This window comes from Oncorhynchus gorbuscha, linkage group LG06 (assembly GCF_021184085.1).
Source record: "Oncorhynchus gorbuscha isolate QuinsamMale2020 ecotype Even-year linkage group LG06, OgorEven_v1.0, whole genome shotgun sequence".
Lineage (NCBI taxonomy): Eukaryota > Metazoa > Chordata > Actinopteri > Salmoniformes > Salmonidae > Oncorhynchus > Oncorhynchus gorbuscha.
The window spans coordinates 41,668,857-41,796,056 of NC_060178.1; the positions used below are offsets into that span (position 1 = coordinate 41,668,857).

Below are 127,200 nucleotides of genomic sequence, written 5' to 3' on the forward strand. Positions count from 1 at the left end.
CAGCGGAGTCAATCACCACCTTCCGGAGACACCTGAAACCCCACCTCTTTAAGGAATACCTAGGATAGGATAAGTAATCCCTCTCACCCCCCCTTTAAGATTTAGATGCACTATTGTAAAGTGACTGTTCCACTGGATGTCATAAGGTGAATGCACCAATTTGTAAGTCGCTCTGGATAAGAGCGTCTGCTAAATGACTTAAATGTAATGTAAATGTACACACACTACCCCCATAATTGTCACGTTCTGACCTTAGTTCCTTCGTTTTGTCTTTGTTTTAGTATGGTCAGGGCGTGAGTTGGGGTGGGCAGTATATGTTCTTTTTTTTCTATGATTTGGGATGTCTGTGTTTGGCCTGGTATGGTTCTCAATCAGAGGCAGCTGTCAATCGTTGTCCCTGATTGAGAACCGTACTAAGGTAGCCTGTTTTCACCCTTGAGTTGTGGGTGATTATTTTCTGTTGAGTGTTTGTATTCTGCACCAGACAGAACTGTTTCGGTTTCGTTCGTTTACTTTGTTGTTTTTAATTTCAGTGTTCAGGTTGATTCATAAAATATTAACATCATGAACACATACGCGCTTTGGTCCTCACCTTCTTCCACAAACAACGGCCGTTACAATAATGACAACGTGAAAACAGGTCTTTAGAAATGTTTACAAATGTATTACAAATAAAAACTGAAATACTTCATTTACATACAGTTGAAGTCAGAAGTTTTACATACATTTAGTCCTTAAAACTCGTTTTTCAACCACTCCACAAATTTCTTGTTAGCAAACTATAGTTTTGGCAAGTCAGTTAGGACATCTACTTTGTGCATGACACAAGTCATTTTTCCAACAATTGTTTACAGACTGATTATTTCACTGTATCACAATTCCAGTGGGTCAGAAGTTTACATACACTAAGTTGACTGTGCCTTCAAACAGCTTGGAAAATTCCTGAAAATAATGTCATGGCTGAAGAAGCTTCTGATAGGCCAATTGACATAATTTGAGTCACTTGGAGGTGTACCTGTGGATGTACAGTAGGGAGAACAATTATTTGATACACTGCCGATTTTGCAGGTTTTCCTACTTACAAAAAATGTAGAGGTCTGTAATTTTTATCATAGGTACACTTCAACTGCGAAAAAAAAATCCAGAAAATCACATTATATGATTTTAAGTAATTTGTTTGCATTTTATTGCATGACATAAGTGCACAATGGGACAGGGACATCCCTGCCGGCCAAACCCTCCCCTAACTCGGACGACGCTGGGCCAATCGTGCTAGCGGCCGGCTGTGACAGAGTCGGAACCCAGAATCTCTAATGGCACAGCTAGCACTGCGACGCAGTGCTTTAGACCACTGCTTCAAATGGGATTGACCAAATGCACCAACCAGGTGGTGCATACAATGTATCCCATAACATTTGGAAATAGCTGTTCTGTCATTCAGCCTCCAGTAGCAGCCAATGTGTGGTGTTCAACATAGGCCTTCATTCCATGATACTTTTGAAAAAAAGATGATTGACATTAACCCGTGTATCCACTTGTCCTTCAGACAAAGAGGTGACTGAAAATGTTGTGTTGTTTGATGCAAGAAAACACTTAATAAATAAATATAATAATAATATGCTTGATTATTCCCATACCATTATTGCAGATAATCAGACTTGTTATGCTACCCTCTGCATATTGACTACTTAGCTTATTCGAGCCTGTCTCAAAATACAACACTGCCCCTTTAAGACAAAACAATTCTCTTTACCTGACTAGCTTTTCAAAGATGTCTTGAAATGTACATGTGTTGTGCTCTTGTAGGAAGCAATAACTCCCCCATTGCTGACAAGAAATGATCTATAACTGGGCTAATAATTCACTAACTAGCAAAGGATATAAACAAAATGTGCATGCGTGGCTACATGCAGCTCTCCCTTAGATCTCAAAACAAGCACATCTACTCATGACCGCTAATGCTGTAAACACAGTCCAGTTCAAAGTGAATAGCACAGATCCATGTATGGCAATGGTCTATTTGCATATAGGCCTACTGCAGCTCTGATTGGTTATGCCTCACTCGTCTGTGTAGAGTATGGGCCAGTCTTACTCTGATGCATTCTGCCTACAACAAAACGTCTTGCATAATTAGTTTTGTGTACTAAAAGGCCCTGCATGGTTAATCTGGTATTGCGCTTGCCTGAGCAAAGCAGAGCAGAGCTGTTTTGCAGGAAGTTGTCAAGGAAGTGAGTTAGTGTTTATACTTGACCTCCCGCAACCACCTACCGTCAACCCATCATGTCAATGAGGAGCTATACGGAGCCCTCTTCATTGTTACAAAATTTGGGTAGGCAAGGCGATGCTGTACAGAGCTCAATTAGGCCTCTGCATGCCTCTGGAGGCTCCGCAATTGCTTCACACCATCCATATGGCCCCTCTGAACACATATTCAGATCAAGCATACATTGTCTTTAAGTCTTGCATAGTTCCTTTTGTTTCCATATGTTGAAAGTGGCTATTATTGCGTTGATTCGTTCAAAATTCCGACAGTAAACGGAATGGTTGATCATGTTAACTAATAAGGGGGAAAACTGTAGAAAGTTGAGTGAAGTTCAATCTAGTGCTTCTCTGCACAGGCTGATATTTTTCTGCACAGCAGTCCTGGGGGAGCTGTGCACCAGCACATGCACACAGTTTGGAACATTTGTCATATACAATATGTTGGTGAGTAGACATTCACTTTGGTCTGGTTTGTTTTGTTGATAACCTACACAAGATTAATGTTAGTTTAAATTTACTACAAGGTACTGCCACTTGACATCACATAATGAAAAGAATGTGGTACGTAATCTCTCCACCATTCCTGGTTCAATCGACCACCGATTAATCGAGCAGAAAGCAAAGTGACACAAAATTGTGTGTAATAATATCAGATTATTCATTTGACATTTAGATTTGAATAATTGTCGAGTGACGGTATGCCACAGGGAAACGTTATTGAGCACGTTATTTTTGCCGTCCAAATACAGCGACTCTCAACAGAAATGCATGAATTTTGCACAATGCTCCCTGCTTGTTTCATTACAGTGTGTTGGTGAGTTTACATTCACGCGGGTCTTCTTTGTTTCGCTGATAAACTAACATTAATATTGTGTTGTGTAGGCCTAGTCTACTACAATGTACTGCCACTTGACACCACACAATAAAAATAAAAACGTAATTTTAATGCAATGCATTGCTCATGGATGTGATCTGTAATCCATCCACCATTCCTGGATCAATCGACTCCCGATTAATCGATCAGGAAGCAAAGTGACACAACGTAGCAAAGTAGTGTGGAACAATATCAGATTATTCATATGACATTTAGATTATAATAATTGTCGAGTGAACGTCACAGGGAAACGTTATTGAGCAAGTTATTTTTGCGTCCAAATAGAGTGCCTCTTAACAGAAATGACTGAACTGTGCACAGTACGTTTCACGTGAGGAAGTATTGAAGGAAATCTTTTTTTTGTGTGATAAAGGAGAAGTAGCCTCGGCTATGCAGCCCGACCTCCCCTTCACCTCGCGTCGGTCAGCTGTTGTTTGTTTACATGGCTGTGTGGCATCAAGTCAACCCTTGGCATCAAACATTGGTCTGGGTGAGTGGCTCTGGTCCAATGCTTTAGTGCGTCTTTGCTGAAGCCCTACGTGAAAAATAGTATCTTAATTTGCACGTTGTTTCATGTTTGTAGGCGATATCACTTTCCATCACTTTATGCTTTAAATGACTCTCAAATCCGAGTCCAGACCCTGGCTGGACCTGATATATTCAGATACCATATCGACTTGCTCCCCTCACAGACATCTTGAAGAGAGGAGGGAATGCTGCTGATGCTGCTGTGGCTGTGGCTGCCGCCCTGGCCGTGACAGAGCCCTGCAGCTGTGGGATCGGTGGGGACAGCTTCTGTCTGTTCTATGACGCAAGCACAGGCCAGGTGCGCGGCCTGAACGGCAGGTAAGGGAGTGGCACTGCACTGCCAAGACCCGGTAGCTCATGTTTTGTCATATTTCATTGTCGTTTTTAACCACACACTTTACAGCCAGATAAAAACATGTGGTAGACTAACAGTCAGCATCTTCAGCAAAGGGTTATTGTATCATGAATGGTTAGGCTGGTAATATGATCTAATATATTCTCAATGTTGTTGTTTGAAAATAGCCAGTATCGTTCAGTGAGACTCATGTTCACAATGGCAGTTTCATAAATACATTCCTTTGCATGTTTTATGTGTTATGACTAACCTTCCCTGATTTACCCCCCCATTGGTTTCGTAAATATACATCAAGAATACTCCAACAATCAGTTTACTCAGTGAATAATGCCTTTCCCTCTGTTTCTTTATGAGTGTGTTATTACCAAGTAATGTTTATTTGGTTGTTGTGTGTGTGTGTGTGTGTGTGTGTGTGTGTGTGTGTGTGTGTGTGTGTGTGTGTGTGTGTGTGTGTGTGTGTGTGTGTGTGTGTGTGTGTGTGTGTGTGTGTGTGTGTGTGTGTGTGTGTGTGTGTGGGCAGTTCCAGTTGACTCTGGAATAACCAGTGTTATTCATCTTGGCATTGTGTTTTTTTCTAGGACACTATTGTGTTATACTTTCTATTTAACCCCAGTGTGTTGCACTGACTGAATATACTGGACTGGATTCTTACTGATTGGGTGGCAGCCTTGAACTTATTTGACCATCCAGTTCTGGATCAGTGACCTTGAGCTAATCACTGGCCCATTTGGGTGTGTTGGTAGCCAGTGTGTTTGACTATGTGCGTGTGTCTTGTTCCAGCGGCCGGGCTCCCAGGGCACAGACAGTGGATCTCCTGGAGAGGTATGGCTACAGTGAGTCTAACCCGATCCCATCCTTCCACGCCCTGAACGCCACCGTGCCGGGGGCCGCGGCCTGCTGGTGTGACACCGTCCGCCTGTTTGGCAGTCAGAAGGTAAAGTATGATGTATTGGTTATTTTATTATAGCTCCAGATGGACAATAATGTTTTATTCTTTTAGTATTTTATAGAATTTCTACTCTATTCTTTTCTGTTTCTAATGCAGTGAGACCGCTCATGTTGTGAAGCAGTGCATCCATAGTGTACATCCATCTTTAAAAAATATATTAGATCTAAAACATCAACAAACGGCTCCTTTCTGTCCACTTGTTTTTTTGTTTGTAGCTTATCCATGACAACAACTGAACGACTCTGCACTCTGAGTTTGTCTGTCCTTCAATAAGCATTAAAAACATGCCCCCCAGTCCCACACACTGTCTGTCCTCTTGTTACTTTTAGATCTAATTTGTTCATTCTTGACCTGTATTTGGCCTGGGTCCAGCTGTTTATCCCTAGCAGGCAGTTCTACTCTGTTTCCATGGCTTCCTCAAAGGAGCTGTTGCTTTGTTGATCTGTATAGTACATTGTGTTAAATTGAGACGTCATACTCATACTTCATACTTTCTCTCCATGGCAACCTGCTGCTGGCTGTTAGGGCAGCTGTATTTATAGCTGTAGTTACAAACAGAATGATATGTAAACATTGATAAACAAATGTGCCGCAATTCGTCTGGGCATGGATTCTACAAGGTGTCAAAAGCTTTCCACTGGGATGCTGGCCCATGTGGACTCCGATGCTTTTCGCAGTTGTGTCAAGTTGGCTGGGTGTCCTTTGGGTGGTGGACCCTTCTTGACATAAACCAGTGTGCCAGGCACCTACTACCATATCCGTTCAAAGGCACTTTCATATTTTGTCTTGCACATTCACCCTCTTAATGGCACACATACACAACCCATGTCTCAATTGTGTCAAAGCTTAAAAATCCTTCTTTAACCCGCCTCCTCCCCTTCGTCTACACTGATTGAAGTGGATTTAAAAAGTGACATCCATAAGGGATCATAGCTTTCACCTTCATTCAACCTGGTCAGTCTATGTCATGGAATGAGCAGGTGTCTTTAATGTTTTGTACACATAGGGTGGGTTGCACCAACATGGATTAACTCTTAAACTGGGTTAAATAAAGGTTTATCTATTCATCTTGGGGCACCAAATTTTAAACCTAGTTTTAAATGAATCCTAGATAAATTAAATCCTTCTTCTGATCTAAGTTTAGATTTCACTATAAATTTCAAGCCTGTTGCTCAATTAATAATAATAAAAAAATATACGTCTAGATTGGAGATTAATGCTAAACTGCCACTTGAGGTGGTTTACCTGAGAAAATGGCATCATATCTACTGTGGAGACCAAAACGAGTTCCTCAGAGAATAGTTAGACAGGCTGAATTCTGTTGCATTTTATGATGATGAACTCATCATTAGCAGGCTAGTTACGTGCCCATTTTGTACAACAATTGAATTGGGGCCTATGATATGCCCAGCCTTGGTACGAATGATCATGTTATGCAAAATGCTGTAACAGGCCTGATAACAGTAACATTGTAGAACACCATTCCAACCTGTGAAGCATGGGGGTGGCAGCATCATGTTGTGGGGGTCATTTGCCTCAGCAGGGACTGGTGCACATCACAAAATAGATGGCATCATGAGAAAGGAAAATTATGTGGATATATTGAAGCAACATCTCAAGACATCAGTCAGGAAGTTAAAGCTTGGTCGTAAATGGGTCTTCCAAATGGACAATGACCCCAAGTATACTTCCAAAGTTGTGGCAAAATGGCTTAAGGACAACAAATTCAAGGAATTGGAGTGAACATCAGAAAGCCCTGACCTCAATCCTATAGTAAACTTGTGGGCAGAACTGAAAAAGCGTGTGCGAGCAAGGAGCACTACAAACCTACAACTTCGTGTATGTAAACTTCTGACCAACTGGAATTGTGATACAGTGATTTATAAGTGAAATCATCTGTAAACAATTGTTGTAAAAATTACTTGTGTCATGCACAAAGTAGATGTCCTAACCAATTTGCCAAAACTATAGTTTGTTAACAAGAAATTTGTGGAGTGGTTGAAAAACCACAAGTTTTAATGACTCCAACCTACGTGTATGTTAACTTCCGACTTCAACTGTACGCTTCCATTAATTTGTTCAACTGGTACCAGCGGACCTTCAGACGAGTCTTGTGATGCCTGTGGGCGTCCTAGAGGACAAACAACCTACATGTACGTGTTCTTGAGATTCTCACCTTTAGACAGAGGGGTCATAGTGTGTAGCCCAAACTGTTCAGATGCTACAGAAAGAAGTTGGCAGACCGGCTGTACCGAACTCAGATGAGTCCCAAGACGCTGGTGGGGATCGTAGAGCAAAACGGAGAACACCACTGTGTTCGTGAAAGTCTCATCTTTCCATAGATGGGTCATAATAGTTTGTAGGCTAAACCGGACGCTACAGACGATTTTTGGATATCTCATGGTCTGACAAACACCCCTCTAGCTCTGTCACCTTTCACAGCAGATGTGGAAGTGTTACATAGGCGGATGCGTTGGATTGAGACTGCAAAAAAAATGATATATCTATCTTAGCAACACTGAGGCATGCATGAGAGCATCAGCTGTTCCGGGCGACTGTGTGATCACGCTCCTTTAAACAGGTCAACATACACAAGGCTGCGGGGCCAGACAGATTACCAGACGTGTGCTCTGAGCATGTGCTAACCAACTGGCAGGTGTCTTCACTGACGTTTTCAACATGTCCCTGATTGTGTCTAATACCAACATACTTCAAGCAGACCACCATAGTCCTTGTGCCCAAGAACAAAGGCAACCTGCCTAAATGACTACAGACCTGTTTCACTCACATCCGTAGCCATGATGTGCTTTGAAAGGTTGGTAATGGCTCACATCAACACCACTATCCCAGAAACCCTAGACCCACTCCAATTTGCATACCACCCAAACAGATCCACAGATGATGCAATCTCTATTGCACTCCACACGGCCCTTTCCCACCTGACAAAAGGAACACCTATGTGAGAATGCTGTTCATTGACTACAGCTCAGCGTTCAACACCATAGTACCCTGAAAGCTCATCACCAAGCTAAGGATCCTGGGACTAAACACCTCACTCTGCAACTGGATCCTGGACTTCCTGACAGGCCGCCCCCAGGTGGTGAGGGTAGGTAGCAACACATCTGCCACGCTGATCCTCAACACTGGAGCTCCCCAGGGGTGCGTGCTCCATTCTCTCCTGTACTCCCTGTTCACCCACGACTACATGGCCAGGCACGACTCCAACACCATCATTAAGTTTGCTGACGACACAACAGTTGTAGGCCAAATTACCAACAACGACGAGACAACCTATAGGGAGGAGGTCAGAGACCTGGCCGGGTGGTGCCAGAATAACAACCTATCCCTCAACGTAACCAAGACTAAGGAGATGATTGTGGACTATAGGAAAAGGAGCATAGAGCACGTCCCCATTTTCATCGACGGGGCTGTAGTGGAGCAGGTTGAGAGCATCAAATTCCTTGGTGTCCACATCAATAACAAACTAGAATGGTCCAAACACACCAAGACAGTCGTGAAGAGGGTACGACAAAGCCTATTCCCCCTCAGGAAACTTCAAAGATTTGGCATGGGTCCTGAGATCCTCAAAGGGTTCTACAGCTGCAACATCGAGAGCATCCTGACCGGTTGCGTCACTGCCTGGTAATGGCAGTTGCTCTGCCTCCGACTGCAAGGCACTTTAGAGGGTAGTGCGTACGGCCCAGTACATCACTGGGGCAAAGCTGCCTGCCATCCAGGACCTCTACACCAGGCGGTGTCAGAGGAAGGCCCTAAAAGTTGTCAAAGACCCCAGCCATCCCAGTCATAGACTATTCTCTCTACTACCGCATGGCAAGCGGTACCGGAGTGCCAGGTCGAGGACAAAAAGGCTTCTCAACAGTCTTTACCCCCAAGCCATAAGACTCCTGAACAGGTAGCCAAATGGTTACCCAGACTATTTGCATTGTGTGCCCCCCCCACAACCCCTCTTTTACGCTGCTGCTACTCTCTGTTCATCATATATTCCTAGTCACTTTAACAATACCTACATGTACATACTACCTCAATAAGCCTGACTAACAGGTGTCTGTATATAGCCTTGCTACTCTTTTTTTCAAATGTCTTTCAACTCTTGATTTATTTCTTTACTTACCTACACACACACACATACTTTTTTCTTCTTTTTCGGCACCATTGATCATAGCCTGTAGGTAAGCATTACACTGTAAGTTTGTATTCGGCGCATGTGACAAATAAACATAGATTTTTATTTAAACTGACATTTTTATGGTGATGTTTTTATGATGCTAAATAGATTCCCGTGGGGTGTGAACATCGACCGTAGGTTTTTAAAAACCTAACCCTAGCCTCAACCACAGTGCTAACCTTATGCCTAACCCTAACCTTAAATTACGACCAAAAAGCAAAAACAATTATCATGAATTTCTACGATATAGACCATTTCTACTTTGTGGCTGTGGTAACTAGTGGAAATCCTAACTCCTTAACTGTGTGTTTCCTGTTCCTATGTATCTACAAGCTCTCTCTCCAGGATGTCCTGAGGCCCGCCTCTGACCTCGCCCTGTGTGGATTCCCCGTTGCCCAGGTGACCGCGCACCACTGGGCCATGTGGGTCCGTACCATGAGGGCTGCTGGGAGGGAGCTGGGAAGAGACTTCCTGATTAAGAACGATGCGCCCAAACATGGACAGGTGTTCTCCAACCCTCATCTGGCCCAAACTTTCCAGGTAACCCTGTCCTTGACTGAGGGGAGAATCAGTGATGCTCAACATTACCCAGAGAGGAGTGTCTGTGTGTGCATTTCTCACTACCGGGGCAGGCTCAATTCTACCATGTATAGTATCGATCTCTGATGTCTTGCCTGACAGGTTTGTTCCTTTCACCCGTGAGTCCCTGAGTCACTAGTCTGGTTTTACTTGAGTAAGAGGGTAGACTCTGCCCCAAAATCTGTATACGCGAAAATAAGCGTTAGGCAAACCAAGTGAGGAGTTTTTGTATGGGGGACAAAGGAAGCGTGTCGAGGCTTATTTGATCTAATAGAAGTTTCATAATGCTTAGGACTTAAGTTGTTACGAATGTACTGATATAAGTGTAATGCACGTGACATTCCGGCAACGTTGAGACAAACAATTTTATATCGGAGTTGTGCCTGTTGTTCACAGGCGTATCTGCCCTCTCATTGGCTAGAATGTTCCCAACAGATCTCGCCTTCTCCCGCCTGCCTATCGCCTTTGAGGACATGCATTTCTATTGTTAGAGCGACCAGTCAACCATCTTTTCTATATAGTACATCTTTGATAAAACCAATAGCTAGTCTACTCATGATGATGTATTTATTGCCTGTTTGTTTTTTGCTTTTGAAGCACTTGAAATGTATTTCTGTTATGAAAAGCGCGATAGATGTTGAATACATTATTATTAGTATTTATGACTGAGTGATGCCATCAATAACATGGATACCATCAGGCCATCATCCATTCATAATCACATTCAGTTCATTGATTCTTTTCAGTTCGTATCATCTGACCCACAACTCCTTTCCACAGGAATGGCGTGTGTTCAATATCAAACTGTTTGTGGTGACACATTCCCTGTTGGCGTGGCAACACACCACCTATTAGGGATGGCGTCTGTTATCAATCCTGTACACAAAGGAGCCCCTAGCCCAAGTGGGCTGACATGTCACATGTACACAGAAACTCCTTTCTGACTCATATTGCGCTCACTGGAATATCAGATGAGTAGTTTTGTTATAGTGTCACTCCCAAATATCCATGTAAATATTTCCCAGTCATTGATTGATTAATTGATTGATTGATTGACTGACTGACATCTCCGATCAGGAGCTGGGCCAGCATGGTAAAGTAGGGTTCTATGAAGGCAGAGTGGCGAAGTTGATTGTTGATGTCATCATTCGGAATGGAGGAGTGATGAGTCTGGATGATCTACGTAGCCATGACAGCGAGGAGATCAAACCCATCCACACTGACTACAGGGTAGGTTCAAGGACACACAACACACCACAACCAACTAAACAGGGATTTGCTACTGTAGGGTGGATCACAGTGACACAAAGTTCATGTTACTATCAATCCCTTACTGTCGTCTGTCTCTCTCACTCTCTCTTTCTTTTCTCTTTCTCTCCCTCGTTCTCTCTCAGGGTGTGAGGCTATGGGAAGTCCCTCCTAACGGTCAAGGCATGGCAGCACTCATGGCCCTCAATATACTGGAGAACTTCCCCATCAAAGGTAGCGACATCTTAACCTCAGTCTCCCCAACGAAGGACAACCCCAGCTATGTATTAATTGTGGGGAAGAGCATAGACATATAAACTCCACTGAGACAGTGAGTACATTTACATGAACACTAATAATTCTAATGATGAATAAATATAACTAATAATAATAAATGAACAGATTATGGTAGCAGGCAGAGTATGGCATTAGTCATATAAACACCGTACTCTGCGTACCTTAGTTGAAGTAACTATACGCCAATTAAAACCCCTTGTTTTCTGAGCAAACTTTCGAATTATTCAGACATACATCGTCGTTCCGGCGGTGTATTTTAGATCTGCGCATGTGTTAGCACCAGCCGTGCGAGCAACCCTGTCTTTAGCGCGAGTGAAGTGAGTTCAGAACAACTGAGAGTATGCATCTCAGAAGTAGTTTTCACATACAAACTGTATATGTCCGAATACAATAGGCTTCCCAAAAATGACATGGTAGAAAGTTTATTTTGATTGGCAATTTTCTGCATCTATCAGAGTCCTATCAGGTCACCTGATTTCAGATGTGTCCATGTAAACAGGATGGATTATTGGGGAAATCGTTGTTCTTGCAAAGCATGCAAACGTTTTAATCAAACTATTCTATTAATCTGACTATTATTCCGACTAACAACTCAATCGGAGTTCCAGCTGTGTGTATTTGATTTGCGCATGTAACTGTGCTTTGTGTGTTGAATTATAACTTACAGCAAAAAGTTTCAATTGTTGCTTTGATATGAATCAAAAGGAAATGATGATATAAGGCTTAGCTACCTGTTATTCACAGTGAGGCTATTTTGTTGACCTGTCTTGACTTTCCACAAAGACCCTCCAACCCTGAGTCTGCTCCAGAATCAGAGTTGACAAACACTGGCCTGTTCAATGCAACCCACTGACTGATTCACTTTGTGTGTATCTGTGCTCTGCAGAGATGGGTCATAACAGTGCAAGTTACCTCCATGTGTTGGCTGAGGCCCTGAAGCTGAGCTTGGCTGATACAGTCCATTACTGTGCTGACCCAGATCACGTTAAAGTCCCTCTGGAGAGTCTACTGTCTAAAGACTACAGCCTGCAGCTCTCACACACCATACAAATGGACAGGTAAGACCACAAAGGTGTGTGTGTGTTTGTTATGAGTGAGCAAGTGAGAGAAAAATAATTAGAGGGAGAGAGTTAGTAAGTGCAAGAGAGAGAGAGAGAGAGAATGTCTCGACCCATGACAGGATCAGGGCTTTGAGTGAATACCACCTTTTTTGTTTTCAAGGACCAGAGAGAAATGTTCTCACTTTGCTGGGTCGTTCTTGAATTGCGGTGGCATTTAGGAAAAAAATGTACTCTATTTTTATTTATTTAAATATATTTGGGTACATCATCCCATTCTAAATCAACTAATATGGCAGCTTAATGACTTTAAATACTTTTTACCACTAGGGTAACATTGTGCACCAGTAGGAGTAGTAACACCAATGATGGTAACACTAATGAGACATTTTAAGTTATTGAATATTTTCTTAAAATGGAGGCCACAGATGCTCAAATCTAAGGTCATTAACCCTTTTAAAATAATTTACTGCAGTGATACGATTATTAATTTTGCTCACAATGTTATTTCCCTTCATTTAAATTGAGTAACACCAAGTGACACTGGACTGACACCAAATTATTAATGGAATCCTCAAAATTATTACATACTAAAAGGGTGTGATTAGCTAATAATTGTATGTAACAACAATGACATAAAACTGAGGGACAGACATTATACTAGTAAAAACAATAGGTAATTTTAATAGATTATTGATCTACACAATATATTTTTATAGTGTTTTAGTTACTCAGCTCCATGTTCTTGGAATTCTCTCCAGACCAACTTGAAACTCCAGGATCTTGTTTCCTTGGAGAAGTTTGGTTGACTCACATGTTACTGAGGAATGTGATCGCCAAATCAAATCAAAGTTTATTTGTAACGTGTGCCGAATACAACAGGTGTAGACCTTACAGTGAAATGCTTACTCACAGGCCCTAACCAATAGTGCAAAAAAGGTATTAGGTGAACAATAGGTAGGAAATAAAAAGACAGGCTCGATACAGTAGAGAGGCTATAAATGTAGAGAGGCTACATACAGACACCGGTTAATCAGGTTGATTGAGGTAGTATGTGCATGAATGTATAGTTAAAGTGACTGCATATATGATAAACAGAGAGTAGCAGCAGCGTAAAAAGAAGGGGTTGGGGGGAGGCACACAATGCAAATAGTCCGGGTAGCCATTTGATTACCTGTTCAGGAATCTTATGGCTTGGGAGTAAAAACGGTTGAGAAGCCTTTATGTCCTAGACTTGGTACTCCGGTGAGAGAACAGTCTATGACTGGGGTGGCTGGGGTCTTTGACAATTTTAAGGGCCTTCCTCTGACACCGCCTGGTGTAGAGGTCCTGGATGGCAGGCAGCTTTGCCCCAGTAAAGTACTGGGCTGTACGCACTACCGTGTAACCACGCCAGCCCAGGATCTCCACATCTGGCTTCTTCACCTGCGGTATCGTCTGAGACCAGTCACCCAGACAGCTGATGAAACTGAGGAGTATTTCTGTCTGTAATAAAGCCATTTCCTGGGGGGAAACTCAATATGATTTGCTGGGCTTGGCTCCCCGGTGGGTGGGCCTATAACCTCACAGGCCCACCCATTGCTGCGCCCCTACCCAGTCATGTGCAATCCATAGATTAGGGCCTCATTTATTTATTTAAATTGACTGAGTTCCTTATATTAACTGCAATCCTCTGTAAAATCTTTATACTTTTGTTCAGTATATATTATTTTTTTAGTAAGAAGAATATAATTGAACTTAAAGGATATTTTTCCAATTTTAAAGCAAGTGGCTATGTTGAGTGTAAAAGTGATCATTTGAAACAGGCCATATAGCCTACGCTAGATTTAAAGTTATTTGGCAACTTTGGTTGTGAATGATACAAACCTTAGAATGTCTTAGAAATCAAAATGTATATGGGCTGCATGATGCAGCTATAGGCTACTGATGATTTGAGAAAGGTCCTTCTCAGGCTGCACATGCTGTTCTCTCATCAAGGGATCATATTTTCACCCATTAGACTATTCTCTATTTAGTCTTGTCTTTACTAATATGTAAAATTGATAGGTGAGAATTGTCTGTTAATTGAATGATTAGAATATTCCGCCACGAAACATATAATTGTATGGAATTGATTATAATGTATGAAATCATAATCAATAAATGTGTAGTCCTAGCCAGAATTAGGGTGAAACAATATGCCTTTATGGTATTCTAAACACAGACTGTCTGAGCTTGGTGCCGACCTGACTAGAGATTTGGGAGAGAACGGGGAGTACGTCTCAAGGACAAGGTCACTATCTATGTCGGCTGGGAAGTGAGACAGACAGTGTGTGCGTAGCAGGACATGTGCGTGCGTATGTTTGTGTGTATGTGTGTGCGTATGTTTGTGTGTATGTGTGTGCGTGTGTATGTGTGGGCGTGAGAAGTCAGTATAAAATGAATTGATTTGTATTCTTGACTTCAGAACGTTCCCGTGAATAAACATTTAACTTTGGTAGACTGGGCCTCTGTCCTTTTCTATCAGTATCTTACAAATCCTGATATAACAGACTAACAGGTCATTTAATTTAATTGGTAAATTAACAGGAGTATAACATTCTCCTGACAAAAATGAGTTTAGATTTAGAATGAGAACGGCAGGGGCAGGGGAACATCGATAGTAATATGTTTCACAACAAAACATATTTCAATTAACTGTTGACAGTCTCTCTCTGTGTGCTTGAGAAAGGAATGAAGGAGAGAGGAGGAGATGGAAATGCACTATGGTGAGATATTCTGTAGTTAAAGTTAGTGTCTGCCTATTAATTAATTAATTATGAAAGTGTCTATAAAATTACCAGGAGATTTCCCATTTTGTATATTACTGATGGCCTCCAACAATTCACCTTCATATATATTCATATTCATTTTCTGTGGTTCACTTATAATTGGTAAAATGGCCTTAAGGAAATTGTCTATATTCTCTTTAGATTTTTTGTTTTCAGATTCATACAGTTTGTGTTAAAATGTTTTAAAGACTGGGTCTATTTCAGAAGCCATTAGGGGTTTGAATGCTATGGGTGGTATGTTCCTTATCCCCGCAAGCATTTCCCCAGTACCTTGCTCAACACATTGTTGCTTGGATATCATGGCAGCAATCTCTGAATATTGGGTGTTTATTGTGTTATATTCAAGCTTAAAAGTGTTGAACTTTTGAAGCATTTCTATCTAAACTGCGTTTTCTTTCTAAGCTGTGGATTTTCTGTTGTAATACTTCAAATTCTTAATGGGTCTTGTTTTTCTTATTTGAAGAGTAAGACATGATACAACCTCTCATATATACTTTAAGAGCGTCCCAGACAACAGTTGGGCATACTTCACTCTCTACATTTATTTCCAAAGACATGTACAGTGGGGCAAAAAAGTATTTAGTCAGCCACCAATTGTGCAAGTTCTCCCACTTAAAAAGATGAGAGAGGCCTGTAATTTTCATCATAGGTACAAAATTAGAAAGAAAAATCCAGAAAATCACATTGTAGGATTTTTAATGAATTTATTTGCAAATTATGGTGGAAAATAAGAACTCAAACCTGATCTGTACTTCTCCACAACTTTGTCCCTGACCTGTTTGGAGAGCTCCTTGGTCTTCATGGTGCTGCTGGCTTGGTGGTGCCCCTTGCTTAGTCGTGTTGCAGACGCCGAGGCCTTTCAGAACAGGTGTATATACTGTTGAAGTCGGAAGTTTACATACATCTTAGCCAAATACATTTAAACTCAGTTTTTCACATTCCTGACATTTAATGCTTGTAAAAATTCTCTGACTTAGGTCAGTTAAAATAAAGTGGTGATCCTAAGAATGTAAAATGTCAGAATAACAGTAGAGAGAATTATTTATTTAATATTGTATTTCTTACATCACATGGGTCAGAAGTTTACATACACTCAATTAGTATTTGGTAGCATTGCCTTTAAATTGTTTAACTTGGGTCAAACGTTTCAGGTAGCATTCCACACGCTTCCCACAATAAGTTGGGTGAATTTTGGCCCATTCCTTCTGACAGAGCTAGTGTAACCGAGTCAGGTTTGTAGGCCTCCTTACTTGCACACTCTTTCAGTTCTGCACATTGGATTCAGGTCAGGTATTTGTGATGGTCACTCCAATACCTTAACTTTGTTGTCCTTAGGCCATTTTGCCACAACTTTGGAAGTATGATTAGGGTCATTTTCCATTTGGAAGACCCATTTGCGACCAAGCTTTAACTTCCTGATGTCTTGAGATGTTGCTTCAATATATCCACATACTTTTCTTTCCTCATGACACCATCTATTTTGTGAAGTGCACCAGTCCCTCCTGCAGCAAAACACCCCCACAACATGATGTTTCCACCCCCGTGCTTCACGGTTGGGATGATGTTCTTCGGCTTGCAAGCCTCCCCCTTTTTCCAAAGTACGTTAATCTCTAGGAGACAGAACGCGTCTCCTTCCTGAGCTGTATGACGGCTGCGTGGTCCCATGGTGTTTATACTTGCGTACTATTATGTGTACAGATGAACGTGGTACATTCAGCCCTTTGGAATTGGCTCCCAAGGATGACACTTGTGGAGGTCTACACATTTTTTTCTGAGATCTTGACTGATTTCCCATGATGTCAAGCAAGGAGTCAATGAGTTTGAAGGTAGGCCTTGAAATACATCCACAGGTACACCTCCAATTCACTAAAATAATGTCGGGGTGGCAGGGTAGCCTAGTGGTTAGAGCGTTGGACTAGTAACCGAAAAGTTGCAAGTTCGAATCCCCGAGCTGACAAGGTCTGTTGTTCTACCCCTGAACATGCAGTTAACCCACTGTTCCTAGGCCGTCATTGAAAATAATAATTTGTTCTTAACTGACTTGTTCTTTAATTTTTTTAAAAATTAACTTTAAAAAATGTTACCCCCTTTTTCTCCCAAATTTCATGGTATCCAATTGTTGTAGTAGCTACTATCTTGTCTCATCGCTACAACCCCCGTACGGGCTCGGGAGAGACGAAGGTTGAAAGTCATGCATCCTCCGATACACAACCCAACACACAGCGCGCATCCAACCTGGAAGTCAGCGCGCATCCAGGATGCGCGCATTAACACAGCGCGCATCCAACCTGGAAGTCAGCTGCACCAATTTGTCGGAGGAAACACTGTGTACCTGGCAACCTTGGTAAGCGCACTGCGCCCGGCCCGCCGCAGGAGTCGCTGGTGCGCGATGAGACAAGGACATCCCTACTGACCAAGCCCTCCCAAACCCGGACGACGCTAGGCCAATTGTGCGTCGGACCTCCCGGTCGCGGCCGGTTACGACAGAGCCTGGGCGCGAACCCAGAGTCTCTGATGGCACAGTACAGCGCCCTTAACCACTGCGCCACCCTGGAGGCAACTGACTTGTTCTTAACTGACAAAAACAATTAACAAGCAACGAACCATGACTACGTGGTGCAACAAGCACAAACAATATCCCACAAACGCAGGTAGTAAAAAGACTAACTAAATATGATCCCCAATTAGAGGTAACGATTACCAGCTGCCTATAATTGGGAACCATACAAAACCACCAACATAGAAATACACATTCTAGAACACCCTTCGAGTCACACCCTGACATAAACCACTATAGAGAATCCAAGGGCTCTCTATGGTCAGGGCGTGACATCTGTTGTGTATCGTCTGTTGAGAGGCTGTCCTGTAGCCTATACATTTAATTCATTGTCATTTCCACCGTTCTCCTTGTCCAAGTTCCCCAAGAATTGGGTAGCTTCTTTTGCTGATTTCAGTGTGATGTCTCTTTCCTTCCATTTGTCAATAGTTGTGCGGGGTCGATTTCTCTGTGTTTCATGTAGAGGTCTCTGCTCATGTTGATGTAGATCCGATGGCCCTCATACATCAAAGGTCCGACTCCCGACTTTTTGGCATGGATGGCCAGTCGAAGAACTTGATCTTTTTCCCTATAGTTAACCAGAAGGGGTCTAGGGTTTCAATTTTGGAACACCCCCCCCCCCCCCCACGTTCAGCTGGAAGGTGGAGCATGGAACGCAAAAATATTCCTAAACATATTTAACCTCCACACATTAACAAGTCCAATGGCTCAAATGAAAGACAAACACCTTGTTTAACTACCCAGCAAGTCAGATTTCTAAAATGTTTTACGGCGAAAACATAGCACATATTTATGTCAAACCACCACCGAAGACACAGCTAATTTGCATAGCCAAGTTGAAAAAACTATGCAATCAACAAACGCAGGATTAAAAGAAAAATAATGCACTAACCTTTTGAAATCTTCATCAGATGACAGTAATATAACATGTTACACAGTACATTTATGTTTTTTTCAATAATATGCTATATATATCCATAAATCTCTGTTTACAATGATGCATCGTTCAAAAAATGCTACTCAAATGTCCTGAGAAATGACGATAGCTCCAGCAGATAACGTCAGCTAACAAGGAATACACATCATAAACTTTGACTAAATATGCATGTTCTACATATATATAGTTAGATACACTTCTTCTGAATGCAATCGCTGTGTTACATTTATTTTTAACGTTACAGGTTTCGTTCACTAGGCTATACTATGAGTCGGCGCTCAAAAAGTAGCATTATGGCTCCTCTATCTTGGAGTCCACATAAACCCAAATTTACCACATAAATATTCCCTTACCTTTGCTGTTCTTCCATCAGAAGACCTGGAAGGAATTATACATACCAAAAACAGCGTTTAGTTTTGCAGTCTGTGTCTTTCGGTTCTCAAACACGACACATTTCGGTGGATGCGCACCAAAACGTCGAACTTACATATTATATGTCGATTAAACTTGTCAAAGTAACTTCATAATCAAGCTTTAACATGTTATAAAGGTGTACAGCAATCGTGAGGACGAACAGAAACGCATGTATTGTATAATCGATCTTGGAAAAAAGACAGGACCTGAGCAGAGCGCGCATAAAAGTGACCTGTTTTTTCGCATGACCAAAAGGTTTCGGCCCGCCAAAACTCTCGTGAGCGCGCGATTCTCACAATGAGAAGCCCCATTGAACGCTGAGATCGCGCTGAAGACAGAGAGACTGTTCCCAGACCTGTAACTGCTTGGGAAGGGTGGGGGGGATGATGTCAAAGTTGGGCCAACTTTTCTGATGACAAGAGAGAGTTTGGGAGAATGACTGCCCTGAGAGTTCTGCTTTACATACAGACATAATTTAAACGGTTTTAGAAGCTTTAGAGTGTTTTCTATTCAATAATATTTTTAATTTGCATATATTAGCAACTTTTGACAAAAAAAAAATATGTTTACTATGGGCACGCAATTACTCCAGCGGGGGCAGTAGACAGCGCTATCCCCAACAGGTTTTAAGGAACTTTGGTGATTGACAGAGTCGAAAGCCTTGGCCAGGTCGACGAAGACAGCTGCACAGTACTGTCTTTTATCGATGGCGGTTATGATTTCGTTTAGTACCTTGAGTGTGGCTGAGGTGCACCCCTGACCGGCTCTGAAACCAGTTTGCACAGCGAAGAAGGTATGGTGGGATTCGAGATGGTCAGTGACCTGTTTGTTGACTTGGCTTTCGAAGACCTTAGATAAGCAGGGCAGGATGGATATAGGTCTGTAACAGTTTGGGTCCAGGGTGTCTCCCCCTTTGAAGAGGGGGATGACTGCGGCAGCTTTCCAATCCTTGGGGATCTCAGACGATATGAAAGAGAGGTTGAACAGGCTGGTAATAGGGATTGCGACAATGGCGGCGGATAGTTTCAGAAATAGAGGGTCCAGATTTGTCAAGCCCAGCTGATTTTTTACGGGTCCAGGTTTTGCAGCTCTTTCAGAACATCTGCTATCTGGATTTGGGTAAAGGAGAACCTGGAGAGGCTTGGGCGAGTAGCTGCGGGGGTGGGGGGGGGGACGGAGCTGTTGGCCGAGGTTGGAGTAGCCAGGACGAAGGCATGGCCAGCCGTTGAGAAATGCTTGTTGAAGTTTTCGATAATCATGGATTTATCGGTGGTGACAGTGTTACCTAGCCTCAGTGCAGTGGGCAGCTGGGAGGAGGTGCTCTTGTTCTCCATGGACTTTACAGTGTCCCAGAACTTTTTGGAGTTAGAGGTACAGGATGCAAATTTCTGCCTGAAGAAGCTGGCCTTTGCTTTCCTGACTGACTGCGTGTATTGGTTCCTGACTTCCCTGAACAGTTGCATATCGCTGGGACTATACGATGCTATTGCAGTCCGCCACAGGATATTTTTGTGCTGGTCGAGGGCAGTCAGGTCTGGAGTGAACCAAGGGCTATATCTGTTCTTAGTTCTGCATTTTTTGAACGGAGCATGCTTATCTAAAATGGTGAGGAAGTTACTTTTAAAGAATGACCAGGCATCCTCAACTGACGGGATGACGTCGATTAGAAAGGCCTGCTCGCAGAAGTGTTTTAGGGAGCGTTTGACAGTGATGACTGCGGATCCGTAGCGGATACAGGCAATGAGGCAGTGATAGCTGAGATCCTGGTTGAAGACAGCGGAGGTGTATTTGGAGGGCCAGTTGGTCAGGATGACGTCTATGAGGATGCCTTTGTTTACAGATTTAGGGTTGTACCTGGTGGGTTCCTTGATGATTTGTTTCAATAAGCCTCATAATGATGTATTTTTGTTCATCCACGGTTTTCTGGAGGTTTAGAAGGCCAGCATAAAATGGGTGACTTCCTTTACGGTCCATAGAGGTATTTAAAACCGTATTAGAATCTCCCACCATAATAATAGAGTTTTGTGTTGCTTGATACATTTTTATATTTTCAAAGAAGCATGGATCATAATTATTTGGACCGTATAGGTTAATAATAAAAATAAAAATGACTGTTAATTAATATCACCACCCCTTTTTGAATTTCTTTGCCCGGGGTAGAAATATATTTCTCTCCCCAGTCCTTTTTCCACAAAACTTCATCTAAAATTGTTGAATGAGTTTCCTGTGAACAATAGGTATTATATTCCTTCTCTTTTAGCCAGGTAAATACTGATCGCTTTTTCTTATTATCTCCATTACAATTATAACTGGCTATACTTATTTCACCAATTACCATAATGAGACAAGTTTAAATTCTATTAATCATAATATATGTTTGTAAACGTACCATTAAAAAGTAACATGATGATTGAGTGTCTATATAGCTTTACCATGATATTTGCATTGCTACTACGTAAATCTCCAATTTGTCCCCACTATTCCACCCTCTAAAACCCATCCTCATCCTGAGTTGGGTTGTCATCCCAATGACCAGCAGACCGCACCCGACTCCCCGGATCCCATAGCCTAGGAGAGACCCGGACCCGTCCTTTAAAAAGAGCACACGGTGCCACCCACAGAACAGAAGCAGATCAACCGCCAAAAGCATTTCCATCCTCCTCACCTCGATTTGTATTATGTGTGTCTGCATGTGTACGAGAAAGTCTAATTCCTGTTTATTTACAGGAATTAAATTAATCCCCCGGAGTGCTCTATCTTTCTCTCTCTCTCTCTCTCTGTCCCTCCCCCCTCACTTTCTCTCTCTCCCATTCTTCAGGGCCAGTGTCATGGCGGAGCGCGATGTGCCCACAGGAAGTGACACGGTGTATTTCACGGTGGTGGACGGCCAGGGCAACGCCTGCTCATTCATCAACAGTAACTACATGGGCTTTGGAACTGGTCTGGTGCCTCAGAGCTGTGGCTTCTCCCTGCATGTGAGTTGCAGCCTGTCTCGGTCGTTGCGGAACCAAGGGCTAAATTCAATCCGTACCTCGATTGAAATGTAAAGGTTATTTCCAATTGAACCGAAATATGCAGCTTTTCCCGTGAATGCAGTCTCCGCTTACTCAGGAACATTGCCTTTGAATTTCTATCACGTTATTGGGCGGATCTTCTGCGATACAGATTGAGTCTTGGCCCAAGTTTTAACTATGGGAATAGAAAGGAAACTTTTTATTGTCAATATTTTGGCTTCAAGTTTATTCTAGTCCTGCCACAAACAGTTAAATTTGCACTATGCAGAAATCGCTCCGCCATTTCCTGTTTTCTAAAACTGAAAAGTTAGCCTAATTTCAGTTTATGTGACAAAATAAGTTAGTATAGTGTAGAGAATCATTGTACCATCTAAACCGCTGTGAAGTATATTTTACATAACCAAAAATATTGTTGTTTTAGCTGTTTGAAGCTGGTGTACAAAGCTGAAAGTAAAATACGCAAAAATGGAAAGCATAGAAATAGCGCACATAGAACAGATCCACCGCTTCTTAGACTCGCTTTCAAGTAGAATGATAGATCGATCTATAAATCACATTTCTGTGAATCTGATCAGGTCGCCCAAAATTTTTATTGTAGGAATACAGTTTGGAACTGAAATATATCTGTTGAATTGCTTTCATTGTTTCCTCCTGGTTCCATCTGAACTCTGGCCCATCAGAACCGAGGTGCTCACTTCTCTCTGGAGCGTAGCCATAGTAACTGTGTAGGGCCGGGGAAGAGACCGTACCACACCACCATCCCAGCCCTGCTGACCGACCCCGCCTCTGGACGCCTACTCTGCTCCCTCGGGGTCATGGGAGCCTTTATGCAGCCGCAGGGCCACATACAGGTACACACACACACACACACTCAATCACTCACTCACTCACACTCACTCACTCACTCACTCACTCACTCACTCACTCACTCACTTACTTTCCTGGTGCTTTAGTTTAGTGGCCTGTGTTCTCTCTCTCTTCTTCATCCAGGTGTTGCTGAACATGCTGGAGTTTGGGATGAACCCCCAAGAGGCGCTAGATGCCCCTCGCATGTATGTGCAGCATGACAAGGCTGGTAAGCTCTCTGTGAACCAGGCTAGAGCCCAGGCCACATGACCCTCCTCTCTCTCTCTCTCTCTCTCTCTCTCTCTCTCTCTCTCTGTGTTAATCAGCCTACCCACAGTAGAAATCTGCTTACTGTACTGTAGATCAGGTAGAGTAACCCTACCCCCCCCCCTCGATGCCCAGACCTTCTGCCTGGCGGGCTATGTTTACATGTTTAGTAAATTACACTATAATATTTTGCCTGCATCGGGAAGAAATACTATCATAATTTAGTCTAAGAAACGTGCACACACACGTTGTTAGTAATGCATAGAGATAGGAAAGTGTGTGAAAATGCTATATTTATTTGTCATAATAAAAACTCCACATGTCCTACCGGAAATCCTGCTTTATCTGTATCCTCTCCTCTCACAGCCCAGCAGTGGCGTGTCAATTTGGAGGTGGGTGTCGACGAGGGTGTTGCTGAAGACCTGGAAAAGCGTAGCCATGTGGTTTGCTGGCCTATCACTGGCCATGACCGGAGTCAGTTTGGGCGAGGCCAGGTCATCTCAGTAGGGGATTGGTGGAACCTGTCTACCCAGGATGCAGAGCCCAATGTTAGGGTGTTGTGGGCAGGATCAGACCCCAGAGCTGATGGTTGTGCCCAGGGGTACTAGTGACTAGGGCTGCACAACATCGGCAAAAAAATATATAATTGCGATTTTTTTTAACCAAATATTGCAATTGTGATTTTGGCTTGCGATATAGATCAAAACATTTGGGTGAACTTTTGGAATCAGTGAAATAGAATGATTTATATTAAGAAACAGATCATAATAATAATAAAAACAGATGTTACACGCAGCTTAGTGGCGGTTCAAAATATTGCACCCAATATGAATCTCTTGCAATATGGATATTGCACATGTTGATATTGCGATTTTGATATGAATTTGAATAATCGTACAGCTCTACATTCTTCGAAAAAAAGATTCCAAAAGGGTTCTTCGACTGTCCCCATAGGAGAACCCTTTTTGGTTCCAGGTAAAACCATTTTTGGTTCCAGGTAGAACCATTTTGTGTTCCATGTAGAACCCTCTGTGGAAAGGGTTCTACTTGGATCCAAAAGGGTTCTACTTTGAACCATCATTCAACGTGTTCTCCTATGGGGACAGCAGGAGACCCTTTTAGGTTCTAGATAGAACCTTTTTTACGGAGAGTACTAGTGACCCTCTCCCCTCCTTAGGGGGAGCTAGAGAGCTTACAGAATCTTTACAGTATGACAGTCCACTCACTGACCATGTTTACGTGCACAGCAATATCCCATTAGTATTCAGGATACTCAAGTATTCTGTTTTTGAGTTGATGCATGTAAACATCATAGAAACATTATAAGATGCCTGTTTTTGCTTATAATTTCTGACATTTGGTAGGCCTTATTATCATTTCCAACATTTGGTAGGCTATTTGTTTATCACCTGTAGTTTAATACATGCAGCTTCTCTTCTGTCATTATTTGTTGCCCCAGAAGACTAAATACAGTAGTGCTCACCAGAATAATGTTTTAAATCGATAGAATGCATTCGTAGTCTAGTTAGCACCAGTAAAGTTGTCTGCTTCGCGTAGGGACCGTGGAGAAAACACAATAACTCCAAAACAGTGGTCTGTGCAAAATGTCCAAATGTCATCAGTTTGACCGGTTTTAAGAAAATTAAAAGCTGAGAAAATGACAAAATATGTTTCTGATAAGACTTCAGTTCATCTTAGGTGTGATTGAAATACTGTCTGCTTGCATAACAGTGTCAAAGATAACACATTACACGCCATTCACATTTCTAAAGAGATGCTGAAAGAAAGATGAACATTTGTTGTGTAATTTCACTTCAAGAAATGCATAATTTTGCAGGAGTTAATGTTATATTATACAACAGCGTTGTTGAATACTAATTCCTGATTGGCTAAAAGGGCATTCTAGGATGGACATTAAAACCAGATAAAGGCACAGTTGAAAAAGATATCGAGACTGTTGGAAAAGATATTGGGACACCTTGCAATCATGACGCAATAAGCGCCTACATTTGTTTATTTCACCTTTATTTAACCAGGTAGGCCAGTTGAGAACAAGTTCTCATTTACAAACGCAGACCTCATTTCTAATTTACATATGCAGACCGTACTTGCTACAAAGTTACAGAAAGCTAAACCAACAACCACACAAAACGAAATTGGATACATTGTAAACACAGGTCCAACGAGGAAAAACGTAGCTAGCAAGCTAGCATTGATTTGTTTTTGCAGAGACTTCTTCTTTTGGAGCGTCTGATGACCTAACGTGGTGAATGGTGAACATGAATTTCTCTGGTCCCTACAGTTGCAGTCATGACACAAGTGACGCTATGCTGTCAAATCCTCCCATGTTTCTAGTTTGACTAGCTATTTTCAGCAACTAATATTTTTTTATTTGGTTGTCATATTGGCAGGTTTGCTGGGAGACAAAACATTTAGATAGCTTCTAGCCTCGTTTTTGATATGCAGTGCGGTCTCCTCGTAATGAACAGTGTCGAGTGACCTGATGAGATGGCAAACTTTTCTAGCTATGCCAGGCAAATTCAGGCATCATCAGCTCATTGCTATGGATGTACCTGAATTAATGTCAATAGAAAACAGCTACGTTGCTGTTATTCTGCCCCAGATGTCGTGACTGTTTTAGCCGTAGCTTGCTGGCTAGTTAGAAAGCAAGGGAAATTAATTTAGCCAGCGAGCATACCAACAGAACATAAAGAACGAACGACAAGGTGGTGTCCATAAATATCGAACTAATTGAACGAATGACTGGGTTGCATCTTTAGCAACCAATATATGAGAAAGTATAAATTTGCTTATGTAAATGAAAAGACAAATAAAAAAAAGTGTTATTTCTACCGGTAAATGTGTGCTTATAGTATTTTTTTATTTTGCAACTGTGTTTTCAGCGGGGTAAACAGCTTAGACCAGGTATTCCCAACTGGGTACGTGCAATGCCGTCGGGTGTACGCCCCCAAAAAATGTGATTCACATTTAAAAAAATATATATAGAAAAACTCAGCGAAAAAAGAAATGTCCCTTTTTCAAGACCCTGTCTTTCAAAGATAATTTGTAAAAACAGATCTTCATTGTATAGAGTTTAAACACTGTTTCCCATGCTTGTCCAATGAAACATAAACAATTAATGAACATGCACGTGTGGAACGGTTGTTAAGACACTAACAGCTTACAGACGGTAGGCAATTAAGGTCAAACTTAGGACACTAAAGAGGCCTTTCTACTGACTCTGAAAAACACCAAAAGAAAGATGTCCTTGCTCATTTGCGTGAATGTGCCTTAGGCATTCTGCAAGGAGGCATGAGGACTGCAGATGTGGCCAGGGCAATAAATTGCAATGTACATACTGTGAGACGCCTAAGACAGTGCTGCAGGGAGACAGGACGGACAGCTGATCGTCCTCGTATTGGCAGACCATGTGTAACAACACCTGCACAGGATCGGTACATCCGAACATCACACCGGTAGATACAGGATGGCAGCAAAAACTGCCCGAGTTACGCCAGGAACGCACAATCCCTCCATCAGTGCTGACTGTCCGCAATAGGCCGAGAGAGGCTGAACTGAGGGCTTGTAGCCCTGTTGTAAGGCAGGTCCTCACCAGACATCACTGGGCACAAACCCACCGTCGCTGGACCTGACAGGACTGGCAAAAAGTGCTCTTCACTGAAGAGTTGCAGTTTTGTCTCACCAGGGGTGATGGTAGGATTCACGTTTATCGTCGAAGGAATGAGCGTTACACTGAGGCCTATACTCTGGAGCGGGATCGATTTGGAGGTGGAGGGTCCGTCATGGTCTGGGGCGGTGTGTCACAGCATCATCGGACTGAACTTGTTGTCATTGCAGGCAATCTCAATGATGTGCATTACAGGGAAGACATCCTCCTCCCTTATGTGATACCCTTCCCTGCAGGCTCATCCTGACATTCAGCATGACAATGCCACCAGCCACACTGCTCGTTCTGTATGTGATTTCCTGCAAGACAGGAATGTCAGTGTTCTGCCATGGCCAGCAAAGAGCCCGGATCTCAATCCCATTGAGCACATCTGGGAACTTGCAGATGCCTTGGTGGAGGAGTGGGGTAACATCTCACAGCAAGAACGGGCAAATCTGTTGCAGTCCATGAGGAGATGCACTGCAGTACTTAATGCAGCTGGTGGCCACACTAGATACTGACTGTTACTTTTGATTTTGACCCCCCCCCAGGGACACATTATTCCATTTATGTTAGACACATGTCTGTGGAACTTGTTCAGTTTATGTCTCAGTTGTTGAATCTTATGTTCCTACAAATATTTTCACATGTTAAGTTTGCTGAAAATAAACGGCGTTGACAGTGAGAGGACGTTTCTGTTTTTTTGCTGAGTTATAATAATAATAATAATAATATATGCCATTTAGCAGACGCTTTTATCCAAAGCGACTTACAGTCATGTGTGCATACATTCTACGTATGGGTGGTCCCGGGAATCGAACCCACTACCCTGGCGTTACAAGCGCCATGCTCTACCAACTGAGCTACAGAAGGACCATTCATATACACTACCGTTCTGACTAACTTCTGAGTGAAGTTTCCTTGTTTTTGAAAGAAAAGCAATTTTTTTTGTCCATTAAAATATCATCAAATTGATCAGAAATACAGTGCAGACATTGTTAATGGGTGCTCCTCAACACTGGGACTCCACAAGGGTGCGTTCTCAGCACTATCCTGTATTCCCTGTTCACCCATGACAGCATGGCCATGCACGCCTCCAACTCAATCATCAAGTTTGCAGACGACACTACAGTAGTAGGCTTGATTACCAACAACGACGAGACGGCCTACAGGAAGGAGGTGAGGGCCCTCGGAGTGTCATGTCAGGAAAATAACCTGACACTCAATGTCAACAAAACAAAGGAAATGATCGTGGACTTCAGGAAACAGCAGAGGGAGCAGCCCCCTATCCACGTTGATGGGACAGTAGTGGAGAAGGTGGAAAGTTTTAAGTTCCTCGGCGTACACATCACGGACAAACTGAAATGGTCCACCCGCACAGACAGCGTGGTGAAGAAGGCACAATAGCGCCTCTTCAACCTCAGGAGAAATTCGGCTTGTCACCAAAAATACTCACAAACTTTTACAGATGCACAATCGAAAGCATCCTGTCGGGCTGTATCACCGTCTGGTACGATAACTGCTCCGCCCACAACCGTAAGGCTCTCCAGAGGGTAGTGAGGTCTGCACAACGCATCACCGGGGGCAAACTACCTGCTCTCCAGGACAACTACACCACCCAATGTCACTCTAGCCACTTTAATAAGTAAAAATTGGATGTAATAAATGTATCACTAGTCACTATGCCACTTTATATAATGTTTACATACCCTACACTACTCATCTCATATGTATCTACTGTACTCTATACCATCTTGCCTATGCCATTCCGCCATTGCTCATCCATATATATTTTTATGTACATATTCTTATTCAGTCCTTTACACTTGTGTGTATAAGGTAGTTGTTGTGAAATTGTTAGATTACTTGTTAGATATTACTGCACGGTCAGAACTAGAAGCACAAGCATTTCTCTACACTCGCATTAACATCTGCTAACCATGTGTATGTGACAAATAAAATTAGATTGGATTTGAAATGACTATTGTAGCTGGAAACAGCATATTTTTTATGGAATGTCTACATAGGCTTACAGAGACCCATTATCAGAAACCATCACTCCTGTGTTCCAATGGCATGTTGTGTTAGCTAATCTAAGTTTAGTATTTTACAAGGCTAATTGATCATTAGAAAGCCCTTTTGCATTTATGTTAGCACAGCTGAAAACTGTTGTTCTGATTAAAGAAGCAATAAAACTGGCCTTCTTTATACTAGTTGAGTATCTGGAGCATCAGCATTTGTGGGTTCGATTACAGGCCCAAAATGTCCAGAAACAAAGTCCTTTCTTCTGAAACTCGTCAGTCTCTTCTTGTTCTGGGAAATGATGGCTATTCCATGCGAGATATTCAAAAGAAACTGAAGATCTCTTACAACGCTGTACACTACTCCCTTCACAGAACAGCGCAAACTGGCTCTAACCAGAATAAAAAGAGGAGTTGGAGGCCCCGGTGCACAACTGAGCAAGAGGACAAGTACATTAGAGTGTATAGCCTGAGAAACAGATGCCTCCATGTCCTCAACTGGCAGCTTCATTAAATAGTACCCGCAAAACAGTTCCTCTGTCCAGTTTCCGTGTTCTTTTGCCCATCTTAATCTTTTATTTTTATTGGCCAGTCTGAAATATTGCTTTATCTTTGCAACTCTGCCTAGAAGACCAGCATCCCGGAGTCAACTCTTCACTGTTGACATTGTGTTTTGCAGGTACTATTTAATGAAGCTGCCACTCAAACTAGACACTAGACACATTTTTTTTCTTCACATTTTCAAATAGTCCACTTATATTTTACATTTTTCCAAAACTACATTTTGGTGAGGTTTTTTTCGCTGCCAAAAATTACATTTAACCATCTAGTGTTCAGCAACATAACAACACAATGTCAAATACAGGTAGCCTTGTCAAATAATTAACATCCATTCACATGAACCGTTACTCTCTCGCGGGAATTCCACTAGCGGTCCATATGTAGCCAAACATAGCTGCTGCTCATGTTGGTATCTTTACTGATGGCGCAAAAGCCATGACAGGGAGACTGGTCTATCTTGGGGATGTTTTTTCTTGCCTGAATGATCTGAATCTAGGATTACAGGGACTCTCTGCAACTATATTCAATGTGCGGGACAAAGTTGAGGCTACGATTAAGAAGTTGGAGCTCTTCTCTGTCTGCATGAACAAGGACAACACCACAGGTATTTCTATTATTGTATGATTGTTTGATTGGGATTATTGTACGATTCCCCACAGTCAAAACCACAAGGGTCTCCATACTCCTTGCACTCGCTACTGAAGGCTCAGGCTTGGGCTGTTATTATAGCCCAGGGTTGGGGGCCAATTCCATTTCCATTTCAAATCAAAATAAGGATTTTCTTTTCCTCATACATGAGTTAGAATTTCCTTTCTTGAATTGATTTAATAGAAATGTCAGTGACCCAATAATTCTGTGAGGAAAGTATAACAAGATAGAGTAACAAACTCATTCAGCAGGCAGACTATACAGAAGTACAGTAGGGTGGGCACGGAACAACCCTGTGTGTTTTATCTCTGTCTATTTTTAGAGACGGGTACACGCCTCAAAATTACCCGAACCACAGAAAATAGGAACAAATGCCAAGTTTATATGTGAAATGCTACCTCTGTTTAACTCTCTGTGGTTTATTAAACACACAGACACTATGTCATTATTGTGTAGAGACAGTACAAGACTAGTTTAATTGATTATCATTTGGTTTTCACCACATCAACAACAGCCCAAAATCTCAAGCCTGTGGCCCTCAGTCAGTGGATTGGATTTTGTCCTCTGTTTTATCGTTTTACAACAGACTCCCCTGGTACAAATCCCCTATAATATGTTAGTCAGCTAATTAAAGAATGAAACACTGTATTCCTGTGGGAGAAAAGCATGCAAACCAAACACTGTTTTCACTAATTACATTTGTGGCTCGTTAGCGAGTCCAGCTAATATTTGTTATGTCAGATTAGGGCTGGTTGGGGTTAATCCAGGATCACTAGACTACATAACGCTTTTTCATGTTCTTTCCATTCTAACGCATTCCTCTGCCTCGGTCATTACAACATGCGTGTAGAAGGCCTATTGTACAGTCCCTAGCTAGTAAACACATAACATGGTTACTCTTAAGACCCAGTGAACTTTAAATTGGGTTTGGGTTATTATCAAATCAAATTTTACACAAGGTGTAGATCTAAAAATAAAACATAATTAAAGAGCAGCAGTAACATAACAGTAGCGAGGCTATATACAGGGGGTACTATGTAATATGTATATATATATATATATATATATATATATATATATATATATATATATATATATATATATATATGTAGGTAGAGTTAAATTGACCATGCATAGATAATAAACAGAGTTTAGCAGCAGTGTAAAAGAGGGGTTGGGGGGGAGTAGTCTGGGCAGCCTTTTAATTAGCTGTTCAGGAGTCTTATGGCTTGGGATTAGAAGCTGTTAAGAAGCCTTTTGGACCTAGACTTGGTGCTCCGGTACCGCTTGACGTGTGGTAGCAGAGAGAACAGTCTATGAATAGGGTGGCTGGAGTATTCGACAATTTTTAGGGCTTTCCTCTGACACCGCCTGGTATAGGGGTCCTGGGTGGCAGGAAGCTTGGACCCAGTGATGTACTGGGCCGTACGCACTAATCTCTGTACTGCCTTGCCATACCAGGCAATGATGCAACCTTCTGGATGCTCTCGATGGTGCAGCTGTAGAACTGCTACGGATCTGGGGACCCATGCCAAATCTTTTGAGGGGGAAAAGGCTTTGTCGAGCCCTCTTCACGACTCTCTTGGTGTGTTGGGACCATGATAGTTTGTTGGTGATGTGGACTCAAAGGAACTTGAAGCTCTCAACCTGCTCCACTACAGCCCTGTCGATGAGAATGGGGGCGTGCTCATTCGTCCTTTTCCTGTAGTCCACAATCATCCCCTTTGTCTTGATCACGTTGAGGGATAGGTTGTTGTTCTGGCACCACCCGGCTAGGTCTATGACTTTCTCCCTATAGGCTGTCTCGGCGTTGTCTGTGATCAGGCCTTCCACTGTTGTGTTGTCTGCAAACTTAATGATGGTGTTGGAGTCGTGCCTGGCCATGCAGTCATTGGTGAACAGGGAGTACAGGAGGGGACTAAGCACGCACCCCTGAGGGGCCACTGTGTTGAGGATCAGCGTGGCCAATATGTTGTTACCTACCCTTACCACCTGGGGACGGCCCGTCAGGAAGTCCAGGGTCCAGTTGCGGAGGGAGGTGTTTAGTTCCAGGGTCCTTAGCTTAGTGGTGAGCTTTTTTTAAATTTTATTTTTTACCTTTATTCAACCAGGCAAGTCAGTTAAGAACATATTCTTATTTTCAATGACGGCATAGGAACAGCGGGTTAACTGCTTTTTCAGGGGCAGAACGACAGATTAGTACCATGTCAACTCGGGGGTTTGAAAGAGAGAGGGGGCGAGTAAGAAATACAGACACATACACATAGTGATAGAGAGTATGTGTGTCTATTTTCCACACTGTATCACAATTCTAGTGATTTTTATTTGAGCCATTTTAGAACAAGGCTGTAACGTAACAAAATGTGGTAAAGGGGTCTGAATACTTTCCATATGCATTGTACATTCTTTGTGATGGTCAGTTGACTTGTTGGTTAACGTTGCCAGGTTGTTTGCTGCCCCTGCCATAGGAGAGTAGGCTCATAAGGAAGGGTGGATGTTGAGTGCAGCGTAATCCAGAACATTTTTGTGCAAATTTTTCACAAAACATGGAGAGACTCTTTTGTCTCTGAAGTAGCAGGTTTGAATGCAGTCCGGGGCCCAGCTACCCAGCACAACTACCTCTGCCTCTCAGATTGGGGTGGGTGTGGAAAATAGACACACATACTCTCTATCACTATGTGTATGTGTCTGTCTTTCTTACTCGCCCCCTCTCTTTCTGTCCCTCCCCCCTCTCTTCCCCCCCCCTCTCTCTCTCGCTCTCTCTCTCTCTCTCATCACCCCTCCCCTCCCAGTTCCTGAGGGATTTGTCACCGTTTTTCTGGCTGAATCACTTGCATGCCCAGAGGGATTGGTTAGGGCTCAAGACACTCACCTCTCACTCTTCCAGTGGTAACCCCTCCACTCAGCCCCTCGCCGTAAAACGGAACTGGTTGCGTGATCAGCCTCAGTGTGACTGGCAGGAGGTGGAGAGTTCAGCTAAAACCCTACACACTAGGTAAACCATTCAGTTTCATTCCTTTATTACAGCTGTGAACAGACCCCAGACCCCAGACCTTCATATCTCTCTCTCTCTCCATTGTCACTCTCCATTCCTCTCTCTCTGGTGATACCGCTCCACTCCTCTCTGGTGCTCCACACCTCTACTTCTCTCTCTCCATTCCTCCTCATCCTGGGTGGTAGGGCAGATGTGCTCCATGGGTTTTGCGCGGTCCCTGGGCTTTGCCCTTCTGCCCCTGGCTGTGTGCTGTATCATGGCCAACATCCTGCTGTTCTTCCCCGGAGGAGAGATCCAATATGTCCAACAGGAGCGACTGTCCAGGCTGATCTGGTTCATGATGGGAATCGGAGGGGGAGGTGTGTTGGTGAGTGTTACTCTATTGTTACTACACAGGCTACAGTAGTATTATTGAGTTGACTGTTTATGGGTCAGATTTACAGGCTGTTCAGGGAATGAATGGTAGATTCAAATATAAATATAAAAATAACTTTCACGGTCAAAACAGTTGGTCTTCTAACAGTTAGTCTTGTGTATATACAGTGGGGCAAAAAAGTATTTAGTCAGCCACCAATTGTGCAAGTTCTACCACTTAAAAAGATGAGAGAGGCCTGTAATTTTCATCATAGGCACACTTCAGCTATGACAGACAAAATTAGGATTTTTTAATGAATTTATTTGCAAATTATGGTGGAAAATAAGTATTTGGTCAATAACAAAAGTTTATCTCAATACTTTGTTATATACCCTTTGTTGGTAATGACAGAGTTCAAACGTTTTCTGTAAGTCTTCACAAGGTTTTCACACACTGTTGCTGGTATTTTGGCCCATTCCTCCATGCAGATCTCCTCTAGAGCAGTGATGTTTTGGGGCTGACAACACAGACTTTCAACTCCCTCCAAAGATTTTCTATTGGGTTGAGATCTGGAGACTGGCTAGGCCACTCCAGGACCTTGAAATGCTTCTTACGAAGCCACTCCTTCGTTGCCCGGGCGGTGTGTTTGGGATCATTGTCATGCTGAAAGACCCAGCCACGTTTAATCTTCAATGCCCTTGCTGATGGAAGGAGGTTTTCACTCAAAATCTCACGATACATGGCCCCATTCATTCTTTCCTTTACACGGATCAGTCGTCCTGGTCCCTTTGCAGAAAAACAGCCCCAAAGCATGATGTTTCCACCCCCATGCTTCACAGTAGGTATGGTGTTCTTTGGATGCAACTCAGCATTCTTTGTCCTCCAAACACGACGAGTTGAGTTTTACCAAGAAGTTCTATTTTGGTTTCATCTGACCATATGACATTCTCCCAATCTTCTTCTGGATCATCTAAATGCTCTCTAGCAAACTTCAGACGGGCCTGGACATGTACTGGCTTAAGCAGGGGGACCCGTCTGGCACTGCAGGATTTGAGTCCCTGGCGGCGTAGTGTGTTACTGATGGTAGGCTTTGTTACTTTGGTCCCAGCTCTCTGCAAGTCATTCACTAGGTCCCCCCGTGTGGTTCTAGGATTTTTGCTCACCGTTCTTGTGATAATTTTGACCCCACGGCGTGAGATCTTGCGTGGTGCCCCAGATCGAGGGATATTATCAGTGGTCTTGTATGTCTTCCATTTCCTAATAATTGCTCCCACAGTTGATTTCTTCAAACCAAGCTGCTTACCTATTGCAGATTCAGTCTTCCCAGCCTGGTGCAGGTCTACAATTTTGTTTCTGGTTTCTTTTGACAGCTCTTTGGTCTTGGCCATAGTGGAGTTTGGAGTGTGACTGTTTGAGGTTGTGGACAGGTGTCTTTTATACTGATAACAAGTTCAAACAGGTGCCATTAATACAGGTAACGAGTAGAGGACAGAGGAACCTCCTAAAGAAGAAGTTACAGGTCTGTGAGAGCTAGAAATCTTGCTTGTTTGTAGGTGACCAAATACTTATTTTCCACCATAATCTGCAAATTCATTAAAAATCCTACAATGTGATTTTCTGGATGTATTTTCTCATTTTGTCTGTCATAGTTGACTTGTGCCTATGATGAAAATTACAGGCCTCTCTCATATTTTTAAGTGGGAGAACCTGCACAATTGGTGGCTGACTAAATACTTTTTTGCCCCACTGTATATTATTTTGGTCTTGTATTTCCTTTCTGATAATATCAGGTGGTAATCTGACACAATGAATTTATCTTGTGCTGATGTAAGAGGGCAGTTTGAGTGTGTGGCTAATCTGTATCCTGTATGTGTGTGTTTACCTTTCTGACAATGGGGACTTGCCTCATGGCTGTTTTCCTTACTGTGGAGATACTACAGGAGACAAAGGAAAACGGTTGTCAGCTCTTCCTCCGACAAGCTACCCCAGGAGTTGTGTTTTCTTATTTGGAGGATTTGTCCAGAAACCCAGTCTAGGAATTAGCCACCATTTTATAAAACTGCTCTATAGACCATATGTTTGTGATTAGGGATGGCTGTATAGTACAGTGCTACAACCACAGAGCTCTTGATTGATTGAATTTATTAGATAATTAGATGTTGCAGGCTGCTCCAGCCGGAGACAACATCGCATACACAAAACAATGATTGAAGATAAAAACACGATAAAGCCTGTAGGCTTATTTACATTATGGTCCACATTTCGTAGTGAGATACTGGGCAAGACCGACTCTTTAGATGCACTCAATGTAATTCAAATCAACACATAGCCGTCTTGAGGATATTGTTTTATATAGAGGGTATACAATGAAATATCATACTGTGACAGACCCTGAGGTCTCCCGAATTGTGTGTCTCTGTAGATGTTTTTGCCTGCTGGAGTGTTCATCAGCCTGGGGAAGTGTACAGGCTGCTGTTGGAATGAAAGCTTCATGGTGAGGACTGATGCTTTGGTTACTTCTTGTGATTTCAGCCAGTGATTCTATTACTGTGCAAAAAGCAAAGGTGACAGGTCAGCCTTGATGTGTTCTTCAGCTCAGGTTTTTTTTTTTTTTTTGTAAACCGTCAAAGTAGGTTAGTGGATGTTATTTGGTTTGTTACACAAGGCTTTGATCCTATTAATAAAAGTACAGATGGTACAAAGGACTATTCTAACACTGTGAGGGACTATGCTAAGCTAATGCTATTAGGCTCATGAAAGGTAAGCTATGCCTCGCTAATCATACAAAGGGGCCATTGTAACACTATTAGGGGGTACACTATGTGAAGGATATGTGAAGGAGGCTTCACCATCAGGGAGTACAAAGCGTCTGGGCCAGGGAGAGGAGCTGAACCTTATCTGTGTATAAACTGGTTTGTAACAGTGATAAGCCAACATTTCTCATCACACAACCACACACTACTCCCAAGGGGATTGTTATGCAGTTGATCTGGGATTAACAGGTAGGCTTGAACCGTGTGTGTGTGTGTGTGTGTGTGTGTGTGTGTGTGTGTGTGTGTGTGTGTGTGTGTGTGTGTGTGTGTGTGTGTGTGTGTGTGTGTGTGTGTGTGTGTGTGTGTGTGTGTGTGTGTATATTTATATACTAATGTACAGTTTGTGTATTATGTAGATGTGTGGGTCAGTAATGGCAGCTCTAGTGGGTCTGGCCGGCTCGGGATACTGTTTCATCATCTCAGCCATGGCCATGTTGGAGGGACCTCAGTGCTTCACTGCTCTGGGATGGTCTTATCCCTTTGCCAATGAGGGAGGAAGGTTAGTTTTACCCTCTTCACACATGAAATGTGAATTATTCTGGAAATATTCTAGCTATGTAGGTTTCTTTTAGGTGCCAAAATGCATTGGAAACAAATCCTCTGTGAGTGTGTGTGTCTGTGTTGTTCTGTTTTTGATTTGGAGTTCATTTTCTGTTGTGTGTCCACTTCCTATTGTGTGTGTGTGTTATGAAATGACATCCTGTCGAGTGAGTCGCGGCTTCTTAACTCTAATTAATATCAAACTGCAATACAGACTGTAATATACACAACTTTAATTTCTGTGTCTGTCCCCAGGTACCTAATGGAGAAGGACACGTGGTCTAAGTGCCTGCAGCCTGTCAGCATTGTAGAGTGGAACGTGACCCTGATGTCCATCCTGCTGGGCCTCAGTGGGCTGGAGTTCATCATATGTGTCCTGCAGGTCATCAATGGGCTGGTGACAGCTGTCTGCAGACCCTGCTGCTACAAGCAGGACTACACCCTCAATGCCTAAACACACACATAGATGAGACACACACACACACACAGACACCTGCACACACACACAAAATCTGACACACACACATGTAAATTATACATACACACGCATGCATATAACATAAGATTGATGTGCATACACATGATATGACACATGCACACACATACGATACACGCCAGGAGTGTGTACAATGCCATGTGTTTAATATTGCTTTCCAAACACTCCTGGGGGTGCATCTTAATAGTCCCACTTCCTCTCCTTGTATCCTACATAGTCCCTGGGCCAGTTTCTAATCAGAAAGTGTGATTAATAAGCGAATGTTGTCTTATCCATGTATGAGGGAGAGATACCTGTCTGAATGTTCAGTTAATTTATAGTATTAATTTCAAAGCACTGTATTAGAAATACACTGAATGAATATGTGTATAATACAGACCAGAACTGTAGTATTTTTTTATGTTTGATGTCTTGAAGTCTACATTTTACTAAAGCACAAAAGTATATATTTTTTTGTATGAAAGTTTTGTCTTTTGTATTACTGTTTTCATTTTCTGAAAATTGTTGTCACGCAGATGCTAAATTGTTAAGGCCATTTTATATATTTAGTGCATTTGTCATATATTTTAGTGTTTGTGCCGCCTTAAATAAATACGTATTTTCCATTTGAATTGTTCTGATTATAATTTTTTGTAAACATGATACATTTGTCAACGCTGTATACTTTGATACTTATTTGAGTAAGGATAGACGGGTTGGTTGGTGAGCAACAAAACTGACACGTGCGCAACTACGGGGCAAAACAAACAGGGTTGACTTAGATTGTTGAAAACATGCCAATTATATTATGTCTCTAATGTTTATTGAAAATCTAAATATACTGAACAAAAATAAAAACGCAACATGTAAAGTGTTGGTCCCAAGTTTCATGAGCTGAAATAAAAGATCCCAGAAATGTTCCATATGCACAAAAAGCTTATTTATCTCAGATTTTGTGCACAAATTTGTTTTCATCCATGTTAATCAGCATTTCTCCTTTCCCAAGACAATCCATCCACCGGACATGTGTGGCACATCAAGAAGATAATTAAACAGCCTGATCATTACACAGGTGCACCTTGTGCTTGGGACAATAAAATGCCACTTTAAATTGTGCAGTTTTGTTACACAACACAATGCCAGAGATGTCTCAGTGTTTTAGGGAGCGTGCAATTGGCATGCTGACTGCAGAAATGTCCTCCAGAGCTGTTGCCAGAGAACTGAATGTTAATTCAACATAGTTTTAGAGAATTTGACAGTAAGTCCAACTGGCCTCACAATCGCAGTCCAGGTGTAACGAGGCCAGCCCAGGACCTCCACATCCGGCTTCTTCACCTGCGGGATTGGCTAAGACCAGCCACCCAGACAGCTGATGAAACTGTGGGTTTGCACAACCAAAACAATTCTGCACAAACTGTCAGAAACGTCTCAGGGAAGCTCTTCTGCTTGCTCGTCGTCCTCTCCAGGGTCTTGACCTGACTGCAGTTCGGTGTTGTAACCAACTTCAGTGGGCAAATGCTCACCTTCGATGGCTACTGGCACGTTTGAGAATTGCTCTTCACAGATGAATCCTGGTTTCAACTGTACCGGGCAGTTGGCAAACTGCGTGTTTGGTGTTGAGTGGTTTGCTAATAATGTTTTGAACAGTGTGCCTCATGGTGACGGTTTGGTTATGGTATGGGCAGTCATAACATTGACAATGACCACAATTGTATTTTATCAATGGAAATTTGAATGCACCGAGATACCGTGGCGAGATCCTGAGGCCCATTATCATGCCATTCATCAACTGCCATCACCTCATGTTTCAGCATGATAACCGTATGTCACAAGGATCTGTACACAATTCCTGGAAGATGAAAATGTCCCAGTTCTTCCATGGCCTGCATACTCACCAGACATGTTACCCATTGAGCATGTTTAGCATGCTCTGGATCGATGTGTACGACACATGTTCCAGTTCCTGCCAATATCCAGCAACTTCGCACAGCCATTGAAGAGGAGTGGGATAACATTGGCCATTGGTGTCAGAAATAAAGCTTTCTTTGTGGATAACAAAGGGTAGAATGATGTACACGGTGGCGTGTGTGTGTGTGTGTGTATGTGTATGTGCGTGTGTGACTTTATCCCCATGTCAGAGGTCTGTGTGTGGGGGTCTCGCTTTGTGTTTGCATGAAAGGCAATGAGGTCACACTTCCCGTCTGTGATTGGCTGTGTTAACCCATCACCCCAGTATCTATAGGCTGCGTGTCTGTCCAAAAGTTTCCTGACTGACTGTGCCAAAATGGGAGCTCTCCAGCGATCCTGTTCCTTCTACTGGGGTGTGCCACTACTGTGTCCTGTATCACACAGGAATATTTCATTATAATTAAGGAGATCCAGTGGGATTATCGTCCAGCTGGGGAAAACAATCCTCATCAAAACGCTGAAGGAAGATGAGTGAGTAATTAAGTACATCTCTAATTTACCTGTCGTGTTTTGGGAATTTATAACATGAATGTGTAAGGAATTAGCGGAACACAGTATTGCCCGTGTAGTCCAGCAGATAGATAAATAATTGTGTATTTTATGAAAAAATTTATGAAAAATTACATTTTAATTAGTCGTTAATGTGGCTATTATACAGAACTACACAAGCTTTGACGTCATCCCTCAAGGCACATTTCTACATGCAAACTCATCGACAAGTAGCAAGTAACATAGCAAGTAGATGTTATAGCCTTTTTAGTTTGTGTAAATAATTGAAAATTGTGTATTTCTCATGTGTGTTCTTGTTTAGCATTTTTCAAATGACCTAGCATTTTTTTTATTACCCCTTGACAGCGAATTAGCTAACCTCAGGTCTCTCCGTCGATCAGAAGCAAGGAAGGTTCTGTGCTATGCATTTTATTGTTTTCCGAGAGGCTTACAGAGGCCATTTTTGATTAGGTCAAAGGTCTGTGGTTAGCTAGGTGCTTATGAAAATGTGTTAGATAACCACCAACTGTAGTTAAGTATACAACACACGTTACCTTCCTTACAAGTAAAAAGAAAACCAGCATAGGATAGCATAATGACTGTTGTGACCTTTTTATTATAAGTAGTGAGGCTACATGCAGACACCGGTTAGTCGGGCTGATTGAGGTAGTATGTACATGTAGATATGGTTAAAGTGACGATGCAAATATGATGAACAGAGAGTAGCGTTGGTGTAAAAGAGGGGTTGGTGGGGGACGGGACCCTGTGGATGGACAAGTCAGTAACTTTTGAAATGTGATACAACAATGAATTTGTAGATTTATCTGTACATTATGTTCGTTGTGTTTGCGTATGGTTCTCATGACTTAAGATTGGGTGTTGAGGGACCACTTGTTACATTGTCCAAGGTGTGTTTGTGTTCTGATAAACAATACGCTTTCTGTTCAGGTAAAGATGGTATTACAGCTTTGAAAAATAACTACCACTGACTAAATGCCTCTTTGTTTTCCAGTCCAACAGAAGTGCATCCCTCAGACCAGTTGGGACATTGACATCCTGTGCCAGTGTGAACAGAGCGCGAGCGTTCTGTTGTGGAGGCTACAGCTTGTGGGTGGACAGGTCAGTAACTCATCAAATATGATACAATATGGCGTAAAACATAGGATTTGTAGATACATTGAAATTTAGACTTTATGTCCCCTTTTACCCATGTTTTAGACATCAGGCGCACCCCACGAGAAGCAGTACATGATCAACACCACCCTCAGCAAGGAGATCTGCTCTCTCACCCTCTCACTCTGGGGGTAAGACATCATTTAAACATTACAGATATAAATTCCCACTGTGCCTGTGATAAAATGCAATGTGAATTGTGTTAATGAAACTGAGGAGATGCACTCAGACCAGCTTTTGTGATTGAACTTATGTTTAACTACATTACTTTAGTTGGCTGCTTTGAGCAAAACTTGAATGGAATAGAATCTATTCTAGAAGCCTATTGTTTGTGTGTGAGGAGGGTCTTCACGGAGGCTGTAAGACCCTCCCTCCTTGATATAGAAATCCTTCGACTTCAGTGCCTCTTCAATGGTAAGATCCCTTGCACCATAGGGACACTAGACCTCCACCACTGCTGTAGTGCCCACCAGACCATCCAGTATGTCACCCAGGATCCCTGACCCAAAGCCCTGACTCCTGCACATCTATCCCTGTAGCCATTTGAATGCCTTGATGCCCTCTGCTTAGTTATGTGCCCCACTTTACAGACAACACCCGATCCAACGACTGTGATTTGAGGACCATTTTTAGCAATGACGGAGTAACCACTGCTCCACAATTGCTGGCCGTCAACCTCCCTCTCCTCATCAAATCAAAATCAAATCAAACTTTATTTGACACATGTGCCGAATACAACAAGTGTAGACTTCACCGTGAAATGCTTAATTACAAGCCCTTAACCAACAGTGCAGTTTCAAGAAGAAGAAAATACTTACCAAGTAGGCAATAATACCAAAAAGCAATAATAAAAAGTAACACAATAAGAATAATGAGGCTATATACAGGGGGCACCGGTACCGAGTCAGTGTGTGAGGATACAGGCTAGTTGAGGTAATCTGTACATGTAGGTGGGGGCGAAGTGACTATGCATAGGTTGAAAAACAAAACAGTGAGTAGCAGCAGTGTACAAAAGAGTGGGGGGGTGTCAATGTAAATTGTCCGGTGGCGATTTTTATGAATTGGCTTGTGGGTAGAAGCTATTGAGGAGCCTTTTGGTCCTAGACTTGGCGCTCCGGTACCGCTTGCCGTGCGGTAGCAGAGAAAACAGTCTTGGGTGACTGGACTGGAGTCTCTGACAATTTTATGGGCTTTCCTCTGACACCGTCTATTATATAGGTCTGACACCGCCTATTATACAGCTTTTCCAGTTTTTATTTAACCTTTATTTAACCAGGTAGGCTAGTTGAGAACAAGTTCTCATTTGCAACTGCGACCTGGCCAAGATAAAGCATAGCAGTGTGAACAGACAACACAGAGTTACACATGGAGTAGACAATTAACAAGTCAATAACACAGTAATATATAATATATAATAATATATGCCATTTAGCAGACGCTTTTATCCAAAGCGACTTACAGTCATGTGTGCATACATTCTACGTATGGGTGGTCCCGGGGATCGAACCCACTACCCTGGCGTTACAAGCGCCATGCTCTACCAACTGAGCTACAGAAGGACCAGAAAAAAGGGGGAGTCTATATACAATGTGTGCAAAAGGCATGAGGTAGGCGAATAATTACAATTTTGCAGATTAGCACTGGAGTGATAAATGATCAGATGGTCATGTACAGGTAGAGATATTGGTGTGCAAAAGAGCAGAAAAGTAAATAAATAAAAACAGTATAAAAACAGTATGGGAATGAGGTAGGTGAAAATGGGTGGGCTATTTACATTTACATTTACATTTAAGTCATTTAGCAGACGCTCTTATCCAGAGCGACTTACAAATTGGTGCATTCACCTTCCTCAGTGGTAGGGAGGCGAGCAGGCCAGAGGTGGATGAACGCAGTGCCCTTGTTTGGGTGTAGGGCCTGATCAGAGCCTGGAGGTACTGAGGTGCCGTTCCCCTCACAGCTCCGTAGGCAAGCACCATGGTCTTGTAGCGGATGCGAGCTTCAACTGGAAGCCAGTGGAGAGAACGGAGGAGCGGGGTGACGTGAGAGAACTTGGGAAGGTTGAACACCAGACGGGCTGCGGCGTTCTGGATGAGTTGAAGGGGCACAGGCAGGGAGCCCAGCCAACAGCGAGTTGCAGTAATCCAGACGGGAGATGACAAGTGCCTGGATTAGGACCTGCGCCGCTTCCTGTGTGAGGCAGGGTCGTACTCTGCGGATGTTGTAGAGCATGAACCTACAGGAACAGGCCACCGCCTTGATGTTGGTTGAGAACGACAGGGTGTTGTCCAGGATCACGCCATGGTTCTTAGCGCTTTGGGAGGAGGACATAATGGAGTTGTCAACCGTGATGGCGAGATCATGGAACGGGCAGTCCTTCCCCGGGAGGAAGAGCAGCTCCGTCTTGCCGAGGTTCAGCTTGAGGTGGTGATCCGTCATCCACACTGATATGTCTGCAAGACATGCAGAGATGCGATTCGCCACCTGGTCATCAGAAGGGGGAAAGGAGAAGATTAATTGTGTGTCGTCTGCATAGCAATGATAGGAGAGACCATGTGAGGTTATGACAGAGCCAAGTGACTTGGTGTATAGCGAGAATAGGAGAGGGCCTAGAACAGAGCCCTGGGGGACACCAGTGGTGAGAGCGCATGGTGAGGAGACAGATTCTCGCCACGCCACCTGGTAGGAGCGACCTGTCAGGTAGGACGCAATCCAAGCATGGGCCGCGCCGGAGATGCCCAACTCGGAGAGGGTGGAGAGGAGGATCTGATGGTTCACAGTATCGAAGGCAGCCGATAGATCTAGAAGGATGAGAGCAGAGGAGAGAGAGTTAGCTTTAGCAGTGCGGAGCGCCTCCGTGATACAGAGGAGAGCAGTCTCAGTTGAATGACTAGTCTTGAAACCTGACTGATTTGGATCAAGAAGGTCATTCAGAGAGAGATAGCGGGAGAGCTGGCCAAGGACGGCACGTTCAAGAGTTTTGGAGAGAAAAGAAAGAAGGGATACTGGTCTGTAATTGTTGACATCGGAGGGATCGAGTGTAGGTTTTTTCAGAAGGGGTGCAACTCTCACTCTCTTGAAGACGGAAGGGACGTAGCCAGCGGTCAGGGATGAGTTGATGAGCGAGGTGAGGTAAGGGAGAAGGTCTCCGGAAATGGTCTGGAGAAGAGAGGAGGGGATAGGGTCAAGCATAGTCTATTTACCAATAGACTATGTACAGCTGCAGCGATCGGTTAGCTGCTCAGATCGCTGATGTTTGAAATTGGTGAGGGAGATAAAAGTCTCCAACTTCAGCGATTTTTGCAGTTCGTTCCAGTCACAGGCAGCAGAGTACTGGAACGAAAGGCGGCCAAATGAGGTGTTGGCTTTAGGGATGATCAGTGAAATACACCTGCTGAAGCGCGTGCTACGGATGGGTGTTGCCATCGTGACCAGTGAACTGAGATAAGGCGGAGCTTTACCTAGCATGGACTTGTAGATGACCTGAAGCCAGTGGGTCTGGCGACGAATATGTAGCGAGGGCCAGCCGACTAGAGCATACAAGTCGCAGTGGTGGGTGGTATAAGGTGCTTTAGTGACAAAACGGATGGCACTGTGATAGACTGCATCCAGTTTGCTGAGTAGAGTGTTGGAAGCCATTTTGTAGATGACATCGCCGAAGTCGAGGATCGGTAGGATAGTCAGTTTTACTAGGGTAAGCTTGGCGGCGTGGGTGAAGGAGGCTTTGTTGCGGAATAGAAAGCCGACACTTGATTTGATTTTCGATTGGAGATGTTTGATATGAGTCTGGAAGGAGAGTTTGCAGTCTAGCCAGACACCTAGGTACTTATAGATGTCCACATATTCAAGGTCGGAACCATCCAGGGTGGTGATGCTAGTCGGGCATGCGGGTGCAGGCAGCGATCGGTTGAAAAGCATGCATTTGGTTTTACTAGCGTTTAAGAGCAGTTGGAGGCCACGGAAGGAGTGTTGTATGGCATTGAAGCTCGTTTGGAGGTTAGATAGCACAGTGTCCAATGACGGGCCTAAAGTATATAGAACGGTGTCGTCTGCGTAGAGGTGGATCAGGGAATCGCCCGCAGCAAGAGCAACATCATTGATATATACAGAGAAAAGAGTCGGCCTGAGAATTGAACCCTGTGGCACCCCCATAGAGACTGCCAGAGGACCGGACAGCATGCCCTCCGATTTGACACACTGAACTCTGTCTGCAAAGTAATTGGTGAACCAGGCAAGGCAGTCATCCGAAAAACCGAGGCTACTGAGTCTGCCAATAAGAATATGGTGATTGACAGAGTCGAAGGCCTTGGCAAGGTCGATGAAGACGGCTGCACAGTACTGTCTTTTATCGATGGCGGTTATGATATCGTTTAGTACCTTGAGTGTGGCTGAGGTGCACCCGTGACCGGCTCGGAAACCAGATTGCACAGTGGAGAAGGTACGGTGGGATTCGAGATGGTCAGTGACCTGTTTGTTGACTTGGCTTTCGAAGACCTTAGATAGGCAGGGCAGGATGGATATAGGTCTGTAACAGTTTGGGTCCAGGGTGTCTCCCCCTTTGAAGAGGGGGATGACTGCGGCAGCTTTCCAATCCTTGGGGATCTCAGACGATATGAAAGAGAGGTTGAACAGGCTGGTAATAGGGGTTGCGACAATGGCGGCGGATAGTTTCAGAAATAGAGGGTCCAGATTGTCAAGCCCAGCTGATTTTTTACGGGTCCAGGTTTTGCAGCTCTTTCAGAACATCTGCAGGAAGGAAGCTTGGCCCCAGTGATGTATTGGGCCGTTCGCACTACCCTCTGTAGCGCCTTATGGTCAGATGTCGAGCAGTTGTCATACCAGGCGGTGATGCAACCGGTCAGGATACTCTCGATAGTGCAGCTGTAGAACCTTTTGAGGTTCTGGGGACCCATGCCAAATCTTTTCAGTCTCCTGACTGTCTTGGCATGTTTGGACCATGATAGTTTGTTGGTGATGTGGAAACTCTCGACCCACTCCACTACAGCCCCGTCAATGTTAATGGGGGCCTGTTCGGCCCGCCTTTTCCTGTAGTCCATAATCAGCTCCTTTGTTTTGCTCACATTGAGGGAGAGGTTGTTGTCCTGGCACCACACTGCCAGTTCTCTGACCTTCTCCCTATAGGCCCTTGTGTCGTCAGCAAACTTAATGATGGTGTTCGAGTCGTGTTTGGCCACGCAGTCGTGGGTGAACAGAGAATACAGGAGGGGGCTTCCTCAATGCCATTGCATGAATCCTGGAACACATTCCAGTCTGTGCTAGCAAAACAGTTCTGTAGTGTAGCATCCATGTCATCTGACCACTTCCGTATTGAGCGAGTCACTGGTACTTCGTGCTTTAATCTTTGCTTGTAAGCAGGAATCAGGAGGATAGAAATATGGTCATATTTGCCAAATAAAGGGCGGTGGAGAGCTTTGTATGCATCTCTGTGTGTGGAGTAAAGGTGGTCTAGGATTTTTTTCCCTGGTTACACGTGACATGCTGGTAAAAATTTGGTAAAACTGATTTAAGTTTGCCTGCATTAAAGTCCCCGGCCACTAGGAACGCGGCTTCTAGGTGAGAATTTTATTCTTTGCTCATGGCCACGTCTCGGCGACATGGTGTGCCAGTTGGGGTTGGTGCGCTGTCCAACTGTTGCCTGCAGTATAGCCTCCTGCTGATCCACCAACAGCGCCATGCCAGTGAGGATGTCTGCATGTCTCAGGTGCCCTTGTTTTTTAACAGTGTCCGGGGCAGCCCGGGATGACAGGGAGGGTAGTAGCTGTTCTGGCTCAGGTTCAAGGAAACATGCCATTCCACTGAACCTGCCCCAGTTCCTTAAAACTTTTTAGGGATAGGGGGCAGCATTTTCACTTTGGATGAATTGCGTGCCCATAGTGAATTGCCTCCTACTCTGTCCCAGATGCTAATATATTATTAGTACTATTGGATAGAAAACACTCTGTCGTTTCTAAAACTGTTTGAATTATGTCTGTGAGTATAACAGAACTCATATGGCAGGCAAACCTCCAAACAGGAAGTGGAAATTCTGGGACTGGTTGATTTTCGACTCATCGCCTATTCACATCCCAGTAAGATATGGATCTGTTCGCACTTCCTACGCCTTCCACTAGATGTCAACAGTCAGTAGAACGTAGAATGAAGCTTCTAGTGTGATGTGGGTGCTTTTACACCTGCATTGTTTGCTGTTTGGGGTTTTAGGCTGGGTTTCTGTACAGCACTTTGAGATATCAGCTGATGTACGAAGGGCTATATAAATAAATTTGATTTGATTTGATTTGATTTGATGTGGGGCCGGATGGCAGCTATTTGGGTCAGTGGTCTTGCAGAATGCCAGTTCACGGTCCGGCGCATTCCTCATGATATCGCCATGCATTCCATTACTCTGTAGACAAAAACGAATGCTCCGGTTGGAACGTTATTGGATATATATGATAACAACATCCTGAAGATTGATTTTGTACTTAATTTGACCAGTTTATTCGACCTGGAATATAACTTTTTAAAGTTTTTGTCCGAGTTCGCCTGGACTGGCGCCAGCTTTTGGACATGTGAACTAAACGTGCTAGCAAAAGTAGTTAACTGGACACTAGTAATGGACATTATCGAACAAAACAACGATTTATTACGGAACTAGGATTCCTGGCACTCCATTCTGATGAAAGATCTTCAAAGATAGGGGAATATTTATGATGTAATTTCGTATTTCTATTGACTCCATCATGGCGGAGAAATGTTGTGTACTTCTGAGCGTCGTCTCAGATTATTGCATGGTACTCTCATTAAGCTGGTTGAGAGAATGTCAAGAGTGTGCAAAGCTGTCATCAAGGCAATGTGTGGCGGCAATGTGTGGAATCTCAAATTTAAAATATATTTTTATTTGTTTAACACTTTTTTGGTTACTACATGACTCCATATGTGTTATTTCATAGTGCTGATGTCTTCACTATTATTCTACAATGTAGCAGTTAGTAAAAATAAAGAAAAAAACATTGAATGAGTGGTGCATCCAAACTTTTGACTGGTACTCTACATGTTTAAGCATCTAAACTCAGCAAAAAAATAAACGTTCTCTCACTGTCAACTGCATTTATTTAACATGTGTAAATATGTGTATGAACATAAGATTCTACAACTGAAACATAAACTGAACAAGTTCCACACATGTGACTAACAGAAATTGAATAATGTGTCCCTGAACAAGGGAAGGGGGGGCAAAATCAAAAGTAACAGTCAGTTTCTGGTGTGGCCACCAGCTGCATTAAGTACTGCAGTGCATCTCCTCCTCATGGACTGCACCAGATTGGCCACTCTTCCACCAAGGAACCTGCAAGTTCCCAGACATTTCTGGGGGGGACTGTCCCTAGCCCTCACCCTCCGATCCAACAGGTCCCAGACGTGCTCAATAGGATTGAGATCCGGGCTCTTCGCTGGCCATGGCAAAACACTGACATTCCTGTCTTGCAGGGAATCATGCACAGAACTAGCAGTATGGCTGGCGGCATTGTCATGCTGGAGGGTCATGTCAGGATGAGCCTACAGGAAGGGTACCACATGAGGGAGGAGGATGTCTTCCCTGTAACGCATAGCCTTGTGGTGTGGGGGCTGTGCTTTGGCAAAGTGGCTGGGGTTATATCCTTCCTGTTTGGCCCTGTCCGGGGGTGTCCTCAGATGGGGCCAGAATGTCTCCTGACCCCTCCTGTCTCAGCCTCCAGTATTTATGCTGCAGTAGTTTATGTGTCGGGGGACTAGGGTCAGTTTGTCATATCTGGAGTACTTCTCCTGTCCTATTCGGTGTCCTGTGTGAATCTAAGTGTGCGTTCTCTAATTCTCTCCTTCTCTCTTTTTTTCTCTCTCTCGGAGGACCTGAGCCCCAGGACCATGCCCCAGGACTAGCTGACATGATGACTCCTTGATCTCCCCAGTCCACCTGACTGTGCTGCTGCTCCAGTTTCAACTGTTCTGCCTTATTATTATTCGACCATGCTGGTCATTTATGAACATCTTGGCCATGTTCTGTTATAATCTCCACCCGGCACAGCCAGAAGAGGACTGGCCACCCCACATATGCTCTCTCTAATTCTCTCTTTCTTTCTCTCTCTCGGAGGACCTGAGCCCTAGGACCATGCCCCAGGACTACCTGACATGATGACTCCTTGCTGTCCCCAGTCCACCTGACCGTGCTGCTCCAGTTTCAACTGCCTTATTATTATTCGACCATGTTGGTTATTTATGAACATTTGAACATCTTGGCCATGTTCTGTTATAATCTCCACCCGGCACAGCCAGAAGAGGACTGGCCATCCCACATAGCCTGGTTCCTCTCTAGGTTTCTTCCTAGGTTTTGGCCTTTCTAGGGAGTTTTTCCTAGCCACCGTGCTTCTACACCTGCATTGTTGTTGCCGGTGATGTCTGGTGAGGACCTGCCTTCCAACAGGCCTACAAACCCTCAGTCCAGGCTCTCTCAGCCTATTGCGGACAGTCTCACAGTAACGGACATTGTAATTCATTGCCCTGGCTACATCTGCAGTCCTCATGCCTCCTTGCAGTATGCCTAAGGCACGTTCATGAAGATGAGCAGGGATATTGGGCATCTTTTCTTGTGTTTTTCAGAGTCAGTAGAAAGGCCTCTTTTAGTGTCCTAATTTTCCAAAACTGTGACCTTAATTGCCTACCGTCTGAGAGCTGTTCATTAATTGTTTATGGTTCATTTGAACAAGCATGGGAAACAGTGTTTAAACCCTTTAGCATGAAGATCTGTGAATTATCTTTGAAAGACAGGGTCCTGAAAAAGGGAAGTTTCTTTTTTTCTGAGTTTATATAGGCCTTAAAGTGGTTGAAAAAGTATCCAATTGTCATACTTGCGTAAAAGTAAAGATACCTCAATAGAAAATTATTCAAATAGTAATTGAGTAAAAGTCTAAAAGTGATTGCTTTTAAATTTACTTAAGTATCAAAAGTAAATGTAATTGCTCAAATATACTTAAGTATCAAAAGTAAAAGTATACATTTAAGTATACAGCCCGTCTGGTGTTCAACCTTCCCAAGTTCTCTCACGTCACCCCGCTCCTCCGCTATCTCCACTGGCTTCCAGTTGAAGCTCGCATCCGCTACAAGACCATGGTGCTCGCCTACGGAGCCGTGAGGGGAACGGCACCTCAGTACCTCCAGGCTCTGATCAGGCCCTACACCCAAACAAGGGCACTGCGTTCATCCACCTCTGGCCTGCTCGCCTCCCTACCACTGAGGAAGTACAGTTCCCGCTCAGCCCAGTCAAAACTGTTCGCTGCTCTGGCCCCCCAATGGTGGAACAAACTCCCTCACGACGCCAGGACAGCGGAGTCAATCACCACCTTCCGGAGACACCTGAAACCCCACCTCTTTAAGGAATACCTAGGATAGGATAAAGTAATCCTTCTCACCCCCCCCCTTAAAAGATTTAGATGCACTATTGTAAAGTGGCTGTTCCACTGGATGTCATAAGGTGAATGCACCAATTTGTAAGTCGCTCTGGATAAGAGCGTCTGCTAAATGACTTAAATGTAAATGTAAAATTCCTTATATTGGCCCATTTTTTTGGTTTTATTTTATTTACGGGTAGCGAGGGACACTAGCGAGCCCACCAGATCAGAGGCAGTAGGGATGACCAGGGATGTTCTCTTGATAAGTGCACAAATTCAACCATTTTCTTGTCCTGCTAAGCATTTAAAATGTAACGAGTACTTTTTGGTGTTGGGTAAAATTCATGGAGTAAAAAGTACATTATTTTCTTTAGGAATGTAGTATTGCAAAAGTAAGTTGACAAAAATATAAATAGTAATGTACAGATATCCAAAAAAATGACTTAAGTAAAAATACTTTAAAGTACTTCTTAAGAACTTTACACCACTGAGGCCTTATAAAGTGTTTATGAAGGCTTCATTATAGCCTTGTATGACGATCCTGATCTCGGGGTCAGATAAGGTCTCTGTCTCTGCTGCAGGCATCAGCGGACAGCTGTTTGGGAACCTGCAGGTTCTGAACATGGTGGTGGAGGACAGGGTGTACTGGTACCTGAAGGGGATGGGCAATGAGGTGGACATCCACACTGCCTACTTCCATGGATGCATTGACCAGGGCAGTAATTAAGTGGTAACACTCCCGGCACTTGTCGAATACAAATCTCCCCACTGGAGACCAGGGTTCAATCTCTGCAGTCACAGTTTCTCCCACCTGCCCATATCCTCTTCTGATTTCTATACGGTCTCAATGAATAAAAGGTCCTATATGTGACAAGTTTAAAAAAATAATTAGGTGAGGTAAACCTTTCCTGAAATATGCATGATATGCCTTATATACGTTTTCTTCAAGCTGGTTACTTACCTGTTTTTAAAAAATATATCAAATAAAATAAAACTTAGGGTCACACATAGGACCTTACCTTTTGTTCATTGAGACCTTTTAGTCATTGGGACCCACAGTGTGTGCAGACTTTTATTCTAGCCCAGGAATAACAATGAATCTGAATCTGACTTTCTCTCGTCCGGTGTTCCCCAGCTTAGTGGAAGGTCCTACCGGACAGTCATGTTTCACCTATCCTCAGCCACCTTCCAGACGGTGAAGATGAAGCCTCAGTACCCTGGCTCCTGGTTGCTGCACTTCCACATCATGGCTGGTATGGAGACCATCTACACCACCATTGAGAAAGGTGAGGAGTGTGTGTGAGTTCACTATGTGAAGAGCGGTGTTACCTTAGCGTGTGTGTGTCTGTTTATTTAATCATTTTGCTGTTACTCCTACTTGTGAATGCTCATACAACTAACCTCTCTGTGTGTTTTTGTGTCTTCAGTATAAAGTTTATTTTTTGGATGAACGCGGTGCAAAACTTCATTAAAACACAGAAACAGCTAATAAAGCTATTTACATCTCTTCAGTAATTATATAATGACCTCGTATTCCACACAAGGAGCACAGTGACTACTAACCCCAAACTGAACACATTAATGCACTAAACGGATTTAATACAGGAGTGATAAGTATAATATTTTATCATCATCTGTTGTCTAGTAGTCTTTTTAATAGCTAGGGCCATCTACTTTAAACCTCTTAAGCTGAAAGTCCCTAACTTTTTTTTTAAGTGTATGTTTACTTTACTTATTTTATTTATTTCACACCATTTTATAAGACAGCCATCCAAACTGTTTTAGGACCATGTAAAGAATCTCTGTAAAATAAGCTTGTATTTGCCTCTCTCTGGTGGTCGGCTTTATATCATATCAATTTATATCACAACACTGCAACCTCAAATTCAAATCAAATTTTATTGGTCACATACACATGGTTAGCAGATGTTAATGCGAGTGTAGCGAGATGCTTGTGCTTCTAGTTTCGACCGTGCAGTAATATCTAACAAGTAATCTAACAATTAAACAACTAACTTATATACACACACACAAGTGTAAAGGAATGAATAAGAATATGTACATAGAAATATATGGATGAGCGATGGCCGAACGGCATAGGCAAGATGCAGTAGATGGTATAGAGTACAGTATATACATATTAGATGAGTAATGTAGGTTATGTAAACATTATATAAAGTGGCATAGTATAAAGTGACTAGTGATACATTTATTAAACAATTTTTAATTATTAAAGTGGCTAGAAATTTGAGTCAGTATGTTCGCAGCAGCCACTCAATATTAGTGATGGCTTTTTAATAGTCTGAGGGCCTTGAGATAGAAGCTGTTTTTCAGTCTCTCGGGCCCAGCTTTGATGCACCTGTACTGACCTCGCCTTCTGGATGATAGCGGGGTGAACAGGCAGTGGCTAGGGTGGTTGTTGTCTTTGATCTTTTTGGCCTTCCTGTGACATCGGGTGGTGTATGTGTCCTGGTAGTTTTCCCCTGGTGATGCGTTGTGCAGACCTCACAACCCTCTGGAGAGCCTTACGATTGTGGGCGGAGCAGTTGCCGTACCAGGATGCTCTCGATTGTGCATCTGTAAAAGTTTGTGAGTGTTTTCGGTGACAAGCCAAATTTCTTCAGCCTCCTGAGGAGCTATTGCGCCATCTTCACCACGCTGTCTGTGTGGGTGGACCATTTCAGTTTGTCCGTGATGTGTACATTGAGAAACTTAGAACTTTCCACCTTCTCCACTAATGTCCCAATGATGTGGATGGGGGAATGCTCCCTCTGCTGTTTCCTGAAGTCCACGATTATCTCCTTTGTTTTGTTGACGCTGAGTGCGAGGTTATTTTCCTGATAACAAACTCCCGAGGGCCCTCACCTCCTCCTTGTAGGCCGTCTCGTCGTTGTTGGTAATCAAGCCTACCACTGTAGTGTTGTCTGCAAACTTGATGATTGAGTTGGAGAAATGCATGGCCACGCAGTCATGGGTGAACATGGAGTACAGGAAAGGGCTGAGAACGCACCCTTGTGGGGTCCCAGTGTTGAGGATCAGCGGGGTGGAGATGTTGTTTCTTACCCTCACCAACAGGGGGCGGCCCATCAGAAAGTCCAGGACCCAGTTGCACAGGGCGGGGACGAGACCCTGAGTTTGGAGTGGTCGATGACGAGTTTGGAGGGTACTATGGTGTTAAATTCTGAGCTGTAATTGATGAACAGCATTCTTACATAGGTATTCCTCTTGTCCAGATGGGTTAGGGCAGTGTGATTGCGATTGTGTCGTCTATGGACCTATTAGGGCGGTAAGCAAATTGGAGTGGGTCTAGGGTGTCCGGTAGGGTGGAGGTGATATGATCCTTGACTAGTCTCTCAAAGCACTTCATGATGACGGAAGTGAGTGCTACGTCATTTAGCTCAGTTACCTTAGCTTTCTTGGGAACAGGAACAATGGTGGCCCTCTTGAAGCATGTGGGAACAGCAGACTGGGATAGGGATTGATTGAATATGTCCGTAAACACCAGCCAGCTGGTCTGCGCATGCTCTGAGGACGCGGCTAGGGATGCTGTCTGGGCCGGCAGCCTTGCGAGGGTTAACCTGTTTAAATGTTTTACTCACGTTGGCTGCGGTGAAGGAGAGCCCGCAGGTTTTGGTAGAGGGCTGTGTCAGTGGCACTGTATTGTCCTCAAAGCGAGTAGAGAAGTTGTTTAGTTTGTCTTGGAGCAAGACATCAGTGTCAGCAACTAGGCTGGTTTTCTTTTTGTAATCCGTGTCTGAGCCGTTGAATTGTGACTCTACTTTGTCTCTATACTGACGCTTAGCTTGTTTGATTGCCTTGCGGAGGGAATAGCTACACTGTTTGTACTCGGTCATGTTTCCGGTCGCCTTGCCATGATTAAAAGCAGTGGTGTGCGCGAATGCTACCATCAATCCACGGTTTCTGGTTGGAGAGGGTTTAAAAGTCACCGTGGGTACAACATCACTGATGCACTTGCTAATAAACTCGCCCACCGAATCAGCATATACATCAATGTTGTTGTCTGAGGCTTTACGGAACATATTCCAGTCCACGTGATCGAAGCAATCTTGAAGCGTGGAATCAGATTGGTCGGAACAGCGTTGAACAGACATGAGCACGGGCGTTTCCTGTTTTAGTTTCTGTCTATAGGCTGGGAGTCGTGGTCAGATTTGCTGAAAGGAGGGCGAGGGAGGGCTTTTGTATGCGTCGCGGAGGTTAGAGTAGCAATGATCCAGAATTTTGCCTGCCCGGGTCGCACATTCGATATGCTGATAAAATTTAGGGAGCCTTGTTTTCAGATTAGCCTTGTTAAAATCCCCAGCTACAATAAATGCAGCCTCAGGTATGTGGTTTCCAGTTTCCATAGAGTCCAAACAAGTTATTTCAGGGCCGTCGAGGTGTCTGCTTTGGGGGGGGGATATGCACGGCTGTGATTATAATCGAAGAGAATACTCTTGGTAGATAATGTGGTCAGCATTTGATTGTAAGGAATTCTAGGTCAGGTGAACAAAAGGACTTGAGTTCCTGTATGTTGTTATGATCACACCCCAATTAGTTAATCATAAGGCATACACCCCCGCCCTTCTTCTTACCAGAGAGATGTTTGTTTCTCGTTGGCGCAATGCGTGAAGAAACCCGGTGGCTATACCAACTCTGATCATTTATCCCGAGGGAGCCATTTCTCCGTGAAACAGAGGATGTTACAATCTCTGATGTCTCTCTGGAAGGCAACCCTTGCTCGAATTTTGTCTACCTTGTCAAGAGACTGGACATTGGCGAGTAGCATATTCGTGAGCGATGTGAACTGCTGACTGCACATAAATTGCTGATGATTGTTGACACATCAACCAGGATTAACGGGGCAGGGCAATTTGTGACTTGTTTCGATAATCAGTGGCTGTATTGGAGGCGGAGTGGTCTCTCCTCTCCTAGGCAATCAGCAATGAGTACAGGGAGGCATGCTCTTCACCTCTACTAGGCAATTAGCAATTAGTACAAGGAGGCATGTTCTTCACCTCTACTAGGCAATCAGCAATGAGTACAGGGAGGCATGTTCTTCACATCTACTAGGCAATTAGCAATTAGTACAGGGAGGCATGCTCTTCACCTCTACTAGGCAATCAGCAATTAGTGCAGGGAGGCATGCTCTTCACCTCTACTAGGCAATCAGCAATTAGTACAGGGAGGCATGCTCTTCACCTCTACTAGGCAATCAGCAATTAGTACAGGGAGGCATGCTCTTCACCTCTACTAGGCAATTAGCAATTTGTGTTACTACTTCAGTCTCCTGGTTTCTAGTTAGCAAAACTAAAACCGTCGCTGAAAACAAAGACAGTTCTGCTGAGTTGTTTGAGGAAGGAAAGAGAAGGCCCCACACCACTCTCACTTGAGTATCTTAGCATGTACTTTTCTGTTTCTCTTTTTGCACTTTTGTAGCTTTGTCAACTATGTGTGTGTGTTCTATATCTGTTCACTCCTCTCCCAGTTGGCTTTACAGGCACTCCCCACCCGTTGGCTGCAACCCTTCTAATTGAATTCTGGGTCTCTGGCAGCGTTTGGAACTGACAATCTGCTGCAGAGAATGCAGAGTTTGTCTCAGCCTATGCTGCCCTTCAGTCCCTTGACTTGTTGGCCCTGACAGAGCTGTGGATCAACCCAGAGAACACTGCTACTCTTGCTGTTCTCTCATCTGACTACATTTCCTCTCAAAGTCCAAGAGATTCTGTTCGTCTCGGTGGCAGCACACTAATTTCTCTCCCTCACCTGTCCATCTCCTTATTTGAATTCCATGCTGTCACTTGTCCACTCAAGCTTAACATTGTCGTCTATCGCCCACCTGGTGACTTTGGACGACTTTGGAGTTTTCTTCCATGAGCTTGGACACCTTGATAGGCTCATTTCCTGACGATGGCTCACCGTTCTCTGTACTTGGTTACTTCTACCTCCCAATGTCTGCCTTCAAATAATTTCTTTCCCCTCCCCTCTTTTTGACCACAACCTTTTCCAATCCCCTCCAACTCACAAAGCAGGGAATACGCTTGAACTCCTCTTTACTAGAGGCTGTTTGCCTACTAATCTCACTGCAAACCCCCTCCGGGTCTCTGATCGCTACTTTGTTTCCTGATTCGACCCTACACTCCTCCCTTTCTGCATCCTATGATTCACACTGTCCCCTTTCATCCCGGCCCGGCTTGGACTTAACCTCCTGCAGGCAGGTGAGCCAAATGGAGAAAAACTAAACTGCCGGAGGACCTGTCATCCTTTCACGCCCTCCACCTTCTCTTCCTCTGTATACGCTGCTAAAGCCACTTTCTATCAATATACACTTCAAGCTTCTGCTTCTAACCCGAGGGAACTCTTTTTCCACCCCCCCCCATCTGCGGACGACATTGTCAAGCACTTTGAAAAGGTTGACGACATCCGCTCCTCAATCACTCAGCCTACTGAGTCACTAGTCCCACTCACGCAGAATTACCTTACGCCCTGACCTCGCTCTCCAGATGAAATCCTGCGACTAGGGAGGTCTGGCCGCCGACAACCTTCCCGCTCGACCCCGTCCCCTCCAGATCATCTCTGGAGAGCTTCTCCCATTCCTCACTTCCCTCATCCCTGACCACTGGCTGTGTCCCCTCTGACTTCAAAACGGCCCGAATCACTCCCCTCAAGAAACCGGCACTCATCTGATGTCACCTATAGACCTGTATCCCTTTTATTTCCAAAACACTTGAGCGTGCGGTCTCTGCTCAACTCTCTCGGCATCTCTCTCAGAACCATCTCTTGACCTTAACCAGTCAGGCTTCAAGACGGGTCACTCAACTGAGACTACTCTTGTCACAGAGACTCTTCGCACTGCCAAAGCTCACTCTCTCTCCTCTGTTCTCATCCTTCTAGATCTAGCCGCTCCCTTCAACACAGTGAACTATCAGATCCTCTCCACCCTCTCAGGGCTGGGTGTCCCAGGCTCCGCAAACTCTTGGATTGTGTCCTATCTGGCAGGCCTCTCCTAACAGGTGACGTGTGCACCACATACACTCACTTTTGGTGTGTCTCTCCATCACTGTTGACAACTCCAATATCGCCCTCCTGGAGTGCAAAGAATCTTGACGTGACCCTAGATGACCGTCAAAGCTTGCGTCCACTACACCCCAACCCAAGCACCCCCCCCTTCCAAAAACACCTGAAACCGTATCCTCTTTAAAGAGTGTCTTTAAAACATCCCCCTAGCTCTGACTTTGCTGATAGATACTTTGAGGAAAAGTGTCTTTGTCCCACCTAGAAGATGAATGCATTAAGTCGCTTTGGATAAGAACGTCTGCTAAATTACTAAAATGTTGATGCTTGTCTAATGTCAATGCTCTGAGATTAGTTTTGAAAATATAACATCCTTTTGTTTGTCCAACATTGGCATATATACACATGGTGAAAGGAGAAGAATGCAAATTAAATATTTTTTTAGAGCATTTATTAATGCCGCAAGCAAAACATCACGATTATACAGTGAGGTCATAGCTTCCTTCATTCCATGTTATTGAACCACCTTTTTCTCTTCACCCAATAAACAGAAGAAACGCCAGAACAGTCCAGTGTGTAACTTAACATCAAGTTCATAATACTCTGTCGTAAAGACACGGTCTCGCAGTGTATCAAGGGAGTCTACATAGAGGACTAGTACCACTTCAGGGTATGACTAGGAACACGGCATCAATACTTGGGAACAGAAAGACAAAGTGAGGTCGTAAAATCAGTATCTCTGCACCTCATTTAACTAATGACTACAAACATGGTTGTTTTTGGTATGTGGGCCATTTTCATTAGGCTCTACAGTAGTAGGTAGTGTTTGAGAGGCTCACTCCACACTAAGTGGTTGATTGTCCAGTACGGTCCAGGTTTAGGACCCTCTATTGCATTAGAATCGTTAGGGAAATTCCCATTCAAACCAGCATACCATTTGGAATGTTTGCTTAATGGACACTTGTGTTCTACTTATTCCAAAAGCTGTCCTAGAAATTGGGTGGACCATGGAATGTTTTTTTGAGCTACTGTATATCTGTTCCACACGGTCCTTACGTCATGAGATTTCTCTGGCTGCACTCCAGCAGGTGAGGCAGGAAGAAGTGTGCCGTCCCGTCATCAGGCAACAGGTCCAGAAACTCCAGTGGATTCAGCTCCATGGCAACCACCACCAGCGTTTCTGTTGTCAGGGAAAATACAAATGTTGCAGCCCAAACTCTCTGAATATAATATAATAATATATGCCATTTAGCAGACGCTTTTATCCAAAGCGACTTACAGTCATGTGTGCATACATTCTACGTATGGGTGGTCCCCGGGATCGAACCCACTACCCTGGCGTTACAAGCGCCATGCTCTACCAACTGAGCTACAGAAGGACCACTATATTAAAGGGGCAATCAGCGATTTCTGCATACATATTTTTTATTAATGATATACGGATTTGATTCTTGAGGAATAGAACGTATATATGCCTCATGATCTTAGTTCAACTGTCGTACTCCATCAGAAACCAAAAATATACACTTGTTTTAGTCCACTGCGTGTAAACAATGGAATTGTAAACAAAAACTCTATAGCCTCAAAACATAGTTAAAACTATAATTTTGATATCATGGTTGGTCAATCCTTGCATCCATAACACTGTCTATTAATTTAGGACTCGTTACATTTCTCCAGCCCCATCCCTCAGCTGTTTACCAAAACTGCAGATTTCCCATTTTAACTACAGCAAAAGAGGTGACATTATGGAGTTAAACCCTATGCTTGAATCACAGGCTAGTCTAAGTGTACCTTTGAGTGCAGACAGTAAGATGGTGTTCTCTCCCCCTGCTGCTCTGGTTCTCTCACACAGCTCAGGAAACAGTTTCTGCCACCACAGAGTCTGAACAAAATCACATGAATATATAGAAATGTTAGAGTTCAGACTTTAGGATTAAGGTTATGAGGATTTAAGGTTGGGCAAATACTATGAATTCTGCAGTAGGGTCAGAGGAGTTGGGGCAGTGCGTTTCACAGTAGGGTGAGTTACAGTGCATAGCAGTACCCACCATTTTGTTATTCTGCAGCTCGTGATTAGCGTAGGGGATGATTGCCTGAGGACATCGGTCTAGAAGCCTCTCGATGGAGCTCTCGTGGCGGTCCAGCTTGGTGGCACAGAGCAAGTGCACACTTAGCCCTGCGTTGTCCCCGTCTGGCAGCTGCTCTAACAGGGGCAGGATGGACGACACATCCAGGGTGGGACCGCACAGCAGGGACTGGGAAGGAGTGAACATTGAGGGTTTGTTTGTTCACCATATTGGTGAATTTACAACTGAGGCTTAACAAAGCTTTATTTCACATGTTGATTGGTTGGTTAATTGGTAGACAATGTAGAGGGATTGACCTGTAGTTTCTGGAGGTCCTCCTGGTGATCTTGAATGATACTGAAGTGAGCTGGAGTCAGGATGCTGACCCAGGGATACGGCACACCATAGTGAGAACATGAGTTGATCTACAACACAGAAACAATGTTGTTGTGGTCCTGAACTAGCCCACCTGATGCACCTATAAAATGGCTTGATGGTTAGTGGACAACTTGAATCAGGTATGCTGGCTGCGAAATAGTTCAAACATCTTGGGGGTCTCCTGAGGAGAGGTTTGAAAACCCCTGATCTACACAACAGATACACAACCGATATATAGACCGTCTTACTGTAAGACTACCTCTCTACTACCTCCTAGCTAGGCTATAACCCTGGGGAACATCATGCCATAGTGACAAGAACACAAACTACAGAGACAGAAACAAACCAGGTCGTCTGCGGTCTTGAGTGCTTTCATGCCTTGGCTGTCTCGGCGCGTGACGCGGTCAATGTAGACAGAGGTGAGGCGGAACAGCAGCTCCTGGATGACAGCTTCCTGTGATGAGGCTATCAGCAGGGCCTCCCAGAAGTCCACCAGCAGCTGAGGGCCTCCCTGGGGCCCTGACAGGTTCCCACAAAGCTTCTACAGGACACACACATTTCAATATATTCACAATGACACATTAACATTTTAAAGATCATACTTGGGATCAGGAAATCCTACAGAAATCCTATAGGAATGACTTACACACAAACACTGTAACGCTAACCTGGAAGAAGAGGTCAGCCTCGTCCAGTTTGATCTTGTTATTCTCGTGTAGCGCAACCATGGCTGCTACCAGCAGACCTTCCTGGCTGTCCCTGAGGTGGCGTGCCAGGGGGGTGGGCACCACCGTGTGCCCTCTGCCATGCAGCAGCAGTTTGTGCTCCTCGATGAACCCATATACCTGCAGCATCTGGGTAGGTATATAGTACATAGACAGTTAAAGCTACAATATGTAACTTTTTAGGCAACCTGACCAAATTTACATAGAAATGTGAGTTATAGATCTGTCCTTCTCATTGAAAGCAAGTTTAAGAAGTGGTAGATCTGTTGTGTGTGCTATTTCTATGCTTCCCGTTCTTTTTTGCATCTTTTACTTTTTTTGATTATAGAAAATATATTTCACAGTGGTTTAGATGGTACAATGATTCTCTACATAGTGACTGCTTGTTTTGTCACATAAATGGAATTAGGCGAACTTACGATGTCGCCGGATGGGAGGGCTGCGGTCTTATCGGCTCTTAACCAACCATGCTATTTTTTTATTTTTTTTTCACATTGTTCGTAACTTGTTTTGTACATAATGTTGCTGCTACTGTGTCTTATACCGAAAAGAGCTTCGGGACATCAGAACTGCGATTGCTCACCTCAAACTGGATGAAGAGCCCTTCAATGAGTCGGACGGGAGGGATATACTACTACAGACACCCGACTATGCCCAGATCCCAGTGATTCACTGGAGAAGGAAACTTATATTTTGTGGAGAAAGATCAGGGTGCCTGAGAATCAGGCGACGAATGGCTAATCTGCCCTTACCTTCCTTCCTGCTAGCTAATGTTCAATTGCTGGAAAATAAATGGGACGATCGGAAAGCATGTATATCCTACCAACGGGACATTAAAAATGGTTATTTCTTATGTTTCACTGAGTTATGGCTGAACGATGACATTAAGAACATACAGCTGTCGGGTTATCCACTCCATTGGCAGGACAGAACAGCAGCCTCTGGTAAGACACGGGGCAGGGGCCTATGCATATATGTGAACAACAGCTGGTGCACGATATCTAAGGAAACTGCTCTGCCTCCGACCACAAGGCACTACAGAGGGTAGTGCATACGTCCCAGTACATCACCAGGGCCAAGCTTCCTGCCATCCAGGACATCTATACCAGTGTGAGAGGAAGGCCCTAAAAATAGTCATAGACTGTTCTCTCTGCTACCGCACAGCAAGAGGCTCCTAACTAGCTTCTACCCCCAAGCCATAAGACTCCTGAACAGCTAATCAAATGGCTACCCAGACTATTTGCATTGCTCCCCCCCTCTTCTCCACTGTTGCTACTCTGTTATTATCTATGCATAGACACTTTAATAACTCTACCTACATGTACATATAACCTCAATACTGGTGCCACCACACATTGACATTGACTCTGTACTGGTACCCCCTGTATATAGCCCCACTATTGTTATGTACGGCTGCTCTTTCATTATTTGTTATTCTTATCTCTTATCTTATCTTTTTTCCCCCCTGTTTTCTTTAAACTGCATTGTTGGTTAATGGCTTGTAAGTAAGCATTTCACTAAGGTCTACTATATGTTCTCTACCTGTTGTATTCGGCGCATGTGACAAAAAATTAGATTTCAACTATTAGAATTTCAGCAACCAGGAAATGGCGGAGCGATGTCTGCCTATTGCGCCTTCAAATTACACATATTGGAAATACGCAGTAGTACGTATACCACATCTACATACTAAACCACTTTATTTGGAACCACAGTGAAACATCACAGTACAATATAATCTACATTTCAATACACACACGCAGTCAATATACACAAACCTCTGTGTGTCTGTCCATGTGTTGTCTGTAGAGCTGCAGGTCTCCCATGCGGAGGGCCAGGGCAGCCTTGGAGAGAGTGAGGGGTACAGAGGGGGCTCCGATGGACTCCAGGCGCTCTAGGTGGGCCAGGCCACTGTCAGGGCTGGCTCTGACCATGGAGGGGCTGGATATAACATGGGGGAGCTGGGACGGCTCGGCCACACCGAAGATATCCAGCACCTCGTTGGCTGTCTCCTACATTACACACACAGGCAAGAACCCTTGGCTATCAACATTCAACATTATTGAATCAGATGTGCTTGTGTTGGAATTTAACAAACATGTGGAATGGCTGGAGCTCTCCAAGGACTGGTGTAGCTACCTCAGTGAGCTCCTCCATGGTCTCCTCATAGAGTGAGTGTTTGAGGAAGAAGAGGAACCCCTTCCCATAGCCACAGGGGCTGCTGGACAGACACCTGTTCCTGGAGATCACCTCTGTCACAGACAGGCCTGACATCTTATAGTAGGGCAGGGCCAGGTGGCAGTCACGCTTATCAAACCTACACATACAGTGGGGCAAAAAAGTATTTAGTCAGCCACCAATTGTGTAATTTCTCCCACTTAAAAAAGATGAGGCCTGTAATTTTCATCATAGGTACTCTTCAACTATGACAGACAAAATGAGAGAAAAAAAATCCAGAAAATCACATTGTAGGATTTTTTATTAATTTATTTGCAAATTATGGTGGAAAATAAGTATTTGGTCACCTACAAACAAGCAAGATTTCTGGCGCTCACAGACCTGTAACCTCTTCTTTAAGAGGCTCCTCTGTCCTCCACTCATTACCTGTATTAATGGCACCTGTTTGAACTTGTTATCAGTATAAAAGACACCTGTCCACAATCTCAAACAGTCACACTCCAAACTACACTATGGCCAAGACCAAAGAGCTGTCAAAGGACACCAGAAACAAAATTGTAGACCTGCACCAGGCTGGGAAGACTGAATCTGCAATAGGTAAGCAGCTTGGTTTGAAGAAATCAACTGTGGGAGCAATTATTAGGAAATGGAAGACATACAAGACCACTGATAATATCCCTCGATCTGGGGCTCCACGCAAGATCTCACGCCGTGGGGTCAAAATGATCACAAGAACGGTGAGCAAAAATCCCAGAACCACACGGGGGGACCTAGTGAATGACCTGCAGAGAGCTGGGACCAAAGTAACAAAGCCTACCATCAGTAACACACTACGCCGCCAGGGACTCAAATCCTGCAGTGCCAGACGTATCCCCCTGCTTAAGCCAGTACATGTCCAGGCCCGTCTGAATTTTGCTAGAGAGCATTTGGATGATCCAGAAGAAGATTGGGAGAATGTCATATGGTCAGATGAAACCAAAATATAACTTTTTGGTAAAAACCTACTGTGAAGCATGGGAATGGAAACATCATGCTTTGGGGCTGTTTTTCTGCAAAGGGATCAGGACGACTGATCCGTGTAAAGGAAAGAATGAATGGGGCCATGTTTCGTGAGATTTTGAGTGAAAACCTCCTTCCATCAGCAAGGCCATTGAAGATGAAACGTGGCTGGATCTTACAGCATGACAATGATCCCAAACACACCGCCCGGGCAACGAAGGAGTGGCTTCGTAAGAAGCATTTCAAGGTCCTGGAGTGGCCTAGCCAGTCTCCAGATCTCAACCCCATAAAAAAATCTTTGGAGGGAGTTGAAAGTCCGTGTTGCCCAGCAACAGCCCCAAAACATCACTGCTCTAAAGGAGATCTGCATGGAGGAATGGGCCAAAATACCAGCAAGTGTGTGAAAACATTGTGAAGACTTACAGAAAACGTTTGACCTCTGTCATTGCCAACAAAGGGTATATAACAAAGTATTGAGATAAACTTTTGTTATTGACCAAATACTTATTTTCCACCATAATTTGCAAATAAATTCATTAAAAATCCTACAATGTGATTTTCTGGATTTTTTTTTCTAATTTTGTCTGTCATAGTGTACCTATGATGAAAATTACAGGCCTCTCATCTTTTTAAGTGGGATAACTTGCACAATTGATGGCTGACTAAATACTTTTTTGCCCCACTGTATGTGGAAGAGACAGTCACACTTCACATTAAGTGTCCAGTAAACACATTTGAAAAATAGTTGACAAATGGGCAAACCAGTCCAAAAACAAATCATCAAAATCAATCAATCAATTAGCTAACATATAAATCAGCAAACTAGCATATTAATCAACAAACATAATGTATAAATAAATAACATATCAATCAACCTTGATTTTAATGTGACCCCGAACCAACTGACCTACTGAAGCAGTCTCCTAAATGGGCACAGCTCTCCTGGAAGGCCTTCTGTAGCTCCTGTCTGTCTGTGGTTCTGTCAGTGGTGCTGCCTATTTTGTCTGTTGCTGTATATCCCAGGGACCGGGCTAGGTTCTGGTCACTGCTCTGAGGCTGCTCCACTGGATTTCCCACCCGGGGGTCCAGGAGCGTGGCTCTCAGGAGGAGGTGGGCCTCACTGAGCAGGTGCAGACAGCTCTGAGACAGAGGGTTGGTCTCCTCATACTTCTTACTATACTCCACCTAGCCCAGAGAAAAGGTTCATTGTTGAATACAAGGTTAAACAGCATAAACGCATCATTCAGCACAACAGAGCCAAAGAAAATTGAATGGTAAAAATGAGTAATGTCTCGTAAACATTAAGGCTTTGGTTGACATGTTGTTCTGGTGTTGAGGTGCTGTACCATCTCATTGTAGAGTTGGAGTGGGGGGACGGTGTTGACCACATATAGATTCCAGCCGCGACTCATCTCAATGGGATCCCGGTGCTTGGTGGAGGATGACTTCCTGTTCCTGGGATCAGAGGTCAGGGAAGAAGTACAGTCAGCTCATCTCCATAACGCCAGTCACTTCTGTAATACCGGTCATTCTGGGCCACAGATGGCTGATATTACAGCTTCTAGGTCAGAAACTACAGCTCAGCTCCAATAACATTAAACACAAGAGGTTACAGTAAACTGGTGTGGACCATACAGAACACTAACTCTAGCTCAATTTGAGTTCACATGAATGGCACAAACCTATTCGGTAAAAGACCACCAAACATTTAGTTTCAGTTCCAGTTTGACTGAGAGGTTTGTTTAAGGAACTAGCAAGCATGACTACCTACCAATCTAAAACAATCACCAGTGGAAGTTATTGAGGGCAGTGTTTCTGGAGTTTATGTGAATCAAACATGTTGCATGTTTTTCTTCATGACTCCACAAGTTAACGCACAAGGCCTACAGACCATGTGCTGAACCCATTGTGCGTGTGTATTCTATCTGCTATATGTCCTGGATAGCCTCTAGCAGTTACAGCTAATGACGGACCGGACACTACCAGTTAAACACTACCTCTACTTCTCCTTCCTAAGTAGCTTACGGCTACAGTGCCAAGCACTCTCAATTTCCTTACTGTTGCCTTACTTCGCTTCTGTGAATGCCTGGCGTCACTCCTTAATTCTAGTGGTCATGTGGTGCCTGTTGCACATGACTTGATCACATAAATAAAGTTGAGAAATAAGTTCTCATGAAAATATCAGATATAGTTGTTTCTTCCGACCTCTGGATCCTTCATGCTTTCTAGAGCAGGGGTGGACAAACCACAGCGTGCGGGACATTCCAGGGCAAACTGGAACTTTTAGAACTAGATAGAAAGTATGTAGAAATTATAATGGACCTACACTACAGGTCAAAAGTTTTCGAACATAGTTTTGATGTCTTCATCATTATTCTACAATGTAGAAAATAGTAAAAATAAAGAAAAGCCCTTGAATGAGTAGGTGTATCCAAACTTTTGACTGGTACGGGACAAAAATTAAATTTGCGCCCGATTGTATGTGTGGGGTACAGATGAGGTAGTCATTCAGAAATTATGTTAAACACTATTACTGCACACAGTGAGTGAGACCTTGAAATTTATTATGTGACTTGTTAAGCACATTTTCCTCCTGAACTTATTTAGGGTTGCCATAACAAATGGGTTGAATACTTACTGACTCAAGACATTTCAGCTTTTCATTTTTTGATGAATTAGTAAAAATGTCTAAAAACATAATTCTACTTTGACATTATGAGTTATTGTTTGTAGGCCAGTGACACAAAAATCAACATTTTATCCATTTTTAATTCAGGCTGTAACACAACAAAATGTGAAAAAGTAAAGGGTTGGAAATACTTTCTGAAGGCACTGTACATGGAACATCATGTACATCATGTACAGTGAACATTAACGTTTAATAATCCTACTGCGCCTGACTCTAGAGTAGGGGTGGGCAAAGTTTTGGGCTTGAGGGCCACATCAAGATTTCAAAATTCAACGATTTGTTCGCCCAGTTTGTGGATAGAAAAAGGGAAGTTATTTGAAAATATACAGATCAAAAGTTTTAGACCTACTCAGGGTTTTTATTTTTTTTAAACTTTTTTTTGTTTACTACATCATTCCATGTGTTATTTCATAGTTTTGATGTCTTCACTATTATTCTACAATGTACAAATAGTAAAAATAGAGAAAAAAACTTTGAATGAGTAGGTGTGTCCAAACTTTTGACTTGTACTAATATATATATAAATAACCAATTATATTATATCCCCCCCACATCTAAAACCAAAGTTGCACCCCTGCACACAATTATCTGTAAGGTTCCTCAGTCGAGCAGTGAATTTCAAACACAGATTCAACCACAAAGACCAGAGAGGTTTTCTAAGGTCACCAATTGGTAAATGGGTAAAAATAAAAACAAATCACACATTGAATATCCCTTTGAGCATTGTGAAGTTATTCATTTGCTGCATCATGTTATGGGTATGATTAGGGCTGTTGAGGAGACCCTATTACCATCACTTCGGAGGTCGTGAGTCAGGACTGCAGTAAAATTCCATGTGACCGTTGAGTCACGGTAATCTACTCTTACGCACTCTGGACATGCGTTGACAGTACCCAACTCACTAACAACCATCAGGTCGCCAATGGCCTGGTACTCAGCGCTCTATTGTCCCTCTAACCATGCTGACATCAATGCAATCGACAATCACATGAAACATTTACCATCAAAATAGTATTGTGCTCATCTTACTGTGATGATCAATCTGTAGAAAGAAGTTCAACAACAGGTTGAAACTGAGTGGAAAACACGGCCATTGTTGATGTTGTTTCAAAGCCAAACAACAAAATGTACAGCACCTTCTATGGGGATTATTAAATCAAAACACCCACATGCATATTAGAGCTTATGCATACAGTGCATTCAGAAAATATTTTGACTTGTTAGTCTTACTCTAAAATGGATTTTTAAAAATACTCACCAATCTACACACAATACCCCATAATGACAAAGCGAAACAGGTTTTTAGAAATGTTTGCAAATGTATTAAAAATAAAACATTGAAATAACTTATTTACATAGGTTTTCAGAACCTTTGCTATGAGACTCGAAATTGAGCTCAGGTGCATCCTGTTTCCATTGATCATCCTTGAGATGTTTCTACAACTTGGAGTCCAGCTGTGGTAAATTCTATTGATTGGACATGAAAAGGTACACCCCTGTCTGTAGAAGGTCCCACAGTGCATGTGCAAAAACCAAGCCATGAGGTAGAAGGAATTGGCCGTAAAGCTCTGAGACAGAATTGTGTCGAGGCACAGATCTGGGGAAGGGTACCAAAACATTTCTGCATTTCACTATTTGTGATTTTATGAAGCCTGTGCCGGTGGAACATTTTTGATATGGGGCGCCGTCCTCAAACAATCGCAGGGCATGCTATCGCTGTTAAGCATATTGTAAATCTGACAATGTAGTTAGATGAACAAGAATTTAACCGATATGAGACACTTGTATGTACCTAAATGTTTAATATCCGTAATTTTTATTATTATTTATTTGAATTTTGCTACCTCCAATTTCACCGGAAGTTGTCGACAGGTGTCCCGCTAGACATTGACTGACCTTTTTGTCTTAAAGTAATGATGGACTGTCATTTCTCTTTGCTTATTTGAGCTGTTCTTGCCATAATATGGATGTGGCCTTTTACCAAACAGGGATATCTTCTGTATACCACCCCTACCATGTAACAACACAACTGACTGGCTTAAATGCATTATGGAAAGAAATTCCACAAATTAACAAGGCACACCTGTTAACTGAAATGCATTACAGGTGACTACCCAATGAAGCTGGTTGAGAGAATGCCAAGAGTGTGCAAAGCTGTCATCAAGGCAAAGGGTGGCTACTATATTTTTTGGTTATGACATGATGCCATATGTGTTATTTCATCATTTTTGATGTCTTCACTATTATTCTACAATGTAGAAAATAGCAAAAATAAAGAAAAACCCTGGGATGAGTAGGTGTGGCCAAACTTTTGCCTGGTTCGGTATATCCTTACAATGCAATCTTTTATTATTATATATTATTATATCCTTACAATGCAATCTTTTGATTACCAATGTGAAGAAATAGAGTGTAGTTTCAAAGCTTCATAAATGATGAATGTGTGTAGTAACAATGTTTCTGTAATTGTGCTACACAGAAAGCTGTTATATGGGTATGATCAGATTTTGTCTGGGTGATTTGGCCAAAATATATCACAATATTTCTACATTTTTGACAGTATTTTATGTTTCTGAATAATATAAGCTCTAAATTTGTTTTATGAAAAGTGCACGACACCTAGGAAGGCAACAAATGAATTCTAAGTGGTTTTAACAGGCTTTCTACATACGGATTGTTTTATACTCAACCAAACTAGGTCAAAACTGACAGTGAAGTAACTTTAAATGAATTTATCTATATAAAAATACCATTATAAACTCAGCAAAAAAAGAACATGTCCCCTTTTCAGGACCCTGTCTTTCAAATGTCATTCGTAAAAATATAAATAACTTCACAGATCTTTTGTAAAGAGTTTAAAGAGACAATAAAGAGGCCTTTCTACTGAATCTGAAAAACACCAAAAGAAAGATGCCCAAGGTCCCTGCTCATCTGTGTGAACGTGCCTTAGGCATGCTGCAAGGAGGCATGAGGACTACAGATGTGGCCAGGGCAATAAATTGCAATGTCTGTACTGTGAGACCCCTAAGACAGCTACAGGGAGACAAGATGGACAGCTGATTGACCTCGCAGTGGCAGACCACGTGTAAAACACCTGCACAGGATCGGTACATCCGAACATCACACCTGCGGGACAGGTACAAGATGGCAACAACAACTACCCGAATTACACCAGGAACGCACAATCCCTCCATCAGTGCTCAGACTGACCGCAATAGGCTGAGAGAGGCTGGACTGAGGGCTTGTAGGCCTGTTGTAAGGCAGGTTCTCACCAGACATCACTGGCAACAACGTTGCCTATGGGCACTAACCCACCGTCGCTGAACCAGACAGGACTGGCAAAAAGTGCTCTTCACTGACGAGTCGCGTTTTTGTCTCACCAGTGGTGATGGTCGGATTCATGTTTACCGTCGGAGGAATGAGCGTTACACTGAGTCCTGTACTCTGTGGAGCGGGATCGATCGTCATGGTCTGGGGCGATGTGTCACAGCATCATCAGACTGAGATTTTTGTGATTGCAGGCAATCTCAACGCTGTGCATTACAGGGAAGACATCCTCCTCCCTTATGTGGTACCCTTCCTGCAGTCTCATCCTGACATGACCCTCCAGCATGACAATGCCACCAGCCATACTGCTCGTTCTGTGCGTGATTTCCTGCAAGGCAGGAATGTCAGTGTTCTGCCATGGCCAGCGAAGAGCCCGCATCTCAATCCCATTGAGCACGTCTGGGACCTGTTGGATCGGCGGGTGAGGGCTAGGGCCATTTCCCTAGAAATGTCCGGGAACTTGCAGGTGCCTTGGTGGAAGACTGGGGAAACATCTCACAGCAAGAACTGACAAATCTGGTGCAGTCCATAAGGAGGAGATGCAATGCAGTACTTAAAGCAGCTGGTGGCCACACCAGATACTGACTGTTACTTTTGACCCCCCCCCCCCCTTTTATTCAGGGACACATTATTCCATTTCTTTTAGTCGCATGTCTGTGGAAATTGTTCAGTTTATGTCTCAGTTGTAGAATATTGTTATGTTAATACAAATATTTACACATATAAACGCAGTTGACAGTTAGAGGACAATACTTTTTTTGCGGAGTTCAGATGGTATTGAAAAAATGTATACCGGTTTACCTTAAAATATGATATCGGCCAGCCCTAGATCAGATGTCTTACAGGTATATTTCCTTTCTAATCAAGTGCAGCTCTAGCTCTGACAACAGTCTCTGACTGTGTGTGTGTGACCTACAGGTTCCTGCGAGCTGCCCTCTCTGTGTCCTCCCTGGTCTCCACGTCTGCAGCGGTTAACAGGACGATGTGGTGGCGATCGTGACACAGAGCCTTTAGACCAATGAAGAGCTGGATCCGCAAAGCACACACCTCCATGGTGATGGGAGGACAGGCCTGCACAACACAACAGCCAGTTACACTTAAGCGACTCATTACCTGGTGGTTGTTTACATTTAGTCGGTGAAATTGCAATTACCACTTTTGCATCTTTGGGATTCATTAAAATAATCACATTAATGTTGCTACATGCCAACCGTTTCTTGCAGATGTTATGGTCTTACACTGGAAACCGAAGGTGGCTTAAATGGTTTTGTTTGAATATGGGTCACAGGGCAGGGTAAATAGTCAAGAAACACAAAGTCACACTTTAGTAGCCTTTCGGGTAAATTCGATCAACTTCTATGCCTGTGCGCTTCCAACAATGAATCTTTCAGCACTTCACTCACGGCGGGGCGGGCACAGCACCCCAGGCACAGTTTCTGCGCGAAACTGTAGGATATATGGGACTCTTTGTAGTTCTTTGTGTGATTCGCTACCAGCTATGATACAAAACGTCAGAAATACTTTGAAAATAGCTGCAGCAGCAATTCTTTGCACATGTGCTCACACTCGCACATGCACTCACACTTTACTTTTTCAGTTCGCACACATCAATTTCTTAGGCGCATATGCGAGTGTGCTGCTCTGATTCCACTGTGTAACTGTTTGGCACGCACACATGTATAAACACAAACTGCAACTGTGTAAGTGGTTGTCATTTTGATCCCTTTCCAGCTCCTCCATCTTTGTGAATCTAACACACTGATCTTGAGCCAAGCAGCCATCCATCTGTAGTTCTGCAGAAGCTCTTATTCACTTTAATGGCTTCCTGTCTCATTGTGTAGCAGGGCCAATCAGAGCACAGCCAACCGAGGCACAGCCAATCACACACATGAAGGGAAGACATAGTCAAAGCGTCCTTCAGATCAATAATGAGGAGGTCTAATGCATAGAGGTAGGTGTAAGCAGTAGGCGTAAGTGGGATTGATCTGTCTTCCATTAGCTAAGGGCAGTAGAGTGATCCTCACCTTCATGGTGGTATCGATGTAAGGGTCCTCAGCTCTGGCTGCCACTGCAGAACACCTCACTGAGAAACATTGGAGAGCATTCCTGCCAAACACACAGGTACTATTACATTTAGAAGAGGTAGATGAGACCAGTCTCAAATAATCAATCAATCAGTAATATCAGTCTCCTTATCGTCGTATTCTTTCTCCTGTCCTTACTTGGTGATAATGTGGAGGAAGAGGTCAGTGAGGACGGCCTGCTGGGCTTTCTCTGGATACTGATAGACTGAGACCATCTCCACTCCACCCCTCACACTGTACACGTAGCCCGTGTTGGGCAGCGAGAAGAAACAGAACACACACGTCGGCTCCACCCCTCTCCCCCCCCCAGCACACACTTCCTGGTTAGCTGGTTGTCAGGGAGAGAAGACCAATAGAAAAGAAAGGGATGAGGAGTGAAGGAGGGAATGTAGAAATAGGTCCTATTTTAAAATGTGTGTGCCTCCTACCTACCTATGGATTTACAGTACATGTTAGTTCCATAGGCAGGGACAGCATAAGGAAGGTATGACTCACTGGTGAATACAGGGTGGAACTGCAGGGAGTGCAGGCGGGTATCCTCCACACTGCAGCCTTGGAAGAAGTCTGGAGCAAAACGTCTGGAGGGGAGACCCAATAGAATGAGACCAACCCCTAGTACGTACGCAGACAGACAGACAGAGACAGACAGACAGACAAGGGCTCCCAGTGGCGCAACGGTCTAAGGCACTGCATCTCAGTGCAAGGAGGGGAGACTGAATAGGATGAGACCAACCCCTAGTACGAACGCGCACACACACACACACACACACACACACACACACACACACACACACACACACACACACACACACACACACACACACACACACACACACACACACACACACACACACACACACACACACACACAGACAGACAGACAGACAGACAGACAGACAGACAGACAGACAGACAAGGGCTCCCAGTGGCGCAACGGTCTAAGGCACTGCATCTCAGTGCAAGAGGCGTCATTTCAGTCCCTGGTTTGAATCCAGGCTGAATCACATCTGGCTGTGATTAAAAGTCCCATAGGGCGGTGCTCAATTGGTCCAGCATCGTCAGGGTTTGGTCGGGGTAGGCAGTCATTGTAAATAAGAATTTGTTCTTAACGGACTTGCCTAGTTAAATAAAAAATACGACAACAGCTCCCACACGTACACACCTGTATAAGATATAGGTGATAGCGAGGATACCCCTGGCCTCACTCTCCATGCCTGTCCACTCCAGAGAGACCTTGACCCCACAGTCCTTAGCCCTGTCCCCCAGCAGCTCCTGGTGCTTAGGGAATATGAAGAAGTCATCCTGATCAAGGTGACCAGCAAGACCCTCTTTCCTCACCTCTGGGGAATATAAAGACAAGATAAACACAACCCAATCAGACAGAATACACAACCACACCATTTACGGTGCAGTTTGTAGTACAGTGTATTCAGACCCCTTTACTTTTCCCACATTTTGATACGTTACAGCCTTATTCTACCACTGTAGGGATGGTGCCAGGTTTCCTCCAGATGTGATGCTTGGCATTCAGGCCAAAGAGTTCAATCTTGGTTTCATTAGACCAGAAAATCTTGTTTCTCATGGTCTGAGAGTCTTTAGGTGCCTTTTGGCAAACTCCAAGCAGTCTATCATGTGCCTTTTACTGAGGAGTGGCTTCCATCTGGCCACTGTACCATAAAGGCCTGATTGGTGGAGTGATGCAGAGATGGGAGAACCTTCCAGAAAGACAACCATCTCCACAGAGGAACTCTAGAGCTCTGTTAGAGTGACCATCAGGTTCTTGGTCACCTCCCTGACCAAGGCCCTTGCTTAGTTTGGCAGGGTGGTCAGCTCTAGGAAGCTCTTGGTGGTTCCAAACATCCTAAATTAAAAATAATGGAGGCCAATGTGTTCTTGTGGACCTTCAATAATGCAGAAATGTTTCTGTACCCTTCAGAGATCTGTGCCTCGACACAATCCTGTCTCTGACCTCTCCGGACAATTCCTTCGACTTCATGGCTTGGTTTTTGCTCTGACATTCACTGTCAACTGTGGGACCTTATATAGGCCAGGTGTGTGCCTTTCCAAATCATGTCCAATCAATAGAATTTACCACAAGTCGACTCCAATCAAGTTGTAGAAACATTCCAAGGATGATCAATGGAAACAGGATGCACCTGAGCTCAATTTTGAATCTCATAGCAAAGGGTCTGAATACTTATGTAAATAAGGTATTCGCGAAAAAAAGCACAATCGTTGCACGAATGTACCAAACCATAAACGTCAATGCCTTTCTTAAAATCAATACACAGAAGTATATATTTTTTTAACTGCATATTTAGTTAAAAGAAAGAAATTCATGTTAGCAGGCAACATTAACTCAATTGTGTCACACCTCTCTTGCTTTCATTGCACGCAGAGTCAGGGTATATGCAACAGTTTGGGCCGCCTGGCTTGTTGCGAACTAATTTGCCAGAATTTTACATAATTATGACATAACATTGAAGGTTGTGCAATGTAGCTGCAATATTTAGACTTAGGGTTGCCACCCGTTCGATAAAACACTGTGTTTTTGCATTTTAACCATATTGAGCATGTTTCATTACTTATTTGAGACTGAATAGATTTGATTTATGTATTATATTAAGTTAAAATACGTGTTCATTGTTCATTCTGTTTTGTTGTAATTGTCTGTTACAAATATATATAATTAATTCATTAATCTAACGATTAATCGGTATCGACTTTTTTAGTCCTCCAATAATTGGTATTATGATTATGAAAAATCATAAATCGGTCAACCTCTAGTGTATACATACGTCAATGTTATTCTCAGAGGCAACCCATCATATCCCAGTCAGCGTGATCAAAACAATCTTGAAGCATGGATTCCGATTGGTCAGACCAGTGTTGAACGGCCCTTACCACGTGTACTTCCTGTTTGAGTTTCTGCCTTTCAGAAGGGAGGACAGGATGGAGGCATGATCTGATTTGCTGAAGGGAGGGCGGGGGAGGGCCTTGTAGCCGTCCCGGAAGGGAGATTAGTAATGGTTGAGAGTTTAAGCACAAGTGGTGCAGGAAATGTGTCGATAAGACATTGGTCATGTTTTCTTTAGAGTTGCCTTATTAAAGTCCCCAGCTACAATAAATGCATCCTCAGGATATGCGGTTTCCAATTTACACAAAGTCCAGTGTAGTTCTTTGAGAGCCATCAGTATCGACTTGATGGGGAATATACATGGCTGTGACGATAACCGAAGAGAATTCTCTCAGGAGGTAATGCCGTCGGCATTTGATTGTGAGGTATTCTAGGTCGGGTGAAGAAAAGGACTTGAGTTCCTGTACATTACCACATCACACCATGAGTAGTTAATCATGAAACACACTGTGTAGAGCTAGTCATGTTACCTATCTCATTGTTGGGTTCTGCTCCAGTGATCATATCCTTGGGGACTAGACATTGGTCCTGGGACTTCTTGTCAGCTGACTTCTCGGTAGGGGCGGAGCCAGGAAGTCTCTCCAGCTTGACTACCAGCACTTCGAGCTCTGCCTGCAGGGCAATGTACCCCGCACAGATCGCCACCTGCAGGCAGGGATGGCAACATTAATAAATACTCTATTAAATAATATTTTGTATGCAAAATTTGCATTACAGAATTAACTTCCCAAACCCTAACCTCGTCCTCACCAGGCTAAATGCTACCAAATATAACAGGCTCCACAGAAAGAACTGGCTGGTAGATGAGATTACCGAAATCCCAACCCCTACCTGTTGGGGCGACAGTCCTGGGAGGTGGAGGATCAGACAACGCTCAAAGTCCAGGATGGAGAGCTTATCGTTGAGGGCCTGTCTCTTGAGACTGAACAGCACCAGGCTCTTAGGACAGCCCACCAGCAGGTCCCCTGTCACCCCACAGCACGCTACACACAGTGGGCGCTCAAACAGCGGAATCTCAATGATCTCCATCTGCTCCTTGGGAGCCCCACGCATGGATGAGCCACGCAGGAAGTGGCCCAGCAGACGCACACCCACACGTGTCTTCTCAGCCACCTGGTAGCGCCAGTTGGTGTAGGTGCGGAGGTAGGTGACATTGTTCTTCTCCTCGATGGTCACCAGGTAGTCCCCTGGGGTGGGAGGGCAAGACAAGGGAGGACAGAGGAGAGAGAATTGAGAACACGGATGAGGACATCGTCATGAGTGGAGAGTTATTTAATTATTATATTCCAAATTCATTCATTTATATTCTGTGTATATTCTGTAGGAAATTAGCCTGGATGAATTTTCAATGTAAGACACTTTTTTTTTTACAAGGGATCCAAATTAGACTGTTTTTTTTCCTTTGACTGCACCACACTCCCTCAGGAGTTTACCAAAGTACTGTATGAAAATAGGCTTAAACTGCTTCTCCAATAGAAATCCCTGAACAGACTTTCAGGTGATGTCATGGCAACGTTGGCTAGCAAAGCTTATGCGTTGAAACACGTCATCGGTTCTAACGTTCGTCTCATTTACATTTTACATTTAAGTCATTTAGCAGACGCTCTTATCCAGAGCGACTTACAAATTGGTGCATTCACCTTATGACATCCAGTGGAACAACCACTTTACAATAGTGCATCTAAATATTTTAAGGGGGGAGGGGGTGAGAAGGATTACTTTATCCTATCCTAGGTATTCCTTAAAGAGGTGGGGTTTCAAGTGTCTCCGGAAGGTGGTGATTGACTCCGCTGTCCTGGCGTCGTGAGGGAGTTTGTTCCACCATTGGGGAGCCAGAGCAGCGAACAGTTTTGACTGAGCTGAGCGGGAACTGTACTTCCTCAGTGGTAGGGAGGCGAGCAGGCCAGAGGTGGATGAACGCAGTGCCCTTATTTGGGTGTAGGGCCTGATCAGAGCCTGGAGGTACTGAGGTGCCGTTCCCCTCACAGCTCCGTAGGCAAGCACCATGGTCTTGTAGCGGATGAGAGCTTCAACTGGAAGCCAGTGGAGAGAGCGGAGGAGCGGGGTGACGTGAGAGAACTTGGGAAGGTTGAACACTAGACGGGCTGCGGCGTTCTGGATGAGTTGTAGGGGTTTAATGGCACAGGCAGGGAGCCCAGCCAACAGCGAGTTGCAGTAATCCAGACGGGAGATGACAAGTGCCTGGATTAGGACCTGCGCCGCTTCCTGTGTGAGGCAGGGTCGTACTCTGCGGATGTTGTAGAGCATGAACCTACAGGAACGGGCCACCACCTTGATGTTAGTTGAGAACGACAGTTTGTTGTCCAGGATCACGCCAAGGTTCTTAGCGCTCTGGGAGGAGGACACAATGGAGTTGTCAACCGTGATGGCGAGATCATGGAACGGGCAGTCCTTCCCCGGGAGGAAGAGCAGCTCCGTCTTGCCGAAGTTCAGCTTGAGGTGGTGATCCGTCATCCACACTGATATGTCTGCCAGACATGCAGAGATGCGATTCGCCACCTGGTCATCCGAACAATGCATTTGCACCCATACAGAAAAAAGATTGCCGTTTTGAAACTGCATTAAAATGCAGTAACTGCATCGGACTGTGGTATTTTGGACGCAGTAATTGCAGCATACTGCAGTTATACTGCACCCTAACTAAAGTTATACTGCATTCGAGGGGCGCAACTTTCATTGGGGACAGGGAGGCCATACCCTCCCCACATTCTGAAATGGCATTTTTGTCCCCACCAGTTTTATAATCACCAGTTTTATAATAAATGATGCGGCGTTGTGCTTTAGGACCATGCGGACGCTTCCGAGCAGCCGGGGAGGCTATTTTGAGTATTTATCCAACTGGATAAAAACAAGAAATAATAATAATGCCCCCCCCCCACTTCTAAAACCAAAGTTGTGCCCCTGCTGCAATCTTTTTTCGCATGGGCAGGCCATCAAATCAAAGGCACTCCTTCGATATAAAAGTTGTTTTTGACGAAAATGAGGGGGGGGCGTAATAACATGTTCAACTGCTTAAAACATTGGCTCGAATCGAGGTCGTGCCTTTAGATTTCGAGAAAACTAACAAAGGAAGAATGTTTCACTCATTGACTTCTCACACCCCTAACCCCGGCCTGTTTGCTGCGCCTCTGGGTTTATAAACAATGTGAGTAAACAACAGCGCAAAGACAGAAAGGATAAGTGGAATTAAGAAAGTGACACACCTATCTCGCTGTGCAGGATGCTCTGCACAGTCCCCATGGTGGCGAAGCGGCAGATAAGAGGACACCCCTCCGCTTCCAGTTGAAATGCCTCGATCTTGCATCCTCCCGCGGACTCCACAAACAAGACACCCCCGCCACAACACACTAACCCAGGCTCCTGTTCGGCTTGCACGATTTGCTGGGAAGCGAATGGATGGCAGTTGTATACGTGAACCATCTTCACTGTTTTTCCCGTAATTTACGTCGAGAAACACGATGTGTACATCAAGGTAGATACATCGCTTCTGTCCGGATAATACGGGGCTTTGTTTTCACTGTCTATATCGAGGTTAGCCAGCTACACCCAGAGGCTAGCTAGCTAGATAACTTGATCATATCACATGCCCCCACCGTCTTGTGATGAGCAGGCAGAATTCGTTTATCTTGAAATATATATATATATATTTTTACCTAGTCCCTGGTAAGTTTACTCCACTTGCTCTTTTCTACACAGAAATCCTATGTATACGCTAACTATATCTGAAAGGGAACACAGTTTGAAGAATTCATGCGGTGCTAATTGTGAAAGTGAAAACCAGAAACAACAACTCCATCTCCAGCGATGATTGGTTGATTTCCCTGTCATTTAAGGCGCTGTGACTTGCATTTGCTATTGTGCACCACAACTCCATCTACTGTAAAACCACAGTGCCAGATTGCGAAATATTTGTGAGTAATTTGTTTGACATTAATCATGGTTTTGAAACGCACACTTTTGCCCTTCACGTCAGATGAGAACATGTTTAATTGTATAACACATCTGTCAATGTCACCTCCAGGGCTCCATATGAATTGGATACAATTGAACAATAAATGATGACCATTGAAAATATATTCATTGTAAACCATTAATTTATTGCTCTGATACACACACATTATAGTTCATATTATCATACAGTACAATGTTGTGGAATTCTTTACATATGTGATCCAAAATAGCAAAAGAAACATCCAGCCAGGGCAAAAGAGGGGAAGTATTGGAGTCATAGTGCCATCGTTACCAAATAGCTTTGATCTCATAAAAAAAGTGTTAATTAGCTGTTATTGCAGTAACGTAAGATGTTTATCAATCAGATTTGAAACCTGTCCAGTCCCAAGTAGTTTTTTCTCTTGCCTGGACAGTTGCTTGCTGCTGGTGAGGCTCTTTGAGGTGGGGGATAGGACCACCACGACCCCACAGCAAGCAGTGTGTGTGCATGTTTATGGTTCTCATCACTTCTTCTCTAGCCTGAGAGATGGACATAAAAATTATAATAACTTTAAGTGCTTACGAAATGGGTCAATCAGAACATGCCCACTCCGAGATCAACCCCTTCCTTTCCCCTACCCCTAGACCTAGTCTTGGTCCTGAATTTACATCACAATTTAGTCAGATCTGGACTGGAACAAACTCCTACATTGTGGGGGTCTCATCTGCCCAATTTCTGAGGTTACTGCTGTGCTGTCTCTATGTTACTGAGGTTCCATCATAGTATGGCAGTGATGGCACTGTTGTGGAAATTCCCAACCTCTGGTTCAAAGATTTCACACTTGAACTCGATGGGAAGTTTGATCTCAAACATGCCATCATCCAGAGTGGTGTGAGAGCCTGTGCCAAGCCCTTGTGCTTAGGGAACAGAACACAGCATATTATTGGTCAAACAGAAAAACAGGATATGATGACATAGTGAAATCACTGAGAATGGTGTGATGCTGATGTGGGTCTACAGTAGGCTACCTTCCTCCACTGAATAGTTGCCAGCTTGTCACATACAAATCATAATTTTGATCAGTTGGTTTTCCCTTTTTACCTATTTCAGAATATGATAGACAGTGTGTAGCTGTAGTGTAGTGCTCCATTGAAAATTCACAGTCCATCATTTTACATTGGGTCAGATCAACGTCAGGATTGTCCTTAGCAGAGACCGTCTCTTGAATGGTGAACTCCACAAAGTAGGACGGACACTCAACCCACTGTGAAGATGACAGCAAAGTGATTTTAACTTGAAATAGTTGTCACAACATCAAGTTTTGTGAGCAAGAGTCACATCTATTTCCTTAAAATGCTTTTATGATTTTTGGTTGCACCTCATCTCATGCTGGTTAAGTGCCACCTAGTCCTCTCCAAGACAATAGCAAAGTAACATTTTATTTCAATAGCAAAATTGTCATATTTGCCATACGACATAGAATGAACTCACCGACCTGCATGTTAGCTACTGTTAGGTTGAGGAGAGTGTAGTAGTTGGTAAGGCAACTCTTTCTGTTGTATGTCTGGAGGGACAGATTGGCCGTCTCCGCTATGATGGGGTCATCCAGGCACTCTACTGTTGGACAGTCTGGACATGTGTCGACGATGACCGTGGCAGGCACTGGACACAAGGCTCACTACTATAGGTCATTACTACAGGTTAGTCAAACTAAAGCAACAATACACCAGTAGGTCATTCAGCTGAAGGGGTTTTGTGGTTACAGTACATACGGTATATTTTTCCTGACCTACTGACCTGACCAGGAAGAACGAAACCCTACTAGCCAGACTCTACCTTGTTGGATGGTACATTTTATTGCTGCGGAGTTCCACACTTTTCCCAACGTACAGTAGATAGATGCCATACACTTCCCATACACCTGTTTAGTGGTAAGAGAGTTTCATAAAAAAATCATACTCCCCACACCCTGTAAGCCAACCTGGACTCCGGGGTAGACGTAACATAGTAAATGAAAAATCCGGGTCACTCAAATATGTTACATTTGGTATGGTATTTCTTAATTTGCGAATGTCCATCATCCATTTTGTATGATAGGTTACGAATTACATTTGCTGTGGCTAGCGTTAGATAGGTGCCTAATGTTAGCTAGGTGGCTTAAGTCAGCTAGGCTAAGGGTTCAGCTTAAGGTTACGGTCAAGGTTACAGTCAGGGTTAGGTTCAAGGGTTAGGGGAAGGGTTAGCTAACATGCTAAGTAGCTAAAAAGTAGTAAGTAGTTGCTAAAGTTGTCCGTGATGAGACTCCAACACGTAACCTTTGTGTTGCTAGATGTTCGCCCGACCAACCACGCTCCTTTTGTTTTAGCCTTAAGTAACCTCTATCTAACCATACCAAACATAACATATGGGTCAGAGGAGATGGCTGCCGTTTTATGTGCTCCTAACCAATTGTGCTATTTTGTGTGTTTTTCCACGTTGTTTGTAACTTATTTTGTATACAATGTTTCTGCCACCGTCTCTTATGACCGAAAATAACTTCTGCATATCAGAACAGGCTAAGCGACAAAACCGGACTAAGATTGAATCCTCTACACTGGCTCCAACGCTCGTCGGATGTGGCAGGTCTTGCAAACTATTAGGGACAATAAAGGGAAGCCCAGCCGTGAGCTGCCTAGTGACATGAGCATACCAAATGAGCTAAATTACTTATATGCTCGCTTCGAAGCAAACACTGAAGCATGCATGAGAGCACCAGCTGTTCCCGACGACTGTGTGATCACGCTCTCTATAGACCTTTAAACAGGCCGAAGGGCCAGACGGATTACCAAGATGTTTACTCCGAGCATGCGCTGACAACTGGCAAGTGTCTTCACTGACATTTTCAACCTGTCTCTACACCTAAAGTCTACGACACCTGTTGTATTTGTTGCATGTGACAGATAACATCTGTGATACTAATTTGAGTGTCCCAGAATTTTGTTTGCTATATTACGTCTAGTCTATGAGACCCCTACATGCTATACTTCTTACTGGTATGTCAGCTACATCCTTCACTTCACATTTCTTCCATGGCTTCCTGCTGATCACTTGACATTTTGTCTCCAGCACATCTATGGTTAAATATCACCTCTCCTTCCTGGGGCAGGAGGTGGAGGTAGGGAGGGAGTTAGTCCAGTAAATGGGTAGAAAGCCAAATATGCATGCAATAGTAATTTGACAACTTTGCCTGTTCACTACATAATGTATTGTGACAGCCCACCCCCCTCATTCCAAAAATACTTACATTATAGTAACTGTCACAAATTGTGGCCAAGTAATGTTTTTATAATATTGGATTTTAAAGCCAAGACATAAATAGAAATGTTGACCAAGAACAACTAGAATGGGCAGCAGGAGAACGAAGAGTGAAAAAAACAACAGTAAACCCAACCACACCCAACATTTATCAGCCTCCCCCCACCCCTATCAAGGCTCCTCTGCATGGTTTCCATTCTGCAAGAGAATAGAGACCATAGATGGGACTGTGATTCCTGTTCAAACAGTGCCATAGTACTAACGTTAACGTTCCTGGTTTATGTCTGAAGTTGTTACTTCCTACATCGTAGGCTGAGATGAAATATTCATATTTCAAAGGGTATTCAAAAGTATTATCCTTGCTGTTGGAAAGCTGATATGTTGTAGATATTAGCAAAAAATGTACAGGGTTGTCCTCGGTCAAATGAGCTTTGTGAGCTTTGTAAACGTTTTCATGCTAATCGCGAGCTAGCGCTGCTAGGGCTAGGTAGCATTGAAATTATAGCTAGCCAGCCAGCCTGCCTGAAACTTTATACCTTCAGTTGTTGTTTTGCCTAAAAATACAAAAACATGTTTGACGTCAGTACTCCTTTCATAATAAGTCACCTTTATGTAACTAGCAGGGCTGTAAAAATATTACAAAACGGCGCCGTTCACTGTGACTATGGCCGGGATGTGCGGCTAAGGAACGTTATCAAGCGAACTAGTAACTACTTTAGCAATCCAGCCATTTAAATACCAGCATTCATTACAACAAAATACACTGCTCAAAGAAATAAAGGGAACACTAAAATAAGACATCCTAGATCTGAATGAATGAAATATTCTTATTAAATACTTTTTTCTTTACATAGTTGAATGTGCTGACAACAAAATCACACAAAAATGATCAATGGAAATCAAATTTATCAACCCATGGAGGTCTGGATTTGGAGTCACACTCAAAATTAAAGTGGAAAACCACACTACAGGCTGATCCAACTTTGATGTAATGTCCTTGAAACAAGTCAAAATGAGGCTCAGTAGTGTGTGTGGCCTCCACGTGCCTGTATGACCTCCCTACAACGCCTGGGCATGCTCCTGATGAGGTGGCGGATGGTCTTCCGAGGGATCTCCTCCCAGACCTGGACTAAAGCATCCACCAACTCCTGGACAGTCTGTGGTGCAACGTGGCGTTGGTGAATGGAGAGAGACATGATGTCCCAGATATGCTCAATTGGATTCAGGTCTGGGGAACAGGCGGGCCAGTCCATAGCATCAATGCCTTCCTCTTGCAGGAACTGCTGACACACTCCAGCCACATGAGGTCTAGCATTGCCTTGCATTAGGAGGAACCCAGGGCCAACCGCACCAGCATATGGTCTCACAAGGGGTTTAAGGATCTCATCTCGGTACATAATTGCAGTCAGGCTACCTCTGGCGAGCACATGGAGGGCTGTGCGGCCCCCCAAAGAAATGCCACCCCACACCATGACTTACCCACCGCCAAACCGGTCATGCTGGAGGATGTTGCAGGCAGCAGAACGTTCTCCACGGCGTCTCCAGACTGTCACGTCTGTCACATGTGCTCAGTGTGAACCTGCTTTCATCTGTGAAGAGCACAGGGCGCCAGTGGCGAATTTGCCAATCTTGGTGTTCTCTGGCAAATGCCAAACGTCCTGCACGGTGTTGGGCTGTAAAAGCACAACCCCCACCTGTGGACGTCGGGCCCTCAGACCACCCTCATGGAGTCTGTTTCTGACCGTTTGAGCAGACACATGCACATTTGTGGCCTGCTGGAGGTCATTTTGCAGGGCTCTGGCAGTCCTCCTCCTGCTCCTCCTTGCACAAAGGCAGAGGTAGCGGTCCTGCTGCTGGGTTGTTGCCCTCCTATGGCCTCTTCCACGTCTCCTGATGTACTGGCCTGTCTCCTGGTAGCGCCTCCATGCTCTGGACACTACGCTGACAGACACAGCAAACCTTCTTGCCACAGCTCGCATTGATGTGCCATCCTGGATGACCTGCACTACCTGAGCCACTTGTGTGGGTTGTAGACTCCGTCTCATGCTACCACTAGAGTGAAAGCACCGCCAGCATTCAAAAGTGACCAAAATATCAGCCAGGAAGCATAGGAACTGAGAAGTGATCTGTGGTTATCACCTGCAGAACCACTCCTTTATTGGGGGTGTCTTGCTAATTGCCTATAATTTCCACAGTCTATTCCATTTGCACAACAGCATGTGAAATTTATTGTCAATCAGTGTTGCTTCCTAAGTGGACAGTTTGATTTCACAGAAGTGTGATTGACTTGGAGTTACATTGTGTTGTTTAAGTGTTCCCTTTATTTTTTTGAGCAGTGTATATATATTCTACATATACTAGCTACATATAAAATACTCCCTTGGCCTAATCAGACTTACAATATTAGTGACACATAGGCCTAAGTTACTTGCACTGCTGTCTCAGTCTCTTAGCCTCCAACATAACTGCATAGCCATACACAGATCCGTCCTCTGTGTTAGCTAGCAGATCAACTTTATGATTATGTAATAATAGTATTTAAAAAGAATCAACCTTGTAAACGTGGTCCAGGATTATCGGTGAGCAGAAGCCGAGTGCAGCCATTTAGGGTATGTTTGCAGCGGATATGGAAGTTCCTTCTCCCCATCTTCAATTGTGGTGTTGTTGCATCAAACTGATTTAATGAAGGAGGAGCTAGGGAAATTGGGTGGTAAAATTTGCATATTAAAGAACACGTTCTAAGTTAGCGTGTGTAGGTGTTTATTAGGCAGCTATTAGTCGTTAATTTTTAACGTGTGCAGGACCGCTTGCAGCCGTTTATTTAGCACACGGCGCCGACAGAGATGGCCGCCTCGCTTCGCGTTCCTAGGAAACTATGCAGTTTTTTGTTTTTTTACGTGTTATTTCTTACATTAGTACCCCAGGTCATCTTAGGTTTCATTACATACAGTCGAGAAGAACTACTGAATATAAGATCAGCGTCAACTCACCATCAGTACGACCAAGAATCTGACTTTCACGAAGCGGACCCTGTGTTCTGCCTTTCAACCAGGACAACGGAATGGATCCCATTCGGCGACCCAAAAAAACTCCGGAGACGGGCACATCGTGCACCACTCCCCAGCATTCTTCTCGCCAATGTCCAGTCTCTTGACAACAAGGTTGATGAAATCCGAGCAAGGGTAGCATTCCAGAGGGACATCAGAGACTGTAACGTTCTTTGCTTCACGGAAACATGGCTCACTGGAGAGACGCTATCGGAGGCGGTGCAGCCAGCGGGTTTCTCCACGCATCGCGCCGACAGAAACAAACAACTTTCTGGTAAGAAGAGGGGCGGGGGCGTATGCCTTATGGCTAACGAGATGTGGTGTGATGACAGAAACATACAAGAACTCAAATCCTTCTGTTCACCTGATTTAGAATTCCTCACAATCAAATGTAGACTGCATTATCTACCAAGAGAATTCTCGTCGATTATAATCACAGCCGTATATATTCCCCCCCAAGCAGACACATCGATGGCTCTGAACAAACTTTATTTGACTCTTTGCAAACTGGAATCCATTCATCCGGAGGCTGCATTCTTTGTAGCTGGGGATTTTAACAAGGCCAATCTGAAAACAAGACTCCCTAAATTGTATCAGCATATCGACTGCGCAACCAGAGCGGGAAAAACCTTGGATCATTGTTACTCTAACTTCCGCGACACATATAAGGCCCTGCCCCGCCCTCCTTTCGGAAAAGCTGACCACGATTCCATTTTGTTGATCCCTGCCTACAAACAGAAGCTAAAACAAGAAGCTCCCACGCTGAGGTCTGTCCAACGCTGGTCCGACCAAGCTGATTCCACACTCCAAGACTGCTTCCATCACGTGGACTGGGATATGTTTCGTATTGCGTCAGACAGCAACATTGACGAATACGCTGATTCGGTGTGCGAGTTCATTAGAACGTGCATTGAAGATGTCGTTCCCATAGCAACGATTAAAACATTCCCTAACCAGAATCCGTGGATTGATGGCAGCATTCACGTGAAACTGAAAGCGCGAACCACTGCTTTTAATCAGGGTAAGGTGACTGGTAACATGACTGAATACAAACAGTGCAGTTATTCCCTCCGCAAGGCTATCAAACAAGCTAAGCGTCAGTATAGAGACAAAGTAGAATCTTAATTCAACGGCTCAGACACAAGAGGTATGTTGCAGGGTCTACAGTCAATTACGGACTACAGGAAGAAAACCAGCCCAGTCACAGACCAGGATGTCTTAATCCCAGGCAGACTAAATAACTTTTTTGCCCGCTTTGAGGACAATACAGTGCCACTGACACGGCCTGCAACGAAAACATGCGGACTCTCCTTCACTGCAGCCGAGGTGAGTAAAACATTTAAACGTGTTAACCCTCGCAAGGCTGCAGGCCCAGACGGCATCCCCAGCCGCGCCCTCAGAGCATGCGCAGACCAGCTGGCTGGTGTGTTTACGGACATATTCAATCAATCCTTATACCAGTCTGCTGTTCCCACATGCTTCAAGAGGGCCACCATTGTTCCTGTTCTCAAGAAAGCTAAGGTAACTGAGCTAAACGACTACCGCCCCGTAGCACTCACTTCCGTCATCATGAAGTGCTTTGAGAGACTAGTCAAGGACCATATCACCTCCACCCTACCTGACACCCTAGACCCACTCCAATTTGCCTACCGCCCAAATAGGTCCACAGACGATGCAATCTCAACCACACTGCACACTGCCCTAATCCATCTGGACAAGAGGAATACCTATGTAAGAATGCTGTTCATCGACTACAGCTCGGCATTTAACACCATAGTACCCTCCAAGCTCGTCATCAAGCTCGAGACCCTGGGTCTCGACCCCGCCCTGTGCAACTGGGTACTGGACATCCTGACGGGCCGCCCCCAGGTGGTGAGGGTAGGCAACAACATCTCCACCCCGCTGATCCTCAACACTGGGGCCCCACAAGGGCGCGTTCTGAGCCCTCTCCTGTACTCCCTGTTCACCCACGACTGCGTGGCCACGCACGCCTCCAACTCAATCATCAAGTTTGCGGACGACACAACAGTGGTAGGCTTGATTACCAACAACGACGAGACGGCCTACAGGGAGGAGATGAGGGCCCTCGGAGTGTGGTGTCAGGAAAATAACCTCACACTCAACGTCAACAAAACTAAGGAGATGATTGTGGACTTCAGGAAACAGCAGAGGGAACACCCCCCCCTATCCACATCGATGGAACAGTAGTGGAGAGGGTAGTAAGTTTTAAGTTCCTCGGCATACATATCACAGACAAACTGAATTGGTCCACTCACACAGACAGCATCGTGAAGAAGGCGCAGCAGCGCCTCTTCAACCTCAGGAGGCTGAAGAAATTCGGGTTGTCACCAAAAGCACTCACAAACTTCTACAGATGCACAATCGAGAGCATCCTGGCGGGCTGTATCACCGCCTGGTACGGCAACTGCTCCGCCCACAACCGTAAGGCTCTCCAGAGGGTAGTGAGGTCTGCACAACGCATCACCGGGGGCAAACTACCTTCCCTCCAGGACACCTACACCACCCGATGTTACAGGAAGGCCATAAAGATCATCAAGGACAACAACCACCCGAGCCACTGCCTGTTCACTCCGCTATCATCCAGAAGGCGAGGTCAGTACAGGTGCATCAAAGCTGGGACCGAGAGACTGAAAAACAGCTTCTATCTCAAGGCCATCAGACTGATAAACAGCAACCACTAACACTGAGTGGCCGCTGCCAACACACTGACTCAACTCCAGCCACTTTAATAATGGGAATTGATGGGAAATTATGTAAAATATACCACTAGCCACTTTAAACAATGCTACCTAATATAATGTTTACATACCCTACATTATTCATCTCATATGAATATGTATATACTGTACTCTATATCATCTACTGCATCCTTCTGTAATACATGTATCACTAGCCACTTTAACTATGACACTTTGTTTACATACTCATCTCATATGTATATACTGTACTCGATACCATCTACCGTATCTTGCCTATGCTGCTCTGTACCATCACTCATTCATATATCTTTATGTACATATTCTTATCCCCTTACACTGTGCATAAGACAGTAGTTTGGAATTGTTAGTTAGATTACTTGTTGGTTATTACTGCATTGTCGGAACTAGAAGCACAAGCATTTCGCTACTCTCGCATTAACATCTGCTAACCATGTGTATGTGACAAATAAAATTAGATTTGATTTGCACGCGCTTTTTTGATGCGTGTAGGCGTTAATTTAGCGATTGAAGATGTTAATGTAGGGCTTGCACCTGCTTAAATATTGCGTTTTGACCACGTGCTTTAGGAAAAAAACAGTGTTCCATAGGAAACACAGAATTCTGCTCATTAATCCAAGTTCTAATTAGGTCGCTTTTTCTTAACCGATTTCGCCATTTACTATTTATCTTTCTAGGCAAGTCAGTTATATATAGTGTAATGACCCGACTAGATCATAAAGGAACAATTGTCCAGACAGAGGCTTGAGTTTACGAATTGACGGTTTATTACACCAACTTTACACAGGCTACTGTTTGGGCCGTAGCACACGCCAAATAGATGACACAAGCCAATCGTGACCTTCTCTTGTGAAGCCCAGACGTAAGAGAGAGAGAACAAAAGCTGAACCTGGTCTTAACTTCCAATGCTCCACCCCCTGCCCAACCACCCATCCACACATGACCACTCCACCAACCACCAGGATGCCCGGCATCAGAACATTCCAGGCATTCCCGTGATTGGCAGATAGCAGGTTGATTGACAGGTTGGACCCCGCGAACACCGGGTACTGGTCAGTACAACACAACCACCTCCTAGCCTAACACATAACACACAGCTGTCTGTGCGGGTCGCTACACAGCCCCCCACCACAAAGTCCCTCGTCCCCGAGGGAACAAACAAAGTCTCTGAAGCGACCCGGAGGTCTCCTTTGCCTGCGTGGTCGTGATGGTCGCAGAGTGCCCCTCTGGGACCCAGGGGATGAAGGCAGGGATATGGGTGACAAGGAAGCGGGAACGGGTAATACAGTCCGTGGCTCTGGGGAACCACGCGGTGACACAGGGGGGGAGACAGGGGGAGTGGGCTGTCTGGAGCCTTGTCTGCGGCACCTGAGGGTGGGTGCCTGGAGAATGTCATTGCCAGAGAGGGGAATTGTGGGGGTTCCTGGGGTTTGGGGAGAAGAGGCCCCTCTGTATGGGGCTAACCTGTCCCGGTGCAGTGCCACCTTTCTCCCCCTGGGAGGAAGCTGCACCCGGTACACAACCTCCCCTACCCTCTCCAGGACACTGCAGGGTCCCACCCAGTGACTGTCCAACTTGGGGCATCTGCCTTTTTTCCTTAGGGGCTGTAGACCCAGACCAGCTCCCCAGCCACAAAGTGCCTTCCCCGGGTGTGCACGTCATAGTTCCTTTTCTGCCTCACACCTGCATTCACCAGCTGCTCTCTGGCGAAGGTGTGGGCTGTCTCCAGGCGGTCCTGGAGTCTCCGGGCATACTCCGGCCCCGGAGGAACATGAGGGCTATCCAGGGGCCGACCAAACGCCATCTCCGCAGGGGTGCGGATCTCTCTCCCCAGCATGAGGAGGGCAGGCGTGCAGGAAGTGGAGTCTTGGACAGCGGAGCGGCATGCCATGAGGACCATAGGCAGGTGCTTGTCCCAGTCACGCTGGTGTTTGGAAGAGACGATGGCCAGCTGCTGTCCAAGCGTTTTGTTGAAGCGCTCCACAAGGCCATCACTTTGAGGATGGAGAGGAGTAGTGCGGGTCTTGTGCATACCCAGCCTCTCACACATGGTGGCGAACACACGGGACTCAAAGTTTCTGCCTTGGTCGCTGTGGATGGACTCTGCAGCTCCAAACCTGCTGAACATCCCCGCTGTCAGGGCGTCGACGATGGTCTCTGCCTCCTGGTCAGGCAGAGCATAGGCCTCGGGCCATTTTGTGAAATAGTCCATGGCCGTGAGCACCCAGCGGTTTCCACTGTCTGTGGTGGGGAACGGCCCAACTACATCCACTCCCACCCTCTCCATGGGAGCCCCCACTGGGAACTGTTGTAGCTGAGCATGAGAGCGGCCTGGGGGCCCTTTCTCGCTGTGCAGTTGTCACAGCGGCGACAAAAGTCCTCCACATCCCTCTTGTGCTGCCCCCAGTAGAAGCCCTGACGGAGACGGCGCAGTGTTTTTGTGACCCCAAAGTGTCCAGTCCCCACCCCCCATGAGTACTCTGGAGCACAGCCTCCCGCAATGCTTTTGGGACCACCACCTGCCACCTCTCCTCTCCCGTAGCTGACTCCTTCCATGCCCGCTGTAGCACGCCATCAGCCAGCCGCAGTCTCTCAAACTTCGACCACAACCCTTTGGTCGTGAGTGAGAGCGCTGTCACCTCTTCCCATGGTGGCCTCACCTGCGCCTCTACCCACTGTAGCACTGGCTGTAGGTCTGTGTCCCGTCCCTGCTGCTGCCGCCATTCAGCCACGTCGACAGTCTGCAGCTCACAGCAGACAGGCCCGCTCGCCCGACACACTGTGGCACAGACACCCTCTTCTGCCCGCAGCTCTCTCTCCCGTCCCTCTCTCCGTTCACAGTGGCGGCAGCCGTCTGCAGTACAGGGCCGACGGGACATGGCGTCGGCGTTGGAGTGGCGTGCCCCTGCCCTGTGCACCACCGTGAAGTCATACGGCTGAAGCTCCTCCAACCAGCGTGCCACCTGCCCCTCTGGCTCTCTGAAAGACATGAGCCACTGGAGAGCAGAGTGGTCAGTCCTTACAGTAAAGGGCAGACCACCCAGGTAGTACTTGAAGTGTTTGACGGAAGCCACAACAGCCAAGAGCTCCCGCCGGGTGACACAGTAGCGGCGCTCATGTTTGTCAAATGTTTTGCTGAAGTACGCCACCACTCTCTCCCCCTCTGGCCCCACCTGGGCCAGCACCCCACCCATGCCCACATTGCTCGCGTCTGTGTCCAGGATAAAGGGCAAGGTGAGGTCAGGGGGCGAGCACGGGGCCTCGATCAGTGCACGTTTGAGGGTGTTGAACGCCTCCTCACACTCCACTGTCCAAGTGAAAGCCTTGTCCTTCGGCAGCAGGCGGTTCAGTGGAGCAGCAACGCTTGAGAAGCCCCGTACAAACCTCCTGTAGTACGAGGCCAGGCCCAGGAAGCTCTTCAGCTGACGCTGGTCGGTGGGGGTGGGCCAGTCTCTGACAGCCCCTACCTTGTCCTCCATGGTGCTGATCCCCTCCTTCCCCACTCGGTGGCCCAAGAAGGACACCTCTCTCCTCATGAAGTGGCACTTCTCGGGGTGGAGCTTCAGACCTGCGGCAGCCACCCTCTCCAGCACACGCCGTAGCGCCCCCAGGGCTGACTGGAAGGAGCTGCCATGGGCCAGGATGTCATCGAGGTATACCAGACACTGCTGTCGGGGGATGCCATCCAGCACCCTGTCCATCAAACGCTCAAAAGTAGCTGGAGCGTTGCACAGGCCAAAGCACAGGACCTTGAACTGCCAGTGTCCTCTGTTAGTGGAGAACGCAGTTTTGGCTCTGGCCTCTGGGGAGAGGGGCACCTGCCAGTAGCCACTGCGGAGGTCTAGTGAGGAGAACCAGGAGGACCCCCTAACCAGGTCCAGTGACTCATCGATACGTGGTATGGGGTATGAGTCCTTCCTGGTTACCTCATTCAGCCGCCTGTAGTCCGCACAGAACCTCAGCTTGCCCCCCTTCTTCGGAACCATGACGACTGGCGCCGCCCAGGGGCTGTCTGAGGGCTCAATGAAGTCTGCCCGCTGCATCTCCAACACAGCCTTGTCTGCCGCCTCCTGGCGTGCCAGCGGGATACGGCGGGGACGCATCTTGATGGGTCGAGCATCACCTGTGTCGATCTCATGCTGCACCAGATGAGTCTGACCCACCTCTTCCTCACTCAACGCAAAGCTGTCTCTGAATTCAAACAGCAACTGCCACAACCGTTCCTGCTGCTCAGGGTCAAGACCAACACAGTTCCTCCCCCATATCTCCCTCACTGCAGACAGTGTCCTCTCCTCTCCCATCTGGGGTAGCTGGGCTGGGGGGATGCGACCCGGGCTCACAGAGGGCTGTGTCATGGAGGTAGCTGGGGGAATGTAACACACCGCTGTAGGTGACAGGGGGACTGGGGAAAAGTCACACACAGCTGTGGGGGAGGGGCGCAGCCATGAGTCTCTGCTGCTTTAACTGTTGGAGTAAAGGGTTTGTTGGGTTGAGTGAATGTGACATTAGGGGGGCCATGGTGACTTCCGTCCCTCCCTGGAAGCTCAGTGTGCCCCTATTTAGGTCTAACTGGCAGCCTGTGCTCCTAAGAAAGTCCAACCCCAGGATACAAGGGTCCTGCACAGCCGCCACCCACACAGGATGACGCACAGTCCTGCCCCCTACTGTCAGAGTCATTATTCCCTTCCCTTTCATGGGTGCCAGCTCACCTGTGACTGTGCGGAGCTGCACAGTTGTAGGCTCACACTGAGTCCAACCTGGCACAATATCTGGCCTCACCAGGGTTACTGTGGAACCAGTGTCCACCAGGGCGGAGCAGGGCACCCCCTCCACAGTGACAGGGACATGACAAAAGTCCCCAACACAGGTCCGGCCCACCACAACAACAGGCTCCATCCGCTTGCCCTCGTCTGCTTCTGGGGGAAGTGGAGCCTTGCTTCCCCGTCTGTGCCGGTGGGCTCCTCCAGAAGATGATGGTGGTTGGGATAGAAAGCCAGGGGTCCGCACTACCCGGTCTATGCGGACCCCGAGCCGTTTCCCTGAGCTCTGGGGGACATGGGGCAAACTCGGCGCAGATGGCCAGGCTGGCCACAACCCCAGCAGACCCTGGGACCAGGGCGTGTGTTTCGTTCCGCCTGTAGCGACACAGCACGAATGAGTTTTGTCATTTCGGCCACCCAAGCAGGCTTTTCCGGCTCCGGACTGCTCTGCCCCCCAGCTCGCACAGAGGGTGTGTCTCCCTGCACCCCCACCAAAGCCCCAGCTGAAGCCCCAGCCCACACCAGCTCCCTCTCCAAAGCCATCTCCAAGGCTGTCTGCAATGACTCAGGATGAGCCAGCTGGGTCTGTATGCGCAGCTCCGTAGGAGAGAGCGCCTGTATGAACTGGTCCCGTGCTAGCTCGCTCTGCACGGAGGGGGGGCATGTGAGCATATGCCCGCCGAGAGAGGCTCTCAATGTCATTAGCTAGCACCCGTAGAGGCTCTCCAGGCTGCCTGCGTCTATTACTCAGTTCGGAGCGCAGTAGCCCGGGCTGTACACACTGTCCATAGCGCCTCCTCAGTGCTCCCACTAAAGCCCCATAATCATGCCTGTCCTCAGGGCTAATCAATATCAAACAGGCCAGAGCTTCATCCGTGAGGCATAAAGCCAACTGCAGTGCCCTTTCTTCATCCGACCACCCCCTAAAATGAGCTAACAGTTCAAACTGAGCATGAAAAGCTTCCCAATCCGCCTTACCGGAATACTTCGGGGTCTTAACAGATACGGACGCAGCCGGGAACTGGGCGCCGCCATGTTTGTTTACATCCTGAGCCCCAGATTCCTCATCACGCCGCGTCGACGTCACCACTTCGGTCCGCCCACCAGAATCCGCGCGAAATACATTCGACGAAGCACTCATGCCCGCTTCAGCCGCCATCGCTCTAACGTCCTCCCTCAAGCGGCCTCTGCGCTCCGACGCCCTGGCGATCTCCTCAGACAGAGCCCCCGACGTCCATTCACATGCAGCTCCTTGGCCATAATCGTCCCCTACCTCCACCTTCACTTTCGGATTCCCTCGAAGCATTTTCCATCCCCGTTCTCACCTACGGTAGCTAGCCACATAAGTCAGCTAGCTAGCTGGCTAACTTGTATCAACGTTTTTACTTCTGACACCAATGTAATGACCCGACTAGATCATAAAGGAACAATTGTCCAGACAGAGGCTTGAGTTTACGAATTGACGGTTTATTACACCAACTTTACACAGGCTACTGTTTGGGCCGTAGCACACGCCAAATAGATGACACAAGCCAATCGTGACCTTCTCTTGTGAAGCCCAGACGTAAGAGAGAGAGAACAAAAGCTGAACCTGGTCTTAACTTCCAATGCTCCACCCCCCTGCCCAACCCCCCTCCACGCCACTCCACCAACCACCAGGATGCCCGGCATCAGAACATTCCAGGCATTCCCGTGATTGGCAGATAGCAGGTTGATTGACAGGTTGGACCCCGCGAACACCGGGTACTGGTCAATACAACACAACCACCTCCTAGCCTAACACATAACACACAGCTGTCTGTGCGGGTCGCTACAATAGTTAAGAACCAATTCTTATTTACAATGACGGCCTAGGAACAGTGGCTTAACTGCCTGTTCAGGGGCAGAACGACAGATTTGTACCTTGTCAGCTCGGGGGTTTGAACTTGCAGCCTTTCGGTTACTAATACAACGCTCTAACCACTGGGCACCTGGTTTACGCCCGGGAGGCAGGAGGGGTTCCAAAACGAATGCCAGATTAATCGAGTCCCCTCTATGAAGGGAAGCGAAGTAGGAGGTATACTATATATATATATAAAAGAGATATACATGAAAAATCATTATTGGACACCATTTTTCTATAGTGAACCGGTTTCACAAGCTTTCCACGCGCTATTTAACAATCATTTAAAATTTAAAGATAGGCTCTCGTTGAATAACCGTTTATGTGCACCACTCAGAATGGACGGACAAGCACACAACTTTTCTGTTGCTGATGAAAATCGCCGAAATGTGGGAAAGAAACATAAAACAAAACTAATAGAATGGAAAGACAGGCGAAGGAAGATCTTATGGGATGCTGGAAAACCCTATACAAATCGTAAGGGTCAAGAAGAAACTGGGAAAAGCTGTCCAAAATAGGTATGTGGAGGAACCGTATATCAAACAATCAAGCTAGCTAGCTATAGAGTACAGTAACTAACATGTATGTTCTGGGTTGTCTAATTTGTAACTATAGAGAGAATTTATTAGCTAAAGTTTGTTGGCTACTAATTTGTACATTATCGTTACAAATGTTATTGCTAGATTAGAGAAGAAACATAGCTAGCTACTTTTTCTCCATCCACCGGATGATTCGACATGGCTACAGTAGCAAGCTAGTTATATGTAACGTTACACTGTATCCTGCAGGGATTGCACACCGAGGGCCCATTGAGGTGGCAAGCTGCATATTGAAGTGGGTGAAGACAAAATTCAAGCCACTCACCAATCCAGAGGTGCGCAAGTTGATCATCTTCAGTGACAGATGCCGTGGGCAGAATAACAACTGGCGGATGCTCAATCTGATGTCGATGCGCGTCTCTATGGGTTACTTTACCCAAGTTGAGCAGAAGTTCATGGTCTCTGGTCATTCTTTTCATCCTCGTGATCGATCTTTTGCCACCATCGAGAAGAGGCGCAAGTTGTCAGTCCTTCATACACCTGATGATGTTTCAAAGATGATACTTGAAGCACAACCAGGAAAACCATTCAAGGTTTTGAGGATGAAATGTGAAGACTTCAGGCACCTCCCAGATTCTGTCCTCAAGCGACCAGCTGGACTACAGATCACCTCAGTGAGGTGGTTAAAAGTCACAGGTATTGCACAGAGAATAGTTTACTAACATCTCATCAACATGCAACATGTTGTTCCAACAATAAAATATCCTAATGCTTGACTGTGAAAGTTGTTTATTGATGTCAGGAACTTAAAATGTTTCTGTTCTAATTTCAGTTGAGGATCCTTGGAATCTGTACGCCAGACAGAGCCACAGTCTATTTGAGGGATGGAAATCGTGGCTGATCTCCAAACCACAACATCTCAACCTCCCTATTTTGCAAGCCACTACCCTAGAACATATGAGAGTCCTCTGCCCATCAAAAAAAAACACGTACCAAGACCTGATGACCATGACTACTTGCCAGCTGCTGTACGCTCTTTTTATAAATCACTGCAGAGTGAATAATTTGTTGTTAAACCAATCTACATAATGAACTGTTTTTTTCTGTGAGTTTATGATCCCCTGAACCTGTATAGTATGTTGAATCTGAATACATTTCAGAAGACATGTCAACCCTATTAGGAAATTAAATGTATAGTAGGTGTTTTCTATGTGAATCAATTTGTGTATGATTTGAACCAGCACAATGTATTGAATTAATTTCATTTTAAGATGTTCCTAGTGTAGAAAATGTTATGTACAATGCGTTCTGTTGAGAATTATTTTGTGTGTGATCATTTGAACCTTTTTTAATCTGAATGAATTAAAAACAAAGTCATCACATACAGTATGTGAGTATTCATTTGATCTTGATTCCCTTTTTTTATTCATTACAATATACAGTACGTCTCTCTGTCACCACATTTAGCATGAACTCTAAGCAGTTAATACTTATTTACTGCTGTCACCTCAGTACAGAAGGACCTTTCTTGCCTTTAGCATGGGTATAACGCAATTCAAAACTTAATTGCTGATCATAGTGTTAAACGCAAAGAGAGTGGTTTTCTGAACATTTTGTAATATTGACCTTAGGGACCTGCATAATGGACATGCATATTGGCACATCACATTGATCCATATTTGATATGTACAAGTTGTGCAGGTTTTGATTGAATTAATTTAATTGTATTCTGTTTTTGTAGTTATTCTATAGTATGTTCACATTGAGGGCTTAATTTTTAAATGAGACTAAGATTTCATGACTCAACTTTTAAGAAAAGTCATCAGTGCTAAAGTTGATAGACCACCTTTAAATGAACCTCCATACAAATGAATTAACTACATATTGTGTTCAAGTTATTTACATGAAGGGCATCTGTACTTGAAAGTACTTTTTAAAAAGTATTTTTTTAAATAACAAAAAAAATATCAATAGTTGTTGGAAGATATGGGTATGGTGAATTATTTGTCAACCATAAAACTCCTAATGTGGTACACACAATAAATAATATAAAAATAACTGATTATCTTAAAATTGAAAAATTGTCACATATATGGTTCTTCGTCTGTAGAATTCAATTGTAATCCAAACCAAACCAAACCTTCACTTGTTGTGAAGCACTGAAGTTCCAAACTGTTTTAAACGAGACAGACAAAAATGATTCTATTTACACTTTGTAGTCACTTTTGACACTAGAGTAAATGTTTCAGACTCATATTGATAGAATGGATTTCCATTCTAGAAATTGTTGGGAAGTACTCAGATCCATACGCATTGTGGAGAAGAAAATAATGTCTGTGGGCATAGTGTAGCGTTTGGCCAGAGCAAGGAGTTTGGGTAGCCAGGCAACAACTTTCTATCTGTGCCACTATAACAACTGTGACAGCGTAGGCAGCGCCATTGAGGCTATCTCCATCTTTAAGAGGTCATATTTATTTTTCACGATTGGTTGATCCCTCCTGATGACCCAGTTGTACATGACTCCAACCGGGTCACCAGGAGGGATCAGCCAATGAAGTTGGAAGTCCACCCAGTTGACTACATTAGAATGGTGGACGCTCTCAATTGTGCATCCCACGCTAAGAAGACCTTTTGGCCACTCCAGTCCTCTATATTTCTCTATGGTATAGTGTTTGCGCTTAAATGTGACGCAATCAGTAAGCGACAGCAAACTAATGAGACCGATTGTTTGACAAGTGATTTGTTTGATATCATTTTAGTAGCGGTGCAACTTGTTTCACTATTGCAGAAATGTGGTAATGTATGTGCTTTTATGTGTTTCTATTGGCGAGTTATCGTTACTGGAAAAAATAGTTTCTGTGCAGACCGATCGCTTTTTTTCCAGACATGGAAATAACAGGAATAACCATTTGTGTTGGTAGCTAGTCAGCTTGCTATGCTAGCAAGCTTGTTCACCCATCCTACGTTATCGTGACTCTTCTGTGTTTTGATATAACATTCACACACATGACAGCAAACAGAGAAATAGCCTTGCCTTATCCAACCAGCTATTGCAACACGCAAAAGTGGTTCCAAGTTATATTGTATACATGGCTGAGCGCCGAAGACGTGGATGTCGATTATGGCACCTCGGATAAATACGAAATACACATTTCAGTTGAATGCGTCCAGTTGTACAGCTGACTAGATATCCCCCCTCTTTCCCGTCACATATTATCTAGGTAACTGGGGCGGCAGGTAGCCTTAGCGGTTAAGAACGTTGGGTAACCGAAAGGTCGCCAGTTCGAATTCCCAAGCCGACTATGTGCCTAATCTTTCCTTAAGCAAGTCACTTAACCCCAGTTGCTCATGTAGTCGCTCTGGATAAGACCGTCTGCAAAAAAATACATGTGAAACTAGAAACAAAATAGTTTGCCAGTTTGTCGTCCTAAAAACCGGAAATGAGATACCTCTGGTTGTCATTCATATGGGGAAATAATACGTTTTTGGGATGAACGCCAAGTCTGAAGTGGAGTACACACACAGTGCGATTTCATTTTTTTTGTTGGTCAAATTAACTGTTGTCTTTTGTTGAATTTATATACAACTCTCCAACCTTTTTTAGCATTACTTTGTCCAAATATGGCATGATTCCACTATTTGTAGCTGTTTACATCACTTTTAAATGGTGGGGCTTTATATTTGAAAGCCACCAGCAAATTTCAGTTGTGGCTAATCCTTATTGTGGCTAATTTCACATGGTTGGTAACTAGTCCAACAGCAACTGAATTTGTCAGGGAGATGTTTTATTTGTTAGACATAACCATTATTAACTGTAATACATGTTATTTTAGAAATGCATTAGCCCTATAAATAGTATGCCAATATTAATTTACATTTGGATATTGTCTTTATGTAATGATAGACAGTAAATGTCAGAATCATAAATATAAATGTCACATCAGTATCCTAGTTGTAGTGGAAGCAAAGAAAAGATTATCTCAGACCCAACATGATGACCAAAATGGCTCCGCGCGTGTGCATGTTGAGTTTGTCTATCCCACCAGACATGATGAAATAGGTTGAAATAACAAATTGAACTCTGAACCAACTATATTCATTTGGGGACAGCTTGAAACATTTATCTTGCCAGCTTGCTGTTGCTAGCAACTTGTCCTGGGATATAAACATTGGTTTGTTATTTTACTTGAAATGTACAAGTTCTCTTTTTTGATGGATCTTTGTAGAATATCGACCAATTTTTAGTCACATAAAATTGTGTTCTCTCTACTCTGACAAGGAGTCCACAGATAAAGGGGAAACCTATATAGTTTCTAGTAATCTCTCCTAGTTCAGTCTTGTGTGGGTGGCTATAGGACAGGCTCGTTGGAATGGAATTAATGGAACGATATCACACACATGGAAACAACATTTTTTTAAAAATTCTGTTCCATGTATTTCACTGCTGGAGCTGAGAACAATGTAGCTGCCTGACTCGCCCTGCATCCTCACCCTACCTTCCAACCTCCATCTCTCTACCTGATTCCGTCTCTCCTTTCATAAAACAAAACCATAGATTGTTAACTACCGCATGTGTGTCATGGATCAAGAATGAGAAACATGAAGTCAATTTACATTTTTCTCGTCCTCCATGCTTCGGTTTTGTATTTTTTATTTTTTGCCCCTGCAGACTGGAAATTCGAGACATATACAGGATGCTACCCTCCACAGCATAACCTTCACTCCAGATCAAAAATCCAAACTTACAACCTAATTTTGGACTAAAGGACCTGGAAGGATTAATGCTACTATCCAACCTGGAACTGAGACAGACCAGATAAAACTTCAATTAGCACTGACGTGTGAGGTGTCAAAGCCTTTGAGCCCAACAAATGGCAGGCTACCCCACCCAAATCCAGATGCCTTGAAGCCCCCTCCTGCTGTTCAGAGACCATCTACTGGCATTTTCTACAATAGATCTGCCTGCAGAAAAAAAGCTTCTTCCAAGTGGGTGTGACACCCACTTCCATTGCCTGCTGCACTGCTGCTTGGATTCCACCTGGCGATCTGTTTACCGTCTGTCCTGGTTGTCTCCCCCTGGTACAGGTGCCACCCCCCCCCCCCCGAGCTTTCGCTCGCCTCCAGCTCACAGGCACTGTTGGGGTGAGTGACTCTGACCTTATAATGGCTAGTCCCAAGTCGTTATTTTTTTGCTTGTGCATTTTTGCTTTTTGTCTCATGATTCCTTCATGCTTTGTTCACTGAACTTTCTTGTTTACCCAACCGTGGGACAGACTGTTTGTTCCCACACTTGGGACTCTGACTCTCTATTGGTTACACGGACTCTTGGCCTCCCATCCTATTCCAACCACCTCTCTCCGGCTTTGTATTCATGTTACCGGATGAAATTGCTGTGTAATATGATCTTGTTGCCATCTGATGCACATTCAAATGTAATAAATCAACACTGCAGAGCTCTCCCTGTCATCTGCCTTGCCTTGATTTTATTACTGTTGATGATAGGGTGTACATGCACATTTCCAGATATCTACTGTTGCTAGCCCCAATTCTTGTGCTCTGATATCTGTTTCACTGATTTCTACTCTTTTAAAAGCCTGGGTATTCTGCACATTAACACTAGAAGCTTATTACCTAAAATCGATCAATTGAAAGTGTGGGTTCACAGTTCCAATCCAGGTGTTGATCATTACTGAGATGTGTTTAAGAACGTGTTTTGAATACTCATGTTAACCCTTTCTGGATATAACCTTTTTTGGCAGATCTTCCAAAGTTGGAGTGGCAATCTTTACCAAGAATCACCTTCAGTGCTCAGTTTCCACCAAGTCTGTCCCCAAACAATTTGATTTGCTTATTTTAAGCATTAAACTTTCAAATAGCTCTTTGACTGTTGCTGGGTGTTATCATCCTCCATCAACACCCGCCTGTACCCTACCTGCCCTAAGTTCTCTCCTGGTCCCTTACACTAAGTCTGAATTCGTCCTGCCAGGTGACCTAAACTGGGACATGCTTAAACCACCTGACCAAGTCCTAAAGCAATGGGACTCCTAAATCTTTCTCAGATTATTACCAATCCCACAAGGTATGACTCCAAACACCCAGAAGAGGCTACTCTCCTTGACGTTATCCTCACAAATAATCCCAATAGGTATCAGTCTGGTGTTTTCTGTAATGACCTTAGTGATCACTGTTTTACAGCCTGTGTTCCTAATGGCTGCTCAGTGAAACGATGTGTCCTGCTTTGTCATAGACACTTGCTAAAAAATGTTAATGAGCAAACCTTCATGACCTGGCCTTTTTTAAAATTGGTATAGAATTAGCTCGATCCCCTCTGAAGATGCTTAGTCCTTTTATTTTTGGATAATTTTAGTGATATTAATAACAAACACGGCCCCATAAAGAGAAATTAGCATTTAAAAGTTTAAGCCCTTGGTTCGACCGTTATCTTGCAGAGTTACTCCACCTCAATAATTGCATTTGGCAAAAGGCTCTGCACACGCATACTCAAACTGATTGGCTCTTGTTCAGGCAAATGAGAAATAAGTGCACTTAGGCTATCCGGAAGGCCAAAGTTACTTTAAGGAGCAGTTCACACTGTGGGTCTTACTCCAAAGAGTTCTGGGAAAATGGATTCTAACTGTTATAGGCCTATTTCTATTTTGCCCTGTTTATCAAAAGTGTTGGAAAAACTTGTCAATAATCGACTGGCTTCCTTGATGTCTATATTATTCTCTCTGGTTTGGCTCAGGTTATGGATGTCCCTTTCAACCTTAAAGGGCCTCAATGATGTCACCATTTCCCTTGATTCTAAGCAATGTCGTGCTGCTATTTTTATTGACTTGGCCAAAGCTTTTGATACGGTAGACCATTCCATTCTTGTGGGCCGGCTAAGGAGTATTGGTGTCTCTGAGGGGTCTTTGCTCTGGTTTTCTAACTACCCCTCTGAGTGCAGTGTATAAAGAGAGAACATCTGCTGTCTCAGCCACTGCCTGTCACCAAGGGTGTACTCCAAGGGTTGATCCTAGGCCCCACGCTCTTCTCAATTTACATCAACAACATAGCTCCGGCAGTAGGAAGCTCTCTCATCCATTTATTTGCAGATGATACTCAGCTGGCCCCTCCCTGAATTTTGTGTTAAATGCTCTACAACATTTCTTTCTTAGTGTCCAACAAGATTTCTCTCCCATTAACCTTGTTCTCAACACCTCCAAAACAAAGGTCATGTGGTTTGTTAAGAAGAATGCCCCTCCCCACAGGTGTGATAACTACCTCTTGAGTCACCTCATACAAGTACTTGGGAGTATGGCTAGGCGGTATACTGTCCTTCTCTCAGCACATGCCAAAGCTGCAGGCGGAAGTTAAATCTAGACTTGGTTTCTTCTATCGTAATCGTTCCTCTTTCACTCCACCTGCCAAAGTAACTCTGATTCAGATGACCATCTTATCCATGCTAGATTACGGGGACGTAATTTATAGATCAGCAGGTAAGGGTGCTCTCTAGCGGCTAGATGTTCTTTACCATTCGGCCATCATATTTTGCACCAATGCTCCTAGGACACATCACTGCACTCCTATACTCTTCTGGTCATCTCTGTACACCTGTCGCAAGAGCCACTGGTTGATGATTATTTATAAAACCGTCTTAGGCCTCATCTACTGCAGCCCTCATCCTCCACATGCAACACCTGTTCTGCCAGTCACATTCTGTTAAATGTCCCCGAAGCACAGACATCCCTGGGTCACTCATCATTTCACTTCTCTGCAGCTTGCCACTTGTGCTGTTTGTACCATGTGTTGTGCTGCTACCATGCTATGTTGTCTTAGGTCTCTCTTTATGTTATCTCTTGTTGTGATGTGGAGGCCTTTTGGTAGGCTGTCATTGTAAATAAGAACTTGTTCTTAACCGACTTGCCTAGTTAAAGATATTCCATTCCAGCCGTTACAATGAGCTCGTCCTCCTAAAGCTCTTCCCACCAGCCTCCACTACTTTTTGGCAACCAACTTTAAGGTGCATTACTGCAACTGACTGGAGTCTGAACCTCTCACCTTTTCAATTACCCACATGGGTATATTCTCCTAAAAACCAATGATGAGATAGTGAGGCAGGACTTGCAGCGTGTCAAGTGTCTAAAAATAGAACAAAATACAGCCCAAGTTATATTTTAGTGGCTGGATATAGACGCTCACTTGAAATTATTGAATGACATGTATGTGTACATTTATTTTGCAGAGCACGCAATGCGTCCGGTGTGGTCAGCATGTAACTAGTGCCTAATTGAAGAATTATTTTTTTTTCCTGGGGGACTTTTGTTTAGTATTTCCCCGATGCTCATTCTGAACGTGAACATTCTGAACGTGAACACGCATCACTTGCGAGTACGGTTTTAGAAACATAAGTTCCTTTTCATATTAGCAATAAATCATTTTCAGAATCTAATGTTAAAGCTGTAATATGTGACTTTTGGGAGACCTGACGACCTGACCAAATTGAACTGTGTGTGTATAGATCTGTCATTGAAAGCAAGTCCTAAGAAGCGGTAGATCTGTTCTATGTGTGCCATTTCTATGCTTCCTGTTAAGTTTATTTTTTTGCATCTTACTTTAGGTTTTGAACACCAGCTAAAAATACAAACATTTTGTTATTGAAAAGATTTCACATGGTAGAGAATAATTGAACACTAAACTTGCTTGTTTGTGTAATTTTAGTTTGGTCACAATCTATTAGATTTTTAGCAACCAAGAAATGGTGGAGCGATTTCTGCATAGTGCATCTTTTTAAATTACTACACACCTTTTTAGTGTTACTGTTCCCACACGGCCATATCTCCACGTTACAGCGGGTGTTTACGGAAGACTTGAGGCGGCACCTGTGCTAACTAGCTACGTAGTATGCTCAACACTTGTGTAGCGGAAGAAGGCCGTTAGTGTGTTTTGAGTATCGGCTGCAGCGCAGCTGTGATGAAGCCGGTTAAAACCGTGTACAGAAAGTGTATTTTCCATTTGTGAAATTATTTTGATGTGATATGAAAGTAAAGGGCTTTATGCTTCTAACTGTTTTTCAATTGAGAATCGATTCATGTTTAGATGGAGTTTTTGGCTGCCAGAGCCAGTCTACCTCTGAAAATAACCTATATCCTTTGACCTTAAGAAGTAACTGTAGGCTCTCCTACACTCGAGTACGTTCTTGTGCTAGGAAATCATTAGATATCTGTGATGGAGCAACATTTGACAACACAGGTCTTATCGCTTTCTTGTAATATTCCTAGCTATCTACACAGTACTGTTGTCATCACATTGCACAGAGTAGTATGTTCATTTCACACACAAATTGTTAATTTTACACATTTAGCCTAACATGGCTCTTTACTTGAATGCAGCTTCTTCCTAGGTTCCTAAGAGTTGTTGGAGCAGGTTGTAAGAAGACCACCCACGGAACTGAACGCTTGTTGGTACGGTGTATGTTCACAAACCCGCCAATCCGGAGTACTGCTTAGGGAAGCATAGGAGGAGCAGCAAGGCCTCATCCCTGAGAATCTACGTTCTCCACCATCTGAGAGACTGGTGTGACTCATCTAGAGAGTCCATCCACTGGGGAGCTCCATGGTACAGGCCCCCTGAAGGGCTGGGACCAGCACTGAGGGCCAGAGGCAGCCGTGGCGAGATGGGGTAGGGGCTGAGGACAGAGCCATGGTTCATGACACGCCGCCAGCACAGGTGGGCACCAATGGCCGCTCTTCTGAGAGGAAGAGGACACCGAAGGCATGTGACTGCTGTGGGCCAAACTCTAAGCTCCATGATGGGAAGGCCCCACATGGGAAGAATCCGGGTGGCAAGTCCCGACAACGCAGGGCCCAGCCAGGGAAGGTCAAGGGCCAGGCACTGGGGGAGACCCCTAAGAGAAAGGGTGGTCGCCCATCTTATAAGAAGACCCTGATGACAGAGCAACAGGTAACAGCCATCCGAGAGGAGCTGGAGAAAGACTCAAACCCTTTGGCTTCACCTGTAATCAACTCTGTTGGTCAAACCTTATTGGACTCTATGGGTCAGAAGTTAACGTACACTATGGTTAAACTGGTGAATAAGTCTGTGGTTCAACCGGTAACGACATCAGTGGTTGAGCATTTTGCTGATTCAATAATGGAGCAGGAGAGAGCCTGTGAAGGGGTTGTGTGTGAGGGGGAAAAGGCCCCTGGTTCAGTCAAACAGCCGGTTATAGACCCTAAGATGGAGGTCATAAAGCAGCCCCCGCCCCAGGCTGGTGACCCAGCTGTCTTCCTTTCCAACGGTACATCAGCTGTCCCCAAAGAGGAACCAACACACTGTAGCGCCCCTATGGAGGTGGAACCATCAGCCATAGCCTGTGTTTCCCCAGGCATTATTCTGTGCAGCACCCTACACACATTTGCTCTGTGGGACCACCGAGATTACTGCAAGATAGGAGTGTGGGCTCAAAGACCTGAACAGGGAAGTGCCACAGACCTAGCACAGCAATCCCAGCCATCACCACAACAACCCAAACCAGAAGAGGGCATCCATGAAGGAATCAGAGACCTCATTCATGGTACTAGACTTTTATTGTAACTATGATTTCAAATTTGACTGGATATGACCTTTTTAGTTAAGGTGTCTGTCTCTCCCTCAGAGTTTCTGGAGCTCTTCTTTGTGACGTACGGGAGTTTCATCCCCCTCAGTGAGACTGATGTCTTGGAGCACCTGAAGAACAAGTGTAACACGGACTTCATTGACAAGTATGAATCATGAGACACCCCACAAACCAGTTTAACTTTCACCACTGATTTCCATTGTTATGCTGATTGCATCTGTTCTTTTGTCTACTTGGAATTCCATTTGACCCTTGGTTTGACCTGTCTCATCCCTCTGTACCAGGAAGCTAAACATCCATTTAGAAGTTTTGAAGTACAAAGCGGGTCTAGCCTCCATCCCTATGAATTGCTTTAAAGTGGACTACAACAAGCACACTCTGACCCTGGAGGACCTGTCCACACTGGACGATCAAAACTGGGTCAACGACCAGGTAGCTATGGCCCATAGAAAATGGTGCTTGCTGCTTAGAAACCTGATTCACTGTTTTATCTAACCTGAAATTCAAAAACTTTAGTGCAGAGGCCCTATGTTCCACCAAGAATGAAGAGGATTAAGTAAAAGTTTTCCTATTTCTTTGTCTTGTGTGTCTAGGTGATAAACATGTATGGCGAATTGATCATGGAGGCTACAGAGCACAAGGTGGGAGTACATTCCTAAGTGCATTCATTTTGGATCCTTGATCAGAATGTTCAACAAAGGGTTATTGGTAAAAGGGAGTTGTTAAGATGGCGGTCTTATGTTGCATTTCCAAGGTTACTGAATTTTCTTCTGTTTTCTCCTGCAGGTTCATTTCTTTAACAGCTTCTTTCACAGGCAGCTGGTGGCCAAAGGCTATGAAGGGGTTAAGAGATGGACCAAAAAGGTAAGCTGATGATAGATCAGATCACAAGCTCTGTAGTGCTGAGTGATTAACCAAAATGATGGTTTATTTTTGTGGTTATTAAACAACTAATTGACTGATGTCAGATCAATTACTTGACTTTCATTTAGTTTATACTTGTGAGCCGAATACTCAATTTCTCTAGAAATTAAATTATTAACGAGAGAAGTCAAGAACTGATGGACTCTGGGCTGAAGCAAGTTTTAGTTTTATTAAGCAAATATTCAACCTAGTTCATTGCAGAAAGATGGCAATTAACAGAAATATAAATATTTTTACTGCGTTATAGAAAATCTGTCAATTGAAAAACTCTAATCTATGGATTTCACATGACTGGGATACAGATATGCATCTGTAATAATAATAATAAATGGGCCTCAGGATCTTGTCACAGTATTTTTGTGCATTCAAATAGCCATTAATAAAATGCAATTGTGTTTGTAGCTTATGCCTGCCCATACCATAACCCCAACGCCACCATGGGGCACTCCGTTCACAATGCTCCCTACAAAACTTATGACATGTGGCATTGTGACAATTCCACATATGAGTGGCCTTTTGGCCAGCACAAAGTGCACCTGTGTAATTATCATGCTGTTTAATCGGCTTATTTATATGCCGCACCTGTCAGGTGGATGGATTATCTTGACAAAGGAAAAATGTTCACTACTAACATGGATGTAAACAAATTTGTGAGAAATAAGCTTTTTGTGTGTTTGGAGCATTTCTGGAATCTTTTATTTCCGCTCATGCAATATGGGACAAACACTTTGCATGTTGTGTTCATTTTTGTTCAGTGTACTGTCGTGACCAAAAGCTTAGTGACAAATAGACAAATATTAATTTCCACAAAGTTTGCTGCTTCAGTGTATTTAAATATTTTTGTCAGATGTTACTATGGAATACTGAAGTATAATTACAATCATTTCATAAGTGTCAAAGGCTTTTATTGACAATCACATGAAGTTGATGCAGAGTCAATATTTGCAGCGTTGACCCTTCTTTTCAAGACCTCTGCAATCTGCCCTGGCATGCTGTCAATTAACTTCTGGGCCACATCCTGACTGATGGCAGCCCATTCTTGCATAATCAATGCTTGGAGTTTGTCAGAATTTGTGGGTTTTTGTTTGTCCACCCGCCTCTTGAGGATTAACCACAAGTTCTCAATGGGATTAAGGTCTGGGGAGGTTCCTGGCTATGGACCCAAAATATCGATCTTTTGTTCCCCGAGCCACTTAGTTATCACTTTCGCCTTATGGCAAGGTGCTCCATCATGCTGGAAAAGGCATTGTTCATCACCACACTGTTCCTCTCCAAGGATGTGTTGGTACCATTCTTTATTCATGGCTGTGTTCTTGGGCAAAATTGTGAGTGAGCCCACTCCCTTGGCTGAGAAGCAACCCCACACATGAATGGTATCAGGATTCTTTATTGTTGGCTTGACACAGGACTGATGGTACTGCTCACCTTGTCTACTCTGGACAAGCTTATTTCCGGATGCCCCAAGCAATCAGAAAGGGGATTCATCAGAGAAAATGACTTTACCCCAGTCCTCAGCAGTCCAATCCCTGTACCTATTGCAGAATATCAGTCTGTCCCTGATGTTTTTCCTGGAGAGAAGTGGCTTCTTTGCTGCCCTTGCCTGCAATATCCTTGCCTTTTTGTGCAAAACAATGGTGACGGCACGTGTTTCCTTGTAGGTAACCATGGTTGACAGAGGAAGAACAATGATTCCAAGCACCACCATCCTTTTGAAGCTTCCAGTATGTTATTCAAACTCAATCAGCATGACAGTGATCTCCAGCCTCGTCAACACTTGCACCTGTGTTAACGAGAGAATCACTGACATGATGTCAGCTGGTCCTTTTGTGGCAGGACTGAAATGCAGTGGAAAGGTTTTATTGGGTTTCAGTTCATTTGCATGGCAAAGAGGGACTTTGCAGTTAATTGCAATTCATATGATCACTCTTCATAACATTCTGGAGTATATGCAAATTGCCATCATACAAACTGAGGCAGCAAACTTTGAAAATGTATAATTGTGTCATTCTCAAGATTTTGGCCACAACTGTACAATGACCATAATCCGTGGTGCCTGTTTCTAGCTCGGACAGAAATCGGTATACTGTAGAGTAATTAACTGACTGTCACAAACGGTGCACACGCTTCTGTGTTGTGATTCCAGATGGCCAGATGTCTAGCAACAATGACAAGAAGCTGCCATGTGAGGAATCATAGTTGGCTCTTTTCAGCTAGTTTTATCTTGTTCTTGATACCATGTCTTGTTTTGAGGTGTTTTCTATGGTGACACTTTGCTCGCTTGCTAACCAACATCTGTTACGGATTATTTGAGACAAGTGTGCAAATGTTTGCTTTCAATCAAATTGGTGACTAAATCTAGTTTACATGTTGTCAACCATCTAAGCCAACCCAGTCTGTTTTGCCTCATAGTTGCACACGCTCCAGTTTCGTTGCTAAACAACCAACCCGTCTATGCAATGAAGCAATGCTCATGTCTCCACCCTAACAATGGGAGCCATTGCCCCCAAGGTGGGAAGGCAGGCGACAAGCTTAGGTCCAAAATAAGCCCATAGAAATGCATTGGGCTTATTTTTGGACAGATTTTGCCGCGAGTAAAACCTTTTGCTTCCTCTCTGGAGAGATTCACTTTTTTTTGCACTTGCTGCGTTAGGTTAGATACAGACTGTGTGAGGAATGTATGCATTCGAAGAAGACTGCTCTGCAGCATACTTAGGCAGGCTAGTCTAGCTGAATAGAATGACTAAAGTCAGTACAGTATGGGGAGCACAGAACGTTGGATTGGCTGGCTGCTACTTGCCTGGGCAGAGATGATGACTTTACGGAATGAGAAATCATTTACTCAAATAAAAACTGATATACACAACTGAAATATTGTATTTCATATTATACAACTGGTGGTTTGGAATTCCCATTGTTAGAGCCTCTCCTGTCCATGATAGACACAACACGTTCATATAAAGTGGCATTGTTTGTTTTTACCTAGCAACGCACTACTACTTTTACAACCACTAGTCTTAACACCTGTAACTCGTCATGGATGACTTTTAAAGTTACTTTTTGATTTGTTTTATCCACTAAAGTTTAATGAATGGTGCCAACAAGAAGAGCAAGTGGACCAGCAACCTGAGCCTAGCATTAACGTTAGACATGCAGAAATCAGTAATGTTAGAGCTGCTATAGAGGACAAAGAAAAGGAGTGAAATGAAGAACCCTAGCTACATCACTGCCCAGTTGGTTTGTATTGAAGTGCTTTCTGGAATGGCTGTCAAAAGCCATGATAAAAATGTCAAAATGCATGGCCTCTCGTATTATTGCTTAAGTAATTTCCCATGTTTTTATTGATACATAATGGAGACTATAGAATATTTTCAATGTTTTGGCAATTGAATGTTTACTATTTTTGGCTTTGGAATTTCCATTAAAAAGCTAATTCTTTTTATGTAATTATTTCATAATGCATTTAATTTTTAAATAATTATCAACTGAAAACCGTGATTAAAAAAAATACATCTATCTGAAGCTGAACTGACTTCAAAAAGCATTAAAGCTCTGAATAAAGTTAGACAAGTGATTGTGTTTTGATCTGAGCCCTGTAGTTTATAAACCAGGGTCATAGGGCCTCACAGCGCTAGCTGTGCCACCATAGACTCTGGTTTCGGGCCCAGGCTCTGCCGCGACCGGGAGGTCCGTGGGACCACAATTGGCCTAGCGTCGTCCGGGTTAGGGAGGGTTTGGCCGGTAGGGATATCCTTGTCTCATCGGACTAGCGACTCCTGTGGTGGGCTGGGCGCAGTGCACGCTAACCAAGGTCTCGGTGTTTCCTCCGACACATTGGTGTAGCTGGCTTCCGGGTTGGATGCGCGCTGTGTTAAGAAGCAGTGCGGCTTAATTGGGTTGTGTTTCGGAGGACGCATGGCTTTCGACCTTCGTCTCTCCCGTACGGGAGTTGTAGCGATGAGACAAGATAGTAATTACGAACAATTGGATACCACGAAATTGTGGAGAAAAGGGGGTCAAAGAAATATATCTATAAACCAGGGTCTCTACTGGACACTTATGTTATCGATAGGAGTGGGGGGGGGGGGTGCTTGTGCGTTGTCAGCAGTACAACTGAAATGTCTTCTGCATTTAAGCCAACTCCTCTGAATCAGATAAGCACACCAAAGACTGAAATACTGATAAATAAAATGAAGATGGCACTTCTAAAAGCCTATTTCACATGAGTATGCTGAATTAGCAATAACTTTTAATTTTGTTTTCATCACAAATGAAAATGTGGCACTGACTGCCCATTTTTTAAAATTTGTTTCAGCATTGTTGCAATGAAGAGTTTGACTAGTCACACGCGACATGCACGCGCAGTTACAAGCCTGCTAGAATTGTCGGCAGGCAGAGGAGCAATATCCATGGTATCCATCCAGTATGGACAAAGCCTGAACTAGAATGTGACGCTGACTGAAACTGGCTAGCTTTTAGAAAACCTGCGTAGATCTTGCTTGCTTCGTAGTATACCACTCGGGTCTCTCTCTCCGTTTGGCAGGTGGATCTGTTTTCCAAGAGTCTGCTGCTGATTCCTATCCACCTGGAGATCCACTGGTCCCTGATCACAGTAGACATGGCCAACCACCACATCCACTACTATGACTCACAGGGCATTGTCTTCAAATACACCATAGAGGTATGATCACACACACTTTACAGTCCTCTGCTGCTCAATGAAACTCTTGCTTCTCTGAATTTCATCCTAGACTTGAGGAACATTGATTTGATAAGCATGAAAAATTTTAACATGGGACGTCTGATTTCTTTTTTTGGGGGGGCTCAGTCAGGGTCTCAACTTACTGTTGAGTACAATTTAGACATTTTGGTTGTGCATCAATGTCAATCAATTAGCCCATGACAGCCAATTTGTTTGGGGGGATTGGTAAGTTAGTCTAGTGGCCAGCGATATAAACTTGTGGTAAGCATGGTTGAATTACAACCAGGGTGGGGCCAATTGATCATCAGTTAACACAAACTCGGCAAAAAAAAAGAGTCCCTTTTTCAGGACCCTGTCTTTCAAAGATAATTTGTAAAAATCCAATTTACTTCACAATCTTCTTTGTAAAGGGTTTAAACGCTTTCTCATGCTAGTTACTCAAACAAGTAATGACCTGTGGAACGGTCGTTAAAGACATTAACCACTTACAGACAGTAGGCAATTAAGGTCACAGTTATGGAAACTTAGGACACTAAAGAGGCCTTTCTACTGACACCAAAAGAAAGACGCCCAAGGTCCCTGCTCATCTGCGTGATTGTGCCTTAGGCATGCTGCAAGGAGGCATGAGGAGTGCAGATGTGGCCAGGGCAATAAATTGCAATGTCCATACCGTGAGACGCCTAAGACAGGATGGACAGCTGATTGTCCTCACAGTGGCAGACATCCAAACATCACATCTGCGGGACAGGTACAGGATGACAACAAACACTTCCCGAGTTACACCAGGAACGCACAATCTCTCCCTCCAGTGCTCAGACTGTCCGCAATAGCCTGAGAGCGGCTGGACCTCCAGTGCTCAGACTGTCCGCAATAACCTGAGAGCGGCTGGACTGAGGGCTTGTAGGCCTGTTGTAAGGCAGGTCCTCACCAGACATCACTGGCAACATTGCCTATGGGCACTAACCCACCGTCGCTGGACCAGACAGGACTGGCTAAAAGTGCTCTTCACTGAGGAGTCGCAGTTTTGTCTCACCAGGGTTGATGGTCAGATTTGCGTTTATTTGGAGGTGGAGGGTCATGGTGTGGGGTGGTGTGTCACAGCATCGGACTGAGCTTGTTGTCATTGCAGCCAATTTTAACGCTGTGCGTTACAGGGAAGACATCCTCCCTCATGTGGTACCCTTCCTGCAGGCTCATCCTGACATGACCCTCCAGCATGGCAATGCCACCAGCCATACTGCTCGTTCTGTGTATGATTCCCTGCAAGACAGGAATGTCAGTGTTCTGCCATGGCCAGCGAAGAGCCCGGATCTCAATCCCATTGAGCACGCCTGGGACCTGTTGGATCAGATTGCTAGGGCGTTCTCCCCCAGAAATGTCCAGGAACTTGCAGGTACCTCGGTGGAAGAGTGGGGTAACGTCTCACGGCAAGAACTGACAAATCTGGTGCAGTCCATGAGGAGATGCACTGCAGTACTTAATGCAGCTGGTGACCACACTAGATACTGACTTATGTTTGATCTTCTTAGTCACATGTCTGTGGAACTTGTTCTGTTTGTCTGTTGAATCTTTTGTTCATACAATTATTTACACATTAAGTTTGCTGAAAATAAATGCAGTTGAGAGTGAGGACTTTTTTTTGCTGAGTTCATAAAAAGTGGCATACATTTGTGTAGAATTGCATAATATTTGCTGTAAAACTACACATTTTCTCTCTGCCCCATGGCAAAATGTGTAAAATTGTAGGAAATTAACAAAACATTTATTTTTCTCTTGGCTGCTAAAATGTTTTGCTCAGAGGTCGTGGTGGGGGGCTGTATTGCTGTGGGTACAGACCCATCAGCCACTGCGGCCTCATGAGTTCCCTTTTTTTGTGGCCCCTATCAGTTGCTCATCCCTGGTCTACCTGATCCACATTTTGGGAACCTCGAAGGAGTCCGTGTGAAACTAAACCTTTTTTTGTGAACTAAACCCTTGTTTTCCTCTTGTTATCGGCCCGGCAGAACATCATGAGATACATCCTGGCCGAGGCGAAGGAGAAGAAACAAGCTACCTATCAGAATGGCTGGAAGATGATTATAAACAAGGTATTGTTTCAGATGTCACCATGTGACTGTTCTCTCACATTTTCCAATTGGCTCTTTTGACTACTGTCTCTGGTTCTCACCCTCAGGGTATTCCTCAACAGAAGAATGACAGTGACTGTGGAGTCTTTGTATTGGAGGTGAGTGAGTATTTTCCCTCATACTGCAAATTCCCCACACGCACACTGCTATGGTGAGCCTTTTTATTGATTTTTTAATATTTTTTTAATATTTTTTTTCTCTGCTTCTCACAGTACTGCAAGTGCCTGGCTTTAAAAGAACCACTGCAGTTCACACAGGACGACATGCCCAAAGTCCGCAAGAGGATTTACAAAGAGCTCTGTGACTGTAAACTGAGTGACTGACTGACCACAGCTGAGAAAGTACACCTGCCTCTCCAGTGAACAGTGGGTTAACAATTGTTATTGTACAAGGGCCATTTAACACTTTTTTTTAAACTACTGGAGCCAAGGAGAAACTGAAGGAAATGCCGTAGAGACACAACATTTGACTGGTGACAGTCTTTTCTCTCCTTCAGAGGAGGGCAATAATTTTTTTTTTTTTAAATGCCCCGTTTAAAAAAAGTAAAAAAATCTTTAACGGGAGGGACTTGAGACTTTGAATTCCTTTGGGAGTTGACGTCCACAAAGTTTCCATTGTTGACTGACTGACCTGGATCTGGAGCTAAAGCTGCTGCTATAAGGTTTCAGATGCTAGTGACGGACCTATATGTGCTGATACCGTTTCCTAATTTCAGTTCTTGAAATGTAAATGGCAGATTATATGGGACATTGGGTGAAATTTGAAGGTTCTTGTTTTATATCATGTAATCTCTGCCTGACTAGTGCGGTAAAGAGCAAGAAGACTCCTCGAAGGTTAGCTTTTAATTGAATGTACTGTTTTGTTACTACTTCCGCTCTCTTGGGCTAGATTCCATCTGTATCACGGATGATCCACATTTGACAAATTAAAGGTAATTTCCAATTGCGCTGACATGCAGCATTTACGTGAATGCAGTCTCTGCAAACGCGGGAACGTTGTCTTGAAATGTAAATCGAGCTATAACGTGGATCTTTCCCGCTAGGGATTGAATTCAGCTCTTAGTTCTTCTGAAACTCCTTCGCATCAAACAGCAGTTGAGACAGTTGAGCTTAGATTCAATGTGGAAGATCCGAACTATAGGGAGACTGCCTTTTTTTAACATTTCAATGTTTCCGCATTCTGTAAATATTACACGTGTCGGCTCAGTCAGAAATTACATTTACATTGCGCCATTACTTTCAGGAGTTAAGTGGGAGATATTTAGTTACAATTGGCCATGCTACTCCACTGAAAATGGCTTCATAAACACTGCTCTTTCTACTTCTGTCAAATACTGTACACCTTATTGTTTTTGAACCGCATATCTTGACATAGTGTACTGAGGAAGAAGTAATGCTTTTTTTTTGTATGAGGGGCTGGCAAACTATGGTTCTCATTGGAGGACCACCAAGCACTTGAGCTGACTCAGTTGGTGTCAGTTACCCATCTGAGGGAGCTGGTCCACAGACTGGGTGTAGTTGGGGAAACGCTGCTGTCGAACATGCTGAATGAATCCATCTATACTGTCATCCATTTCATTCCAGCACACTAGGTACCATTAGAGATCATGTTCACAGCATTCTCTTTACTAGGGTTAAATCTGTTTAATCTTCGTTGAGAGAGACTTTATGGTTTATTTGATATTGTTCTTGATTTAAGCTGCTGTGGTAGAACCTAAAATATTGTATTGCAATTTGTTGATGTAATACAGGGTTATACTTACAAATCGATACCCAGAGGGGTTAAATTGGGATTCTCTAGATGTGAAAACTGTCCTCAAAATGTCATGTTAATGGAAGTTCCCAATGTATGCGTCTCATCCTAAACGGTGGCACAGTTTCCTTTCTAAGTTGACTCCTGAATACATTCATACAAACACCATGATGTAGCTTGTATGACTCAGGCAATCATTTTCTCTACATTGGTTTTAATTCATGTTTGAGAGATTACTCTGAGTTGTTTGCATCAGGAGGATGCAACAACCCAGAGGCCCAGCCACACCGAACAGAGGGGTGTCCTATGACACAAGCTAGATCTACTCAGGGTTTTCTAAAGCTAACCAGCTTGTGTTAGCTTCACATTCCAGGTCTGGCTTTGTCTGTATTAGGACGGTGGATATTGCTTGTCCGCCTGCCACTAACTCTAGCAGGCTTCTAACTGCGGGCTAGTCGAAAGCCGAACTCTTCATTGAGACACTGAAACATCAATTCATGGTTTAGTCCGTGCCACATTTTAATTTGTGCCAAAATGTATTCTTGCAAATTCAGCAAGCTATAGCCTCAATACCAATGGTGTGAAAAAGGCTTTTATAAGTGCCGGCTTAATTGTATTGTTAATGCTGTCTTTGGTGTGCTTATCAATGCAGAAGCACCTTTTTCCTTCCCACTCCTATTGCTAAAATAATTGTATCATACTAAACTTTTACTGTGTATAGTTTCAAATGCATTCTGTAAATACAAAATCATTTGATGGGTATTTTAACATTGTTAATACTTTTAACAAAAAAATGGATTAATAAAATATTTCATCAGTCTTTCTCAAATGAAGGGGATGATGATGATGATGATGATCTTTTCGCGTGGGAGGGAATTTGATTTCACTGGTCATCAACTCGCTGCTCAGACACTTCATTCAGAATAAATGGAGTTTGCCTGCCCTGGAGCAAGTTAGTTTTGAAGGATTTGTTGCCATAGAAATGTACCTGACTGAAAGGTGAGCAACATTCTTCTAACTAGTTATCAGGAGTTGACAAGTTACCCCGCTAACTCCTCAAACCTGATTTGTAGGATAGCCGTCTGGAGCGAAGGCCTTATTCTTTTGTGTTTTATTCTGTAAAGAAAGTAGTACTACTATTGTGACCGTGGCACTGTGACCTTTGTCAACTCAGCATATCGGTGACTGGATGAATATCTCTAATGTTAACTGCTTTAGCAAACAGTGTCCCATGTGAGGATGTTTAATGATCAACTTATGATGATGGGGTGGTTTGTAAAGTTTCTTGAAGTGTAACAAAACTGTTTCTCAGATGAGTCTAATGGGTGGCGATTCCATGATACTCAGGCTGTTATTCAATCTGATCGCATGTTAGGCATGGTCTTTTTTTAAAGGAATTATCCCCCCAAAAATGACTTATCATTTAGAGAACAGCCTGTGTGGCATTGATACGAGTCAAACATTTGATTCTACTGTCAACGTTGACTATAGTGTAAATAGGATAATTTTGGTCTAAGTCAGTCTTGTTCACAAGTTTGATACTTGTGGTTGTGACTGTGTCACCACCTAAATGAAGGTTGGGTTTTTTCAATCCTGCGCACTGGTGGCCGGACACAAGTAATCATTCATTGCACGTGGAATGTTGCAGATGTTCTGAAACACTGCACTCTTTGAGAGAGGTAGTTAGAAAACCAGAGCAAAGACCCCTTAGCGACACCAATACTCCTTAGCCGGCCCACAAGAATGGAATGGGCTACTGTATCAAAAGCTTTGGCCAAGTCAATAAAAATATCAGCACAACATTGCTTACAATCAAGGGCAATGGTGACATCATTGAAGCCCTTTAAGGTTGAAAGGGACACATCCATAACCTGAGCGGAAACCAGATTGCATACCAGAGAGAATACTATTGTCAAGAAAGCCAGTCAGTTGATTATTGACAAGTTTTTCCAACACTTTTGATAAACAGGGCAAAATAGAAATAGGCCTATAACAGTTAGGACCAGCTTGATCTCCCCCTTTTAAATAAACAAAGAACTGTGGCTGCTTTCCAAGCAATGGGAACCTCCCCAGAGAGGAGAGACCGGTTAAAAAGGTCAGAGAGAGGCTTGGCGACTTCTATAGGGACAGCAACATTAAAGAAGAAAGTGTCTAAACCATCTGACCCAGATGTTTTTTGAGGGTCAAGTTTAAGGAACTCCTTTAGCACTTCGGACTCAGTGACCGCCTGCAGGGCGGGGCAGAGAAAAAAGAGGGAGGAGCATTGGTGCTAGTCGCATTAAAAGGAGTGGGAGATGAGGATATGTTGGACAGGCAAGGAGGATTGACTGAGTGAAATACAAATCCTGACTTAATTGAAAAGCTCAGCCATGTGCTTCTTGTCAGTAATAACCACAACTTTAAGTACTGCTCCTTAAAGTAACAAACTTTGGCTTCCGGATAGCCCGAGTGCACTTATTTCTCATTTGCCTGAACGAGAGCCAGTCAGCCTGAGTATGCGAGGGTCGAACCTTTCGCCAACTGCCATTTTGAGGTGGAGTAACTGCAAGAGAGAATTTTAAAATAGGGACCAAGCATCTTCGACAGAGGGGCTCAAGCTGATTCTATACCAATTTTTAAAGAGGCCAGGTCATGAAGGCTTGCTCATTAAAAAAAAAAATAGCGTCTATGACAAATCAGGACCGGTTGTTTCACTGAGCAGGCATTAGGAACACGGGCTTTACAGAAAACACGACTGATACCTATCAGGATTATTTGTGAGAAATGTCTAGGAGAGTAGCATTTTCGATGTGTTTGGAGTCATCTTGTGGGATTGGTAATCATCTGAGAGATTTAGGGAGTCCCATTGCTTTAACTTGGTCAGGTGGTTCAAGCATGTCCTAGTTTAGGTCAGCTTGTAGGATGAATTCAGACTTAATGTAAGGGGCCAGGAGAGAGCTTAGGGCAGGTAGGGTACATGCTAGTGCTGTACCCCCAACGAAGAGCAACTTGAAAGTTTAAAACCAGCAAATCAAATTTTGGGGGGGACAGACTCGGTGGAGACAACCGAGCACTGAAGGTGATCCTTGGTAAAGATTGCCACTCCCCCGCTTTTGGAAGATCTGTCTTTCCCTAAAGAAAAAGGTTATAACCAGAAAGATATTCAAAACCGTATTCAAAATACTCTTTCTTAACCACGTCTCAGTAATGACCAACACATCTGCATTGGATCTGTGACCCCACACTTTCAATTGATCCATTTTAGGTAATAAGCTTCTAGTGTTAATGTGCAGAAAACCCAGGCTTTTACGAGAGCAGAAATCAGTGAAACGGATATCGGAGCACAAGTCAGAATTGGGGCTAACAACAAGTAGATGGGCCAGGGTGTACATGCACATTTCCAGATATCATCAGCAGTAATACAATCAAGGCACGGCAGAGGACCGGGAGAAATGCAGAGAAGGCTCTGCAGTGTTGATTTATTTCATTTGAAAAGGAAGGCTGTCAAATGTGTTGTCACTGAAAAATACTTTTGGCTGAAACTGTGGTAAAGCAGTTTTAAAACGAATGTACTGTGTGTTGTTTTAAAAATAATTCACAAATGTATGTGGCATGAAAGTAAAGGGCTTATATTTCTAGAACCGTATCGCAAATTGACAATTAATTCACGTCTTGAAGGAGCATTTGGCTGTTGGCTGCCAGAGCCATTCTACCTCTGAAAATAACAAGATCCTAGCCTCTACAAACCAAGCCACTACGAGTGTGGATGACTCCTCGTCTCTAACATGTAGGGTCACTTTTTGTGAATAACCCCATCACAAGTAAGATTGTTGAATTAACTTAATTTGAACATACTTTACCTGCTGTCTGCTGATGATGTCCTTTATGTAGGAGGTAATCTGTGACAAAATGTCCACAGAGTAGTGCAATTAACCTGAATTTCAGTACACTGGTCTGTATGTTGGTTTGTATTTTCAACACAGACAGAATTCAAGACTTATGCAAAATATGGCAACAATGTCTGAGTTTAAGCTAAGCACAAACGCACAAACGCTGTCCCACACAATCAGCTGGCATATTTTACAAGTACTTCCAGCTGATCGCGAGGGAACGCGCTTTGGTTGACAACGTCATGTTACATTTGGCTTTTGTTTGTGCATCATGTGAAATGCGTCAGGAGATGGAAAATACAAGCAAACGAACCTACAGGCTCTGCAAAAAGTCAGGTTCACTGCGAGAAAGGTAAACAACACTATCTCCACTTCCTACCGCCAAAAGGACCAACGGCATGGATAACCGATAAAGTATGTTTAAATATCACTGTATTCAACATTTTGGCTTCTAGAAACTATTTGTCTTTTTTACAGTGACTTCTTTCAGACTGCTATCATGTTGTAACCATGTTAACAGTCTGTTTTATACAAATAAAGAGTAACGGTAGGCTCATTTTAGAGTACATCTTGGCCTAAGCAAATGTTAGCATGTTGCAAAAGCTGTCTTTTTTCCAGTCAAACGTAAACCTGTTTATTGCAAATCAAGAATATTGCATTTCAAGGATTTTTACATCATAGGAATGGGTGAAAGATGGTGATATAATTCCGATGTAAGAGTTAACTTTAATGCCACAATCTTGGTTGGACAAGGTGAAAGAGTGTGTGTGGAGAAAGACCTAGCCCAATATTGGACTTAAGGAACCTATTGTCCAAATCAAATCAAATCAAACATGTTATGTTTAAAAGTCGAATTGACTCTGGAAGCCAAATACTCCATCGAAACATGAATCGACTCTCAATTGCGGTACAGTTCTAGAAACAAATCCCTTTTTTCATGTCACATCAAAATAATTTTGCAGATGCAAAATAATTTTGCAGATGCAAAATACACACTTACTATACGCTGTTCAAAACGGTTTAACCGTTGCAGCCGACAGTATTTTTCAGTGACAACACGTTTGTGGCGGCCTTCTTCCGTTACACGAAGGTATTCGGAGACTGAGATAGCTACACTGAACAAAAAATATATAAAGGCAACATGCAACAATTTCAGTCAATTGAAATACATTCATTAGGCCCTAATCTATGGATTTCACATGACTGGGAATACTAATATGCATCTGTTGGTCACATACACTACATTTCTTATTAAACCTTTTTTTAACTAGGCAAGTCGGTTAAGAAAAATTCTTATTTACAATGACTGCCTACCCTGGCCAAATCCGGACGACGCTGGGCCAATTGTGCGCTGCCCAATGGGACTCCCAATCATGGCCGGATGTGATACTTTTGGTCATCCAGGCTGTATGTGGACACCTGCTAGTCGAACATCTCATTCCAAAATCATGGGCATTAATATGGAGTTTGTCCCCTCTTTGCTTTAATAACAGCCAACACTCTTCTGGGAAGGCTTTTCGCTAGATGTTGGAACATTGCTGTTAGGTCTTGCTTCCATTCAGCCATGAGCGTTAGTGAGGTCGGGCACTGATGTTGGGCAGTTAGGCCTGGCTCGCAGTCGGCTATCCAATTCTTCCCACAGGTGTTCGATGGGGTTGAGGTCAAGGCTCTGTGCAGGCCAGTCAAGTTCTTCCACACCGATCTCCACAAACCATTTCTGTATAGATTACCATCTACCTCCCCGCACAAACCGGTTTATCCTCTTTGAATTAACCTATTTTTCTCCCGCTGATTTGTTTTGGGGTCTGTGTTATTAAAGAATAACATCAACTGCTAAAATTTGGTGCTCTGACCCGGATGAATTGGTCTGAACAACAAAACTTATCAACTGTGAAAAAAAGAAGAAGAAAGAGAAGGCTGAGAGCAACCCACTTTGGGAGAGTCAACTCTTAATCTCCTGACTGATGGAATAATTGCTGGGTGAGTCTAGACCAATATCATTTTAAAAGACCAGATCAGGTTAAGATTAGTGCATGCAATGAGCGATACGTATCTGCTATGTGTAAGGGTCCAAGTCCTTTGTTCTGTTACCGAGTTTAGTCCCTTGTTTGCTCAGTTAGAGGTTTGAGTCCTCTGTTACAGGTTTGTTAAATCTCTATGATAGGGGGTTCAAGACCTCTTAAAAGGTTTAAGGCCTCTGTTTTTCTTTTTGTGAAACCATCTTGTTGCAAAGAAGTGAGATGCTAAGTGAGTAGCAATTTGTACACGTGTGGTTAATGTAAGCCTTCAACATGTTTTATGGGTAGCCAGGCTCTACAGAAATTATTTGTGTTCTAGAAGAGGTTTGAGTCCTCAAAGGGGGATATATTTTGTGGTTAAATAAGTATATAAACAGAGCTTTTATAAAACTTTTAAGTGAGAAAACCACTCTGGAAAAGGGTGGTTTTAAATTCATTGTCTAGTGATATGAGTAACCATTTCTAAGTAGAGAAGTGTAGGCAAGAGATGAGGAAATATTCTGTCATTGTTGACAAAGATGGAATCTGTCTGATATACAGTGAGGGGGGAAAAAGTATTTGATCCCCTGCTGATTTTGTACGTTTGCCCACTGACAAAGCAATGATCCGTCTATAATGTTAATGGTAGGTTTATTCGAACAGTGAGAGACAGAATAACAACAAAAAAATCCAGAAACACATATGTCCAAAAATGTTAAATTAATTTGCATTTTAATGAGGGAAATAAGTATTTGACCCCTCTGCAAAACATGACTTAGTACTTGGTGGCAAAACATTGTGCTTGTGCTGACATTGCTTCCAGAGGCAGTTTGGAACTCTGTAGTGAATGTTGCAACCAAAGACCAAGGATTTTAATGTGCTACGCGCTTCAGCACTCGGCTGCCTCATTCTGTGAGCTTATGTTGCCCTACCACTTCGAGCCGTTGTTCCTCCTACAAGTTTCCACTTCACAATAATAGCACTTACTGTTGACCAGGGCAGCTCTAGCAGGACAGACATTTGACAAACTGACTTGTTGGAAAGGTGGCATCCTATTACGGTACCATGTTGAAAGTCACTGAGCTCTTCAGAAAAGGCCATTCTACTGCCAATGTTTGTCTATGGAGATTGTATGGCTGTGTGCTTGATTGTATACACCTGTCAGCAATGGATGTGGTTGAAATAGTTATATCCACTAATTTGAAGGGTTGTCCACATACTTTTGTATATGTAGTGTACCTTTAAAAAAGGTAGGGGCATGGATCAGAAAACCAGTCAGTATCTGGTGTGACCACCATTTGCCTCATGCAGCGTGACACATCTACTTCGCATAGAGTTGATCAGGCTGTTGATTGTGGCCTGTGGAATGTGCCCCACTCCTCTTTAATGGCTGTGCGAAGTTGCTGGATGTTGGTGGGAACTGGAACACACTGTCGCACACATCGATACAGAGCATCCCATCCATGCTCAATGGGTGACATGTCTGGTGAGTAAGCAGAAATTACATTTACATTTACATTTAAGTCATTTAGCAGACGCTCTTATCCAGAGCGACTTACAAATTGGTGCATTCACCTTATGACATCCAGTGGAACAGCCACTTTACAATAGTGCATCTACATATTTTAAGGGGGGTGAGAAGGATTACTTTATCCTATCCTAGGTATTCCTTAAAGAGGTGGGGTTTCAGGTGTCTCCGGAAGGTGGTGATTGACTCCGCTGTCCTGGCGTCGTGAGGGAGTTTGTTCCACCATTGGGGAGCCAGAGCAGCGAACAGTTTTGACTGGGCTGAGCGGGAACTGTACTTCCTCAATGGTAGGGAGGCGAGCAGGCCAGAGGTGGATGAACGCAGTGCCCTTATTTGGGTGTAGGGCCTGATCAGAGCCTGGAGGTACTGAGGTGCCGTTCCCCTCACAGCTCCGTAGGCAAGCACCATGGTCTTGTAGCGGATGCGAGCTTCAACTGGAAGCCAGTGGAGAGAGCGGAGGAGCGGGGTGACGTGAGAGAACTTGGGAAGGTTGAACACCAGACGGGCTGCGGCGTTCTGGATGAGTTGTAGGGGTTTAATGGCACAGGCAGGGAGCCCAGCCAACAGCGAGTTGCAGTAATCCAGACGGGAGATGACAAGTGCCTGGATTAGGACCTGTGCCGCTTCCTGTGTGAGGCAGGGTCGTACTCTGCGGATGTTGTAGAGCATGAACCTACAGGAACGGGCCACCGCCTTGATGTTAGTTGAGAACGACAGGGTGTTGTCCAGGATCACGCCAAGGTTCTTAGCGCTCTGGGAGGAGGACACAATGGAGTTGTCAACCGTGATGGCGAGATCATGGAACGGGCAGTCCTTCCCCGTGAGGAAGAGCAGCTCCGTCTTGCCGAAGTTCAGCTTGAGGTGGTGATCCGTCATCCACACTGATATGCCTGCCAGACATGCAGAGATGCGATTCGCCACCTGGTCATCAGAAGGGGGAAAGGAGAAGATTAATTGTGTGTCGTCTGCATAGCAATGATAGGAGAGACCATGTGAGGTTATGACAGAGCCAAGTGACTTGGTGTATAGCGAGAATAGGAGAGGGCCTAGAACAGAGCCCTGGGGGACACCAGTGGTGAGAGCGCATGGTGAGGAGACAGATTCTCGCCACGCCACCTGGTAGGAGCGACCTGTCAGGTAGGACGCAATCCAAGCGTGGGCCACGCCGGAGATGCCCAACTCGGAGAGGGTGGAGAGGAGTATCTGATGGTTCACAGTATCGAAGGCAGCCGATAGGTCTAGAAGGATGAGAGCAGAGGAGAGAGAGTTAGCTTTAGCGGTGCGGAGCGCCTCCGTAATACAGAGAAGAGCAGTCTCAGTTGAATGACTAGTCTTGAAACCTGACTGATTTGGATCAAGAAGGTCATTCTGAGAGAGATAGCGGGAGAGCTGACCAAGGACGGCACGTTCAAGAGTTTTGGAGAGAAAAGAAAGAAGGGATACTGGTCTGTAGTTGTTGACATCGGAGGGATCGAGTGTAGGTTTTTTCAGAAGGGGTGCAACTCTCGCTCTCTTGAAGACGGAAGGGACGTAGCCAGCGGTCAGGGATAAGTTGATGAGCGAGGTGAGGTAAGGGAGAAGGTCTCCGGAAATGGTCTGGAGAAGAGAGGAGGGGATAGGGTCAAGCGGGCAGGTTGTTGGGCGGCCGGCCGTCACAAGACGCGAGATTTCATCTGGAGAGAGAGGGGAGAAAGAGGTCAGAGCACAGGGTAGGGCAGGATCGGATGTCGTCGACCTTCTTTTCAAAATGGTTGACGAAGTCATCTGCAGAGAGGGAGGAGGGGGGGGAGGAGGATTCAGGAGGGAGGAGAAGGTGGCAAAGAGCTTCCTAGGGTTAGAGGCAGATGCTTGGAATTTAGAGTGGTAGAAAGTGGCTTTAGCAGCAGAGACAGAGGAGGAAAATGTAGAGAGGAGGGAGTGAAAGGATGCCAGGTCCGCAGGGAGGCGAGTTTTCCTCCATTTCCGCTCGGCTGCCCGGAGCCCTGTTCTGTGAGCTCGCAATGAGTCGTCAAGCCACGGAGCGGGAGGGGAGGACCGAGCCGGCCTGGAAGATAGGGGACATAGAGAGTCAAAGGATGCAGAAAGGGAAGAGAGGAGGGTTGAGGAGGCAGAATCAGGAGATAGGTTGGAGAAGGTTTGAGCAGAGGGAAGAGATGATAGAATGGAAGAGGAGAGAGTAGCGGGGGAGAGAGAGCGAAGGTTGGGACGGCGCGATACCATCCGAGTAGGGGCAGTGTGGGAAGTGTTGGATGAGAGCGAGAGGGAAAAGGATACAAGGTAGTGGTCGGAGACTTGGAGGGGAGTTGCAATGAGGTTAGTGGAAAAACAGCATCTAGTAAAGATGAGGTCGAGCGTATTGCCTGCCTTGTGAGTAGGGGGGGAAGGTGAGAGGGTGAGGTCAAAAGAGGAGAGGAGTGGAAAGAAGGAGGCAGAGAGGAATGAGTCAAAGGTAGACGTGGGGAGGTTAAAGTCGCCCAGAACTGTGAGAGGTGAGCCATCCTCAGGAAAGGAGCTTATCAAGGCATCAAGCTCATTGATGAACTCTCCGAGGGGACCTGGAGGGCGATAAATGATAAGGATGTTAAGCTTGAAAGGGCTGGTAACTGTGACAGCATGAAATTCAAAGGAGGCGATAGACAGATGGGTAAGGGGAGAAAGAGAAATGTTCAGCTTCCAGAAATTGTGTACAGATCCTTGCGACATGGGGCCGTGCATTATCATGCTGAAACATGAGGTGATGACGGCGGATGAATGGCACGACAATGGGCCTCAGGATCTCGCTACGGTATCTCTGTGCATTTAAATTGCCATCGATAAAATGCATTTGTGTTTATGTCCGTAGCTTAGGCTTGCCCGTACCATAACCCCACCACCACCATGGGGTACTCTGTTCACAATGTTGGCATCAGCAAACCTCTCACCCACACAACACCATTCTTCATTTAAAAAAAAAGCAGTTTCATTGGGTGGCCGGTCTCAAACAATCACACAGGTGAAGAAGCTGGATGTGAAGGTCCTTGGCTGGCGTGGTTACTTATGGTCTGTGGTTATAAGGCCAGTTGGACGTATTGCCAAATTCTCTATAACAACTTTGTAGGTGGCTTATGGTAGAGAAATTAACATGAAATTCTCCGGCAACAGCTCTGGTGGACATTCCTGCAGTCAGCATGCCAATTGCACGGTCTCTCAAAACTTGAGACAGCTGTGTCATTGTGTTGTGTGACAAAACTTTATGTTTTGGAGTGGCCTTTTAAGCCCTGTTTCCATTGACACTTTGAAGTCAACCCAGGTTGGGCTGGTCTTGATGGGCTAGCTCAAATTGCATTTCTACTGCCTCCAGAAATTCCAAATCAAGTCAAATCAAGTCAAACTTTTTTGTCACATGCGCCGAATACAACAAGTGTAGACCTTACTGTGAAATGCTTACTTACAAGCCCTTAAGATCTCTGAAGCTTGGTCTGAACATGACTATGTATCGCTTGCATTACGGTTTAGGAAGTATAAGGTTTAGGAAGTTATCTTTCATAACAGAGAAATAATAATCATAAAAAAAGGTTAGATTGATACACTTTTTATAGGGTTCTCGCGCAGCCATATTCCCATGTTAGGGTGTTCACTCACTGCTGTAGAATGTAGAGAGAAACTGGATTTGCTTGTCAGTTGACGTTCTGCCACAGAGCTGCACCACAGTTCACCACTTTTTGATCATGCCTGTGATGACATTCCATTCACTAAACATGCTAAATTCTCAGTAAATCATCTTAACTTTAACCATTTGGTGAAGACGTGCTTTGGGTTACTGTTTTTCTGACAATTTTCTATTGGTATAAACCTTGAATCAATCAATACTTTTTTGGGTGAACAGCCTACATGTTACATCACTGGTTTACAGAAGACAATGGACTACCTATGCTAATTACACTGAACAAAAATAAACACAACATGTAAAGTGTTGGTCCCATGTTTCAGGAACTGAAATAAAAGATCCCAGAAATGTTCCATATGCACAAAAAGCATATATCAAATTTTGTTCACATCTGTTTACATCCCTGTTGGTGAGCATTTCTCCTTTGCCAAGATAATCCATCCACCTTACAGGTGTGGTATATCAAGAAGCTGATTAAACAGCATGATCATTTCACAGGTGTATGTTGTGCTGGGGACAATAAAGCTCAGTTTCCACTGGCACTTAATAGAATTAGAGCCAAATTAAAGCTGGCTCAAATGGAATTCTCAAAGTTGAGCTAGGTAAAGTGAAACCCGGGACAGAGCAGCCCAGTTTCACAACTGGTGCCAGCTCGATTAGAATTATGGCTGGAGATGCCGTTACTATGCAACCACCAATCTGATCTCTGTTGGATGTTGACACAACATTTAGACAGCCTGCCTGGGTTTGTTGCTATTAGCTAGCACATGGACAAGCAGTACTGCAGTAGTCAGACATGACATTAATTACATACCAGCATAGTTGGATTCTTCATTCATTTTTGCACTACACAAACCTGTATGAGAACAGTCAGCCCTCGAATGTTAATCAGAGTTTAAACTAGATAGCTAGCAGGAATTTTAGCTGGTCAGGTCGTATTGAAAGCTAGCTAGCTAGCTACATCATGCCAAACCTGTCGTCTGCTTTGCTTGGTTAGCTAAAACCATGGCAAGCAAGGTAGGAATGAATTAGCCTGTTATGCTAACCGTTTAGCTAGCAACATGACATGTTTCTAGCATGTTGAGCAATGTCTAATATTAAAGAAGTCTCAAGGTATTGCTCACATGATGTAGAGTACCTTATGATAAGCTGTATACCACACTATCTT

The 127,200-nt window shown here is 44.2% G+C and overlaps 5 protein-coding genes and 2 long non-coding RNA genes across 13 annotated transcripts; 5 read left to right on the forward strand and 2 right to left on the reverse strand.

Annotated features, from left to right (window-relative positions):
- The first annotated feature begins 2,621 nt into the window (after positions 1-2,621).
- Positions 2,622-26,041, forward strand: LOC124037981 (glutathione hydrolase-like YwrD proenzyme). 2 transcript variants are annotated; one of them, XM_046353304.1, is made up of 12 exons: positions 2,622-2,706; positions 3,510-3,626; positions 3,829-3,982; positions 4,800-4,953; positions 9,488-9,694; positions 10,811-10,963; positions 11,128-11,215; positions 12,165-12,336; positions 21,873-22,029; positions 22,749-22,919; positions 23,059-23,143; positions 23,548-26,041. In XM_046353304.1, exons 1-12 carry the CDS (start codon positions 2,667-2,669, stop codon positions 23,787-23,789), a joined length of 1,740 nt encoding a protein of 579 aa, XP_046209260.1. In that variant the 5' UTR covers positions 2,622-2,666; the 3' UTR covers positions 23,790-26,041. The 2 variants fall into 2 exon arrangements, with proteins under 2 accessions (XP_046209260.1, XP_046209262.1); XM_046353306.1 differs by lacking the exon at positions 2,622-2,706 and having other exon boundaries at positions 3,279-3,626.
- A 3,835-nt stretch (positions 26,042-29,876) lies between these two features.
- Positions 29,877-37,888, forward strand: LOC124037145 (transmembrane 4 L6 family member 1-like). Of its 3 annotated transcripts, none has more exons than XM_046351805.1 (6): positions 29,880-30,034; positions 32,871-33,073; positions 33,259-33,440; positions 35,851-35,922; positions 36,598-36,740; positions 37,037-37,888. In XM_046351805.1, exons 3-6 carry the CDS (start codon positions 33,264-33,266, stop codon positions 37,233-37,235), a joined length of 591 nt encoding a protein of 196 aa, XP_046207761.1. In that variant the 5' UTR covers positions 29,880-30,034; positions 32,871-33,073; positions 33,259-33,263; the 3' UTR covers positions 37,236-37,888. The 3 variants fall into 3 exon arrangements, with proteins under 3 accessions (XP_046207763.1, XP_046207761.1, XP_046207762.1); XM_046351806.1 differs by having other exon boundaries at positions 33,264-33,440; XM_046351807.1 differs by lacking the exon at positions 35,851-35,922 and having other exon boundaries at positions 29,877-30,034.
- Positions 37,889-39,548: 1,660 nt separating this feature from the next.
- On the forward strand, positions 39,549-57,763 carry LOC124037984. The gene is made up of 6 exons (XR_006839285.1): positions 39,549-39,695; positions 40,726-40,832; positions 40,932-41,017; positions 50,884-51,032; positions 51,438-51,588; positions 57,194-57,763. It is a non-coding gene; the product is annotated as an uncharacterized LOC124037984 (long non-coding RNA).
- Positions 57,748-78,513, reverse strand: LOC124037983 (Hermansky-Pudlak syndrome 3 protein-like). Its single transcript, XM_046353307.1, has 18 exons — positions 77,904-78,513; positions 75,511-75,866; positions 75,150-75,324; positions 72,925-73,102; positions 72,258-72,340; positions 71,901-72,090; positions 71,703-71,784; positions 70,595-70,749; positions 65,009-65,117; positions 64,570-64,847; positions 62,625-62,802; positions 62,264-62,497; positions 60,429-60,614; positions 60,107-60,301; positions 59,700-59,807; positions 59,365-59,571; positions 59,108-59,198; positions 57,748-58,493 (listed from the first exon to the last, which is right to left on the reverse strand). The coding sequence occupies exons 1-18, from the start codon at positions 78,118-78,120 to the stop codon at positions 58,366-58,368; spliced, it is 3,150 nt and encodes a 1,049-aa protein (XP_046209263.1). The 5' UTR covers positions 78,121-78,513; the 3' UTR covers positions 57,748-58,365.
- A 276-nt stretch (positions 78,514-78,789) lies between these two features.
- si:ch211-284e20.8 (uncharacterized protein LOC563738 homolog) lies at positions 78,790-81,751 on the reverse strand (the record flags this gene model as incomplete). Its single annotated transcript, XM_046354773.1, has 5 exons — positions 78,790-79,548; positions 79,670-79,895; positions 80,127-80,293; positions 80,522-80,552; positions 81,662-81,751. Coding segments are annotated over 5 exons (654 nt in total), but the record flags the coding sequence as incomplete, so codon positions are not given.
- A 12,693-nt stretch (positions 81,752-94,444) lies between these two features.
- Positions 94,445-96,211, forward strand: LOC124037146. The gene is made up of 3 exons (XR_006839126.1): positions 94,445-94,870; positions 95,141-95,587; positions 95,724-96,211. It is a non-coding gene; the product is annotated as an uncharacterized LOC124037146 (long non-coding RNA).
- Positions 96,212-97,482: 1,271 nt separating this feature from the next.
- LOC124037985 (sentrin-specific protease 5-like) lies at positions 97,483-115,821 on the forward strand. Of its 4 annotated transcripts, none has more exons than XM_046353311.1 (10): positions 97,483-97,554; positions 104,266-105,449; positions 105,531-105,636; positions 105,776-105,923; positions 106,085-106,132; positions 106,278-106,355; positions 110,956-111,093; positions 113,118-113,201; positions 113,288-113,338; positions 113,453-115,821. In XM_046353311.1, the coding sequence occupies exons 2-10, from the start codon at positions 104,576-104,578 to the stop codon at positions 113,561-113,563; spliced, it is 1,638 nt and encodes a 545-aa protein (XP_046209267.1). In that variant the 5' UTR covers positions 97,483-97,554; positions 104,266-104,575; the 3' UTR covers positions 113,564-115,821. The 4 variants fall into 4 exon arrangements, with proteins under 4 accessions (XP_046209267.1, XP_046209264.1, XP_046209268.1 ...); XM_046353308.1 differs by lacking the exon at positions 97,483-97,554 and adding an exon at positions 97,569-97,686; XM_046353310.1 differs by lacking the exon at positions 97,483-97,554 and adding an exon at positions 97,580-97,691.
- The last annotated feature ends 11,379 nt before the right edge of the window (positions 115,822-127,200 follow it).

Coding starts and splice junctions, on each gene's coding strand:
- LOC124037983 (XM_046353307.1), bottom strand. CDS start 78,120: ATGGTTCACGTATACAACTGCCATCCATTCGCTTCCCAGCAAATCGTG. Junction 62,498..62,624: donor CCATGGAGGAGCTCACTGAG/GTAGCTACACCA, acceptor TGTGTAATGTAG/GAGACAGCCAACGAGGTGCT. Junction 59,808..60,106: donor TCAAGACCGCAGACGACCTG/GTTTGTTTCTGT, acceptor TCTGTGTTGTAG/ATCAACTCATGTTCTCACTA.
- LOC124037145 (XM_046351805.1), top strand. CDS start 33,264: ATGTGCTCCATGGGTTTTGCGCGGTCCCTGGGCTTTGCCCTTCTGCCC. Junction 33,441..35,850: donor TCGGAGGGGGAGGTGTGTTG/GTGAGTGTTACT, acceptor GTGTCTCTGTAG/ATGTTTTTGCCTGCTGGAGT. Junction 36,741..37,036: donor TTTGCCAATGAGGGAGGAAG/GTTAGTTTTACC, acceptor GTCTGTCCCCAG/GTACCTAATGGAGAAGGACA.
- LOC124037985 (XM_046353311.1), top strand. CDS start 104,576: ATGGTTCATGACACGCCGCCAGCACAGGTGGGCACCAATGGCCGCTCT. Junction 105,450..105,530: donor AATCAGAGACCTCATTCATG/GTACTAGACTTT, acceptor TCTCTCCCTCAG/AGTTTCTGGAGCTCTTCTTT. Junction 106,133..106,277: donor TGGAGGCTACAGAGCACAAG/GTGGGAGTACAT, acceptor TTTCTCCTGCAG/GTTCATTTCTTTAACAGCTT.
- LOC124037981 (XM_046353304.1), top strand. CDS start 2,667: ATGCACACAGTTTGGAACATTTGTCATATACAATATGTTG. Junction 4,954..9,487: donor GCCTGTTTGGCAGTCAGAAG/GTAAAGTATGAT, acceptor TGTATCTACAAG/CTCTCTCTCCAGGATGTCCT. Junction 23,144..23,547: donor TGTGCAGCATGACAAGGCTG/GTAAGCTCTCTG, acceptor CTCCTCTCACAG/CCCAGCAGTGGCGTGTCAAT.